The following is a 115,081-nucleotide window of genomic DNA, read 5'->3' as shown; positions in this document are numbered from 1 at the left end:
GTATATTTTTTATTAGACCGTTAAAATAGTGTGTTAAAACCAAAAAAATACACATTTTGACTATTAAATAATATACATTTTAATTTAAAATTATATTTTAAAGTTTTTTAAACATTGTAATTTTTAAAAATAAGTTAAAATATTCTTTTATTATTAAGCACTTATTATAATAATTAAAAAATAAGCAAATAGACTGTAAACTTCTATATTAAACAATTTCTAGTATTTCTCTGTTTTCTCCTACTCTAAACATAAAAAAATACAGAACTATATTTTAATGAGAAATAAGGGGGAAAGGTTAATAAATAATTATTCTGAAATAATAAGTTTAATGTTAAAATACTTCATCTGTATAACATAATCAAAAAAATTTATTTCATAATATTGTTATCTATTTATTATACAACTTTTTCAAAAAAATAGCAAAATCGAATTTGAGTTTTTGTTTATTAAAATTAATTATTATAATTTAATTAAATAAGTTCTATGCTATAGATTGTTATTATTATTATACAAATACTTTGTAATCAAAAGTCTGTAAAACATTTATCTATAAGGAAACAAAATGTGCAAAGTACCTCATAATTATATTATTATGTTTCAAAAATTTACACATACATTTTAATAGACTTATTAAATATATGTTGTATAGAAACATTAGGAAACATATAATTTATATTATTGTATTATTGTCATTCCTTTTTTATATGTTACATTTTATTGTGTTAATAAAATTATGTAATTAGTTTTAGTTGTGTTACTCATGTGTTATACACGTTTAATTATATTATAATATAGGTATGTAGTGAAATTGTTACTACTATATTTTAATTCCTTAGGATTAGATTTCCATAGAAGTATTTGATTTGTTTCTCATTAAATAAGTTGATAAATTACTTAAATTGAGTTAAAAATGTACATTATGTTATAAGATTACTATTAAAATATACTATTCATGTAATGACTCGGTTGGTCGAGCATAAAAATTAATTTTACCTGCAAGATTATTCTTAAAATAAAGAAATTTTAAATTGAATACATTTTATGTTCTTTTTTACATTAAACACACTAAAACACAGTTAAGTAAGAAAATTGTCATAATCTATTACAAGGTATAAGAACATTTATTTATTTCAGAACTCTTATGTGACAAACAAGGTGATTTTTTTTAAGTATTCATGTGATAGGTTCTGAAATAAAACTTCGTTTTTCATTAATAATGCACTTTGATTATTTAAACAAAATTGCCAAAAATAATTTCAAAGAATACAGTAGAACCTCGATTATCTGGGGTAATGATGGGGAGAGGGTCATACAGATAAATGAAAATCATGGTTAATCGAGACTTTTTATAATAATGAAATTTTTTATTTAATTATAATTAGAAATACATAGGTATAATTTTATAATAATGAAATTTTAAAAATTTTGATTCAATTGTAATTAGAAATATACATAAGAAGACGAATACATACAATAATGTTATACATACATCCATAATATTGTATACAACAAGTTATTAGGGCTTAAAATATGAAGTTATCATTAAAAATGTCATTAATATAATTGTCGATATCGAGTATTATGTTTAAAAATTTTTGGAAGAGTGGGCAATGGGCATGTATAATTGCAAACACGGATAATCGAGGCTCTACTGTATATTTAATTTGATTTTGAATTTATAAAATGCCTGTAGCTTACAGAACAACTTAGTTGTCAATGTTTGTCTATTTTGTTTTAATCAAAAAGAGAATTTTACAATAAAGTTAAAACAATAACATTATTTTCATAGTAACTTCACAAAAGCCAAATAATTCTTATATTTTAATCAATTATTATAGTTTTAAAAATATATTTTAAGAATTGTACCATAAAATAAAAATAGTTTATCATACAAAATTAACATATTGAAATTATATTTTTATGTTGTTCAATTGTAATACATTTTGAATAAACATTTTATATTTAAGTCTAAACTTATACCATCATAGTAACCAATTATTGATAATTATATTTAGTATTCATTTAAAAAATTATACTTTTCAGTTGTCATGTTATGTTATCTTTAAAAATAATGTTTAACTACTTGAAGGGGCTTTTAAAATTGTAATTTAAGTTTACTATCGATACTATAATAGAATAGAATACCTACTCATATAACCTGTGTGATGCACTGATACATAGGTTATGTAGGTATTATAATTATTTGTATGTGTGATTTAATGATTGATGATTACGTGAGGTTTTGAATTGCACTGCAGTTAAAATACTTTATTAAAGAATCGAGAAAAAATATTTTAAATTAAAATATAAACTTTTCATTTATCACACAAATACGTACTAATTTTTGGAAATTTGAAAATAGCACAGTATGATGCAATTCGGTAATTTAAATTTATAAATAATTATTACATTAAAATCACAATAAATTACATCATAAATTAAATCACTATATTTTTTGATTATTTTTTTAATATTTCAATTTTTTTTATTAATTATCAGAATTTAGATTAAAAAATCATGATTTTCAAAATAAGGTATTAAAATGGAATTAGTTCATTTTGAAATGTAATCCCGTAATATTATTTATGGTACTGTTTTGATTCGAAAATATACTTTGTATACATCATGCTAGCATAAATACATATTATTTTAGCACGGCATCAATTTAAATGTATACTATATTCTACAGACAGCCTTATATTTTAAAGGGGAATTAATTTAAATTAATGGCATCTATGCCACTCATTTCATTTTTCAAATCATAAACAGCAATATTTTTAAATTCTTGACGTTATTTTATGCAATTTTAATTTTAAGAAGTGTTCTTCGGTGATCACATTCTTTATTTCAAACTAGAATTACATTTTTTGTTGAAAATGTATAAGGAAATAAATTTTTTGTTAATGTAAATGTAGGTATGTAAATTGAAATTTAAACTAATACTTTCTAAGTTATTTTAAGTATGCAAAAGACAATATCCTTCATAATTGACGAATTTAACGTGTGGCATTACCATGGAAATTTTATAGCGTTTTTCATTTTTGCTCATAAATCATAATACATTATTTACAGCTCCACATTTTTCAGATAACATTGTATTATACAATAATTGTCTGTTGCAATTCCAACACATTTATGAAAAATTGCAAATCGAGTTTCGCTAATTGCTAATTTTTTTAAATATTTTTTACGATTATTAATTAAATAGGTATTATAAAATTACACAAATGATTTTTTTAAAAATTCAATTAGCGAAATTCGATTCACAGTTATTTGAAATCAATTTACATTTAATTAATAATATTTGAAAATATTTTGAAATCAGTTCGACAAAGTGGGGAGAGGAAAACTTCATGTACACAATATAAGTTCATTTTGTGTAGTTTTACTTATATATTTTGCTCTAGATTGAGTAGTTAAAAGATGATTTTTAAAGTTTTGTCAACAACTGAAATTTAATAACTCTTTGAAATTACCTCTGTTTTCTGACGGAGTATCGGAATCATTAAATTAACTACCGTTATCAAAGTGTTCTTGTATATAGAAATATTCTGTCAGCAAAGAAATGCTAATGTGTCAATAACAGATTTTAATTTGGCCCTATTTTCTAAGACTTGTTGATAATGCACAGTATTAAGTTAATTAATTATTATTTGATTTAAATAAATACCTATTTAAATTTTTTTTTTCATCTTAAATGGCATTCATATGATAAATATTTTGATCATGTGTCTCAAGGTACCCATCTTTCTATGGATGTTATGTTTTTTGATTCAGTGTCTGTTTTCGTATGATTATTAACAATTAATCAGTAAATACAAAATAAATTTTTACGTAATTTTGTTAAAAAGCAAATTATTTAACATGGAATCCTCATTTTTTTTTTTTATTGAACTTAAAAAAACATCAACAGCAAAGGTTATTAGTTTTTGTGTTTGTTACATAAAAAATATATAGACATATTAGATGGTTTTATGCGCATTTGCGATACCTACGTCACATTTTGTTTTATGATTTCTTTAATTAAGTTTTTTGTTTTGAGACCTATTTTTATCGATATTTGGGTTGTGGTCTAATCAAATAAAAACACTATACATACTATACCTATATTTTGTTCACCAAGGTCATATAAATAAAAATACAAAATATATTGCTAATTAATTACATTCAATTTAAGTATTTCTTAAATGTAAATAAATACGTATAGTTTTAGACGTATGTTAAGCTCAGGCAAGGTGCCAAAAAGAAAAACAACTTAATATTTGTAAACGAATCACTAATAAGTAATAACTCAATTCATAACAGGTTACAGGTAGATATTTTTTATATGCATATTAGGTAATTATTACACTCTTTGTTTTATACCTCAAACTACGAAATTTGGTAAAGATACGTACTTTTCAACAATTTTATATGAATCTACGTAACTAATAACCTGTCATTGAATCAATTGTATAAAAAACAATATTAAAAAAACTGCAGTTATTATTATTTAAATATTAAATAAAATTGTATAAATTATTTATTTATTTTGTGTATATTTATTTTTATTTAGGTAATAAAACTATTTTATTGAGTATAAAAAACTGATAATTTAACATAACTCATAGTGGATTATTTCAAGTTTTTGGGGTTAATATTTTTTGCAAATTACAACACAATATCTAAAATCATTATGTTTTTGAACAAACATCCAATTACGTCAAAATTTGATTTTCGAATTGACTTTAATTTGGGTTTTTGTTAAGCTTGTTTTTAAAACGTTTAGTAAGAATATTATGAGAATATTTATATCTATTCAATTTTCAAGTATTAAAGTTCAAAAAAATAGGACTTTTTATTGAGTAAAATATCATTTTAAATGTTAATTATTTTGAAGAATTTTGTAGAAAAAATTGAACTTGGAACGCTTGAAGAAAAAATTTTGTGTTTTTTAATTTTGAATTAGCCGAATAAAATAAAAATAAAAATAATAAATATACAACAAAATAATAGAAAAAATTATATTTTAACCATAAAAAGCTAATATAAATTAACAGATTATTCATATTTGTTTTAATTAAAAACATTTTATTTTGAAAACCAATATGATGTAAATGTTAGCATTTTACAGTAATTTTTTTAGTTTTCAATTATTTCAAAATCTAACATTATATGATGAGAAAATGTTATTCCTTTCTTACTATACAATAAAGTATTAATTATTATTTTAAATAATAGCCAACGAGTATTTTGTCATTGAAACATTTCTATTAAGAAAGAGGGGAGAAGGAGAAAAAAATTGAAATTCAAGTATTTAAAAAATGTTAATTTTTTTTAACTATTTAGGGTTATAATTTTTGTTCTTGTATCAAGCTGCTAAATTTTTTGAAAGTTGCTACTAACACACGAAAATTCCATTTACTAGAAGAGACAATATCAAATAGGTATGTATAAAAAAAAAATGAAGTTATTATTATTACAGAAGACACCTTAAATGGCAAACAAATATAAATGATTTAAAATTAAATATTATTACAATCAGAATTTAAACAAATTAATTATAAAAAATGGAAGAAATGAGAGGGGCATGCTTAGAAAATAACTCTGTATATAATATATTATATATTATAATTATTTCAATTAAAATAGTAATATAAACCATTGCTACACCACTGATAATTATTATTAGATCCAAAATGTAAATATTATACTTTATTACGGTTAAAATTATTGAATTTTTGCGACTATAATAATATCATGGTATTTGTTATGTTTACACACGACACGCCCAAAAATATATTATACGCTCTGATTTACGTCAAATTCATCATTATATTATTTACAAACAATACCACTTAAGCCGTGACAGCGTAATGTCTTCCATAATTTATGACTCTAGGTAAATACATAGGAATATGTCTATCGATTTTAAAACGCTAATTTCAATTTAATCTCTCCGTTCTTTGGGTTTTTATTTCTACCAGGTATATAATGGATGGAACGGTGGATTTTTTATACATAATACATTTCCACGGGTGAAATTTTCTTTTTATCCGCTCCTAGCTGTTCTCTACGAGTGCTCTTGTAGATGATTTGGTTTGATTACAGATTTAAAATAGGTTTTTTTATAGCTTTTCCTACTCTTACACTTATTGATTATTAGTACCTATAAGTAAATTTTTTTTTTTATCAATATTATTATTTACAAATTATAAGTTACTGGTTTTTAAACACGGTTAGAAATTAACGTAACATAGTATATACTATGTATACTAGTATGCTAATACATGATAGTTTATAGTCATTTTTTAAATAAAAGCTTATTGTTCTTTAGAAACATAATATTATCAAAATTATTATTCACCATAATAGTTATGTTTAGTTTTAAGTATTTAAATATTTCGCACAACACTGTATTCGTCTTTATCAAGTAGGTATTCTTATCAAGTGTGTAGGTATCTATAATATATTGTATAGGTACTACACAAGTTATTAAAAACTGTAATTTACTTATTTACTCTCAGTGGTGTATTTAAGGGGGGAAGGAAGGACAATCGCTCCAGGTGCCAAATTGTAAGTCTCTTAAAGGGGCGCTACGCTAGAAGTTAAATTTTTTCAAAGATACAGTAAAAATATTTTATTTTATTATAAAATAAAATAGTTGTTTTATTTTTCTTAATTTTTATTGATAAATTATAAGTGATACGTGATAAACGAATTCCACATGATTTTAACGCGTGTACTTTGTTCTACACTGGTGTAAGCAATATCATAGAACATAATAATATATATATTCAGTGGCAATATTACACTTGTTATTTGTTATAATATATGTTATTACCAGACAGACATCAATGTCAATCAGAATTCAGAATAGTATTTCGTATCGTTGATTATTATATCATTGACATTCATCGAAAATCGAGTGATAAAGAACTTAATTGGTAACGAAATTGATTTTCTGTATCAAATACTATACCAATGAGGTAATAAATATTATATTATATTTGAGTGTTGAAGAAATTTAAGGTTTGTATTAAATTTGTTCTTAGTTATGTAAAATATTAACAGTTGATTTTTCAATTTGCTTGTAGTATTATTTATTTAGAATAATAGAATTTACTTTTTCTACCTAATTAATATTTGACATTTAACAATATTATTTTGTAATAAACAAAACTACAGCTCTTAATATGGCTAATATCTAATAACAATTTTGGGTAGGTAGTTTATTATTTATTGGCTGTTTAATAAAATGTACTTTGTACCATTTGTATGCTTACCAGTTACCTGCTTATTTGCTTATTGCTTATGGTTTTGGAATTTTGATATACTGCTACTGTACTAAGATGGTTGGAAATTCTAATAAAAAGAAACTTAGTGGTTGCATGGTGCTTACTATTGAAAAAAAAGAAAAAAAATGCAACTGAAACTGCCAAAGTATTGGATAAACGTATAAGTTGTATGATTATTTTAAAAATGTTCCAAAATAATCAAAAGAGACAAGTAAGAATGATTATAATAATGAAATAAGTATAATTTATATTATATATAATATATATAGTGAAAACATGAAAAATATACTCCTGAAAGTTCTAAGTTAAGGTATCTCATAATATTTTTTTTTAAATAACAGCTAATAATATAATTTATATTTATTTTACTAGATCATAGGCTATATAATGATAGTCATATAACACAAAACAGCTCCAATGCTCATTGTTCCGAGTAAATTAATTATAATTTATCAACCAATATTATACTTCCATAATCCACAACACATAATAATAATTAATAATATACATTATTAAACCCATATGACTATCAAATAAAAATATCTATTAAGCCTATGGTAAAATTTATTTTGCTGTTTCGTGTTTACTAATTATTTTATTTTATATTATATCAATAAGGAAAATTATAAATATTTTGGTGTATCATTTTTAATGACAAGTAAAAAAAAAATTGTCTAAATTAAGAAAGGCTTAAACGATTTTTTAGGGTTTAGTTTTTTTTTAAGGGGGAAAAAGGATACCAATATATTTTTGCACCTAGGGCGTCAAAATCGTAAATATGCCTCTGTTTACTGTATATTAATCAGTTGAATATAATAACTACAGAGGAATTATTTTTTTTATAGATATACAAAAGGCATAACCGCAGCGATTTATTTATATTTTATATAGAACCTGAACAATATTATCATTATTATTATAATTTATATATAAAGAATAAAAATAATATAATCAATGGCCGTGAAATTAAAACATGTACAGTTATAAAATATTTTAATTTTAGTTTTGCAAGTCTAAAAAACACGTATTTGACATGAGTATAGGTAAAACACGAAGCTTATCGGTAATTAATGGATAATTACCTACACATATACAACATACATATATATTATAAAGGTATTGAGAAATGGGTGTTTAATATTAATGAAGACGACTAACGTATACGTGTTTCGTACGGAACAATTTAACGAATAGAGGTACCTACTTATTTTTTTAAATGCCAACGTTTTTATTTGTGTAACCTTAACATTTACTTTTAAGTCTGTAATACATGCTTATTGTGTGATTTTTATTAATAAGAATAAAATATACAACGCTGTTGTGTCTAGATTATTATTATTATGTAAACCAATTAATTTTATTGAATATTTATGATTTGTTCGCATATTGTTATATTTACCAACAATATTACTATTATGAAATTGGCTTTTATTATAATAAGTATATTGATATAATATTATACGTAATATAATGTAGGTACACCATAATATTGGTATTTTTCTTTAGGTGGACTATAGAGTAATTTTTGTTTTAAGTTGTTTATTATAATTTTTTAAGTTATTTACAATCTAAAATAATGTATAAAAATGAGTTATTTTAAAATGTGAAGGTGTTACATGTATTAGAAAGGCATGAATATGAGTAGGTAACCACATTAAAAATAGAGATGTAGATATACGTATTATGTAATAAAAAGATCTCTTGATCATTTGATGAGTTTGACTTGTTTATCTGGAAGTTCAACAAAATGAAGCTGATGGAATATGGAACTGTTCGGTATGGAGGAGTGAGTAGAACGTGGTGGCTGTTAAATGAAACCTTATGATGGTAGAGATTTTTACATCGTTTTGCAAAAAGATATTGGTAACGTACCAAGGGACATTGGCAATGTGTATAGGCAAAAATGTTTGAATGTTTTTGGTGTTTAGAGTTATTTTAAATACCTTTAATAATAATAATAATATACCCCTACCAAGTATAATTATGTATAAAGATATTTGTGAGGGCTATAATATTAAAAATATAAATTTCGAGTATATATTATTAATACATTAATATTATGAAATGGAGAACAATTATTTTTAACCTAATGATACAACAGTTACATAATAAATCGAATTTTTTTAAGTGAAATATCAATTTAACAATATTAATGAACGAGTTTATTTAAATTGTCGAGTTGCAGGAATTATAGACATGTGGTTGTGTACGCGTTAGGTTTAGGTATGTATAAGTAACTTTAGGTATCATATTTACGGTCGATCTTAATGCATGACATACCGATTTCGAAATTTGCGATTATATAGGCTTTAAAGAAAAAATAAAACAATAGCCTTCTAACGTAACGTAGAATAAATTACATAATAATATATATTTTTTTTACTGGAGAAGCCAAACAAACTGGAGGTGTACAGGAATACAATCTACCGTATCGCACTTATTTTCAATTGTAATATTGAACTAGATTTTTTAATTTAATTAGATACATAATTTTATTGATTAAATATTTTACCAGGTGCTCATTACAGTAATATACCACCACATTCAAGTGTCCACCGTAGTGGCGATAAAAGCTTATTTCGGTGTCTTAACTTCCATAAAGTCTTAAAATAAATATAATTTTTACAGATTACTTTGATTCTTTACCGAAAAATAAAATACAACACTATGGTAAGCTATAAAGTAGGTAATATCGATAAATTATCCTTTAAGTCTGCGTAATTAATTATTTAATAGTGACTATTAATATGTTCCAAAATTTTTGTATTTACTTTAATATTATGTTCAATAAGTTTTTGCTTTTACGTGTTCTAGTTGAATGTAAAGTCATTGCATCCTTTTGTTGGCCGTTTGGTCACGTCATATGCAACGCTAAGCACTCGAAGTCTTTCTTCGTTACGACCAGCTGAAGTAAGATTTCTAACTGAGAAAATATGTAGTACCTATTGAATATTATGTTGACTAACTATCTTTTAACGGATACATTTTTTAAGTTCTTACGTATAAATTTAAATTTAAAGATAATTTAAAGGCATGTAAATATCAAATATGTAGCAAATATTTTAATACATAAAAACATACATTGCATTTTCTATAATTTGTATAATTACCATTACCATTGACAAAACATAATATTACACAACATATAAATTAAAACATACATAGGTAAATATAGTAAACAGTAGTCAGTAAGTAATTAATTGAATCTGTTCAGCAGTGTTAATAGCAAGTTTTGTGAAATCTCTTAAAAATAATTTTTTCAGATGTATCTAGTTTAAATGCTTTATTGGGATTATATTTAGGAGTATATTTTTAGCGTATAATATTCAATTAAACTCTTCAAAGTCTTATTAGAATTATCTATGTATTATTAACTACATAATATTATTAAGTAATAAATATACAATTTAGCATATCATAGTTATAAGGTCTTTCTAAATGTCTATTATTTAAAAAAAAACTCCAATTCAAGGCCTCTTTCGCTTATAGACAGGACGCAGATCCACAATAATTATATCAATTATAAAGTACTTAGCTATTTATACTTTAAACGAGCTGCAATTTTAATAAACCTTCAGTAGGTAGATACATTTAGTTTTTGAAAAAAAAAAAAAGTAAAAAACATTGACGTTTTCAGTACATACTTGATTGTTAAAACATGTTAATGTAGCTTTTCCATGTTTCGATTTTAAATTAATGGGCAAACTTTTTTTATTTAAAGTAAATTTATACGCGTTATATAATAATATATTTATAAAATTATACTCTTATGTTAAAAAAACCATATTATGTATAGTTAAATATTTACATCAATGTATGATATATATATCTTTATGATATATATATAGTTTATAATAGGTACTGTTTCAAAATATAATGTTACATTAGATATTTGATATATTTGGTTATCAAGTTTTCACCCTCGTTTCCCGAAAAAACACTTACATGTTTTATATAGAATGGTAGGTATCTTTATTGGTCTTCTAATCGCTCTGCTATTTTTTCAGTTTATTTCATATTGCACATGCAGTAGGTAGGTAGATATTAAATTTACTAGTAATTTGTTAATTGTTGTCATTAAATCATTACTATAAAATTAAAGGTTTTTGTTATTTCGGTAAAATTTATTATATTGTTTGATATAAGTAAAAATGCCGGTTATTTCTTCTTGTGTCGTTTGTAATTATCGATTTACCTATGTCGATTGTCCAGTAAAATGTGACGGTTGTTCAATGTGCGTTCACAGAAAATGTTCTAAGTTGTCCGCTGAAGAACTTAAGTGCTTAAGCTCAAAAAATGGAATTTTAAAATTTTTTTGCGAATTATGTGAGCACGATTCAAACGAACAAGCTAAAATTGGACAAAACAATGTACAGTCGTTGGTAAACACTCACTGTTAAACGTTAAAAATAGTATATTATATTTACCTCGATATAGTGTCGATTGCCATAATTCATAAATTGGGTCAGCAAGTCAATTGGAATAATTTAAGTATGGGCGTAGAGTTTAATCAATATTTTTTGGTAAACTGTTGTTAAAAGATTATTTAAAGTAAAAAAATAAAGTTAGTACCTATGTAGGTAAATAAGGACGAAGTATTAAGCTTACGTATAGTTGTATAATAATATAATACTGAAATAATAATTATAAATTTAAATTTAAACTTTGATTAAAAACACATTTTCTTAAAAATTATTTAAATGTGTTTATCTTCTAAAGCAGTATTTTACAATCTTTTATAACGACTTCATTTTGAATTTCAATTTTTAATGACCTCAACATATATTTTATTTATATACACGCATAGAAGTGCGATACAAAAAACATAAAATATATATAATAAATACAATTATTTTTAATTAAAAAAAAAATTATTTGTTATTGTTGCTATACCATAATATTTTATTTTAATTTAAATATTATTTTTAAATCGAGGTTCTTAATGGATTGGTTATTGAGATTATTTCGTCAACCTTTGGTTTAATATCTTGTTAATCTATAATTATAATTCTCATAGTTGTTGTGATTTTCAGTGGGCTTCTAGTTTTATTTTAATTGAAATTACTGTGAAAAATTCATTTTTATACAAATATGAGGTTAAAAAAAAATAATGAGTATTTTTAATATTTTTATTATGTAATATTGTAATATTTATTGATTTTATTATATTACTACTTTATCTTATAATTAAAATTTTTTAATTTTTTGAATTGATTCAAATCATATGATAGCGACCCTTAATAATTAGTTGATGACCCTCGGGTTGAGAAAAACTGATCTTAAGTCTATAAACTTAAATAAATTATTAAAACATCAAATAAAAAAATAAGAAAAACTGTTATACATGTATATTTACCTACCTTACTATTTAAGTTGGTATTAAGTAGTTTTTCTAACATACATTTTTTTATGCAATATTAACTAAGTTCACTGTAAATGGTAATTTTCTCTTTATTATTTTTTAACATTTAAAAACTTGAGATAAATATTGATTGTAAATTGCTTATAAATTATATTACGTATTACATAACAAGCATTATAAATTAATCCATAGCCATAGATAGATTAGGTAGGTACGTATTATGTAATTATAATATTAAGTGTTATTCATTTTTAAATATATTTATGACGATATTAATACACAAAAGCACTACTGGAATAAAATATAATTAATATATCAACGAAAATATATTATAAGCTTTTATTATTGTACATATTGTTTACAAAATATAAATAAAAGGTTTAAGAGAAATAAGAATAAATAAATCATAGAACTATTATGAATGTAAAAACTTCCTGTCACGATCGTTAACTAATATTTTACTAAATATGGATCTCGTCTATATTCAGTAATCACTACAAGTATTATATACTAGATAAAATATTCATCTTCATTAATAATAATTTATTTTCCTTGACAACTAAGTTTTTTCGTATATTCTTTATCGTTTCTGTGAATGATCTTTGATGATTCATTAATATATAAAGTTACTTTAAACCTACCATTTACGAGAGACAACTATATTTTGTTTAAAGTAATTTGTGTTGGTTAGAAAATTTTTCATAATCATGATTATTAACTGATTTTGTAGTGAAATTATAATACGTGGTATACTCGTATTTACGTAATGAACTTAAAACAATTTATTTTATTTTTCAAATAATAAATGTTTAATTTCGAAGAACATTTATCATGTATTATTGTTTTTTTTCTACTACTTATATTATATCGTTACGTACGTTACACAAATAAAAAACTTTTACCTAATATAGTTTACAAAATATATTACTTTAAAATAATTTTAGGTAGGTATAAAAATTACATATTAAACTAGCTATAGATAAACAATTGTTGGTACTTTCGTTAACGTAAAATGATAATGACATATAAAATTGTAATTATTTGTTTACAGGTCGAATCTTTGCATGAACATAGTGGTCTACATAAAATAAATATATCATCGAAGAATCCTATTGAAATTTTTAGTAAATGGTACAACGAACATATGGTAGCTAATGCATCTGTGACTTCTGCTAAAGCATTTAGCTTGGCCACCGTTTCAAAGTAAGATAGCATAATATATTTAAAAATATTATTTTCTATTCATTATAGTTTAAAATTTTAGATATTTAGAAAACAGAATACAATAATATTATATAAAATGTTTAAAAACATGTTTGTAACTTAGGTCACCGATGTTTGGTAAGTAAAACTATTAAACTGCGTTAGTATTGTATAATCTATAACACGAGTATTTTAAGATAAAGTAAATAATTATTGTAAAATATTGTGATAGTATGACGGTGTTATTTATTTTTTATGAACACGTTTCGGAAAAATATCTTTACAATTTTTTTTAGTTGTGTAGCATAACTATAATAATTAATACATTGAAAAAAACTGATATATTGTTAAATTGCCATATTGGTATAATTTAATATTTATATTATTAATTATTATTTGTTATGATTTTTATCTAATAAAACCGAAAAAACTGCTAAAAACCATAACTATAACAACTGTCTCATCTACGCAACTTAACAAAAAGGCAACCAAACTTAATTTAACGTTAATTTAATGTTAACATTTTGGTTTTAATTTTATAATGAATGGATTTAAATCTGATTTGTTAAGTTTGTTCCAGTAGTAACTAAAATTAAAAATGTTAATTTTAGAAATTGGCCATTTTACAAAACAAATGAGCACAGTAGCGCTGGGAAATTACATTTACCTTGTGTTAATAATTATCCACTCTGTATAGTTCGTGAATTTTAGCAATTTTACAGCATATAGTCATATTTTAATACTAGCTATAACACTACAACTTGTTTTATTTTTTTGAATAGTGAACCCTATTTATTTTTTTGAGGTATGGATTTTTCACTATTTAGTTTTTGGTTATCTATTTATAAAATTTATTAAGTTGTAATTATTTAAAATTTGAAAATAAATTGATATTTTTTAATTTTTCCAAAAGCTCAAAAATTCGTATTAAGTAATTTTTTATGGATTCATCTATATTTTTATGTAAAGAGATGACAAAAATTTATAAATTTATTATACCAAATCATAACATGTATTTCCAACTGTAACTCTAAAATCGATGTACCTATTTTAAGGTTGAAAAAGGTTTTATTTGACCAATTTTGGGTTTAGGACTATAGATTGAAAAAAGTAACTAGAAACCAATTTTCCATGTTATAGTTTCTCGAAAAACGAGATAAAACTACCAACAACTGTCAAAGAAGTTTGAAAAACATCTCCCTAGAATATGATACGATATAAGATGATTTAGAACTACTACTTTCATCAAGTAAAGCAAAGATTCAAAACCCAATCTCTGCTGTATTTTTGTTTGATTTTTTTTCATAATTAAGTTATGACACTTTAAATGTATTTTTAGTTAAAATATTTTAAAACACCAGTGGAAAATAATTTAAGTAATTAAAATAAAAAAGAATTTGTTTTATAAAAATTATTGTAAAAACTAAAACCAAAAAAACTAATATATGTGTAACGTGTATAATAAAATAATTAAATAAGTAATAAAAAAAATTGAAATTGTTATCAGTTGTGTACAGTGAAGTGAAAAATTGTGAGCCATACTGATAAATATAGTATATTATATTTATATATTTAAATACGAAAAAAAAATCATGAGTTATAAATATTATAAGTATACGTATATTTTCGCATAACCATGAGTATTTCTTATATGAATATAAGTATTTCGTAAGTATCCGTGATATTATGTTAAGTGCTAATAATACACCAATAGATGATATTTATTTTTTAAATTTACTTAACCTTTGAAAATGTAAAATTAACTTACCTCATATTACTTTTGAGTTAAGAACTTTTTATACACCTGTTTTAAAATTGAAGACTTTGATGATTCTGTAGTACCTATAGTTTTGTTGAGACCGATTTTATTGTAATAATATCTGTTATTTATCTAAATTTTAAGTATTATTATAACAAATTTACAAATTTAACGACAAATACTAAATTATGTTTAGCATAGTTAATTTATAATTTTTGAAATATCAAATAGGTTCTTGATTTTCGTCTAGGATAATAATATTTCCAAAACGTGATAAAATAAATAAGATATAGTTAATTTAGTTTAAAATTTTAACTAAGATTCAAAATAATTACTGAATTGCTAAAATAAATATTTTAATACGAAATATGCACGGTGGTCTTACAATGAGTAATAATAATTTATTTTCATCTTGGGTTTCAGCACCGGAAAGGTATCTTGCCGTAGTTTAATATTACGACGCTTGGATGAAGATGGGTTTGTGATGATGACTGATGGAAGAAGTAGAAAATCAAATGATTTGGTAATTTAATATCAAATATAATGTATTATACACCACACGCGTAGTTTTTTTCTCACAAATTGATAAGTTAGTAAGAAAATTATTAAATTTATAGTCATAAGGAAATATAAGGATACAATTTACACCATGAATTTAAAATAAAATAAAAATAATAAATGTTTTAAACAATCGCATGCCAGAGAAACGTTTAATATAGGTATTAAGTACCTATAGTTTAACTGTTTTATTTTAATAATAAATAATCATTTATAATATTTATTGATACTAATACTTAAACTTAAATTATGTTATGTAATGGAAAGAAATACCAAATTATGTAATATGAGTTTAAGTTTCAAAATGTTTCTAGAAAATATGTTAGTACGTAATGTAAAATACAGGTAAAGTAGGTATGATTTACAATATTTAATAAAATAAATAAATACTGACTAAAGCTGTTTCAAATGAAAATGAAAAATATTTTTAGTTTGTTACAAAGGATTAAATTAAAATTGTAAAAAAAATTAAATAACCTTATTATTTATCTATATTTTATAAGTATAAAATAGTTAATATTTAGTTATGTTGACGTTTTGTATAATACAATAATTTACACAGTTATATACATAGATAATATAAATATTAAATATATCATATTAACAATGGTGATTTAGTACTGATGGAAATTTATCAGTTTTGAAGCATATATCATCATTTAATTTTATCGTTCCCTATTTTTTAGTCTATTATAATTATCAATAATGATTTATTATAATTTATCTATAGGTTAGGTCAAGAGACTTTAACCTACGACTTGCTATCTCTTTTTAGAAGGCCTACAATTAATGATTCTGCTTTTCATTAACACATAAATGACTCGTGCATAAATCTTTTTTTTTTATGTATAAAAATAAAATTATCATTTCATGAATGAAAACTTAGTTGTTCAATAAACAAAATTACTCGTTTATCATAATTTAAAATAAAATAAAATACTAAAATAATAAATAAAACAAGATCAATGTCAGAAATCATACTAAGCATTTAAAAAAGTTACATGAGTATAATTTTCTTTATTTTCTTTTTACATATTAAATTATCAATAAAATAATTCATAATATATTAAGTTAAATATGACGAGGAGAAGAGGAATTATTTTTATTATTTATGAGACATTTGGGATTATAATACAAATGAAAGTGCCTACTGACATTAAAAGTAAGAAGAACTATTGGTTATGTTAAGTACATATATTATTATCACGTTTTTCGTATTCGTCATTTAAATAAAATAGTAGAATTATACACATAATATAATATACAATCATATAGTATACTAGCGTATAAGGAGATACTTGGAAGTGTTTTTGAAACAAATTCATAAAATAAAAATTAAAAAATGTTTAGAAGTGTCAATAAAAACATAATTTATAAAAAAAATCCTATATTATTATATATATATGTATATATAATGTTTACATAATACATGTTACCTATATATTATGGGGATAATATTACATTACAATATCGATTTCAACATGTTATATTTTAAATATCTACTTTATTTTAAGTTCATAAATTCCATTTGTTTTAAATATTATGCAATTATGCCAAAATGTTTGTGTGTATAGGCGGAAAACCCCCAGGCTTCCATGGTGTTTTTGTGGTTGGGCCAAACGTCAGACAGCTTGCCCCAGACCAGGCAGGTGCGTATCGAAGGCACCGTTAAAAAGCTGACCACGGATAATATGAAAGAGCTGTACGACATTGAACCGCTGTTTTGTAAAATTCGTGCGCAGATCTGTGAGCAGGGAAAGGTAGTAGAGTGGGAGCAATTAAAGCGCGACCACGATCAGTTATTCGAAAAAGTGACCAAGTACAATGTCCAGCTTCCTAAGCCCGACCACGTGTAAGTACTTATATGTTTAAAATAAATCAACTATATATAGAATAATTAATAAAACGTCTACTGGAAGAGTGCATAACTATGAACATAGATTAGCCATAGAACATAGAGGAAGATTGTAAAGAAAAGACTGAACTTGAACATGGTTGGGTAATGGAAAATTTAAATATTTAAACAATACTTATATCATAACGATGAATTAAATTTTTAACTAAATATTGTAGTAGGTAGATATAAATATTTTTTTTTTTAAAGAATAAAATAAAAAATTCTACAATTTATTTATATTAATGATAACCATAAAAATTAATTTTGAAACTAATAGTATAAACTATAAAATACGAGTATAAGAGCTTACTGTTTTTTTGTTTTTAATTTAATTGATTGAATGTGGAGTATATAATAAAATTGGTTGTAAGGAAGTTGAGCAGCGAAGCAACCAATTTTTTTAGTCATCACCCTTGGATATATTAAATTATTTTTTACAAAAAATACTCCATATTATACAATAAATAATAATTACTAACATTATACATTGCTATTATCTATTTATTAACTTAAGTTAGGTTACTTTACATGTACCTTAAAAATATACCTTCTTAGTTTTTATTAAATAAAAAATATAAAGTGGTATTAATAAAATAAAATAAATTTAACTATTCTGATATTTAAAACATGTATAAATAATAATAATAATAATTTATATGTATTTGTTTATACATTACCTAGTATAAATATATAATTTATAAAAAAAAAAATTGTCACTACCTATGTATTTTCGATATTTTTTAATTTTTATAGAAATGACTTTTGTGGAAACGTGTAATATATTTTCAAGTGTTTTAACTTATTAACAAAATTGTATTACATAAACTATTAAGTGACAGAAAAAAATCAATAATTTAAAATATCTATATTAATAGCACAAAAAATATTTTTATATTTAAATTTTAGATCTATTAACACAAGTTTTACGTAAAAATTCCAATTTACCACAATTTTTTTGTTTTTGTTTAGAACTACATTTTTTAACGTTTTACTTTAAAAATCCAAACAAAACACAATTTTTACTAAAAACTACCCTCGATATTAAATATCATAGCATTTTATTTGGTATAATAATTGTTTTCAGATATATAAAAGATACACATTGTTGTACCTAAAACCAGATATTATAATCATATTGAAAAAATAGAATTTATTCCAAATTTACTAATGTTTTATTATATTTCTCGAATGCTTATGTAATGAATATGAACAAGAGACAAATATAGCAGTGAAAAATTTAATAAGCTTAAATGTTTAAAATATTTGAAAAATAATAATTATTAATTATCATTCCCTACCTATAGCGGTTGAAATTAATTCTCAATTAGTGATAATTTATAAATATTAATAATATTAAGTAATTATTATTTATACTTATAACAACAAGTTAGCTGTTAAATTTTATTTTGAGTAATCGTATTTAGTGTAATTTAGAAAAATAAAATAAATTAAAAGTCAATAAGTAAAAGAATAATTTACTATGCTAAAAAAGTAAAAACGATATTGGAATAAAAATATATTTTTATTTTTATAATTCTTAAATTCTTATTAATATTTTTTGATATAATAATAATTAATAACCATTAAAAACACAGAAAACAATAATTATACTGGAATACTATAATAGTATATTATAATAAGTAGGTAGGTACTATAAATTATTATTAGATATTATAACTTATGAGTAATGTAAATATTATATTAATATTTAATATTTTTGATGATATTAACATAAAAATGTTATGCATTTATTTTTACCTAAATCAAATTAATAAAAATAATAATATTATTAGTTTAATATTATAAACATAATGAAAAAATAAGTGTACCTTGTAGAATTATATAAAGTATAGTTGTATATATACGTAAATAAAAATTTTGTTATATGAAATTACAAATTACAATATCACACATTTATAATTCATCGTATTATTATATTATTTATATTATATTATTATTCTTATATGTATAAGGTTGTATTAATACTTTGATAGTCCTTATGACTATGATTTCAAAATGGTTGAATGGTTTTATTTTGATATACTTAAGTTCTATTTAATTAATAAATGTTAACTCTGTAAATTGTCACTGCAGACATGTAGGTTTATAATAGGTATCATCGTAGATACATATTATGTTATGGTTAATGTATACGTATTTTTAAAGCGAGACACTCGTCAGTCGTTAATATCTAAAGTGTTTCTAAATGGCTTTTGGGTACTTATTGATTCGATGTTAATGCGTAATTACGTAAACAATATACATTAAAATTTAATACTTTCTATACGGACTTCATTTACACACTACGTTTCTGCGTTTAATAAGATAATAAAGTGATGAGACGAGGTTAACGTACATAAGGACCGGTCATGTCATGCTCATACATTTTTATATTCCCCCTTTTACATTCTATAAAATATATAGAATTGTATTATTTTGTCAATTGAAAGGGTCTAGGTTTAGATAATAAACTGTTATCGGTTGTTTTTAGCCAATGGCCAAAAATATTGATTAAAGGACATACAACGACTGAAACTTATAAGGATGGTACTATTTTGTACAAACCTTAATATGATTGTAGATAAAGTCGTACACAAGTTTTTCAATTTGCGCTCAAAACAATCCAAGAGCTTTGAAAAATTAATTCGTTGTAGTTAGTTCTATAAGTAAACTGATCAGCTCGGAACTTAGAAATAAAAATTTGTCGCATTGTTTAATAGTTTAATACCATTAACTTACAAACATTGACAAAACTTAATAGTTATAATGTACCTATGTCATATATTGTAAATATATTTTCATATCATTCTCCAATTATTTTTAAAACTATAATAAATGTTATGAAAATCAAGAAAACCAAATAATTTTACTCAAGTTATTGCTATATTATGTCGTTAAATATTATATACACTTATATACATAATAAAAAGAATACACATAGAATAACTTATAACTAATAAATAACGATGATTGATGTAAGTATTATTTATATATATATATATATATATTTTTAATTACAGCGTTGCTTACAAACTCATGCCCGACGTGATTGAATTTTATGAAGCGATTGGTCAGAAAATCGGTGACAGATTATTGTTCACCAAAGATGGAATTTCATGGCAACCAAAACATATAGCTGCATAACAATAACAATACTTATTTTATTATAGGAAATGATTTAAAAAAAAAAAAAAATGATGAGTGAATCACGCACTTTTTTTTTTTAAAATTTTGTACACCATAGCTGATCAAGGGATATAATTTTTTTTTAATTTGAATAAATTATTCACTATTATAAACGAGCTACCTATGTCTTTAATATTATTTAAAATTTAAGAACATCATATTTTGCAGGTTGAATGATATTACAAATATTTATAACTGCAGTCTTGACTGATAATAGTTTTACAAATATGTAGATTATAATAATATGTACTATTAGCATGGTACCTAGTTATTTTTCAGTTTAAAATACATTATGAATTTAAGCTAATACACTGCCGCACCTATGGATACGCAACATGTAGGTAAAAAAATAAGTAGTGCCATACCCATAACGTGCGATTATAATGAAATTTTTTATAAAAATATTTAAAGGTCACGAATAGGTAGTGTTAATGTTTACATCTATTGCATGTTTATGTTTGAGCAAAAGAAAATAATTTTAACATGCTTTAGATACTATACTACATTCATTATTCATATATTATATAGGTATTATACTAGCCACTAGGTACACACTGTAATAACAATTGTAAACAGCAGATTTATTTTATCTTGGCGTTTTTTTTTTTTGTACTTTTTTTAGAAATTGTTTTAAATTAGGTATAAAACATAACGATATTGATATAACATTGCAACAAATTGTTTCTATAGTGATTAAAAGTTAGAATAGTTTGATACATATTTACTAATTATTAATGCGTCAAATACATCAGAGTTTCGAAATTCGGAATAAATAAACAGTTACAATTGCAACATATTATTCGAAATAAGATTGTATTTACATAATTTTACATAAAAATTAAATATCGATTTAATTTAATCATAATAATAATAATAATAACAAAATATAAGTATTTAGGTAATATAGATATTTAAATAAATACCTATAATATATGAGGTATGTAATATGTATAGGCAAGGGCTTAAGCTTTAAAGCAAACACCTAATTTTATTGGAATTTAAATTAAAATTATTAATATAAGTAATCTTATTACCAATGCGTTGACAAATTTTACATATTTCAGAAATAGACAGATTCCAGTGTTTTAAACTTCTAACTAAAATAAATAGTTGTCAAATATAACTTTGTAAAGAAATATATTTCAATTCAATAAGTTTAATTATTTTGTAAATTAAAAACTTAATTAATCCTAGTATTTTTTTTTTTTTTAATGTAATCACAATTTTAATAAAATAAATGTTTTAAAATATTAGATATTTATTTTTATGTTAAATTACGAAATATTTTTGCAAAGCAAATTTGTAAGTTCCGTTTCCGGCATTATGCTATTTATTTTTTGCTTGTGAGCTTGCCAAAACACCGGAGTAACCTTACACTGCATGCTTATTTATTTCATAAGTCTAAAATAGGTAGACACTATTTTTTCCAGTTCTAAATACGTAAACCAAATCTTAATATAGTTGTTTTAAATTAAATAATAATTGTTATTATAGAGGTTTAGATATTAATTAAATATTAATTAATTATTTTAATATCCTAATCAATTATGATTGATCGTTTGAATCATTGCAAACAAATAATAATTTAAATATAACATTTTTACCTTAAATTGTGGATTCAGGTTATGTGCAAGGGTAGTTGAGAATCGTGTATTTTTAAATAATTTCTTTATATAGGTACATTGTATATAAGAGTAATAACTGCATATTAAAAAGAGCATGCAGATAAATTAAATTTGCTTCAGAGCTCAAATAATTCTGTATCTTGGTATTGGGCTAGGTATGTAATGAAACATTTAACTATTATTATTTATGAATTAAGAAAACTGGTATATAGTAAGCATATTTGTTAGTTGTTACTGTTGCTGGTGTTGCTATTGAAGCAGGTATATACGTATTGTATGTTTGTGCATAGGAAAATAATTAGTCTAGAAAGTATTTAACGATTTAATACCAGTCAAATAATTAAGGCACTTATTAAGTATAGTAATATACTATAATATTATATGATGCCAATACAACAAACTTTTTATAAGCACATATTTCAAAGGTAAATTATTGTACATGTATATTATAACTGTATAGATACGTTTTTGAATTTATATACACTTATAAAAATCAATAGGTATAGGTAAACATGTAATATAATACCGTATAATAATTTCGAACTTAGGGAATAAGCTATATATATAATAATATTATATATAATTTTTCCTAATTTAATTACTTATGAAATAAATTACAAGTCTTTTTATGCTACAATTTTACAAGTTACTATTGAGCCGGTCATTTAATAGAGTTTGCATAAATTTGACTTGAATAATCGATCATTGTCATCAATTTGTTCGTAAAAAATCAAGTCTCGATTTAGCAGATTATCCTCGTATAAATATATGAGGTTTTTATAAACACTTCGATACACTGTATTTAGAGTGGATATTCCGCGATATGCGCAATAGGTATATAAAGTTATAATGGTTATGCCGAGGTAAAAAACTTGCCCATAAATTCTTAGGTGAGGTCGGCCGGTTTGGATACTACAGACTACAGAGTTAGACCTATTGAGTTATCACGATACTGAAGATTATTTTATCAGTTTCATTTGTATAACAATAATAATAATAATTTTGTTTAAGTCACGCTATAGAACGTGGGCCCCTTGCCCCACTTAGAAATATATGGTGTTTAAAAATAGTACTTAGTCACTTGTAGTTATGTTTTTATGTAATATGTATTATTTAAACCGAGTTTTTAATGCCTTCTTATTCACACAGTAGTTTTGAACGTTTAAGTATTTAACTGTTTTTCATTAGGTACTTATTGATTTTAATTTCTTTGTACTTACAACCAACACTAAAATTAAAGTTACAAAATTGACACAATGTTTTGTATTATAGATGTTTAAACACTCTGGTATAAGTTATCACTCGCATAATCAGATGTAATCGTGAAGAATGTTTTAAAGAATTAAATTCGCTATGTTTGAGTTTAACAACTGCTGAAGGTTAATAATTGTAGTTAATTGACATTTTATTTGATATTTGCAGTATCCAATTATTAATTAATAGTTTATTTGGAAACAATTGATTGTGACTTATGATTCTAATAAAAAATTAAGTAGGTGCCGTTATTTTGCAATTCCTAGTAGGGTTATTTAATAAATAACTATACAAGCACGTTGGTAGGGATTTCAGACTCTAGGTAATATTTCATTTATTATTTAAATCTCTAGGGCAGGAGTCTTGAAATAGTAGTTTTCTGATATTAAACAATAAAAAATGACTAACTTCGATAATAATAAAAAAAAAACACATTCGAGATAACCGTTTTTTTTTCGTGGTTCGACTACTTTTGTAATTTTCAGGTTTACCTGATTTACATTAACTATCAGATTGTTTTCCATGACTTGCCCACCTATGATATTTACAGCATTTGACAAAGTATATCATATCGTGTACGTACTACGTGGGTATTTTTTGATAAAAATCATTGAATTCGTAATAATAATAATAATAATAATAGTAAATACAAGTACATTTTAATCATCATAAGGTTGTTCATATCGCGTGTAGAGACGATACTTCGCGACAGCAGTGCGCTAGTGTTCACTGTTCAACCGCGTAATCGTTTGCGCGTGCAAATTTATCGTGCCAAGCCGATAAAAAATATTAACAATAATAATAATAATAATAATAAAAAGACGGCAACGTGTGTTATTGAAAAGACGGCCTCCGTCGGCCGGGGCCACGCGTTCTATTTTTGGGCGCGCAAAGACGTCGTCGTCGTCGACAGATGTTCCGTTTCCGCGTCGTCGTCGGTACAATACGGGCGCGCGGTGGCCACGGCGGCCATCGAGCCCGCCGTCCGGTCGACGACGACGGATTCCTGATCGATTCGTCATCGCCGCAGCCGTTGGCTTTTAGGCCTGCAATAAAATAAAACATTTTTGTCTATTTTATTGTTTGCGTCGTCCGTCCCCGTGATCGCACCCGCACAAACGCGCACGCAGTGCCTGCCAACGCGTCGTCGCCGCCGCCACCGCCGCCCGAACGCTCTCAGCACATCCTGCCCTTTTGGGTAGCAGTACGTTGCGCCGGAGGACTACACGGTGGGTACCTACCCGGTTATCGGGTGCACGCGGGGTGATCGGTTGGGGCGCGAGTCTTAGATCAAACACTTATCGCGCCCGTGCACGTTTTACGCTTTCAGATGGCGACGCTATCGCTGAGGATATCCATCGTCGATCGAGATGTCACCAAAACGATGCAATTCGATCCGACCATATCGGTGTACAACGCGTGCCGACTGATCAGAGAAAAGATATCCGAAGCCAATCTAGATCAACGTGAGTTCCGTCTCAAAGTATATGTTCTAATAAATAGGCACTTATTAGATGTTATCATAAATGTAGACGAGTTAGGTAACTCAACGTCCCCTCATTAGTTCGTTACTCGGCCATGTGAGTGTTTCACTCCAAATGTGGTTATCTTGAAGTCATGAACTATAGAACTTAAAATCCTAGATATGTTACCCTTAAACCTATGTGTTATTGTGAAATTATAAAGTTGTGGTGAAATATAATAACAAAATTGTTCTTTTCTTTTTCAATCTTATAGTATCTCTATTCTTCTTCAAATATGCCATGCTAAAACTTATCAAATATTTGGCTCTCACTGTAAAAAAAAAATCGGAGAACCCTGCTCTGGAGGATAGCTAAGGCTAAACATTAAATATTATGTTGAATATTTTAATAAATTTCTTGTTTTTTCTTTAATCTGAACTTTTAAGATTAGAGCAAAACAACCATGTTTATATAGGTAATTTATCATTATTTTATATCTTATTTGATAAAAATAGCAATTCATTACTATAATATATACCTTTACAAGTTTATCATTAATGATTTTGATGTAAATTATGTAGGCGAAATATAAGTAACTACTATTTTTAGTATAATGAATGATTGGTTTTTGATATTAAATAGAAACAATTTAAAAATTAAGCGAAATAAACATTGCAGTTTCATATAAAACAACTGTAAAAGTATGCTTCACAATGCTGAAAACAGTATAAATACAATTGAATAACTAATTGACAAATTAAATACAAAATTTGTATATTTTTTTTTTTAATGAGTTTTTTATTCAAGTCTCAAAAAATGTTAGTCCATACAATTTCTTTCCTCAATTAATTATAAAATGCAGTTTAAAACTATGCACTTAAATTAATATCATTAATAAATGACAATTTGTTTACAATTAAATTCATTGATATAGACTCACCCATACTTGTAGTAGTTACCTAGTATGAATATTACAATGAAATAAAATGAATATATTTTTTTATTAAGTTTGGATTATACAATTATCCCATAATATATTATTCCAATTAAACATGGGCAATGAAATATATGAGAAAATATTTATGATGTATACATTTGCAATTGAATGTATTAATAAAAGGCTTACTCAGCATTATAAAAAAAATGTTTTTAATATGTGTTAACTCAAAATTTTAAATGTATTATTATGAGATTAATTGTTTTATTTATTTTTTAACTGTTTCAGCAAAAGATTATGGATTATTTTTAGCTGACGAAGACATAAAGAAAGGAGTTTGGTTAGAACCTGGACGTAATTTAGAATATTATATCCTAAGAAATGGGGTGAGTTGTCATTTATTTTTTAATTGAGTTGTGTTATATTTACCTACTTTTTTTGTCAGTTATTATGAATTTAAAAAAATGAACTCTTTTTTTTGATGAACCTATAATTTTGCATTGAGGTATACAGTTACACAGTTATACTCATGTGTAGGTACTCTTTGTAATATGCAATATAAATTTTTATATTTCTTTTTTTATTAGTATACCTTAATTTTATCCTTTGGATATTAATAAAATTTAATATTCATGGTATAAATGAGTATATCAATTAATTAAGCTCATTAGCAGTGCTGTGTTATTGGGTTTATAGAGTATGCATTACACACTGCCCTGGGCCTTTTGATTATAACTTTATTAAAGGCACTAGAGCTCTTAAAAAAGATAGTTAAAATATTTCTCTTTTGCTTAAAAGGTGTTTAAATTTTGTTTTTTAAGGACTCTTAATGATTCATGGTTTTTCTTTACACAAAATAGAAAAATCATTGCTATTTAAAACCTATACATTAGTGAAAATATGCTTAACCAATTTGATAATTAACCTACAGGTATTGTTTAAAATGAAAAATTGTATAAACGTTTCATTATAAAATTAATTTACCGTACCTGGATATCCCTAAAATATAGTAACTTTTTTTTGACATCGTCAACTTTTAAAATCAAAATTATTAGACATAGACATCTATAGATAATTGATAGACAGAGTTTTTAGAATACATTATCGATAGTGACTTTGATCTTGGGCTTAATTGTTGGGTAGATATTTATATTTTCTCTTAAAAAAAATGATTAATAACTTTAATCTCCTTGATTGTAATACTATTGGTCATTATCAAGATTGTCTTACCAAGTAGCAACTTTCTTTATTTTTTTCCAATATTTACTTAATATTTCTTTGAATTAGAACTTAAGAATTTAGAATCTAAGTTTTAATTTCACCTCCTGGAACTGAAGCAAAAGTTAATATCACAAACCAGAATACCTTTCTGATCTAGTTCAAGTACTGTTCACAGGAATAAAGATCTAAGATTTATGAAATTTTAGTTGTCAAGAATAAAACTTTTAAACTTTTAAAAGTTTGACTCAGAAATTTAAAAACAATGGAATGTGTATGCTGTATTTGATATTTATGGTTGTATGGACTAACTTAGTCAATATAATATTAAGTAGAATATCTGTCATGTGTTCGAAACTTCGAATTATTTACAAAAAAGCTCTTTGATGTAGCAATAATCATTAACTGAGGATAATATTTCAAAAATACTATATTTAATTCTATATTATAGATACCTACCATATTACCAATTCATTACAATGATCATTATCATTATTACTGAAGCTTAAAAAGATATTTTTAAGAATGCAATATATTTATAAGAGTTCAGTATATTAATACCATATATAATGACTTGTAACTAAAATATTAGAAAAAGAATTAATAATTAATTTAATTAACACATGATCTTATTAATAAGTAAAACACTAATTTAAGCTCAAATTTTAACTACCGATTATTTCCATAAAATTTTGTTGTTAAGTTATTATTTATCTGTTTTTTTGAACTAATGACAGAATATTCAAGATGTAGTTGAATATAGAGTGTTATTAAGTATGATCAGTCAATTTTATTTTCTGTTATGTTTATAAGTTATATTTATATTTTACAACGTTTTATAGAAATTTTTTTTTCATTTTTCCTGTAACATTGCATCTAAGTTTAAGTTTACTAAAAATTATATAAGTAACATGACTCTATAAGATAAATTTATAAGTTAAAATAAATGCTATTTTAAATTTTTAAATACTACATTCATTAAAAATCTACATTGATAGTATTGTAGACAATAATACAGAAAACATTTTCTTAGAAAAATAGATAATAGAAAATTAGTCCAATAGAATAAAACACTTAGGAAAAATAAGATTGTAACTATAATTTTTTTTTTAATTAGTTGTCTACCCAATGTAATTTTATGAAAAATTTTCATGAGTAAATTTGATTACTAATGATACCATGTATTATTTGTATTATTATTTATCTTAATGTATAATTGATAAGTAAGGACAAGAAATAATAACTATTAATCACCATTTGACAATGAACTAGTAGATAAATGTCTGTTCTATTCTCTCCTTTATTATTTATATATTGTCAATAACTAAATATTATAAATTAGGTATTGTCTAAAGTATGAACTAAGGTTGGAATCATTGATTTTTGAAATTTTTCAATCACTAATGTGATATGAAATTTTATAAAAAAAATTGATTTTGCATGCTAGAGCCGATAAACTTACAATAATGTACTCACATCTTACAGTTTTCCCCTTTAAAAAAATAAAAATATATTCAGAGGTACAGAACTTTTATTAAATAATGTGTGTTTAGGCTATTGAGTATAATAATAACCAAAAATATACAGAAAACTAAGTATTAAAAAAATATATTTATATATTATGCATATCATATGAATGCAAATCAATATTATTATTAATGATTAATAATTAAAATTATAGTAATACTTTTATTTAAATTAATATTTATAAGTAATTAATGTAATTTTATATTGATTTTTAGGGATATTTTTTTCTCTAAAAAATTGGTTATTTAATATTTTATTAAAATATTAAAAGAGGACTTTTAAATATAAATTTACCTAATATTTAATTTTAATTTTTCACAAATATTTTAGAGCTGGGTATGAAAAAATTCAGTTTTAAAGTTATGTGATTATAATATACTCATAAGTTCTTGAATGTATCAATCATATCTATAATATTAGAAAATGTTTATTTTAATTGTTTTTTTTTTATGTTAATGTATCTCAATATATATTTATATAAATTACTATATTTCTCTCTTAATAAAATTGGCTATAGTAAAAATATATATTCAAATAATTAACACATAGCAATTAAATAAGTCAATTAGGTACCTATATTTTTTAGTAATTATTTTATTTAATACAATATGTTTACTAAGGAAAATTATTTTGAAAATAATGTTATTTTGAGAATAAAATAAATTACTTTTACTAATCTGAGTTTAATTATGTACATATGATTTCATTTGTATAATGAATAAATAGTACCAAAAAATATTTATATTGTTTTGTTTAAGTTTTCCATTTTATTATTTATGCATACAAAAGATAATTAGAAGTGATAAATTGATTAATCTGTTATTAAGCGTACACAATATAACATGACTTGTTTTATTAACGTTCTTATGATTACTTTAATTTTTAAATGGATATTCTAAAAATAGATTTAAATAATTTGAAAAGTTATATCTAGATCAGCTTCTCACATTTATGATTTTATCTCGTATAAGTTATACCAAGGTGAATTTTTAATTTGACATGTTCAGTATTACCTAAAATTTAGCAACAATAAATAAATAAATAAATAATTAACTGAAAACATTGATTTAAACTTTAAAAAAAATGCAAAATTGCTTTCAGAATCTTTATAAGTATAAATTCTTCATTCTTACATTTGAACAATTAAAAAATCATCGTTTTTGTCTTTCCTTTATTCAATATATAAGATTTTATAGTGCTATGGTTTGTTTTTAGTTTTTCTATATGCACCTATTTATTAGTTTGTTGATGCATTGTTATGCAACAACATATAGAATAAATATGGTTTTGTTTATAAATTATTTAAATGATTGTGTATAAAATAGAAAAAATAAATTCCTAAATGTAATTAATTCTGTTTTCTTTATGGTTTTATTTTTTTTAATGGTTTAGGACTTGTTGGAATATCGAAAAAAGATGAGAACATTAAAAGTGCATATGCTTGATGGAACATTAAAAACTCTTCTTGTCGATGACAGTCAACCAGTAGCAAATCTAATGGTTGTGATTTGCACAAAAATTGGTATGAGCTTAACAATTTTTATGTGTGATAAGTTATGTTATTTTATTTTGACTTAAATATAACATTGTGATGGAATTTATGTATACTTAGGAATTACCAACCACGATGAATACAGTCTTGTAAGAGAAACTCCAGAAGAAGAAGTTGAGAATAAAGCTAATTTTGGAACATTAACATTAAAAAGACGAAAAGAAGATCGAGAACGTGAAAAAGATGCTAAAATGGAACAATTGAGAAAAAAATTAAAAACAGATGATGAAGGTTAATATACAGTTTAATTTGTATTATTTACATTATCACTATCAATTTATTTCAAACCTCTTTATTATACTCCTTATCAACCGGGTCTCAACTTTATTACATGTATATTGTATATTGTTTACTTATTTATTCCAAAGTTTAATATCTATTTTTATATATTGTGTGTTTCAAATTTAATATTCAATAATTTCCCTTGTGTTAGTAATGCTACTAAAATTTAAGTATTTTATTTTAAAACAATAACAACCAAATAAATTTTCTTACCTACATTAATTATTAAATTTTAATGTAAAATATACTTGCTGTATCTATGGAACGCATTGCAAATACAAATTTGTTTAAAATGAGCAAAAATAAGTTTTAAAATAAGTATTAATTTTTATTCAAATTCAGGATCATTCAATTGCTTTATTTTTAAAAACTTGTTAGTATGTAGCAAAATATTTTTTTACTTTCCCGGTAAAATTATTCTTACATAGGTGTATACATTTAGAAAGTTACTATTTGCATTAATAATTTTAAAGATTTGTATGTGAATGTTATGTATCTGAATAGTTTAAAAAATTTTATTAAGTGTTGCATTATTATTTTAGTCAACTGGGTTGATCCATCTAAAACTCTTAGAGAACAAGGCATTGATGAGGGTGAACCTGTATTATTAAGAAGGAAATTTTTCTTTTCTGATGGTAACATTGATTCCCATGATCCAGTACAATTAAATTTATTATATGTTCAGGTAATTGATTTTAGTATATTATATTTTATTAGTTATATGGCACATACAACTAATACATATTAATAAATGAATTGATCTTGATTTGTTTTCGAATTTGTAGGCAAGAGATGCAATTTTAGATGGAACACATCCAGTAACAGAAGAACTTGCTTTACAACTTGCTGGTATTCAAACACATATTCAGTTTGGAAACTATTGTGAAACTAAACACCGACCTCCATTTTTAGAGTATAGTTTATTATTTATACTAATTGATAAAATAAAAATAAATATGTATATTTTTTTAGTTTAAAGGAATTTTTACCTCAATCTTACACAAAAATAAAAGGTATAGAAAAAAAAATATTTTCTGAGCACAAAAATCATGTAGGTTTATCTGAATTAGATGCAAAAGTTCTTTATACAAAAACTGCAAGATCATTACCTACTTATGGAGTAACATTTTTCTTAGTTAAAGTATGTTGCAAATATTTTTGTTTTAATATTATTATTTATTATATTTTCTGAAATAATAAATTTTATTACTAGGAAAAAATGAAAGGAAAAAATAAATTAGTTCCTCGTCTTTTGGGAGTGACAAAGGATTCAGTTTTACGTTTGGATGAAAGAACCAAAGAAATATTAAAAACTTGGCCTCTAACAACAGTAAGGAGATGGGGAGCATCTCCAAATACATTTACATTAGATTTTGGGGATTATTCAGATCAATATTATTCTGTACAAACTACGGAAGCTGAACAAATACTTCAATTGATTTCTGGTTACATAGACATTATTTTGAAAAAAGTGAATAAATACATTTTAGTTATTGTAAAGTGAAAAGATTATTTATTTATACATTTTTTTTTTTTTTTACAGAAAAAGTCTAAAGATCATTTTGGTATTGAAGGAGACGAAGGTTCTACTATGGTAGAAGATAGTATTTCACCACTTAAGTAAGTCTTTGTGTGATTCATTTATTACTAGAATAATTATTTTCTAATTTACTAATAAAAAGTTTTGTAATTTAAACTATATTAAATTACTATTCAGTTCTTTCTTTAAATTAAATTATGTATAAATCATTGTTGTTTTAGGGCTACAATTTTACAACATGAAAGTAGTCAGTTTGGAAAAGTAAACACTGAATCAGTGGCAAAACCTGCAGTAATGAGAGCTGGAGCTGAAGGTGAGTTAATTTTGAAGATTTATTTCAGAAATAAAATTAAAATCACTAAATTTGCACCAGGAATAATGTTAATAATCACATTTCAAATATTACTTAGAAGCTTATAAATAGTTTATATAAGCTTTTATTATGCTTTTTATAAAAATTTTATTAGTTTCATAAATTTGCAAATAATATAAATGTAATGTAACAAAGATTTATGAAACATAATATTTTAATTTACATCTATAGTTTTTAACTAACATCTAACCTTTAAAATGTATTCATTAATAAAATGTCTAATATTTTATAAGTTAATATTTTACACTAAATATGCTCGCTTCAATTTTAATGATTATAATTCAAATCTATTCTGCTTTATTCTTGATCATATTCGTAGAATTTAATTTTTAATCCGCCATCAAAACTTTGATTAAATTGACAAGTTTATACTATTAAGAATTAAACATACAGAAGATGATAAATAGTTTAAAAATTGTAAATGTTCATACTTCATAATAAATAATTTAGATGATTAATATATTCGTATATTATACAACGAAATGATCTAGGTGAAAGTATTTTCTTCGTTGTATGTGATCTATTTTTGTTATTTATTGATGATAAATTTTAGTTTATCAACCTTGGGGTGTATCTAATATCATGTTGACATAAATAAATGTATAATTGAGCAATAATTAAATTATTTTATAATGGAATTTACTGTATTTATTTTTCATATATTAATAAATTATAGTATGTTTATCTTGTTTAATTACAAATTAATGAATATTTAATTTTTTTTCTAGAGATTAAAATTAATTGATCTATTTTTTCATTCATAAAGTTTTACCAATATTATTTTAAAATATTCACATTACCTAATAAATATTACTAGTTATATGTATTTTAAATTAAATTAATTTTAGTTTTTTTTAAGATAAATTCATCATGTAAGATTTTATGATTATTTATATCAGTCTGAAATTATACATTCTTCTAAATATCATTATTTTGGTTATGAGTGCTTATCCACTGAATCCCCTTAATATATTGGCCACTATGTCTGATAGTATCAGAATTTTAGATTTTTATGAACACTGGTAGTTAAAACTTATTATTTATATGCCAGATGACCATAGGCTGTAACAACCATATTTATTTGAATATGTGAATATTTTTTGTATTGTTGGATTATTAACAAATATTTTTTGATAATGGTTTAGAGAAGAAAATTTTGCATTAAATGATATATCAATTGCATTAAATAGATTATGCTATTATAATGTACATTATGTACATTTAAAATTATGTTAAATATTATTATATTATATATATAAAAAAAAAAATAATTGTAGTCAATGTTTTTTAATTTATCGTATACAAACATTGTAGTTAGAAGTTTCAAAATTTTTAGTTGATGTGATAAAAATGTATTAAATATAAGTAACCATTCATCATTATTAATGTTACAAGAAACTAATGATAAAATAAAGTTAAATAACTATTTTAACCTCAAAATTTTTAAAATAATTACAATTCTAACTTCATAACAATTAATCTATTACAATTTAAAAATTTAAAAATATTCAAAAATCTACGCCTGACTTTAATAGTTAATGCACTATATAATACAAATATATGTAATATGTATATATTTATATTCTTTATTGAATTTGAGTAATGTATTGAATTATAATCAAAGTAGATATTTATTTATACAGTCAACAGTTTATTACCATATAATTTACATTGATTGGCTTTATAGAATTTTCAGTAATTAATTTATACAAATTTTTAGAATTTAAAAGTTAATATTTATTTTAACAAAATGTTTCCTTATTTACCTACTATTAAAATCAATTACATTGGCCAAAAGTATTATATTTTTAACTTAATTATTATATATTTTTTTATTATATTTATACTATTATACAATTAAAAGTTTTATATTATTTATTTGAAGTATTTAATTTTCATCAAAATCAAATTTTATTCTTGAAAGTTAGATATTAGATTTCATTTTTAAATGTTTTTGTTTAATTTTTATGGAAGTATTGTCTATATAGACACATGAATAATTGCGAGTTTAATTTATTTGCTCAATTATTAAATGATGTAACTCTAAAAACTGTAAAAAAAAAAAAAAACTATGCAACAGAAGAAAATTGAGAATATTTGAAATTAACTTACTGTATTTAATGTGTTTAAAAATGATAAAAAATATAATAGGTACATTGTTCAAAACTTTGGTGTTATAGGAGTATATCTATTATTCTTTTTGCCCTCTAAACATTAAATACAATTTAGAAAAAAAAAACATGTTTTATTCAGGAATATAAGGAATATAGAATTCATGGCATCGTGTTAAAAATATACACCGTGATGCAGACAATCTGGAGCTTTAAAGGTAATATTGATTGATTATCAATCAATGAATGTATATTTTACCATTTCCTCATTGTTATTCATTTGCCCTCTTCAGTTGTATATTGTTATGTGATCATTATATTCTTGTAGGTTTCTTCAGAACTATTTTTTTCTAAAAATTGTTGATATTTTATACATCCATTGCATACATATATATATATACATATCTGTAGTTTAGTGTGAATATTGTATTTTATATTTGTTATAATATTCACAAATACTTTAAACTAGTAAAAAGACAGTATGTTTCAAGAATATGAGATCTATTGAACAAATAAATATTTCTATGGTAAGCTTTTTTTGTGTGAGTAATTTTAAAATTTAATATGTTTTATAATTTTAATTTAATAAAATATTAACATTTCTAAAAGTTTAATTACTAATTAAATAAAAATATAAATTATATAGATTAAGGATTGAGGAAACATACTGTATATTCGAGTTGAAGTTCTTAGCAATTTTTAAACCCATTTTTTAATATAAATATTTTATTAGCAATGCTTGAGGTATAATCAGTTGCATGATTTTTTAATATTTTAAACCAATTTAATGCATGTTTTTTACTTAGTAGTTTAATTACCAACTTGAATTTTTTATTTATGTTGTGATTATGTGATTGTTATAGTTAAATCTTTATAATTTATTATTCTTTTCATGATAGGCTTTTTAAGAATAAATATTTCTCTTTAAAATGCCTCTAAACAAACTAATTAAATATTACATTGGATAATCTCAACTAAGTGGCTTTTCATTTTACAAATTTTAAAGAAAATTATAAGAGTAATTTTATATATATTAGGCCGTCTTACAGTTAAATTAGATCTAAATGGATATTACTCTATAGTATTCGTATAGGAAATGTACAAAAGAATATTTAAAGTATTCATATTTAAATGTCATTAATCTATTTTGTGACCACAAAATAATATTTTACTTCTTGCTTAAATTTACAAATCTTATTCAATTGTAACTTACAATGCTTACTCCGATTTTTAGTTAAAAAGAAATTGAATTCTCATCAATTTCAAGGGAACCACCAAAGAATAATCAAACGTTTTTTTAGTTAATCAAATATTTTAGCTTAATAATTTTAAACCAAATTTATTGAAATTTAAAGGATGAACTTAAAAGATAAATAGTTTTTGTTTTAAAATACAATATTTATGAGCTCCCTTCACTTCATTTGATATACACATTTTTGCTATGTGTCTTAAATTGTTCAGTAATATATTAATGCATACAATTAAATGATTGATTTTGATTTGTCAGTAGTTGAGTTTATTAGTGCAAATTTAATATTTTTGAAGAGTTAATATATTTTACCCATAATAATTGAATACATTTTTTTTATGCAAGGTCATATTTTACTATTGTTGATCATATAAATATTTTACTTATTAAAAAGAGTAGTAAATTGTGTTATTATTAGCTTACTATTATGTTTTGTATTCTCATTAAAAATTTGTAATATTTTAGTTGTGTGATTCATTTTTAACTATTATTCTAAATAATTAATTTTGCATTTAGGTGCTCGTCCCTATGGAATGGGACACGTGGGAAATCCTCAGTTTACAACAGTTAGTGGACGAATAAATGTATCCCATACACCATCAGTGGTATGTTCAATTTGTATTACTATTTAATATTAGGCTGACATTATACAAATTATTATAAAACAATATGTTTGTGTCTGTGTAGGGACCACAGAATAAACAAATTAAGGTATTGAGTGCACCACAAAAAGCATTGTGTATGACAATATCAAATAGTCAAGAAATTATAACTACTATTGAAAAAGAGTTGATATCAAAAGCTGTTATTCCTGAATTTGGTAATGATGCAGTAAGTATTAATCGTCTGTTAAGTCATTCTAAAATTTGAAAAAATTAATTATTTATATCAACAGGCTTCAACTAAATTGAAAGAGACTACAATAGACTCAAATAAACAAAATATCAGTTCTCAGATTGCAGCTATGAATGCCGCTACAGCTCAAGTAGTCACCTTGACTTCAGGTAATTATTACATATTTCTGTAGTTTATTTTATTAAAATAATTTGATTTTTTTTTAATAATTTCAGGAGATATTGACTATTCTAGTGTTGAGCAAGCTATTACATCTATTACTACAAATTTACCAGAAATGAGTCAGGGTGTACGTGTTTTGGCTGCTTTAACCCCTTCTGGTGATCATTTATTAGATGCAGCTCGTAAATTGTGTTCTGCTTTTACTGACCTTTTAAAAGCTGTCCAACCTGATTCAAATACTGTATGTAAAAGTTTATGCCTAGCAGTATATAGCCTTGTGAATTTTATTTTTATATTTGTATGATTGTTTTAGGGACGTCAAAATCTACTGAATGCTGCTAGTAAAGTTGGTGAAGCTTCTCAACAAGTATTGACACAGATCGGTGATGATGGAGCTGATGAATCTCGTGACATTTTATTGAGCTTGGCTAAGGCAGTAGCTAATACAACAGCTGCTCTTGTTGTTAAAGCTAAAAATGTCGCAGCAACTGTTGAACCACAACATCAGTCTACTGTTATTAGTGCCGCAACTACTTGTGCACTTACAACTTCACAGCTAGTAGCCTGTACAAAAGTATATTTCTTGATAACATTTTAATTAAGTTAGTTTCATTATATATATATTCTAATAATTTGATTGATTATTTAGGTTGTTGCTGGTACTGTGGAAAATCCAAGTTGCAAAGAACAGTTAATGGCAGCTGCTAGAGAAGTGGTTAATGCAGTAGAGGACCTAGTTTCAGTGTGTAATTTAACTCAACATGAAAATAATAAACATTTATTACAAGAACTTTCGGACGCAGCATATCAAGTCACTACTACATTAAATCAATTACTCAATAGACTTACAAGCGCATCTAGGTAAATATATATTGTCTTAGATATTGATCATACACTTAACTCATAGACTATACAAGATTAAATATTTAATTACTAACAATTATACAGAGCTGTCGGAGAAAGTTTGAGTAATTTGGTAGATGTTTGCACTTCGCCAGTTGCCAAAGAAAAGAGATTTAACACTGAAAAAACTTTTCAAGTTCAAGAATATTCAAATTCATCCAATGACACTGGTTTTATTGATCAGACCAATTCTTCAAATAATACTGGTAATTTAGTTACAAAATATAGTATTTATTGTCAAAATATTCAGATTAGTAGTTAATATTGTAATAATTACAATATGGATATATTTTTAAATTATTACAGGTGACAATTTGTTAGATATTTCAACTTTGACAAAACGCTATGAATATAATCATGATACTCAGATAAATAATCAAAATTATGGATATCATAAGTCAACACATGATTACCAGTTGCAAAACACAATGACAGAAATTGAAAAGCAACAAGTATGTTACTTATTGTTAATATTACTAATATTAGTAACTTAAGTTTTATTTTTATTGATAATTTACTTATTAATCTGTAAACATAGATATTGCACAAATTATCATCTACTGGAACTCGTGGTACTCAAGCTTGTGTTAATGCAGCCAGTACAGTGTCTGGTATTATTGGTGATCTAGACACAACAATACTCTTTGCTACGGCTGGGACTCTCCATGCTGAAAATGAAAATGAAACATTTTCTGACCACCGAGAGAATATTTTGAAAACTGCTAAAGCATTAGTAGAAGACACTAAAACTTTGGTTACTGGTTAGTATTAATTTAATTTAATTCTCAAGGATTATATTGTAAATGATAATAGAAGTTTTCATGAAATATTTTCTTAAATGGAATCATTATATAATAAATGAAGTTCACTTAATATTTTATTTAAACTTAATTTTATTTGAATATGGTATTAAGTTTTTAAATAAAAATGTATTTCATATATAATTATGTTATTAAGTATTCAAAGAATAGATTGTTTTAATTGCTTTTGAAACATTAAAAATTTAAAGTTTAGTTTGTAGCTATAAAATAATTTTACAATTCTATAATTTGATTAATATTATACATTATTTTATGTAATTTAAATTATAAATGTGTTACAGGTGCGGCTTCCTCACAAGAACAGCTAGCAGTTGCTGCTCAAAATGCTGTTTCTACTATAATACAATTGGCTGATGTAGTAAAGTTTGGTGCAGCATCTTTGGGAGCTAACAACCCAGAAGCCCAGGTGAGTACATATATTATAGTATCATTATTATGGATGTGTTACTATCATTTATAATATAAAATTTAAATTAAAAAATATAATATGTTAAATACATTTTTTATTAATTTTACTTAGTTTTTCAATATTGTTTCGTAACAATAGAAATAATATTTAAAAGAGTGTCAGATCACTATTTACACAGAAACTATTTGTTTTTGATTTTAACTTATATACAACTTAGTAAATTTCCTTCACCAGAATCAACTTTGTGTTATTAGCCTTAATGTTCTAGTGAGTTGATTTATTATCAAACTTAAATAAAATTATGAACATTATCTACGTTTATAGTTTAAATGTTCGATTTTTTGTGCAAGATATGAATATTGTATGTATTACAAATAAAAAATGTTTATATCTAGCTTAAAAATTAAAATATTAAAAAAAAGTCAATGCTTAGAAACAGACAATGTTTTTATCTTTAAATTTGATGATAAGCCAATTACTTACTGATTCACTCTAATTGTGGACTATCTTAATTGTAGCTAACAACACAAAATTGCTTCTACTGTACCTGTATTTGTATGGAGATACCATATGTGGTATAATGTCCTTTTCAATAAATATATAAACTTAGCTTAGTTATTAAAAATATTATAAATACTTTATTACTATATATTACCTCATATATATAAAATTAACACATACTGTAAATCATTACTTATGAGTAATAACTTAGAATTATCAATATTTAATTAGCCATTATCGTCTTGGATGGTAACTTACATACTCACTTAGATCATAAAAGTTACACTCAAGCTTTGATTATTTTAAACATGAATTTTGGATAATTTAATCAATATTGACAGTTACTCCAACTTTGCTTAAAATAGATTAAAGCAATGATTAAGTTAAAATAATAAATTTATATCCTATTTTTAAATTTTAAAGATGACTTGTATATATTGTAGTGTGAATAAATAAAATAATTTTTATTTTTTTTAACGTTTAATTTGTTAATAGGTTATGTTAATTAACGCTGTGAAAGATGTGGCTACCGCATTAGGGGATCTAATTCAAGCAACAAAAGCTGCTTCTGGGAAAAATATCAATGATCCATCAATGAATGAACTAAAAGAAAGTGCTAAAGTAATTAAACAAATTAAAATTAATATTAATTGAGAATACTAAATCTAGTAAATTACACAATTTGTAAATTTTCAGGTAATGGTGACAAATGTAACTTCACTTTTAAAAACTGTAAAGGCAGTGGAAGACGAACATACACGTGGAACAAGAGCTCTTGAATCAACTATTGAAGTTATTGGCCAAGAAATTAGGGTAAAATTAACATTTTTGAAATAAAAGAGGAATAGTATTAAGTAGTTTAAAAACAAATAGTGGTCATAATTTTTACTACTAATCAGAAAATGATATGATCTTTAATTATTTTAATATGTTTTTTGTGCACAATCTTTTAAAGAGTTCAAGTTAAAAAAATCAACACTTTTTGTTAATCATATTACTCTTACATTAGATTTTTTTAAATTAATTGTAATGAAAATTTACTTTAAAATTAAGTGAAAATTTTAATTTAGATACTTTTGACTGCACCAAAAAAATAAAATAAAAAAAATAATTGTCTATTTACGAATACTATTAAATATAATCACATTTTAGGCTTTAAATTCAACTGAAACATTCAAATCAACAGCCACTGTTGAAGAGTTGTTACGTTGTACAAAACCAATTACAATGGCTACAGCAAAAGCTGTTTCAGCTGGTAATAGTGGTAAACAAGAAGATGTTATTGTTGCTGCAAATATGGGACGTAAAGCTATATCAGATTTATTGACTGTTTGCAGGGTAATAAAATTGCAGTTAAAGTTTTAAGAAACATTGCTAAATTTTTGTTTTTGTTAATGGCTTGTTATTCAGGGATGTAGTAATACTATTGAAAATGCTGATTTGAAAGAAAGAACATTACAAGCTGGGTATAATATCTCCCAAGAATACAGAAAATTGTTACAGACTGTATTGTTTATAATATCTAAACCAAATTCAAGTTCTGATTCCAAGCACATGTTACAAACTATTTCCCGTATGATTGCACAATATGTTACTGAATTGATATCTGTAACTGAAACCATTAAAGGTAATAAACTGCAATATTTTAATATTTAATATAATGTTATAAATTATGTGAAATCATTTAGGTAATGATTGGGTAAGTCCTGAAGATCCTACTATAATTGCGGAAAACGAACTATTGGGTGCTGCTGAATCTATTGATGCTGCTGCCAAAAAACTTGCCAGTTTACGCCCCAGGAAATCGATCAATGTGGTAAAATTACTGAAAATTTGTTATTTATAAAAAGCATTACTATATTGTAATGAGATGTTGAAATTTTGTAATAAATTATTTTATAAGAATATATTTGTGATTCATGTTCAGGAAGCAGCAGATGCTTCATGGAATTTCGATGAAGTGATTTTGGAAGCAGCTAAATCAATTGCTGCTGCCACATCAGCACTAGTAAAAGCAGCATCAGCTGCTCAACGTGAACTAATAGATTCTGGAAAAGTAAGAAACTTGCATAATAAACCTAAGTAGAATTAAGATTATAATAAGATTAATAAATATATTTGTATATTTATGACAAACGATTAAAATGTGTTCACTAATCTAAATAGGTCAGTCGTAGACCTTTAACCAGTTCAGATGATGGTCAGTGGTCAGAAGGCCTGATATCAGCTTCTCGTTTAGTGGCTGCTGCCACTCACAGTTTAGTGGAATCAGCAAATGCATTAGTGCAAGGGATATCTAGTGAAGAAAAGCTGATTTCGTCAGCAAAACAAGTGGCTTCATCGACTGCACAATTGCTAGTATCATGCAAGGTTAAAGCTGATCCTGATAGTGCATCTACAAAAAGATTATTGGTAAAAATACTTACATGATTTTCCCAAGACATATTTCAAAACTTATAGTGTCTCACGGAAGACATTGATGATTTATGTATAACAAGTTGCATAATTTTAAATAAAAAATATTTTGAAAATAATGGATTTGATTTTCAAAATTGTACATTAAAAAAAAAAAAAAAATATTTACATTAAAATAAATAATAGTTTATTATTTGTTTGTAAAAATTTAAAAGTATGAAATAATTTTTTACTTCAAATTTAAAGTAAATACTCTATTCATTTAAAAACAGACTAACTACATTAGTTATAGTTAATTTTTAGCTCTAAAATTGTACCATAAGTAATAAGAACCAACACAGCAGAACGTTTAAATTAATTTTCTATTAAATGTTATAATATTGTTACATCCAATAATTGTTATGACATATCACATAACACCTATATAGATCTATGAATTACCTTTGGTTGCTTTTTAATTTTTATTAAAAATTCTTTAAACAATGTTCATATTAAATCTTTTAAACAACGGCTGTAAAACATCCTTTTAACTTATTTATTATTTATGATTAGGCGGCTGGAAATGCTGTGAAACGTGCAACAGATAACCTGGTTAAAGCGGCCCAACAGGCCATTCAAAACGACGAAGAACGAAGTCTGGTTCTTAGCAAACGTATGGTTGGAGGAATCGCGCAAGAAATTAATGCCAGGTATTCACTCGATAATGAAGTTCATCATCTATTCTTATTCATAGTTTCTTAAGACTTTGATTATAATTATATGTGTTTTATCTGTATTTGAACAGATCAGAAGTATTGAGGATAGAACGTGAGTTAGAAGAGGCCCGTCAACGGTTGGTTGTTATAAGGCAAGCTAAGTACAAAGCTAAAGGCGATGACTCAAGTCCTACGGAACTGTTGGAAAACGATTCGTCATTCGAACATCAATTAAATGGCAGCAGGTAAATTTGGATAATAATTCGCTGTAAAAGTTTTAATTGTATTTCTTTATTTTTTTTTCCGTTGATGTTGTCTGTCGTATTTTGATTATTTTCATTATTGTCGTCCTTAAATGCTGTAGTATTATTGTTTGTAAATTTTTAGACTGTGCTGTGTGTTAAAAACATGACTAATACTTGATTCAATCAAAATATGGTATAATTTGTGTTTATGATAGAAGAACAGCGGTGTTTACAACACTGTATATTAGGAGTTAGGATGATACGTAGTGTGTACTTTTTTTTACCACATTTCCTGTATATCAAATTGAATAAACATATCAAAAAGATGCGATTTTCTACAGCAAACCACTTGTGCATGATAAATATTTTATTGGTAAAACATTGGTGATATATTTTATAGAACCTCTGGTGATAACTACGTCAACAGTAGTTTGGACGAAAATGGAGATAACATTCAGGCAAATGCCTACAACGTGTACAAGCTCCTCAATAACTCGAATGATCAAACTAGTCTGAATACTTTTAATGAAACGTTCCACTCGGGTACAAATAAATTGTACACGTACAATTCAGCAGGTATACCATATAATTATAAATATACTTCATTTGATGGAGAAGGGTGATAATTTGGTGGACACTGCTGTCACTATCGAGACTATATTTATAAAGCTTCAAAAGCTTAAACGCTGGTTTCCATTGCTTGCTTTACCCTATTGTGTCACTGCTAACGCTTACTAACTTTTAATGATCTTAAATTACTGATTTCTTAGTTACTCTGGACAAAGAAACCAATAATATAACATGCAATCGTGTGTAATAATAATCCACAAAAATATACAATTTAGTTAGAAAAAAATATAGCGGAATTAATATATATTTAAATCTTGGTATCAATTACATTTACTTAGCAAACATTTACGGTGAGGTGAGATTGACTTATTTGAAGTTACCCCTTGATCTCTTTATCTGCTATTCTATTGTAAAATAGAAATTATAGATACTTATTACCATTATGTCAATTTGTTAATGTCCATATTTCTATTGCTGGGTTAGGTTATGTAATCTTTGAAATGGGTTAAATTTTGTGTTTATAAAGTTTTTAATCTAAATCTAAAACTAACTCATAATCATTTCTGTGTATGAATTCATTTTTTTCTTTGTTGTATAAAAGTTGTATCTATAAAATAAATTTTAATATCTTGTTGTACAGTGCACACGACATATCATATAGTTATAAAAATAAATAAATATATATTTTTTACTATGGATTACGTTATCATTACAGAAGTGATATGTTAATGCTATTTGATATTACATTATTCATTACCTTATTGTTCCGTAATTTCATATACATGTTAGTATACTGAATATACAACTTAACATTTTTGAATCTATAATGTACTATAATATATGGTGTTTCCTAATATCTGACATTTTACAGTAGGTATCAAAACTGTTTCAAAAGCACAAATAGACAAGAGATATGACTAGGTTATTGTAAAAACTGTGGCGTAACAATCCACTGATTTACTTCATGATTAGTTTTAGATTACCTGTGGGTTAGGTGATGAAAAAAATAATATCTTATACGAGTATTATGCCAATAATACAGTTACACTTTTAATCACTTCTATGCGCCATATGTCTTCCTTTTCTTCTTATATTGTTAGTCATTTTACCCAATGATAATTTATTAATTCACTATCATAATATATAATTGCCTATATTTATTTCCTTAAAATATGACCAACTGCAGTAATGCTCTTTAAGACTTAAGTAAATTTTTACGCTTTACACGTAGAGTTACTCCATTAATACTGTATGAACAATTGCATCACTGATTTATACTTAAATGTTAAGAAGGCCATTGACAGCAGAAAACTTTATGAGATTTGATGAGGTTCAGTTGTAAGATTTGAAATTATTATTTTAATAAGTTTAAAAATATAAATATTGTGATTTTTTATAAGTTAGTATATGTTTATGAACATAATATGATGTTAATTTCAAAGAATCCATTCTTTGGAGGAGAAGGCTTTGATTTTTAGCCACTTTCTAAAAGCCATTAGTGCACCCCTGATAATTTTAGTATTAACTTGTTATAATATATATTTGTTTGATTATTAATAAAACTAATAGGTTTTTTATTTTTCAGGCTCGAGCCCCAAAAATGTGTTTAATAAATCTTCCTCTTTAACCACCAAGAACAATACAGTAAAGTATAATTGTTCATCTACCATCAGCAACAACACAACAACGACTACCAAATCATACACAGTCAATGAATGAGAGCGTCAGAATTATTGTCGTTATTTTGCAGTCACATCTATTTGTACATGATGATGTTTTCCTTTAAAAACTTTCTGCTCTCCTCCACCTTACATATATGCACTAATTAATTTACACAAACACAACAAATTTATTGTCCAGAGCTTATAATGCAAGTATTATTTCATATTTATATAAAATAGCACTAACAACCTTGTTTGTATTAGATTCAATTTATTATTATCTAAACAATTTTGTTTTGTAACCTAACGAGACATCAAAATATGCACAAAACATCTTAACTCGTTTTTAACATGTTGGTTCCTAACATAAGTACATTATTATATATTTTTGTATTTAAAATTTTTATTGACACCAAGTATTTGTAGTAGTAAACAAAAAAAAAATAATAATAATCACTACTTAATATATATATCACAGTTAGAACTATAAAAATCTCACTTTCTAAAATTCTAGTCAATTAAATCATTCGATGAGTAATTGTTTTAAGTTTTACTATCTTATCTCAATATTAACATATCATTGTATTTCTGAAATTCAAACTAGGTTTTTCAAAACTAGTCTTTGTAAAAAATGACTAACCTTATTTATGTACCTTTAAATAATAATTGCTAACTTTCAGTGGGGAGTTTGTGCTAACATTTTATATAAATAAAATATATAATTAATATCCTATTTTTAATAGCCCAACAGCATTATAAAATTGTAAATATTATCCAATAAGTATTTACAACAACAAAAACATCGAAGTTTAACGCTCTGTAGACATAGTTATGTATTATGATAAATTTATAAAAGATAATATATTATATATATATTTGTTAATAATTAAAGGCTGTTTCAACTAACTAAAGTTTTAACAAAACTAACCACCATATTTCATGAAATACATATTACAATTATTTTTGTTATTAATTTAAATGTTTTGAATAAATATATCAATAAAATTTTGTTCTTTAATTTCTTAACTTAATAATTTAAAATATCATGATTTTTTTATGGAATTTATGGATTTAAATAGAAAACTATACTGTATAATTGTGACATATTCAAGTAAATTATTTATCTAATCTAAAGCTTCTGTAAAAAGAATAGTGTGTGATTGAAGATCGATCATAGTAATTAATAATTTTTATAAAGAAAACAAAGTAATCGCTTAATTACAAAATTTTAGTTTTTTTTAAACATATTTTTTGTAATATACTTAAAGCACTAGAAAATATCTGCCCTTATACATCTTTACATGTCACAACACTATAATATTAGTGGATAATGGATAAACTATGATTGTTGGTAAACTTAGTTGGTTTTGTTAATAAATATTAGTAGAGACACTTAATAAATTGTTTCTACTCAAAACTGTTAAAACTATAAATTATTGTTCATTTTTTTTTTTTTTTATGTAAATTTAGTTTGATTGAAATATTTAATTATTGTTTCATACCAAATATGAATTATATTTATTTTTGTATTTTAATTTAACGAATAAAATATATTTTTACTATTAAAATTTAAAATGTTTACTGCTTTTTAAGTTTGTAATTACGCATGACAAAACTTTGATTAATTGTTATAATGGCAATTTGATCTTTAATTAAGCTTCATGTTAAGCAATAATGCTATAATCAAATCGTCACATTAAACAATGTTTAATCGTCATGTCATACATTTTGCCATTTAATTATGTCGTAAGGCAAACTTTTTAGATTTTTTTTTTGCATTATATATGAATATTTTTTTTTTTGTACCTTAAGTGTTTATGATATGTTTATTTTTTAAATGACTAGCCAACTGTTTTATTAGTTAACATTAACTTATAAAATACTCACCTTACTAATAACAATTTTATATAAGGGAGTGTAATTATATTTATTTACTTATTTATTTAATATTAATTATTACAATTATAATTTTTTCATTGTGAATATTAACATTGTTATTAGTTATTTATTATACATATATATGCATAATATATGTATAATATTATATCATTTAAAAATAAATTTATGTATTCTTATTTAACTCAAAACAAAAGCTTAATATTTACCGAAGAACGGTTTCATTGTTATGATACTATTATCATTGATCAGTGAATGTGAGCACAATAAAAACGATTTTCATTCGTTATTGTAATATGAATATGTTTATGATATGCTAGACGAAACGCACACAGTTTACGCGTGTGATACATTAGATGTACCGACTTTATTTGTATCGTTTTAACAATAATTATTAAAAAAAAAAAATCATACTGACATAGATACTGTATGAAAAATATTGTTTTACTGTTGAAAAAAATCGGCACACTGACGTAGGTACACAATTCGATGATATAGGTACTCGCCGCGCGGTTTATGTCTGATTGTGCGTTTCGTCATTGGTTTTTTGACTGCGATGAACGGTATTTGTGATAAAATATAAAAAAAAACAAAAAACAAAAATCGTACATTCGTGACAACGGCGAGACACGGTCTCGTTTATTCTGTCGACGCCCTGGCTCTTGCGACTACAGTCTGCGAGCTCTGACAAAAACGGCGTTTTCACTGTTTAGACACACACATAAGTAGTACAGTTTACAGGCATTGGGAGGGAGGGATCGCGTGAAATGTTATATAAATCAAAAACAAAAATCTACACCCGACGTGAATCGTGTTTTAGGGGGGAGGGGGGATGTTGAATAAAAAAAAAAAATCGATAAAATAAACGACGCGAGACGAAATCACCGCTGAACCCATCCGTCGCCGTACGTCTACCGGTGCAGTAGCAGTAGACGCAGCGCGTACGCGGCGACCGCTGCCGCACCGGACACCATGGCCGACGACCCCGCCAGGCCGGTGGCAGCGTTGCAGTTGTCCTCCTCGCAGAAGCACATGTGTCCCGTGCCCGTTCCCTCCATCATGCACACGTGGTCCACCATGAACAGGTTGATCTGTAGCTGTGATGTGCACGTCCTCTTGATGCTCTCATACGCTGTGGGAGGGGGTGGCCCATGAAACATATCACAATCACAACGATTATTACACAACTGTAGTGAGGAGTGTCAGACGCCCGCCGCCCGGGGTGCAGGGTGTCGCGCGTGAGTCGTGGGCTGTTGCAAATTCAGAACCGACCGTGGGGAAGCGTACGCCGACGTTTTGGCGACCCGTTTCGGTGGGCGGGTGGAGTTGGGTAGGGGCGCGGGTGGCTTGAAACTTACCCTTCGACGCGTAGTGCGCACCACACTACGCGTATACTTGCACCATGGCTGGGGGAGGAGAGGCTTTGCCCTAGAGACGTTTGTTACAACAGACTGCCAGACGTACAGCCTCCTCCCCCCTGCCCCGTCTCGGCGCGTCTATTCGGCATTGTTTTTTACTTTTTCATTGTTTACCGACGCAAAGGACGTGCGATTTATATTCAGGCGGCGGAACGTTTACTAGTGTTTTCGCGTCGACGGTCGTAAAAATTTCATGCAAAAACAACCGGAATGACCTAAAAATTAGTTTCTCGTCTTTCGCGATGTACCTTAGTGCGCACCATGAACATTTGGAATTTTATTAGTTATTTTCAATGAAATTGTTAGGTGTGAGTGGTGTGACACAAAAGTAACGAAACTTTCTAAACGTAAGCTTGACCATTAAAGTCATTTCAAGTAAAGTGATTGTTGAAATATGATTTGGAAACACTTATTTAAAGAATATCACGAGTATTAATAAAAATCGGTTTTCTTACGTATATATTTATCAGACTTTTTATTAGTGTGTGTGTGTGTGTGTGTTCGGCTATAGTTGAAGCTACTTTGAATGATGATAATTAGGGCTCAAAACTTGATGCATTTCCATCTTTTTTTCTAATGCGTTTATACGAAACTTGTCTTTACAGAAATATGACTTATGTTGTATAAAATTCAATGGAACCATTTTTATTATGCATTTTTTGGTTATTTTTGGTTACACGATAATTTTTTATTGATTTTGATGCATTTTTCACATTTTTCTTTTATATAATTTTGATAAAATAAAATATTTGAAAAAAACTAACGTACTGCACAGTCCAATCCTTCAATTATTTTTCTAAAAATATCGATTTATTTTTTGTTATTATTTTGTATTGTTGACATTATTTTTTATTTCAGTTTTAAATTTAATTTAGGGCCTGTAGTCTATGAAAAATACATATTTTATGTACCTATAAAAATATTAGCATTATTTGAATTTAGATAAATAAAAATAAAATAATAAATGAATGATTAAAAACCGTAATTATTGAAAATGTATTGTTATTTGTTGGTTACTTTAGGGTAATTTTTAAGTCATTTTTTGATGTTTATTAGTCATTTTAATACTTTTTTGTGTGTATTTTTAAAGATTTTTAGGTCACCACGTTCCGAATAATCATTAAATTGTAAAATTTTAAAAATAAAAACGACTTGTTTAAAAATTCTCTTTACTTTTATGTCACATCTCGTTTGTCATATTTAACCGATTAGTATATTTTTAAACTGTTTTCGATCGCGCATATTAATAATTTGTGATTTGATTTTTGAACAAAATCTAAACTTTACACGTTCACGTAAACACACCTATTAAAACAGTTTTTTTTTTTTTTTTTTTTTTGTTACATATTTTCAATTTTGTAATTTTTTAGCGCGCAGTGTATACAAATAAATATTGACCAGCACACAATATTATTTGATACCGTTGTTGACCGCAACACGCTAACATCATCGTATCATCTCTCGTTAGGTTTTATTGTGTTAGTTTTATTTTTTTATCGTGCAAAAGCTTCCGCTGAGCAAAGACCACTATCGATATCTCCCTTCGCGTTATATCGATCAAAGGGGGCAAAACACGTATGTTTATGGAATATATATATATATGAAAATGCCGCACAGGCACCTATGGTTAACGAGATTTCTATATTTCTAAAGAAAAGGTTTCCAGAATGTTTTAAATTCACATCGTCTCAGTATTCAGAGAGAGATACGCTGTTGTCGGAATTTTTTGAAGAAATATTTTATCATCATTCATCACTTTTGCTTAGCCACCATCATGATAACATTTAAAACATATTCATTTACAGTATAAGTAAAAAAACCAATAAAACACGACGTGCCGATAACATTGTTTCTCAGTCACCGTGTTCAACTGCATATTATTGAGAAAATATAAAACTTCTATCCGGGATGTGAAACTATACTTGGTATAGTAGTAGACATGTATTTTATAGGCGTAGTTCTCCGTGTTCCAAACGTCGTAACCAGTGGCGTGGCTAGAAATAATATAATGTGCAAGGCCCGCGGGGGGGAATCGACCTGTAGGCTTTAATTTTACGAACACCGCCTCCTCAGCGTACAATAATATCAGTATTTTTGTAATACCTATTGTTAAGAATACTTCGAGTAATACATTCAAAAAGTTAAAATATCATAAACACGATTAAGCGATGAATAAATTATTAATTATGAGTGACCTACGTTGTATGCGATGAACCTATTGTGTCATTACTCGTTACAAACGTTGTACTGTGAAATATTTTTAAAATTGATTTTTTTTCTAGCTCCCGTTTCTGCGAACAGGTACGTCATATTATTTATACGAGCACGATGCTGGGGAGACACAAGCAGAACAGACACGAGTACAGTACATATTATCCAAAAAATTATAATTAAAGTCGCTTACTCCCTCTCTTCAACATACCTAACAGTCGGGTTATTTAACCATACGCACGTATTGTCTATCTATAAATTGTACATTAAAATAATTCTGATCAAACCCAAACAGAGGCACGCACTCAATGATTTAGAAATAATGGAAAGGATAACGCGAGAGTACATATTGTATTAAATCACATTTCATAGCATTGACCAGATTGAGAAGTTCTCCCGATTCCACGATAAATTCAACAATTTATGAAATGATGAATAGAGCTTAAACAAAAAGTTAATGCGAAATTCAGTCTAAAAAAACTAATAATAAAATTAATAAAAAATCATTTAAAAAAACAATATTTATAAAATAGTCAATAACCTCTTTGAGCATGTGTGTATCAATCGAATTATAAAATGTCGATATATGTGTAAATATAAATAGTAAAGGAAACTTTTGTATTAGTATTGGTAACATAACTCGATCGATACCATTGTATATCTAGAAAATCAAATCAACTTTTCAACTGTACAACGTACAAGTAATTTCAAACAATATTATTATATATATTTAAGGATTCCGTACACCAGATACAAGCTTAACTCAGTTGGTGTACATATACCTACGTATCAGTATCAGCTCTTCTTGTTATTATTGTAACTGAGTTATTGTGTGTTGAAATAAAATAAATTAATAATATTATTGAGACGGACCACGTAGACTGTACAATTATTTATGGTTTGATTCTAATTTTGAACATGGTTAGACATATTATTATGAAGTATTCATTGCAAATTGCAGTTGACAATAGTGTTGTACGTACGTTAGCCAATAAACCGATTGAACACAGTTTTTAATTGTTTAGAACGCGATTCCAAAAAATAATATTAAAATGACCGTGTGCCCACAAGTATAATGAACGTTATATTGTTGGAGTGTTATTATATGCCTACATACTCAAATACTTAATTATGATTACATTAGAGCAGAGGTTCCCAAACTGTGGGTCTCAATCATATTTTTAAATAGTACATTTTTTTTAAACATGTGTTACTTTTCTTAAATAATTAAAAAAAAAGGTCATTAATACTATTGTGGGTTGCCAAAATTTAAATAATTTCCAAAATGGGCAGTACCATAAACATTTTGGGAACGTCTGCATTAGAGTATTTTCCAACATGTATTGGCTAATTTATAAACTAACTAGCTGAATTACCCGGCCTCGCCCGGGATGTATTCGACTATGTTATATAAAAAAATAAGGTTGAAAATATAATATCATTATTTTTTATTCGTGAGTTCTGACCTTTAACTTAACAAGAAATATTTTATTATTGTTTGCAAGATGATGTTTCAAACAATAACATGGATATTATTTTTAAAATTATTTTAAAACTTCAAAGTTTTGAGAAATTATAACAAAACGACCATGAACTCAAAATATAGGCACTAAGTACAACATGGATTTATTTAATTTTAATTTTTATAAATTCGGATTATATAAATTAAAACGATAAATACAGATAATTGGCGAATACTTCGGAATATATTATACACGGTTAAACTATATAAAATATAGTTTATATACAGTAGATTGGTGCGACGACGAATTTGATGACCGTGTAGATTTAGTCGGGGTCTTGATTGAATGATTCGGCCAGCGATGTCGGAAGTTTAAAATTTTCTTTTTCCTGGGTACATCACAGCTATAATAATGTTGATGGATTAATATTAATGACTAACATTTTAAAATCACTAAGTCCGCTTAGTCTCCGTATGGGACCATATATATCTTTCAAACCCATTATTATAATGGAACGCGTGATCGTCTTTAATGTACAAAGTTAAATAACTCGAAAACTACTCGTTTAGAAATTCGTTTTTATTACGTCAACGTTTTCGGGATAAAAGATCCGGAAAATGATTCACAATTAAAAACTGAAGTTTTCATTTCAAAAACGGAAGTTTGTGTCTCCACAAGACACTTCTTGAACTATACCTATCTAGTACCAAGTACGAAAAATCTCAAGAATTTAGCAACATGATATTTAAGTATATTTCACAAATCTGGTCTCGTATAACCGTATTATTTGCGTTATTGACATAAAATAAGGGGTTGAGTACGTCTGGTGAATCACTCCTCCGAGTATTGTAGCGCAGCCATCTGTACGCGCAGGACTCGCACAGTCGGTGTATCGCGTATTGTAATAGCTCGTAACGGAAACAGATTTCGATAAATTACATATTATTGTGCACGCGTGCACGAAAAAGACGACGAATATCGGTGTCGCGACATTCATTTTTGTTGATATAAATATATCCGTTGTCCGTTTGATGTACCACATTATTTTCAATGAGTTTTTATACATATTATTATACTGCAGGTATATATATATATATATAGGTAGGTACGCATCGAGCAGACTGTAGTAGGCTGATGTTATTATTATATTATAGAAATAACAATAAGCCCAATCACGTGAAAGCACGTCGTGGAATTTCGTAGAGCATATTATTTTCGTTATTTTTCTCAACAGCTATAAACCTGAAATACCTACGTGATCCACACGAGAAAGTTTTCGTCCGTCACGTAGCAATTTGTACAAAACATAATATATTCGCGTTGATCATTGGCCATCGATAGATTCTAGTACACATATACATTTGAGGCTCTTCGTCGAATACTCGAATATTGTTCAAAAGTAAAAAGTTTGTTCCGTCTATAATGCAATTGAACATCTCTTTCACCTCACACTCGTCTCCTGCACGCACGTAAAACCACGGGAGACGACATATCGGTTTATTCGTCTGGGCGAAAAATGACAAACCCGAAATATTTGTTGATAGATATATACAATTTCATTTTGTATCTACTCGCAAGTGCAGTCAATCCCAAACACGTGTCAATAACCTTACACCTATTACTATAGCTTATAAAATCCGCTTGTATTTAAAAGAAAAAAAAACTATGCCAACCTACGCTGTTTATAGCGTTTGCGGTTTGTGTATAAATGTAATAATAGCAATATTAATTACTATATTAGATCGAACACCTAAATATTAATAATTTAGTTGTAAAAAAAGTATATTCGTGATTTTTTAAGCGGCTTGTTAAACGTTCGAGACGTTTAAATAATACGTGTCTCGTTAAACAGCTAATGTAGATATATTTAGGTATCTATAAAAATAATAATAGGTAAATATACATGAAAATTTCTGCTGACGCGTCGTTTTTCTGGGGTAGTGTAAAGACATTACCTACTTACGTTTTTTGCATGTAAAACAAGTCGTTATGTTTGTATTGTTTATTGGTAGGCACTAGGTAGTGGCTTGATTGGAATTTTTAAATGAAACTATACATTTCCCTATGTATATTCTATTGTACGACAATAATTATGTTATGTTTATCTGGATGCCTCATTTTTTTTTTTTTTTTGGAGGGGTGGGAAGCGGGGATGTGCATTTTCACTTGTTTTTAATGATAAAAAAATCTTTAATTGTTAAACATGTTGATAAAAATCATAAAAATTGAATAAATCTGATCAAAATGTCAAAAAGAAAAAAGTCTAAAAATATCATTCCTGGTTGTTTATACTTCAAATCACCCACCTAGTGTTTAGTACTTATACATATTTAATAAATCGCTTTAACCTATATAATGTTTTAAAAATGACCTGCAAACAAGCACCAACAACTGAAATGACGTGCTTGCATTTATCTACTAAGTATTAATTTTAATGCCATTAATGAACTAAGCTGCTTCATAGGGTACAACCCTACTTTAAGAATTGTATTCGCGAAGTAAGCTGCTTATCCCGATAGAAGAAAAAATTATAGTTTTTTCTTTTTTTTCTATGATTTTTACCTATAAGCTACGTAGAAAAATGCATTTCACATACTGGTAAATCCAGGGGTTAAAAATTAATTATCCTTCCTAGTAAAAAATCGCTAGTTGAAAAAAATAGCATACAACATTTTTTTTTAACATCTCATTCATAATGTAGGTACTGTATAGTAGATTACTATTAGTGTATCTAAACATCTCCCGAAACTTACTATAATATGATGTATATATATGACACATTACTTTGTTAAACTTATTGGTCGCGGTGTATTCCGATTTTGCTGTGAAAATACTAAGCTGAAAACTAAAACTATACACCGATAATTCTACTTTAAACGTTATTATAAGGTTTTATTTAATTTATCGTAATTAAGTAATGACTAATTTATTATAAGCCGTTATACCTATCTCAATATTTTGTATATGTTCTATTTGATGGAAGGTCGATGATCTGGGGGGGGGGTCTCAGGCCCTTCTCATCCGTTACTTCCCCTTTTGTATCTAAACTACAGTTATCTATTAGTAATAAATTGTTCATTGATGTCTGTAGATTGAGTACATACAGTTACCCCCCCCCCCTTCAAACCATCACAATTCCTTAATCATAATTTACATTAAATACGCATGTCATTTTTACAGTACATCAAAATATTCAAAACCAATTTATGGACGTAAAATAGTTATACGCATGAAAGAAAAAATGCAAGTACTTTCCCTGATTTTATTTTAAACACAAAATACATAAACAAGTTTGTTATGCCCGCGTCGGAGAACTTTTTCAATTTCAGCAAATTGTTTACGGAAAGTAAAATATTTAAAATTTAAATGTTTGTAATTCTTTGACACGGAAAATGAGTTTTGACCGAGGTAGAGTAAACTTGTTTATATAAGTTCTAATGTGTTTGAATTTTTATAATAAAACTATCTAAACTACCGGAAGAACCTATAAACTGTGGTCCGACGTCTGGGCCGTCACTTTAAAAAAAGGGTGTCAATTTAATTAGCCATCATTCGGTTCATTTCCTGCATGTGCGTGACTAATGTGATCGTGCGACGACAATGTACTATAGTTATGTGTGTACTATTTATATTAACATCATATATTTACAGATACAATTTAGTGTTTGACTGCGTGGAAACACATCTGAGAAAAAAATATTCGTTCATACTCGAATCGATCGTTTCAAAATACTCCGATTTCGATACCAATATATTAGGTACTAATGTATATAAATACATAATAATTGATCAATTATGGGACTTGAGGCTACTTTACAATTCATCGTGATAACGTGAATCGAGTTGATATCCGATAAAAAAATCGTTTTGAAATTTTTTAATGCGGTAAAGGACAAACTATTAATGGTAAGTAGTAACTGGTTAACGTAGAGGACTCGAGTAGGACTGGGGGAGAGAGTTTAGTAAAAACAGCTATCAACTGTAAGTTTGGATCGTTCTTTTAAAATAATAAAACCATTAAGACAAATGCTCTGTATCACCCCTACAAACAACCATGAATTTAAATTTTAATACGCGCTTGAGAAATATCGGCGAAATACAATCGATAAAGGCACGGTGGAAAAACATGTGAAAATTTGCCACTCTGAAGGTTCTATAATAACAAAAAAAAAAAAAAAAAAATTATCGATAGATACGTACTCGAGTGAAGCTATTTAGAAAAAATTAAGTCACGATACCCGTATTTTATTATTGTAAAATATATTGTTACTACAAAAATAATTTATTGTGCAAATTTATGTATGTACATTGTACATTTGTTCAGACCGTTCGGTAAAAAAAAAAAGCGTAAAGTAACGTTTATACTTACACGTTCGCACGTATCGCACCATTTTAACGCAACATCCGTTGCAGCTGACCAGTGGCGGTTGGTCTTGAGGCATGGCTGTGTAGTTGAACGGATCTTTGCAGCGCGGGTCCTTGGCGCTGTCGCATTCGTAACAGTAAATGGACCGAGCTGAAGGCGTCGCAGGAGATCGCATGACAAAAACAAAACCAATATCAATACAAACGGTTTAAACGGGACGGGGAGATGAAGAGTTTTAATTTAATTTTTTTTCTTTTTTTTTTTTTTTAGATTTTCAACTGCATATCACCGCACTCAGTATTGTTATCGTATTATTATTATTATTGTGACATTCATCAGTTACCAGCGAATATCGTTCTAGAAATGTTATGCGGAAATCAACGATCAACCATGCACATCACAAGATTATTATATTGTTTTAACCACTAAACGCAAATTGCGGTTTATTGTGATTCGTTTAATGCGATCATTTAACATTTTTCCTAAACTTCTGTAATTTCAAGTTTGCACCTAACGTCAGTTGGTCAAAGTCGAAATTATTGTGCGAAAAAATTCGTTTGGCGTAGTATAGCTAAAAATAAGTGTTTCATTGTGCTCGTAAAAGAAAAGTTTGAAATATTTCGATATCCAATTAAAACAACATTCAATTAAACATGATTCATATTTTTGGAGATCGTGCTCAACGACGTTAAGTAGGATTTTCATTTTAATTTAGTAAGAATTATTAAATTAATTAAATGTATTTATACATTTAACTGAAACATTGAAAATTAAAAATTTAATTCATTTAAAGTGAGAAATATATTTATATCGAAAATTAAAATTAAATTATCTGTAGATTTTCAGCAATGCAAACTGGAAAGTTGCTTAACATTAAATAATCAAAAATTAAAAAACATTAAATATATTTTTTTCCGAAATATTTCATTAAAATTGAATTAAAAAATATTATTGTGAACAATTTAATAAAAAGTATACAGAAATTTAAATTCTTTATAAATATTATCATTATTTTTAATTATGTATTCATTAAGAGTGAAAATAAAAAGGTAAGCAAGTGAGTACTGCTTTGCCGTACAAGTGAAAATCACTGTAATGGATGTAATTAAATTTGAATTCAATGATTTATTATTATAAACGAAAAATAATTCTGAGCAGAGACGATCTATCAGTCTATAACTTATTTTGTATTATATTTTTTAATTTTACTATTAAGTTATTAGAAAAAATGGTTTGAAAATTATATTATGTGTAGAAAATTATCATTAAACGATAACTAATATGGTGAAACTTTCAAATACTTGGGCTTATTTTTTTTCGAGTTACGATAAAAAAAAATCAATTTTGTCGAAAATTGAATATGTGTAGATATATCGTTTTTTTCTTAAATTTTTGTTTGTTTCCTTGATTATTAAAAAAAAAAAAAAAAAAAAAAAAAAAAAAAAAGGTACTAAGAATTTTTAATTTTACCTAATGAATAAAAAAAAAACATTATTGTATTAATATATTCGTCTTTTTGCTCAGAATCTAAAATAGGAATCTATTTAAATTAAACATTTTCCTAAAATATATTCGCTGGTCTGCAGAGGTTTGATGGACGTCAGTCGTCAATATAGTCAAACTTATTAATATCATTAATCATTATTTTATTTTTAAAAATGACGTATTATAAATAATAATAATTATTACTAGTGACAAGTAGGTAAATTGTTAGCAGTATGAGATACGTATATTAAATTATTATTGTGGAAATTTAGAAGTGGACAGAGAGTTGTGATTAAAATGTTAATTTGTTAGAAACCACCTCCTCACAAGTGATTTAAAATGATATAAAATATCCAAGCAGTAAAAAAAAAGAAACAAACATAATCAACCAACAGTTTTTAGTTTTTAATAAAAGGTATTAGTAATTGTAAAATTAATTATTATAAAAAATATAGAGCTCGAACTTTGTTAAATTAAAATTATTTTATTTTCTAAGTTTTTAATTTACGAATATTGCTATATAGTTAAGTCATAAATTAATTTCAAGACTTGATGAATCAAATATCAAAAGTTAATTAGACCATAATTGAGGATTATTATACATTTTAGGAGGTATTAATGTGACTGAAAATTTCGTAAACTCGAAATAACGATTGTAACTTTTAATATTTTGTGGTCATGTCATGAATTCATGACAAACAATATGTATTGTATGTACTTCGAACTAATAGTTCGTATTAATTTTATAGTATTGACTATAAAAAGTGATTAATCACAGTAATACATATTTTATATAATTCATAACCATACCTAAAGGCTAAATTCTATTAATTAATTGAAATTTATAAGTTCATAAAAATAATTTTTTTTTTGTCCTTAATTTATTTACATGTAATTGAATACAAAATACTTATAAGACAGATGCAGTTTGTAAAAATTCAAACAATTTTATTTTGTTATATAAAAAAAAATTGATAAAGATAAAATTAATTCAATTAAAAAATAAAAATATTGGGAGTTAAATTAACTATCATATTATAATGACACGAAAGATTACACATGTTTAGACATTTGAAAGATTTTCAATGAAAAAATGTATTACCTACTCTATTTTCGCAATTTTTTATACTGCAATTAAAATGTGTTCAACTATACCTATACCTGATGTTGCTTTTATAACAGCTTTTTTTAAACTAGCTCGTATAAAAAAAAAAAAAAACAAGTACGAAACAAACAATTTATAAGAAAGATTAACTGATTCAATGGTTATGTGTTCTGAAATTGACAGTTTCGACGTGATCGATATCAGTTATCGACATAACTTAAGTCTAGTTCTAAAAAAAGTAAGAAAAAATAGTTTGTTCAAAGGAAATAGTCGTAAGTTATAAAAAAATGAAAAAATGTACGGACTACCAATATTTTATGGATCCCTAAAATAGGTAATTATTGTTCTCGAGCCCAAACGTATGTTAAAACCGGCCATGAGTGTACGGTCGCACGCATGATTAGTGTGATTTTTAAAGCATTTTAAAGTTCGAGCCCTAAATGTTTGATATAACATCATGATGAATCATATTATTATTGTAGTTTGATGCAATATTATATTAGGTTCTCAACCGTACACCGTAGAACGTTTACATTATAGTGCATCGGAGAAGATGGCATAACCCTGTGCTATATTTACCTTTATAGGCATTTCGTATTAGCTATATTGGGTAATAAATCTATGCGTGCACTTAACGTGCTTACTACCAGTCGGTAATTATTTTTTGTACGTTATTGTACTTGTACTCGCGATATATTATACACTACTTAAAGGTCAGCTGCACTCGTCACGGCGTACGTTTTTATTTACTTCACACGATTATTATATTGTTGTTATTTTATTAAAATTATTATTATATTACAATATAATACGTTATTATTCGGTTGCACTACGTCGCACACCTACCTTGATATGCTGAACATTCCGTACTAGTACTGACGACTCCGGGCGTGATAATAACGAGTAAGACAGTAATTATTCTAAGGTCCTTCATTCGGGTCGATATCGTAGTAATATGTAGTATAATATTTTTTACGTGTGCATTACATCGTACACGCCATGGGTACGGTTGACAAAACGTCGGAAGATACAAATGTACGTATTATACGATAGAAAGACGAAAAACGAAATAATACCATGACCGGAGTTTCGAACGAAAACGATAATATTATATTACGCTGTAAACAGAAACCAAGTAAAACGGCGTATGACGATATTAATTGTATTGTTAAAACAGTGGTAGGTACGAGTGTACAGCGTTTAAGCGAACATATTATGGAATAGAATAATGTTATAATTATTTGCGAAAACGATTTTACAAAAAAACAAACTAAAAAAAAAAAAAAAAAAAAATCAAAGTCCGCCCGTAACCGACGAATATCGCGATGTACGTATAGTAGGTACGTGTTTTGCAGTTATGATACGTATATAGCGACGTGATACCGTTTGTCCGTCGTACCGGTTAAATAGTGTATTGAATCATTTTAATATAAAAATAACGTGACACAAAAAATATATATAATTTCAATAATAATAATAATAATATGTTTTGTTTGTTACTCACGGGGAAAACATTCCTCGCGGGACAGCGATATATTAACCAACACGACAACTGAAATACAAAAGAAACACACACAAGTTTAAGTACAGGTACGCGGATTTCTGCGCGCAAACAATACGTCATGATAACAACAAAAGTGGGCAGGTATAATACATAGGTACAGCGTCATCAAATAAACGTACATATAGTAATGATGATAATAATAATAATAATATCATATCATCATGATTGCTATTATTATTATTGTTATTATTATTATTATTATTATTATCGTTATTGTTGTTAGTATTGTTTACGTATATTATAATATATGTTGAAATGAATATATATATAATATATAAATATTTATAAATAAAAAATAATATATTTAGATGACAATAATTTTATACTTTTTTGGTTAAATTAAACAAACAAACAAAAAAAAAAACTCCGAAACGACGCGACGCGAAACGCGAAACGACCAAATGCACCTCGTGTACGGGCTCTGGGTCGGTTTTTCACCGTTCACAGTTATGTAAGTTTGAATTAGGTACGAAATCGATTACCATAATACGTATTATTATTATTATTATTACTATTATTATTAATGTCATCGCGTGTTTCGCCGATTCTATTTGACCGTGTGTGCGTGTGCGTATAATATTGTACACGGTATGCCCTTAGAACACAACACGCGCGAACGTACCTTATATGCTATAATAATACTTACAGAACGTCGTACACGCGTAATATTATAATGTACTGTTATATTAAATAATATACAGAGTGAATTACCGAGCATGCCGGCGCACCCCTCACTCGGCACATTTTTTATTTTCGCGAATACTATTTCAGATTTGTTCAAATCCAGATGTTTGGAATTTTCAAATAATATATGTGGGGGGGGGGAGGCGCTTAAACGCAGTTATATTTTTACGAAAATTCTTGACATTTTTGTGCTACTTAAAAGCAATATAAAATTCTATTTTTTTTTTTTATTTTTTTTTAATCTCTTCTTACACCCTTTTTTACTGTAAATCGTTTAGTGGATATTTTTTTTTGAAAATGTCGATGTACCCAATTCAAAATTCGATTGAATAGTTTTTCAGGTATTGAAATGTGTATACCAAGTTCTTAAAAATGGTTTTACAAAAGTAAAAAATACCTTCTATAGATTTATTATTGGACCTACGTTTTCAAATCACTATATCTCTCATATCTTCCTAACCCATTGATCTAGTTATTATTCTATACTATTACATTACGCTGAAAAGATTCTGTGCGTTTCAATGTGATGATTTTATACCGATAACAAATTTAAGAAGAAACAGTAGTGACCATGTTTGCTGTATCACTCTGTATAATATGTATGTGTGTGTACACGTTTATTTTAAATTAATGACGTGATTTCGTCCGCGTACAATGTATAATGTGATATTTGATGGGTACCTCTATTTATGCATGCAGGTAATAATATATTAAAAAATAGTCGTAGTATATATTATTCTTTCCGAAAAAGCATTTGTCACAAAAGACATCGATTTCGTCGTGACGGCACGGTCGAGGGTCGTCTTCAGCATAATGTACGCTTTTTCGTTTGCGCTAGCGACCTAGTAAAACATTCGGGACTATAAAATAATGTACGCACTCGTGTTTGGTACCTTTATGTATGTATTATCGTTAAATAATATTTAAATGTAAATATCGAATGAAATATTGATCACTTGAGACGTGTGTGAATACTCAAGTAGGAAAGAGGATCCGCATCGGAGACTCCCCTAGTTCCTGCTGAGTACACCATTGTCACATAATATTAATAATTTAGAAATTATAATCTAACGACATTTATACAACCACCTTTTGCGTATCTAAGTATAAAATTGTTAATAATTTAAACAGTAGGATAAGTCTACGTAATTATAGTTAAAAGTTTAAAAGTTAAAAGTTACGTGGACACTTATTTTGACTTATTGAGTTAAAAAAAAAAAAAAAAATAATAAATAAATAATTGCTTAGGTACCATAGGTAATACTCAGGCACCACTTTAGTAATTACATATGCATTTAAACATTTTTTTAAATAATCTTGGTAATTTTTAATTTTTGTTATTTATTATTAGAAGTAGGATTTTTATGATTTTACATATTTATTTCTAATGTGTGCATTTAAATGGGAGTAAGATATATGTATGATTCATATATATAGAAATAATTTTATTGTGCATAAAAATATGTTTTAGGGGTTAGAGAATATTTGTGAATAAATAAACAATATTTTTGTTTTTCTGAAAAAAATAATTAATTATTTTATTATATATTATTTGTACGTACTATATTTTATGCACCGATTAATTTTCATTATAAACAAAATAAAATAAATTTAAAAGATTATTGTAGACCAAATAAATTTAAAATAAATAATTTTAATATTTCTTTTATATAGCATAATATACTAAGAGAATATAATAGGTATAGCCTATTTTGAATGACTTAAAAAAGTCATATTTAAAGAATTTTAAGCATAGGTGTGCGCATGGGGTAGAGTTGATTGAGCTTTAGCTCCACCTGAGCCTTTTTTTTATTCGTAGGTGGGTAATTGGTATTTAAGAAAGTAATAAGGCGTTATAGCTGTAGAAAATTGATTACAAAATAAATAAAAATTATAGATTTACACGATTAAAGATATACTAATTGGCCATAGGCATAATATTTTTCTTGTGTGATCCTGATGAGAGGGGAGGAGGAGGTAGTAAAATTGAATTTAGCCATACCTGACTCAAAAGTCTGAGCACGCCTATGATTATAAGAAAATATAAATCCTATCTTTATTTACTGTCAATTAAAATCGATTTTTTATTTAGTGTTATAAAAATATTGTATTGATGTATGATGCACCAAGCACGCTGATCTACATTATTTCTTTAAATAATATATTAGGTAAATCAAAATCTAATTTTCGAACATTTTAAATATACCTTAAGACCATATTTCCAAATCAATGTCATGGGCGACAAAGTAGGTACATACAATTAATTAACTCAGAAACTTCTCGTTCGAATTTCACAAAATTTACACCCATCGTCATAAGATTTCTTAAATTGCATAATAATCCATATGAACTTTAATAATTATACTAAAAAACTCTAAAATTAGAACTTGTTTAAATTCAGGGAAACATTGGGATGACTGTGCTTTGTGAATTACTCTGTATAATTAGACGAAAATATTGCATTATATGTACATAAGTCGTGTTTTTCTTAGTGTCAAAGGTGTTAATATCAATTTTACTGAAATCCAAAGTATTAAAAATACAATAAATATTGCAAAAAAGTGAATCAATATTTAAATTTTTTAAATTGTTTCACAGATTTTGTCTTATGCAAATCATGTGTATTATGAGTTCGTATAATGTAGATGCACTTGTAGTGTAATGTAGTAAAATAATTAATGTATAATTTCACACACGTAATAATAACAAAATCAATCCTTAATTATTAATCTAATAACGTCATATTATTATACGTGTTCTGTTTGAAGTTTTTGTTTTTCAAAAAAACGTATTCGAAACTTGTAAGTTATAGTATTTAACTACAAAATGTTTGTTTTTGATAGAAAATTTATAACCCTGTTTTGAATATTAAAAAAAAATTTCTAATTTAAGTGACTTATATTAATTTATCAACATTAATGTTTTATAAAAATAGTTAAGTGTAATAAATATTAGATCCAATATTATAATCTTATATATTTATTGTGCGTATATAAAAATTGAAAATTCAAAGTTTTTTCTGAGTAGGTATAGTCATAAATTAAAAATTATAAAGATTCATGTTTTTCATATGTATTTTATGTACGTATATTTTATACATTTGTTAACGTTTGTTCAGAATTGATGAGATTTTCCAGTCCAGTCAGTAAAAAAATTGCGTAATGCTTCTGCAAACAACGAGATGGCATTCTTGTATTTGTAACAAAGATTATTATTTTTATTTTTAGGTTCTGAGTGGATAATAGAATGTATTGATTTTACAATGATGTATGTTTTTTATTTGTCTCTCATCATTTTTTGAGGCAGAAAAATGTTTGTGGTTTCTAGAAAAAAATCGGATTTAGTGGTACTTTGAGTCTGGGGGCTTAAATGTTTATAATTTTCAGTACTTTTCAAAATTTCAAAGGAAAACAAAAAATTAAGGGAAAACGGGAATTTTCACGCAAAACCAGATATTGACAGTATTAATTTCTTAACTTTGTTATAATTAAAAAACAATGACTATAAAAACTTGAAATTTTCATTAAGTATTCATATTATCATTTTATATATAATATGGTATAATTTTTCAAATAGTTTTATTCTTTTTGAGCTATTTATGGACAATTGAAATTTTCGCTTATTTTTTTATCTGTAAACGTCTATAAAAAATGTATTGTTAAGTAAAAAATTTGAAATGTTTTGTTTTTAATACAAGGTTCATCAAAAATGTTTCATTTATCAATTAAAAAAATAATTTAAAATACAAAATCACGATATTTTTTTATTATCAAGATTAAGAATTAGAATTTTGACTAAATTCATCAAAATGATTTTGTAGTTAAAAATATACAAACAATTTTTTTTTATATCTAAAATTTCAAAATTTAGTACAAGATTTCTCTTATAGGTAAGTATACTTCATAGACTTACAGTTGTACCAAAAAAAAATCTAAAAAATGTATAAGCATAATTATTTTAGACATGAAAATTTCAGATTTGGACGAAATTACATATTTAAACAATGAATAATGATGTTTATTATTGTGTTTTAATTTAAAACATTATTCTAGGGGGATTTAAAACTTTTATGTACATTATGAATTTTACTAAATGCAATAACATTGTAAAAATACTTAGATTGATTTTAAGATATTACATATTTATACTTAGTTGCACTTTTTTGTGGTAATTTAATATTAACTCATAAGTTTATTACAATTATAATATAATATGCTACGAATGTTTAACATTATTATATTAATACTAAATATTAATAATGATATAATAAATGTAATGTTTTTTTATTAAATCGCGCACTACCATTATACTAATAGTAAAATAAATTATTTAATAGCAATATTTAAAAACATTAATCATGAAATATACGCCTTAGTCATGTAGACTGTTTTAGTGATGTACCATGTCCGATCAGAATCATTTTCATATGCTATGATGTATTATTAAATTCAAATTTTACACATCTATTGAAATGACCCACTCTGCTATACAGTATAGCAGAGTGGTACCCACTTGTTAAATTAACTTTGTTTATCGTTTGTGTTTATGCCACGTGTGCTTTATACGCATAATTAATATTTACAAAAGACAAACTACTGTGAAATGTTTTTATTTATTTAAGATTTGCTAAAATCGTTTTAGATGTTTACGATACATAATAATATATTATGATGGGCCATGCGGGTAATACTATTTATAGCGTGATCGGAATAAATCGAAGGTACTACAACGTTCTTTATGTTTCAATGGAAGAAATTTGAATTAATTTATAAATTGCGTAGGTATACATTTTTAATATTACTAAAAAACGTATATTCTACAAACTCACAAAAAACACTTGATACAATATTTATTAATGTAATTTAATTGTTTTTTTTTTTAAATTTAATTAATTAAAATTTTACCTATAGAAAATGTCTAAGCACAGTTGAAAGTTGTTACACCAATATAAGTTTTAAGTATGATGATATTTTTACGTATGAGAAGTTAATTCTAATTAGTTTGGTATATTTATGGAAATAAATAGACACATAGGTACTTACAATAAGCTAAATACCTAAAATCATAAACTATATCGTACATTATAAAGTATAATATATTAACATATGATGTAGGTATGACTGTAACCTAATCAGTCATTTATTGTACAAATATTTCTTTTTATAGTGAAAAAATATGAAAAATTTAAAATTCAAACCACAATAGTTCACAAGCGATTTGTTAAATAAATTACTCAGAAAAATTGTACTTCCAAATATATGCACTTAAAACTTATAATATAATTTATAAGTTTATAACATAACTGTTATAATTATTATGAACAGTATTTGTAGACTGTAGTAAGTAACTATTATAAAGCAGATTCTAATTACTACGGTTAAGTTTGAGATAATAATACCACAATTGTTAGATGGTTTCTTTTGTTATTATTTTTTTAAACTTATTAATTCGTTTGAATATTGATTTCGGTACGACAAAATTTTCTGAAAATGTATCCACTAAATAGTTTTAAGTAGATAAGGGAGGTTTTCGTTTAAAAAATAAAATAAAAGTTTGTATCTCCATGAGACACTCTAAGTATAATACGAAAAAACACAAGAATTTGAAAATCTGGTCTTTGTGTGTTTATAATAATTCCAAAAATTAAAAAATTTAAATGAAGTCGTTATTAAAAGAAATAATGGAACTGATCATGCTGGATAAGTTATTTTATAGAGTATAGTGAATTCCATTGGTATATATTATAGTACCCATCACGCCTGGCCTGACTTTGAACTGCTGCGGTATCGAAGACAAACAAAGGGAGTGATCATGCCTAGTAAATCACTCTGTGCATAGGCGAAGTGTGTATATATTACAGTAAATTTAAACTATAAATGATAATAATAATAATAATAATAATAATAATAATTCGTAATTGGAATTGTTTCGCACGTACCTACTGGCCAGCGTTATCGCTATACATTTCGGAGGACTTTCGCATCGTTATCGTGTGACACGCGTAATAAAACATTATCATCGGTATTACGATTGTTGTTTGCAAACCTCAAACTTTTGAAAACCACCAGGCAGTGACGTCACGGTAACACGCTTTGTGTTATAATGTAATAGAGTTATCATTTACATAGATAGACGGACGGACGGACACTACACCATCGCTGCTGACTCGGACGAGTCACTGCGTAATGTTTACCACGCCGCCGTCAATCGTCGGATACAATATCATTATAAACATTAAATACACTGTCGTAAACGCCGTCGTTGTGCCTCCACCACGGCGGTGCTTGTGTAACCGTATCGCACACAAGTCTATCGTCGTGTATCCGTTCACGCTCCGAGCCAGAAATAAACGTCCGTCCGGAGACTGTAATTTTTGACCGGGCGCCAAGCCGATGCGCACCTCTTTTGCCGCGGATAAGTCTTTTTTATAACACATATTAATCGTTGCACTCTGCGCGTGGTTGTTCGTGTGGGAGTGGGAGGGGGGTACGACTGTTTTGAATGAAATTAAATTTTTTTCTCGTATATCGGTATGCAATTGACTAAAACTGTGAATTATAAATATGTATATATATATTATATATATATGTTTATATTATGTGTTTTCCTAGCAAGATGCGAAAGTTGCCTATGAAATATGTGTGATAGATTTCGATGCGTAGTCTATAAACTGTTGCCAACCCCTTACCCTCTCCTCACGACCATTTACGCTCGTCTCGAGACTACGACAGTGATATTCTACATAACATGTACATATTTTATAAATATACGTCTGCATGATATATTTAGCGCTGTCCAATAGGTACCGCACAAAGTGAATAGCCCACAAAAAGTGTTCGATGCCGCGCGCACATGATATAACATATCTTAATATTATTATAAAATGAAAGATCACATTTGTTTTTAAAAACAAAATTAATTTGTAAAATAAAATAAAATACTCCGTCCCCATATCACCTTTAATTTTATTTAACCGTAATCAAAATATCGTACATCGGCACCTACCGTCATCATTTTCCTTGTACGAGAGTATATTGTTTTGAAACTAATTTGGCAAAAGACCTATCAATAGTAGTTCCTTGTTATATATTATGATTATTTACACATGAACGTGTCTGTATCAAAGTATTAAAACCTATAATATATTTATATATATTATAAACGGCGGGTGCTATTATATTATGCTACTTTAGCGTATACTGAGTTATAGCATTATACGTATGTTATATTATATATGAACGTAATCCGATTTACGGAGCATCCTGTACGATAGTGAAATAAAGAGAGAACGATTCGAGAGTTGACGAGGTTATGTAATGTAATAATATTATGATATACGATCTGCACACACCTAAATGATATTAAAATCGCTGAACTATATCCCCGTTATCGTAATATCATTATAACATAAAATATATTGTACATGCGTATAACTCTATACTAAATTATACAATTATGTGTCAGTTTAGGCAATTATTTTAATGTATTCTAGACTTTTTTTACCTGCAATTGTCCACCGCATTTTCCACTCAGGATACTGTTGCTGTGGCGGGTAGACTGTTTGGCGGTGACGGTGGTGGCGATGGCGGCAGGATGACGCCCTTTCTTCAACGGGTCCGGCTATAAAAAGGATAATCGCATCCTAAGTACACAAAATAGCACCGTAGAGATCCGCTGCTGCGTAGACCTACGTTCCCCGTGCCAAAACCATCCCACTCTCATCCTTCATAATGTATTCGCGTGTGTGCGTGTAGTATATACAGAGTGATTCATTGACCATGCCCATCCCTCATTTTTTCCTTTAATAATTAATTTATTCAAATTCTGTTTTTTGGAATATTTTTATATACATAGATACTTGATCAGTGAGCAGCATATTTTTGAATCATTTAACTTTATAAATCCTATAGCAAAACAAACTTTTTTTTTAAATTTAAATCATCCTTATAAGTAACTGTAGATGCTATAATATATATTATATAAGAAATAAATTCAAAACATCACAAGAAAAATTTGTTTATCATTAAAAATAGTGGATATCATAGAGCACAAAGCAGTGGCGTGATGGAAGGGTACTTAATCTTCCATTAGATTTTTTCGTTAAAAAACGTGAAAATGTTAAATAATGTTAAAAATATAAAAAAATATGCAAGTATGCGAAGCCATATGTGATGTATCACATGATATGTATAACATCATAGGATACCTTATTTGATATTTAAAGGATATTTAAAAATGTATTACTCCTATCATAAAAAAAAATCACTTCTGTACAATAAATAGTATCTAGAATAAAATATTTCTTTAATGTATTTCATTTGCTTATTTACTTTTTAATAAAAGTTAAATAAAAAAAAAATAAAAAAAAATTTAAATACTGATAATGTAATGATAATTTTTTATTTTAACAGAAATTTAAAATTAAAATGCACCAATAGTTTAAATTAAAAAAAAAAAAAAAACTGGATGTTAAAATATCTACATCTATCAGCGTTCAGTTATACGATTTATTTATAAATAAAATGATGATGTCTTATATTTGTATTTTTTTTTTTATCGTTATTTATGTGAAAGAATTTAATTTATTTTAAACTTAAAGTATTATTAATGCTTTTTAATGCTATAATTCTGAAAATTTATATTTATTATTATTTGTTTATATTTAAACAATGTACGCTTGAGATGGATTATGTTATATAATATTAGGTATAATATTATATAATTATTAATTTATACTTCATGACGTGTTAAATTCCCGTACTTAATTATTTCATATATATCGTCAGGATATTTAATGTTATTTATAGTAATGTCCTGAGTTGGATTCTCAAAAAATGCATCTTATTAGTTAATAGAGAATAATTAGTGCTTATTATAGGCGGATATATGATTGAATTTTAGGGGGGAACTTAAATCTTTCTTTGTATTGTTGCGAAAAAGATATCTATTTAATACTTTGAAAAATGTTCAATAATTTTGGGAGAACTTTCAATATTTTTTGTTTAGTAGGGAGGGGGAGTGAGCCTCCCCAAGCACCCCCTAATTACCACCTATGATAAGCACCACTCCATCATCTTAGAACATAGATAGAATAAGAGCTGAGACTCACTTTTCATCCACCTATTTAAAAAGCACTATACTTTTATCATCATTGTTTTATGCTCGTCCTCCAGAGATTTAATAAATATAATCTAATATAATATAATATGAACAATAATTATTATTATAAGCTTATAAGGTCATTGGTACCCGTAGTAATTTTTACTTTTTAAATATTTTCACTACAGTAAAAAATTCTTTTAACCCTTCTAAAGCCTACATTAGAATCATACAACTTTAAATTAGTGAGAATTCGGAGAGGAAGTAAGCGTTTGATCAATTTTATTAGATACCTATTAATACGTATTTACGTGTTTAAAAATGTCTATTGAGATAAAAATATTAGATACCAACACTAAAGGTTAATAAATAATAATAAAAAAATCAATGTCCATTATAATGGACGTCGAGCTTTATAACTCAACAAACGTAAAAATTACATCTAATACTAATGCAGTTGGTATCATAGATGATAAATAATAATAAAATCTTTATTGAGAGTTTTTTAGTTGGATCTTGGAAAGTTATATAATATAGAAATATATAATATACATTAATATGGTTCAATTTAAAAGCATTTTAAGGTCGACCTCGGGAAAAAAATTATTGATACTTTGTAGTGTTCTAGTATACTAGAATGGTCAAAAGTAGATTTGTTTTATTATGATAATATAGGTACTCGTATATTTACGTCATATATAGGTAATTATTATCTTGAATTATAATACGGTTTTCAATTATCTATAAAATATTAAATCGTGGCTAACTTCTTCAAAACCTGGTCGTATTGTTATTTAGATTTAACCCTAAAAATAATTCAAATTTTCTTTGAAAATTATTTAATACCACTCTTTTCATATATTTTATTTTAAATCTAATTACACAATACACAGATTTGAAAATATACACGATTATTAAAGAACAAAATTATGCTTTTAAAAAAGATTTCACAACTTAAAAGCATACAAATATTTATAAAAATAATCTGATTCATAATCTGCAGCTTATTTTACAATACCTACAATCTACATGGAAGGTTAAGTTATGAAAAATATAATATAATACAATTTTTATGAAGTTGTTACATTTAACATAAAACATTCATTATTTTAAAATAGATTAACGTCTTTCAAAATATTTTTTTTTTCATAATTATAAATAGTTATGTTAGTCTTATAAATTTACCGTGCAAAATTATGAATTTAAGAATATAATACAAATAATAATTGTGATCCTTGTAAAAAGTATAATGGCCGATACGTGCGATTAAATACGTATTATGATTAATGATCGAAGATTATTATTTTTATTTAATTTCATGGCAGCAAAGAGATCAAAGACTATTGTTTTTTTTTTGTTTTTCTACACCTTTTTTACAATTTAATGTTGCTACCTTACTTATCACAAAACTCTTTAAACTACGAATCAAATGTTTAATAGAAATTCGTCTATTTTGCCATACATTTGGTGAAGTACTGGTAATATTTTTCGGAAAATTACCAAAAAAATTGTTTTCTGGTAATAACCGAGTATTGTAATTTTTTAATTGGTAACTGAAGCCATTCAAATGTTCTTGGATAACTATATTTATATTATAATATATACCTTCTTCATATTTTTAACTTATTTTTGCTATAAAACTTAAAAAACCATGATAAAATATTTAATAGTGTTTCAGCTGCAATGATGCAGTTGTTGTAACTTGTATATGCATGCATAATATATTATAACATTTTATACGATTAAGATGTAACGATAACTTTTACTTTCGCTTTTAGATCGAAGTACCTAATAAAAATTTGGCGTAACGGCGGTGGCGGTGATGGTGGCATAAATTCTATCTGTACATTACATACCCATACATATAACAATATACTGTACAACTAATGAGATGTTTCGGGCGTCTAAAGTCAATTAACATTTTATCGTTTGTGGTGTTTGGACCTTATTTAATTAAACTGTATACAAGATATGGGCTATGGCATAAAGTGCATTATTATATTGTAGTAAACGTTAGGTTCAGCGGCAGCTAAACTTATATAAATTAAACATTAAAACCTTTATATGTTGCGCAGTGATAGCGGTAAACAATATAATAGCGGTAGTATTGTACGTTATTAGTGTGTGTATATTATAATGATAGTAATATGTATATATGTGCATGCGTTTAGTGCTATAGTATAATGTGCAGTTGTTGTGCAATCGCAATATCCTTACGACGTCAATCGTAAATCGTATGCGAGAGCGCAGTACACAGCGCAAATTTTCTCGTATACTCGTACTCGACACTACATAAGATGGTCAACACCAATTATTATTTCTGTTTTCATGTGATACAATGGAGCAATCAAAAGGTCTGAAGATACATCAGACTGATTATGTACCAAATTGAAAAATAAATTATCAATTTGCTTCCTAATTATTCATTATCACTGCAAAATATATATTATTATAAAAAACACAAAAAAAAAAAAAAAATCGTTATTTTTTCTATAAATACTTAATAGCATTGACGTTTTATTTTCAAACGGCCATAAAAATATTATGTGATTTAACTTACAATTAAGTGTTGTCTTTAAATAATTGTAAGAAAAACGTATGAGAAACCTCGCATTAAAAATGTTCAAATCTTAGGTATCTATTAAAATAAAAATATTAAAACACGGAAATTTACAGACCATACCTACTTATAGGTTTAGTAGTAAACAATCTAACTAACTTGATACAACAACTGTTTCGGCATCCACGAAAGTAAATAATTAATACTTTATTGTACCTCATTTAACTCTTCAAAATATTACATTACTTATCAATACAATTCACAGAGTGAGAGCCACTAACCAGATTTCTTTTTCATGAATACAAATACAATAGTTTGGAAAATAAAATTAAGAATATTATTACTAAATATTAATTGCAATCTTTCGAAAATATGATTTATATAATCTCTTTATTAAGTATACGGTAATCTAAAGATGGCAATTATTAGATAAGCTATTTGTATCATATCTGTTAACCTTTCAATCAAAAAAATAACGATGTATATGTCCTTAAACAGAATAAGAAAAAGCTGAATTATTAAAAACTCGCATCTTTAAAATTTTTCTAACTTCATAAAGACATAGTAAATTTAGTAAACTGGTCCTCGACTCTCAACTTGATCCATGTAAAACATTTTTTACTAAGCGATCTTAAATTTTCTCTTCTAAAATAATCTTTCTTTAAATCTTTAGGCTTTAACGTTATAGATAGATTCTTTTCCCCCTCTCCATAACTTTATAATTTAAATTATAACTTTTTAGGGTTTTCTCATTTTTTTTGTAGTTAAATTAAAAGCATGTCTGAAATATTAATTTTATATTTATATTTTTTATCAGGTACTTAATTTAATACACATGTACATGAGAACTGTGTAAGTAATTATATAATTTAAGATTTGTTCAAAAAAATAGATTTAATAATTTCATTAAAAATATTGTTATTAATATCCACTTTTTTAAGTTTGTATTTTCCATGATAAATTGATCTTATGACCATTGATTATACTTTTAATGATAAAATAGTGAATGTTAAAAAATCGGACACATCCAATTTTCATAAAAATTTAAGAAAAAATAATACTCAAATGTCACTATATTAAGTAGGTATATCTAGTATCGATTAAAATTATATACTACTCAACTTTTTTTTCAGTTTCCGTCAATCACATTATAGTATATTCACTGAGCAATTATAGAAATATGAATTTATTTTTTATTTCTTCGAAAGAAAAGTCTTATTGTATATATCTGAGTCTTTTTTGACACAGTATCATAAACGTTTTGCAATAGCCCAATGCTTTTTAAAATTAAAAACTATTGTCTGCTGTTATGGCTTCTACAGTTTTACGTCGAATTTTTAACAAAATTTATTGAAATACGTTGTGTATTATTGCCATAATAAAATATTGCCTACGTAAGTATCTCGCAGTGTTGATTAGATTTTTGAGAATTCAATAATTGAAAGGAAAATGCGTGAATTTCAGATAATCGTCTCTTTCAATAGAAATGACAAAAATTTCAATATATCGATGATATTACACTTTTATACTAATGCTGACATGATGATGCATATTGCATAATATTTCGGGCGAATCCTGAAATTAATAAACGTGAATATTTTGTCAACAAGAGATGACCAATGACAGTCGTTTTAATTGAAACAAAATATTTACAAGTAGGTTATCAGATATTGTCGGAAGCTGTAACTGAAATTATTATAACATAATAATAATAATAATAATAATATAATTATTATTTAATATTTATTACTCAAGTTTTTGCAATTATTTCAGTATAGCAATATAGCATTCTGCAAGTTTAAAGTAAATAATAATACGTATAGAAGGGTTAGTTATTGAAAATTATTTATTATGATTTCCAAACAATATTTAATAAGCATTTACGTATTTACTTTATAATATGATATACTTATGCGTATTTAGCATACATTTTATATAGTAATAAAATATTATTATGTTCGATGTTTAATCCGTACATATTGACGTCGCGTCGCCGGGTGGTTTTTCTCCGTGCCCGTCAGGACTTAATACCGAGAAAAACAGCGTAGTAGTCAGACATTTTTCTCAGAAAATCTATATTTTTAAAATCATAAGTAAATGGCGTTCAATTTAATTTAAAATGAAATAAAAACATCGCTCTTTAACTTATCAGCAAAATGATAATATAATATAGTATTATGTACGGTTCTAAGGCAACTTTAAAAGACCATAATAATGATGTATTATTACTAGGACTTGGGACTTCATGTTCTAAAAATATGCTAAAATGCTAAAATATGCTCTTAAAAATATTTTGTTTTTCATTAAAAAAAAAAAAACAAAAATTAAAATTAATTTATTATTAAATAAGGCGTTCTTAATTTAAGTTTTACAATAAAAAAAAAAAAAAAAAACTGTATTTAGTCTAGAATATTATATTAATTTAATCAATACCAAATGAAACAATATAAGATACTAACAGACAAAATAAATGAATTGACATTAACTGACCGCCTGACTGCATTCAACGTATTACTTATCGACTGTCTATATTTTTCGCAACACACAAAAAATTGGGAAAACACACGGTAGATATATTATTTAATTATTTATATTTATTTATTTTAATCTATTTTTTAAATTTCTAGAAAATTAATATAAAATATTGTACGTATAAAATATTATTCTCGATGTCACATATTTTTTACATTTTTTTTTTACAATATTAAAATAATAATAATAAAAAAAAAAAAAAATACGAAATATATATTTAAAATACAAATATAACAAAATATGGACTTCAAAGGAAAAAAGAGCTGAATATGTAAAATAAAAATGATTGCTTTAAATTTCTAGTACTGAAAAAGAAATTTCTATATTACTTAGCCATGTTTTGAATAATTATTGAAAAACATGTAAACTCCTTTAATTTATGAAATTAAGACGTCGGAAGAAATAAATTATATGATATGTAATAAATATGTGTTTCAGATTTTTCGGAGAAATCATACCAGAAAATAATACTGGTTTTGTTTGATGTTTTTTTTTCACGAACTCACTTATAAAATAAATATTAATAATTATAAATTTTTCATTTTCTAATAAATGTACGCTCATTTCATTTTTATATTCACTACTCATAGTTTTTACTGAATATGATTTGTATGTCAATAGAGCTAAAAAATAATAATTTTATAATAATTTTTAGTTTATTTTTTACTTTATTTACGTGAAAATATAATAGGAAAAGAAATAAAATATAATAGCTATATAAATACAAATCATGTCCGTAGAAACAAGACGTAATGCATAGAAGGTCTACGTTTGTTTGGAAATCAAAAGGTGATGAGTATAATTTTTAATATTATTATTTATTTTGACTGCCAGTTACAAGAAAAAATTGGTACCTATATGTGAAATGCGTGTCATTTTCTTAAAACTAAGTGAATTGTTTTCTCAAAACAGAGAGATTTTGGCAAACAGATATATAGGTTATATATACGTATAATATATATATATTATACGTGCATAATGAATAATTATTTTAATTATAATATCACATCCTTAGTTGTTGTTATTTCTATGTCATTATTTTTTAATACAGCATGTACATTTTTCGATGGTTTTGATGAAATATTTTAATAATTTTTTATCGATTTAATAGTTTATAGTCTGGTTTTAATGGTTATGTTCTTATAAGGTTAATTTACTATATAAAAATTATTTTCATAGTTAAAATTAGATTTACATGATATCAAATTACGGTCCCAACGTTTTATATCATCTAAAAAAAAGTTGATGAAATCGAAACTTAAAACAGACAATTAAAATTTTTTATTTTTCTTATTTTCCGACGAATTTATTTTTGAACAAAAAAATTAGTTGTATACTATCTGAAGAAGTATTTATCAAATATTGGGAAATATCAAGTATCAATAAAACTATTGGAGACACAATTCACCTAGCAGTGAAATATAACTGGGACGTAGTTTACCTAGTTAATACCAACATTTATTTTCTAGGACGCAATTCACCGAACCCGAATCGAAATACGCAAACTAATAAGGTTTAATTTGTGTTTAGTTTTTATTTCAGTGGTGCGTGCAGGTGGCATTAAACTTTTATTGGACTTTTTTTTTCAATGAAAAAGATGCGTGAAAAGACATCGAACCGAGAACGATATAATTTAATGTGGCGGTATCCTTTCACTATACCACCTCTTCCCCTATCATTATCGCTAAATAATCTTGCAAATAGTGTTGTTGCAGCGATCTCTAGTTATATCTTACACGATAAATGAATGAGCGTAAAAAAGTATTAATAGATGCAACGTCTCACTGATAATTTTTGGTTTACACTGTAAGATTAGGCATTTCATAATATGCTTTTTTAGAATATTATTTGAACAAAATATTCAAAAATAAAATACACGAATTTAGAATTTCATTTACTTTAAAAAATAAAAACCGTAAGCAATGCCAATCTATTGGTAAATATTTAAATATCTTTAAAGATGATCAAATTAAAATTGTATTTAAAATTTCTAGTATCAAGCGGTTAACAACTCAAAAAATACCGGGGAGACGTCTAATGTACCTTATAGGCCACGTGCATATAAGACTTTTTATCGAACGTTATTTTTACCAGTTATAATTTTATATCATATGTCTGACTGCCGTTGTGCGAAAACTCTACATCCCGTCGAAATAAATATAATATTATATTTTGATCGATAATATCAAATCGAATCGAACCAACCGCGTATACACCTTTGTACGCGAACGCGTTTGCGGTGGATTAGACGACAAACTTAGTGTAGATATGATGAGTACGCGATGACTACGGAAAAAAAACTGACGAGTAATGTCATATTATGGTAACACATAATAATATATCCGTCGTAAAAAGCGTGTGTTAGATTGGAGTAATATTGTTGTGTGCGCATCACAATATGATGATTGGTATGCAATTTTATTCTATTAGCTCAAGGCGGATGGGACGTTGTAGGGTGTCCTTAATTTTTTTTTTTTAATTTGTTCTCGTTGTGGCTGACAAATCGTCAGTACATCATAATAAAAAATAATGTACTACGCATGATACATAAATAATTTTAATGTTATATTTCATTTGACCCACTATAAAACCATTTATATAATATATAGGTATTACAATGTAATATTATCTATATTTATAGATAATAAGAGTATAAGATAATTAAATGAACTTATGTTAAGTTAAATGATAATAATATTCAATGGCGTAGTCAGAATTTTAGGTTGTGTAGAGGAGGAGCAAAATATTTTTTTCTTAATCAAAAAGCTTGACAAATTAATACAAGTTCTTTTGGCTCTTAAACGTGTTTTTATTATAACAAATAGCAAATATAATTATCATACATGCATTGGCCCAATTTTTTTTTTATTTACAGTCATTTGAAGTTCAAATTACGACAGAATTGAATTTTTTAGCGAAAAATAACGATTTTATTGATTATCTTGTTGACTTGTTGTGATTAAAATAAAAAATAAGAATGTATTTATTTGTACGGAATGACAAATTTTCCTTCATTACACATGCTATTAGGTGTTTATTATAGGTAAAAAAAATGACATTTTCATTAAATTTACTTTATTTTTAAGCCATATATATATATATATATATATATATAACCATGGTCCAATTTACACAGTTCCACAGTATTTACTCATAACTCGTAAAAGTTAATAAAAGTTGGAAACATATTATGAAATAATATTGTATACCTAATATTTTAAATATCATTCATATCTTTTTTTGTTCGTTGGTATTAACTTATAAGTTATTACTAATTACACAATGATTTCTGCATAAGTTATTATAAGTAGGTACCAGCTGAGAATTAAAAAATGAAATTGATGATAGAATATATTTTTTTACGTTAATGACAATATATTCTAATGGGTTAACAAAGCCGATAATAAAATAAAAAAACATAATAAAATTGACTGTAACAATCACGTCTCATTTCAAATTTATAGTGATTATCTATCGTTAAAAATAAGATTAGAGTAACGAAAATACGAAATGAAAATATGCTACGATAACTATATATATCTTAATCATTATAATAATAATATGGTGATTGCAGATTTTGCGTTTCAAAAGTAAATTTCGCGACGCAATTTCATACTGTACTAACCTTCCAATATTTTTCATGTCACGTTTTATATTGAAAAGAACAACAAAGAGTTTGAAAACAAAATCTCTGTACGACGACAATAATATAGAATACTACGCGATATTGTATGACTATGTATTTATATATAATATGAAATATAAATTATCTATATACGCTTAATGCACGTGGTATTATGTGTTTAAGTATTTGAATTATACAATATATTGTTGTTAAGCAGTTATAATCTAATGACGATATACTGAACATCGGTGGCACAGTGTATGTTAGTATGTTACCTTTATGGGTGGTATAATAATTATTATTCCCGAAAGTCCTTTAAACCAAGTTTCGGTAGGACGTTTTACTTAAACATTTGATTAAAAACAAGCGTTGAGCCTGTCGACGCATTCATAATTCACTAATTCATATTATTTCAGAAGCGTATTTACTGCAGGTAGTAGGGAAGATACTGATGGCAACAACATTAACAGTAAATTATTATTATTACTATTAATATTGTGTATTTCCATAAACATCTCAAAATTCAAATTCTAAATTCCAACTTGAAAAATTATTTTCATATCTCTCGGTTTTCACTTCATCAAGAGCCAAAATCATTAATATTTAATAATCAAACTTCTTTCTCCTCCCACTATCACCAAAATCTTAACAAATCGTGACTTAAAAGACTTTGGCCTGGCGGTGAAACCCAAAAGCGCAAAAATAAATATTGTATCCGTTACACTATAAGTTTAATTTTGAAATTATTAATTATTCAATTTGATTATTCATTTTAATTTTAATTTATTTATTTTTTTTTTTTAAATTATCATCAACAGTGATTGAGTTTAGTTGAAGTTTAGTATTATCGTATCGTATTTTATCGTAACAAATTACGATGAAGTTTGATAAACATTTAAAATAACTATTTAATATTTACAGTATAAACTTATTTCTAATTTATAAAAAACACTTTATTTTTGTAAAATTTATTTGCGCTTATGGTTTGTTGAAAATAGGTGTTATTATTTTTTTGCGATTATGGAATATTTATTTTTGAACTTTTGGGTTACGTTTGGGTCATATTTTGCGCTTATGGAATTTAGCCTGGCCTGGGGATTTAGTTTAAAATTATCAGATGACACACTGCGTATTTAATTAATATCATACATTTTGTTTATGTAGATTCGTTTTCATCCAAATTGCTTAATGTACGTAAAATTGTATAGATTTTAATTATTTAATAATAATTTTAAAAAAATTGCGACTTGTGTTTCCAATACCTTAATGAACAACATTTTATTTAGATAAAACTATCGTATGATTTTTTTACTTAGACAGCTGTGGTGTTTTTTATTATCGATCTAAAATGCAATGACTGACCAGCAGCGTGTGATTGTCTATATGCATCTATTGTGGTTTTGTTAGTTCATAGCTGTTCTGTACAAGTATGTCAATGTGAAACTGTGGAATTAGGGTTATTGACTTAGATAAAATTAGTATAAATAAATAAAATACTCCAACTTTATGTTCTACGAAACATATACGTACTTTACAAAAATAATAACACGATGAATAATAGTGAATTTATTTAAAATTTTACGTGTGTTAAAGTCACGTTGTGACGTGTATTTAACTAAAAACACATGTGAAACACTGGAAACAGAATACAAAGTAAATGGATGGTGGTCAGCGATACGAACTACGAAGTGTGTAACGAAATAATGAAGAAGACCAAAGAAGTCGTTCTGTTGTTTATTAAGCCTTATTAGTTAATAGCTATAAAAAATAACTATAATAAAAATTTATGGGGAGCTTTATATTAGATTTTTAAGATTTTTGATCTAGTAAAAATTTATTTTTATCAACATTTATGGAATTAAAATGAGGAAGTAGGTATAGTACGTGTCGAGTAATATCGTCATTGAGTAGATTATTGTAATGGATGTATTACATTTGAATTCATAATAATTGTATATGAAAATTGGTTCTTAGAGAAAATCGTCTGTCAGGTTGATTTTTTTAAGGGAATTTCGCTATATACTTGTATTACTTATAGTAATTTGTTTTCTATTGGTTATAAGAAAAATTAAGCTAATTTTTACCAAAAACTTATCTTATGTGCTACAAATGTTACATTTTTATTTCAGATAATTTAAATAAATTTAAGTTAATATTAAAATTTAAGATCTTGCTTTTATTAATTTATAAATCAATACCAACGAACTGCAAAATAATAATTTGAATTAATAGTCTAAATATTTTTAAGATTTTATTCTATGAAGTAAACATTTATATAATATTTAGTATTTAAAAAGTTTCCTTGTAAATAATAATTTTTTAAATTACATAAATACAACTTCAATTGTTATTTTTTGTTTAAATATCCAATTTTATCAAAATTTGAATTGAAAATGTATTTAAAGAAAAATTGTGCTCAATGAAATTTTTTTATTTTTAGGTTTCTATAAGAAAAAAATGTATAAGAAACTTTTTTAAAATGTTCATGATTTTTTTTTTGTTTCTGGAAAATGAGCAGTGTATTATGAGAACTTGTGTCGCCATCTGCCCGGTTTTCATTGCAAAATTTGTTTTAATTTTACATTTTAGAAACAATATTCATTTATAAGTATAAAGTTTAAAGAAATTTATCCCGTATAATCAATATATGAATATTACCTCAAACAAAATAAAAATATAACTTTGTTTTATTTATACAATATATACTTGGTATATTTTATAAATAATATGTGTATAACACTATAACTATTGATTAAAATATATACTATACTATTAGTCAATGCTGCAACGTACCTATAAGACAAATCAAAAGCATATTGGACTTGTAATAACTCAAACACTATACTTTGAAATATCTAAGGGGGCATTCCCTTAATTATTAATGGGTGAAAAACTAAGGTATAAATGCAGTCTTTGCACCTATGTTATACTTTTAAATCGCATTTTATAATATATATATATTTATACACCTTTAATTTTTTATAAATATTTTTAATAAAACTCAAAAAATGCTTACTTGAATCCCTAAATAATATTATTGCTTTTAGATTTGAATAAAAGATCAAAGTTCTATATTAATACGAAAAACAGAATGAAATAGATTATTCTGAACGTACATTTGTTAGGTTGTGGTTTAGTTACGACAGAAACAACATAATATGCGGGTGCGACATCATTTTAAGAGTTTATGGATAGACAATTTTAATCACTTAGGTGTTAAGACTATTAAATTTAATCAAATTTAATCATTTAACTTATTATTAGTATCCAATTAGTATGTATTAATTATTCATATACAAGTGTAGTGTTCATATAAATGTAACCAGAAACAGTCCAGATACAAATAAATTAAGTGTGTAATAACTAAGACCATTATTAAGAAGTTACAAGGTATAGTGGGTATGCCTTCTTCAGCCCTCTTAAAGACTTCCCTGCTGTGTTATAAAATATAAATTATAATATTATGTAATGTTAAAACTTAATCAAAGCCAAAACAAATTTCTACTTATAGTTAAGAGAGGTCCACACATACACACCGCAGTGCTTCTTTCCGTGTATTACGAGGTCTGCCAAGTTCTTTTGGATTTTACCCCGGAGACACTTCGCCCCTTTATGTAGCCGCGGAGTTACCTCCTCCGGTTGAAATAACAGGGTGAATTTCCGGAAGCCAGGCATCCCAAAAGCCCTAACCTAGACGTCACCTCACCTTATGCGTCATAACGAGCTGTAATCGCTACCAGGGCCCGGCGGATACTGTCCAAATCAAACCCCTTTTACTAAGACGTAACTTCCACAACCACCACGAGTCCTTCCTCAAGTGTGGCGGCTCCGCCATGCACGAGCGTGAGTACTCGGTGAACACTCGACACACCATAGTACTATAGTGCAAGGTTATGCTTGCAATGATCACCGCTGCAATTACACTGCCACTCAGATTATCTGATATTAAAAATTGGGGATTAAATGCTAGAAAAATTATAATATGTGATTGTATGCAGAAGAATAGTAGTCGGTAGGAAATAAAATGATACCAATTTCACTATAAATATTGTAAATATATGTCGATTAATTATGTAGATTTTTATAATGGTCGATTATTAAGTCACCTACAGGACTTGGATAGTAATATAGTATTGAGTTGATGCTAAAGCTGTATAATAGCGGTACCTAACCTTTTTTTATTCCACGCCTCTTTGTAAATTTTAAAAAATCTTACCTCCTCCCTCCATCCCTATTAAATTAGAGTTATAAAACTTTATTTTTGTTTAGTGATACTATACAACTATATAATATGCAACTAATGACCTATTTATTTTTTTCATCGTTTTAAATTATAAAATATAAATCAACTTAAAAACTAATAATATTATTTTTATATTTTTGAATAAATCAATTTTATAAATATTTATATATTAAATATATAAATAAAATAAGTAAAATAAATTTAATGGGAAATTTGAATCTGTTTTTTCTCACCAAATCCATAATCCGTAGAGGTATTTTATTACGCACAACGCATATCATTTTCCATATCCGACCGATTTATTTGTTTACTTTTTATATGCAAAAGTGTGGAAAAGCCAGACTCACAAATATTTCATCATCACTTTATTCTTTCCGTACAGTATCTAATTTCCCTCCACTCTTGGTTGGGAACCACAGCTGTATAACATACGATTTCTATAATTTTATAATTTTATTTTTTTAAATAAAAATATAATAATGAAGTGATTCAATGAATTTGTTTTTATGGCTCAGCTGTAAATCGTTTTGATTGCTCATTAATATCTTAGGACAAAAATCAAGAAAATTAAAAACTATTCTTGATAAAAAAAAAAACCCCTTGAGATCGGTGAGATGCACAAAAAGGTGAATTGACCCATTTAATCGACAGATTTTTGGCTAACACACAATAGACTAAAATGTGAAATGGCTGACATAAGATTACAAGATTTACGGGATTATGTGACTTGCTGGTTCTTGTAGTATCTCCAAAGGCTTATCTTTGGGAGACAGAGGTCTTAAAACAACATATTATATATTTTTTTTCAATAACATTCGGCACGGATCAGGCTGTAATGCAGTTATAATGGCGATGACTAACGGTAAACCACTTTAAGTTATCGCTTAATTACATAAAATATAATTACTAAAATGTTATAGAATTAAATATTTATGTTTGTCTATTCATATTTTGTTTTTCGTCGTGTATAGGCCTTTTGGCATCTTCAGCTAACATTTTCGTCAATTTAATGAAGACTTTATGTCAGTCAGCCGTTTAACCAAATATCGGTTTCCATATATCACACACACGACATTTGAATATAGGAGAGCTATTTCTTACTTTTTCTTAACTTGACTATTATAGATTTGAATTAAATATAAAAATTACGGGAATACATTTTTTAGCCATGTTGTTTGGTAATTACAGTTTTATAAATGATAAGTATTTAATAAGTTTAACAATGATGTTTTTATTATAATAAGTAGTATAAATACGATATCTTCTCTTAAATTTCGATGAGCAAAACAGACACCTACGAAGAATAGTGATTTAGTATTTGTTCTATAGTGGTTTTAGAAGAAAAACAAAGCTTTCGGGAGATAATAACATCTATTTTAAAATGTATTTTTGTACATTTAAGTGTTGAGTTTATTATATTATTTATTTGTAATTCACATTTAAATTTAAATATTGTAAAATTACCGTCGAGATATCAAAAATCAGAAATTATATTGTTGTCTTAAATTTAATGATATATTATTGCTTAACTTATTTACTTAAATATTAAAATAATAAAGCTTTATTAGAGATGTAAAACCTAGTAAGTATATGCGATGTGTGTGTAAGACAAGGACAATGCATTTGTACGTATATATAGTACTTTTTAATTATTTATATTACTTAGGAAAATTATTCATCATCGTTCCAGTTTATACACCTGCTAGGGCTGTAATTAAAATGTATGTTATTCTTAATAAGTAAATATCAATGTTATACTTATTTCATCTATGGTTAAGATTTTAAAAAGTACAAAACGAGATTCTCATAGATAGTATTTAATATTTTAATATAGATTTAAAAATTATTCAATTGAGCTTTAGTAAAATTAATAATTTGCCAACCAATTATATTATTACGAATTAGGTAAATACATAACATTTATTGACTTAAAATTCCAATAAAATTTAGAAATTTTGGAATTTCATGTATAATATATGCCATTAAATTAAAATTTAACCCACTCGACATCTAATGTACAGCAAAGTGATAATCACTCATCTACCATTTTTTTTATTTGTATCCATCGATATAATAATTTGATTTAGCATTTACGAACATTTGAAACACGCTTAATCGTTGTAGTACTATTATGTTTACAAACCGTTCAAATATCAAAATTAACATCGCGAATCGAGAAAGTTTTCCGGCAACGTTTATAAGTCGATTTTTGATATTTTCGTTCAACTGCGATTCGATCACTTTTTAAGGGAACTATTTTGTTGAAAAGTCATTTCTTAGAGCAGTTTTTGATAATTTCTAAAGCATTTAAGTGAGTCCGGGTCCGTCCTGTCCACAATATTAGATTAAACCGCCGCCGTCGCCTTGATACAACGATAAGACTATACGTAGGTTGTAGATGCGCAATGACAGCAATACCATTCAGGTATCCACTGTTTTGTCTATTATTATCCATTGACGTGTGTTACAGTGTACTATACGTTCCGGTTGTCAACACCGTCGTCCCGTTGCGTGTACTGCACAACGACGCATATCCATTGTTTTTCCGTCGACGGAGCGTAGAAGGAGTGGTGGACCAAATAGTAAAATACGATATATTATTAGTTTTAGTAGCAAACGATCATCATAATAATGCCCCATACATGCCCACGCACGTTAAATCGGATGTACGATAATATTTTGGATTATCGTCTTAGCAGGACGTGTAGCCGGCGTCTTACAAATGAATGGACTCGGCACGGGCGGTGCGAATCGAGGAAAACGCAACATCTACCTACTCGAACACTACATCTCGATTGCTCTAAATAATAATAGTAATAATAATATATCATACGCATCGCGTAACTATCGCGCGGTTTTCCTCTGCGACCTGCACAACACCGTACGTCCGCTAAACACGTCGGTTGATTGTACGGAACGCGTTATTAAATGCACGACACCGCTGCGGAGCGAGCCGTTTAACTGGGGCCCACACTAATTTTCTGGGTCGATTGTGTTTTGTTTTGTTTTTTTGTTTTCACTGAGAGTCTCCGTTACTTATCAACGATATCATAATACGTACGTTCAAAGCATGGTATATTTTTTTTCCGAACATCCGATTTATAGAACAGCGCCATTATAATATAGTGTTATTATTAGGGCTAAGATTTATATGCAATAAAAAATTATAAAATATGCATTTGGTGTATTAAAAATATGCAACTAATATTATATACGCCAAAAAATATAAAATACATTATCTACACTCAAAAAAAAAATATCATACATTTTAAAATTAATTAAATAATATTTTTAACTATTCACGCTATTCAAATGTATTACACAAAACAATTATAAGGGGTTTTAAATTTTCAAAACTGGACGGTCTTCTGTTTGACCTCAATATAACCTTAATATAGGTATAATATCTTCAATAGGTATTTTTGAACAGCATCAATACATATTTTTGTATGATAAAAACGTTTATCGTCTATGGTAACGAAATATACCACAAAATATGCAATTTTTGCATTTTTATAGTTGAAATTAGCAATGATATTAATTTTATTCAAAATATGCAACAATATACATTTTGTCAAAAATATCCAAAGTAAAATCACCACTGTTTATCTCATCAATTGGTGATTCGTGGATATTACTTACAAAAGCAATAATCAGAAGTTACAAAAAAAATATACTGTTACTTACAAATCCTAGCTCTAGTGTTGATTATTATAGTATTATACATCGCAGTGGCGTAGCTACTCCTAACCTCTTCTGAAAATTTTAAGTAAAAAGTAAATAAAGAACAACAATCATATAGGAAAGACTTGAGTCACTAATAATTTCAGTATCCATTGAAAAGAAAAATTTAAGAAAAACTTCAAATTCACAACTTTGTAGACAAATTTGCTATAAACGCATGAAATTATAAGTGGGAGATGAATTGTTTAGAGTAAATTTGTAGGTTTGTATAACAATTTACCACAGTAAACTTTAGTATTTATATAAAAATAATACTTTTTTTTAAATAAATGTAAAAAGTTGTATAGCATTAAGTAATATATTGTACTACCTATATACTTGCAGGCGCTGATCCAAGGGAAGAGCAAGTTTCCATTCTCCCCCCCCCCCCTTCCCCCTGTAGACTCTAATTCTCTAAGTATAAAATGTTTTATAATTTCTGAATCCGCTCATGTGCCCTCCTCCCCATAAATATGTTCTGGATCTACGCCTGTAATCCTTATGTAATGACTTTATATAATCCATGGTTATTATGAACAATTTTAAAATTGTGCCCCCACCCCTCCAACTAAAATTCCTAGCAACGCCACTGACATACCCTGTATACGTACCGTATTTACCCACTGCGGCGCAAACGGTATGCGTTTTGCAATGGTATTACGTCTACATCACCGCCGCCGCTACCACCAAGTACTCCAAGAATCATGCATAATCGTTTTGGAGATTGTTGTCACGTTAATTGCCGGATCCGTGGGACATCGTTAATCGCGCCATTGCCGCGTAGTATGTTTCGTCGTCGACGGTTTCGTACATTGATAACGCGGAATCGATTGCTCTCCGAAAACGTTTCAGACGCGTCCTGCAAAGCACGCGAACGCTAAATAATGTACATCGTTATTCAGTTTGATTCCACACCACGGTTATTCGGGTGTGCAGCTATATAACATATATCATGATGTTCTCCTTTTTTCCTTTTTTATTTTTTTCCCCGTCACCCACCCTCACCTCCAGAGCTTTGTGCTTATAAGCCGTGCGTCTAATGCTACCGTCCCGAACCAGACTATACATCTTACTGTAGGTACTTCCTCTGCGCGCCGATTGATTAGCCTGTTGCCGGTGACTACGTGTTCCTACACTGTCGTTTTTACCTGACCGCAGTCCCGTTATGTCCGTCACAATCGCAATAACCATATACAAACCACCGGCTTTATCGATTTCACTACAACACACGCAAATTTCACCTGAAATAGACACGCGCCGTCTATAAAAATAAATGTGTATCAGAAAATACCATTAACCCGCCGCAGATCGTATGATATCGCACCTGTACAATACAATGTATATATTATGTATAATGTGCGCGGTGGATGTTCGTTGAACTCTGTCGATCATTATCAATATACCGTCATCGATAACACGGCGCACCACGTGTATTTATGTGTCAAAAAAAAAAAAAAAAAAAAATAATACACCCATTCAAATTTTATTATTTCACGATACTTGTTCGAAAACATAAATAAAAAAAAAAAAAATTATGCGCCTAAAATATATTATTTCACGATTTCTGTTGAAAATATAAAAAACTAATCCACACACAGACACACGCATACACACCTATACATCAAGATACAATAATAACAATATGTATAATGATGTTGCATCTGTGAGCAGTACGCCGTCATTCCACAATTGTTTTTTAGATGCCAAGCAAACAACTATGGTGTACGAAACAAAAATACGACTATTACTACTGCTTTTGTTCACTCGATATTACGACGTTTCGAAGATCTCAAACATAGTTGTAGTCTTATCCAGTGGAACTCAATTTGGTTTTGTTTTTAGATAGTGCGCGGTACAAGCTTATGATTCTTAATATTATTTTTACTTACCGGCTACCGCGATATTATCGTGTAGTGTATAATAGATTTTTAACGATGATGAGACACAATTTTATTAGTGTTTTACAGAAAACAAAACATAAGAAAACATTATAATTTATTTTGAAGATTATGTGCAGTGTATTATATATAATTTCAAATCCGTTTTTCAAAACTGTGCATTACAAAAAAGTTACAACAGATTAAAACGGTAAAATACGAGCATTTATTTGTATGCCCGCCATTGAATATTTAAATATACACTATAAATACATATTATATTAAAAAACGAATTCTTAGTAATATTATTTTCTCAATTTTTTTATAAGAATATCAGCACTTAACCGCTGTATAACCAGTAATTCGCAATTTACGGTAGTGGGTTTTAATAAATATTCTATACAATTTCCAAAGTATTATGCAGCAACTAATATTTCTAGTGAAATGTGGGACTTAAATAAATATTTTTAATTGGTATTCAAATGTATTTAAATTTTAAATTTCGTTTTCTAAAAAAATACAACAATGAATGAAACGTTCTTTTCATAGACATTATTTTAAAATTTTGCTTGGAATATAAAACGTTTTACCAATACTTATCTTGATCAGAGCTGCTCGTAAAATAAATGAATTTAGACTTGAAAATCGTTATTAAATATTACTAAATTTTAATAATTGATGGTTTTTCTTTTGATACAAATTAAAAAACCGAGTAGATACATAATGCAAAAATATTATCAATATTTTTTTAAATTAAAAATGATAAAGCAAAAATAAATTTAGAAGATAATTTGATATATAAAAAATGTTAGATAAATATATCTACAGCTAAAAATTATTACTGACTAAAAAAAATTATAAATACTTTATCATTTAAAATGTATATAACCATCAAAATGTTATTATTTATGCTAAAAATCGTCCAACAATTTTAAAAACAAATATATAAGGTATTTAAATATGATTATATTTATAAATATGAAAGACTATTACATCTCGAAAATGACAATTTTGTTCTTCTTAATAAACTTACACATAGTATTTTTCATAACCATTTATAGGTACATAACGTTATCTTATTGGAGGCAAATGCAGGACTACCAAACCATAATATCCTGTTATTATTTTTTTTATTGTATAAACGAAGCGAAAGATATGTAATTATATTAAATGGAAGTGATATTTTGATTTTACCAATCCGATCGGTTAGCCGCAATGGTTCAAACAATAACAATATTGAAAAAATTGTGTTAACCACATTGTTAATTGACACGTAGGTATATATCAATGACAATAACAAAATAATAATAAATAACTGCAAAAAAATTTCAGAATAATGTGTTGCAAAAACGAAAATAGTACGCAGTCACGTTTATACACGGAAACGTGTTAAATGTTTTTCTGATTTACATTTTTTTTTATTCTTCTTTAACCGCATCTTAGGATCAAAAAAAAAAAATAATAATAATAATAATAAATAAATAAAATAATAATATATACTGATTTATATATATATATATATATATATATATATATATATCAGTAGTTTGACATGGAATAATAAAACCGTATTGCCTAAGAAAGTGTATTTCCACTCTAATGCATTTAAATCGAAGAGCCATTATATTAAGTATTTGACCCGATTCAAGTATGGCCGGGTAACATCAATATACTATAAAGTATTAAAATATTATTAGTAGCATGCGTTTAATACTTTAATTTTATTAATCGAAACAATCGATTTAAAACGGATTAAGTACCTACCTATCATATTATAATTTTTAACGTCCGTCGTGTTTTCATATTCGTTAAGAGGTTTGATCCTGCAAGCTGTGTTTTTTTATCAAAATAGGCATATATCATGTTAATAATTGTAAATACTCACTATCTAAGTAATCGGATAAGACTTACGAAGACGTGTGGTCCGTATTCATCAACAATTTGACATGAACACGACATGTGTAGGTAGCACGTACGCGGAAAATAGCCTATATTTAACTCTTTAAAAACAATCGGTATCGAACGCCCTTAGTGTTAATTTATGTATTTTTGAGTGAAAATCTAGCTGATACTCGAAACGAACCTACAACTACAGTAGCAGTATATTACAATAATTACCATGATACCTAAATTCAAACGCACATTCCAAAGATACTTTTTAGAGGGTGACTGGGAAATTTAGAAAAATACCACTTTTGGTTTTTTTACAAATTAAATTTTTTCTAGCACATTAAAATTCAATTTATCTAGCTATGGACGCAGAAGGTAAAATTTAATATTTAAATTTAAATAACGCGTTTTTATGTTACAATATATTATGTAGGTGCACTTGTTGAGGCCGTTATTCTTCACTACCTATTCATGTTAATTTATACTTTTCTACCGTGTACAAATTTGTTTATTAGTTTAACTTTTAATTAAATAAAAAAAAATTAAAAAATGTTATACTCGTAGGTATACATTTTAATTATTTTGTATGTTTTATACTTACTCTTTGGGTTCTTTATCTGGTGGTGTGGTCCACGATTCTCTAGTTATGGGATCTGTATAATAGGTCTACCGTGATTGTAATTAAAATTTAACTTCTTAATTATTTTTTTATTCTTTATCTTCTTTATTCTACATTTTTCATTTAGATTTTGCCTATTCAAAAGCAGTAGCATGGATATGAATATTATCCTTTTCGTGTGAATTTTAACACTATTCATGATAATATAATTGATATAAGATAAAAAAAAAAAATTACACATAGAGATTTTTAAAGAAAAATGTAATCCAATTTTGTGTACCAACATTAACATCCGCGATATGTAGTATCCCAAGGCTGTGAAATTTTTTATTCTGATCGCTACTATGAATAATATATCTTTTATGAGTACGGATGTTTTAGTTTTTACATTGTTCGCATTTATTTTGGAGAGATGAAATAGGATGTGTAGCTATATAAGTATACCTAGACTTCGTATTGATTTAGTAATTTAAAGTAATACTTGTACCAGAATAGATTATGAACCTTTGATTTACCGTATACATATTTTCAAAACGTAAAATATCTATTCTTTTCTCCTGTATTGGGGGGGGGGGGCCTGCTGATAAAAAATTATGTTTATAAAAATTTGATTTTATATTAATTAAGTACATGTAATATCGAAATTATATAATTACAATTAAAAGATCTTAGTGCATTTTTTTGTAATTTTTACTTTGTAAGAAAACCAATGTTCTCAAACTAAATGTTATCAAATACAATATTTTAGATGTTTAATTTGTAATTTTAAAAGATCAAATATACGTAGTATTATAATATTAATTATTTAGTAAAATACTCTTATAAATATAGTAATAATTTGTTGACAAATTTATACTATATAAATTGCTTGATTGCAATTCATACTTATTTTGGGACATTAATACCGTTCTGTTAATTATTTTCGCTATTGGTAGTGGCATTTCGCAAAATGTTAAATTTATTATTTTATTCATAACTTGCTTAACTCGTATAATAAGTAAATTATAATTGCATTACATTGAGAAAAAGACGTTATTCGATTCAATTTAAATGTTTGATTATTGTTATTGCCTGGGGCCCTAGCCTTTCACGAGACTCTTGATTTGACTATAGCTATAGCTATAGTCAATATTACGATATATTTATACATCGACGATGAAATTTATATAAATGTAGAATATTTATTTTTAACAATTTGGTGAATAATACGTTAAATTTACTAGTTATTTTAATACTAAGTTATATAAATAAATTACACCAGTAGAACTTAAATAGTAAAAAAATACAGCAACCACTTTAAATTTTGTTTAAATGTCACATTTTTAAACTTTTTCATGTATTCAACGTTTGATTTTATAAAGTAAAAAATTAAAATGTTTTGGTTTGGATTTAGTTCAAAGGATGAGTTGTAGTTGATTTGATATCATATACATATCATATGTCAAATTTTGTTTTTCCGTACTTGTATTTTCACATTTTCGCACATAAATTACATATCCTTATTATCAGAACATTAGTTAGAGTAATAGAAACTCAAAAATCAATTTTATTTTAAGTATCACATCATAAGGGAAAATTATTAAAAATAAAATATTACATTATAGGTTTATTTTTAGACTCATATTCTGATAATAAAATGTTTAGTTCCTCTGAAATTTCAATTGATATCCGCCTATATTTCTTGTGGATTTCTTAGGTACTTAATAGTTAACATCTTATGATATAGCTATATTTTTAAGAGCAATATTATTAAATAAAATTATCGTATTAAAATTCACTTAAATTTTAAGTTTAGATGTTGTAACACTTTTTTTGTGTTATACATCTTATAATCATTTTATATTGTGCAAAATCTTCAAACTCGATTATCTCTAATTCTCAAAATGCATTATTTTCAGTTAACACTTTGATATGGTCCGCGAGTAGGTATACCGGATAATATTATGTATAATAATATTATGCATTGTGCATTATATTCGGTTATTCCTGGATATGTTATAATTTATAGTAAATTGAGTTCAATTTTTTTTTCTTAAAAATCTGATAGCTCTCGTCGACGTTGAACCTTCGGGCGTGTGTTGCTCCGGTGAAATACCATACAGTACAATATGTATAATACTTAATATGCTTATAAAATAATATGCAGTACATTATTAGTATGTTAAATTGCTTGTGAAATGAAAACCGTTTCCCACACGTTTGTATACTATATTTTATTAGTCCACGCTTGAAAATTGCCATTGTATATAATAATGTTATAATATTATATTTTTACTAAGAATTTGCACACTTTGGACGAATATTATAACACTTTTATCTACATATACTAAACACACGAGCGTGTATAATATTATATTCTACATATTTTATATCCCTATGCCACGATATCAAGAAAAACATATGGAACGACTCTGGTTTTAGGAAATTTAAATATACATAGGTTATATATACCGGACCTACTTACTTAAGTAAGGACCATTTTTAAACATTTGGATTTGTATACGACTAAAGAAGTATCCTGTGACTATACAAGTTCTTTTTTTTTTCAAAAAACAACTAACACCTTTTTTACTGTAATTTTTTAAATATTGATACCTACTCGTATATCTTGACCAATATTAATTAAAAAAGTAATTTCCAACATTTTAAAATATGCAGGTTAATATACCTATATCAATTCAGTTCTTGAAAATAGTTTTACAAAAGTAAAAAATGTTTGTATTAATACACCCATTCATAAATAATATTACTTTTAATACTCAGACAAATATTACAAATTATTCAATTTTATTGATAAATACTAATTACAACAATTTTTATCATATGATCATAACGTATAGACCAGTCATTTTTACAACATTAAGTTAAATAAATCAAAAACTACTCATTCGAATTTCAATGTTGATATATTAACTGTTTTTTTTTAAATCATCTAGCATTAAATATGACTTAGCAAGATAAGTATTGAAATCAAAACTTAAAAATGTTGGATAAATTTTATTTAACTACTATTAGTATATTCTTAAAAAACAGTATGTTGGACGCAGCAACCAGATAAATTCATAAGGTTTATGACTTTGAACTACTTGTATTCAAAGATAAAAAAATATTAAATACGTTTTAAGTTCAAGGTATATTTTATCATCATGTTGATAATTAAAAATGTTAGTTGTATCAAATAATTTTAGCATTGATTAATCATAAAAATAGAACGTATTTTATCAGCCCTGAACAATTTTAAAAAGAAGATTTATGTAATTCTTGTTTTAAGTCCTTCAGTTCTAAAAATCAAAATGTTTTAATAGATTTTATAATAAAAGAAACAATTTAATGAAGATGATCATCTTTTTTGAACCACCCATCGCCATAACGAAAGCATAATTTTAATTATATTTTAAATATATACATCAAAATACAACTGGTTGTGCAGAGTATCGTTTAAAATTTATTTATGATAATATACTAAGCCGGAAAATTAAAAAAAATACAGTGATTAGACGGGATATTTTTTCGTGCATTTAGTGTATATAAATATGTGGAAACACATGAGTGCATAAGTCGGTTTTATAATAATAGATGTCGTACATTTTTTTTAATACTGAAATTTTGTTTTTTATAACATACGTTTATTACCGTCAGATTTACCGATATTCTATATTTAAACGCGATAATTTTGTTTGTGATTTGTTTCGAATTTGTTCTAGTTCATGAGTATTTTAAATTTTGACGATACTCAAGTTAAGTGTCACTAATTGTTGACTTCTTACTCCCGAATTCACCTGATAATATTACTACATCACATATATTTATTGTGTTATTATTATATAAATTGTATATTTATCATAAAAAATTAAAAAAATAAATTTTGACGAACGAGTACTGGACCAACATTTTCCCATTTCATCTCAATCATCTTAAATTTAAATACTATTGAAAGCTATAATTAACTATGGATAGTTTAATAATTAATTGATCTATATAAGTAATAATATATTGGTTCAATTTTTATAAATAAGTATCAACATTTTTGGAAAAATTTTCTGTATCGAAACATGTAAAAAAAAAAATTCTTTTCAATAAATTCGTGTTATGACGAAAATTATTTAAATAAATTGATTTATAATTGTTTTAAAAAAACACTTAAAATATTACTACTAAGGTTAATAACAATTATAACGCCAAAGGAAATAACTATAGTTACATTATATACAGTACATTACTACATTGTTGTGTGCCAGTTAAGGCGTAATACGATTGTTTGAAACAAAAATTATTAATATTAATATTTTGCTCTCGAGATTTGCACAAAATGCGACACAGTGCATTTTTTCTAGTTAATTAATTATGACATCATAAAAATTGTTATCATACTATCCTGAAAGTATAAGCATATTTTTTTGAAATTAATATCCCACGGTCAGGTTAATATCCCTGTGTAAACGTACCTACGCAACGTCATTGATTTTATTTTAAGCGGGCAAACGTTACACAGAATACGCGCACGTACACTCAACCATTCTTATCTCTATATTCATTTATATAATAATATGTACCTAACCGAAATTAATCTAACTATTTGTTTTCGTTTTTTTTTTTTTTTTTTACGTTAAAATTAAATTCACATTGTGAGTACTGTATGCAAATGTATGTGCACAGCAATATTTGAGGTTGGAAGTCGTTTTTTATGGTGTATCTAAACTCTACGTGTACATCGTGCTGAAACGTAAACATATACATATTTAAAAATCTGATCAAAATATGTTTTAAATTTTAAATTAATGTTATAGTGGACAGAAATTTTTCTGCAGTGGTCACAATAACGGTTATTCAGTGTTCAAAACATTAATCTTAAACAAATTGAAATAATTTTACCGACGGCTCTTTTTCTCAATATTCTTATAATTCATATGTTGTTTACTATGTTAATTAATAATTAGGCTTAATAAATACCCTTTCAATACAATTCATTTTAAGTTCGGATAAAAATTTTTTTCAGGATTAACTCTAGGATACATTATGCAAATAAAATATGAAAAGCTCAAAATCTCGTATCAGGTAAAATGTATAATTGTATAAATGCATTCTGCTTATAATACAAGTATATTAAGTATATAGCTAGGTATAAACTGTTTCTGTCAAAATTTAAAATGGCCATCTTTGTCTTTATTAAAAAAAAAGGTTTGATTCCCGTTTCTATCAGTATATACTTGCTATGCAAACATTTTTATTCCTTTATTGTGTATTCAGGTATTCTTAGAGGACATTTTGCATTTCAATGTATATAAGCGTGTAGTAAAAAATTAGTATTAAATCATTTATATTATAATATCATGCTGTGTGTTGTATTTAAAAAAAAAAACAAAATCAAAAACATAGTTAAGTTTAAACATTATTTTTATGTTATGAGGTAAATTTTAATCATTAAGTTTTATTACTTAAAATAATATAACATATAATTTAATATTGAAAAAATATAATAGTAACAAATGATACGGTTAAAAAGAGTTCCCGTATAATTTATGTGCCTAATAACTATTAAATACAATTTTGTTTATGTATTAACATGGGTAATTGAATGCGCATTTAACATATAGGTATACCATGGTGTTTTATTTTATTTTTTAAATCCCTCAGTTTTACTAGTTTAAGTGGATTTATTTTTGAAGTGTTATTTTAATTAATATTAATTAAATAATTAATATTTAAATTAGCATTATTTAATAAGCGTCTGTCTGGAAATTTTCAATTAAAACTTTTGAAAATTAAGTGGTTGTGATTTTAAAAAGCTGATTTTCCATTAAAGTGCAAGTGAAATGATTCATAATTTTTGGTAGTTCAACACAAACTTTTCGTCATGAATTTCCATATTTTTGGATGACATTTTTCATTTTCATCAAAATGTCATAAGTGTTAAATATTAAGTTAGTATATTGTCTGAATAAATAATATGATTGTCTGGCATTTCTTTTTGCATATCTTTTTTTAATTAAATACAAAACAATCAGGTGCATCCTAATCTGTAATAATTTACCTAAATAATACTACAAAAGAAAAAAATTCATATTATGATTAAAAAATAAAAACGAAAATCTATATTCTATATTGTTTAATATTGAATATTATGTACTTATAAACGTGATATAAATAAAATATATTTTATTCAAATTATAATCTCGAATTTTGTGGTAATTACCACTGTTTAATTCTATCTATTTATTATATATTTTAGTATTTTAGTAACTTTCATTATTTCCTGTAATTTTTATTGCAATTCTTTGTTCTTTTACTCCCGATAAATGTGAAATTATTTTATTTAGTATTTACGCGTATTATTTAATTTTTTTTTTTCAATAATCGTATTTAAAAGCTTGGTTTAAAAAAATGTAAAAATACAAAACTATAATTGCACGCAACAGAATTGTTGTTCACAGAAATTCTTGAGTTCATTATTACACTATGTAAATTAGTTTTATATTTTAAAAGTATTCAAAAAAGTTTTTTACTAAAATTTTAACTTACATTTTAATCAAATAATTTCTCCGAAAAATTTACTGTAGTATAATCAGAAAGCTATAGGAATAGAACGTGAAAATTAATTTAAATTTTTAAATTACAACCATTATTAAAGTAAACTGTTATGACGACGTAATTTAAATAAACGAAAAAAATATTTAAATGCTACGTTAGAATACTATTATTATAATTTTATTTTTATTTTTTACGAGATGACATAAGGGAAAGTAAAAAACATCCTCTGGTATTTTAATATACCTAAATAAGTTATGAAACATAAAATAACTTCTCTTCCTCCAGCATTTTTACAGATTGTAGATATTGCAACATTATTTTATTTTTATGATATTTAATGTTATGACCCAGTGTAATAGTGATGAATTATAAATGATTTAATAATGTAACGTATTATTTATTATTTATCAGAAAAATATTCTCATCACTGATGGTAGTATAACTTAATACATTTTAATGATTACAGTCTAACACTGCGCGCGTCATTAAAGGTTATAACCGAGCATGTATATAATACTATAGTTACTATATATTTATAACAATCCGAGTTCATAAAACTAAGACAATAATCCGCAAGAAAAATAAGTCCATCAGTGTTGTACAGGACTTAAGTTCATCCACATTTCTATATATTTACAGTATCAAGATCATATGATAAAAAACTATCTAGAAAATGTTAATCTAATAATATTTTATCTAGTAGTATGTAAATTTAATTTTACTTATGACGCACTAAGTAGTTGAAATTAGCTGTTTTATTTTCTCGAGACTAAAACACTAAAATCAATATTTGAAATTGTAGAAATTCAGATTTACAGAATTATGTAAAACTTATAAATGAAATTTTAATAACCTAATTATTTTTACAGTATTTCTATTCAATCGTTTTATTTAGGCATATTTTTTCCAAACTTTTAGTTCTAAATTGTTTTAACTTAGCTAATTGGCTAGAACAAAATATTTTATTTTATTAAAATGCAATCACATATTTTAAGCTCAAATAATTTTTTATTACTCAAACAATATCAGTACACGACGTTATTATGACCTCACACGTTATAATAATTGCCTATAGAATACTCCTTAAAAAGGCATACTTCCGACTAATTAAGTTAGCTGTTTATTTTAATATAAAAACAAATCAATTTGCATTTATTAGATAATTTTAATTTTAATCATGAGGCTTTTGAAAAATGTAATTTAACTGTAATAATATAATTGCGAAATTTTTGTGCAATACATTTATATTTTAACTGATTTTTATTTTTAATATTTTTTAAATATTATGATGACATTATGACGTGGTCTTAAGCTTACTATATGTAATCAATAATTCTTACACTTTTACTATTTACCTGATTGAATTAATCGTACAAAATAATATCATTGTAATTTAAATCTAATATTTATTTGCAAATTGTTAAAAACTGTTTGTTAATACCTGGTTGATGTCTGATGGGAAAAAATTAACTTCTTTATGAGTCGACTACTACCTGTTTATTTTTATTTCCTAGGTGTAACTTAAGGGTTTTCAATATTTTATATGCTAAGTATTATTAAGACCAATTACATTGGAATAAATATCTAAATTTAATATGGATTAATATGAATTATCCTAACATACGTACATAAGATTGATTTTATTTTTTATTGATTTTCATTTAATACATTTTCAGATCATATTTTTACGTTATTAAATGTCTATGTTTAAAAATTCTTCAGTGTTAAAATTCTGTTATGAGTTTTCTTATCTTCCATTTTATGGTTATTAATTCATAAAATAAAATCGTAAATTTAGTAGTACGCAAGGTAACTAAATGTTTATGATATACATTACGAATTCTATAAAATGTGATATACAAGGAATTTAATTATACATTTATTATTTCAATGTTTAATATTTATGGTTGCAATCTGTAAATTAATTAATTAACCGCTGTAGTCTATTTATAAAATTCACGTAAGTATTAATGAAAAAAATAACTGAAGTTCGTTAAGTATTAAAAGGATACATTATTAGGTAATATAGATGAGAACAATAAATTTAAAATTATAAGTCCAAAGTTAATAATGGAAAAAATATTAACTTAAATTATTTAAAATTAAATAAATATTTTTATTTTTACTCAGGTAACACTTAGAGTTTAATATTTTTTAATTATTCTGTTCGAAATCCATTCAATACCTATTACAATTATTATTACCATTTACTATAAATTAATTTCACTCTTTCTGTAAATGTTAAGAAAATATTAAACATTTGTAACAGTATCAACTAAATAACCAGAATAAGAAATATTTATTTGTTATTTTTATTTAAAACCAAAGAATATGGCGCGATTAAACAATAATAAATAGTTAATTAGTTAGTTTTAATAACAGTAGTTATAGACATTATAGTCTTAAAGATATATCATATCAACATGTTTTTTCCAAATAAACTGGAAAAAAATACTTTTATATAATGAATATATAAATTAGTTAATTATTATTAAGTTCATTAGATAATCAACGGAACTAATTAAGTTAAAATTTTAATCAAATAATTAACTTATTCACATATTTTTTATTTTTTAGCTAGTTCACCTTTGCTACTAATTACAATAATCATAATCATTAATGTTTTCAAGAAGATTTAGTATATTTATTAATTGTTTGTTTAAAATCGTTTATTGTGGTTAAAAACTACTCAGCTATAATCTTAGAAAAGAACCAAATTTTTGCCATACAAATTTAAGAGGCAGAAATTTATTTTATTGAATTATATTTTTATGTTTACGTGATATTGAAAATACAAAAACAATATTGCGCACAATTAAAATACGTAATTCCGTTCTTTCTCTGTTGAAAATTGTTTTTTTTTTGTATTTATATTTCTTATTTATACAACCTACACAGTATCCTTATCGGTTATATATATTGTTTCGTAATTAGAAGCACACTATCAATAATATTTATGAGATGCCTGAGATCAATTATGAATACTTTAAAATAAAATTTTAAATTCTAATTTTTTTCAAAATCTCATTAAATTTGCCTATTTCAAACCCCTTAAAAATAGTGCATAGCGCGTCTTCAAAACATATTGTCATATTAATTCTTATTCCTTATTTCTCGTGGTATATTATTCGATTTTTAAAATTTCGAGAAATATGATCTGAGGGATAGTATTTTATTTTAAAGTTCTTTAAAATATATTTTACATATTGACCTGATTTATTTTTATTTTCATACAAGTTTTATAAATATGTATTATATTTTATTTTAATAACTTATTTGTATTCTATTATAGTAATAAATATGATATGTACGTTATGTAATAGTCTGTATCGTTTTAGATAATCAAATTATGGAGGTCATGACTTTTGTCTACCTCTTCCACATGTATGGAACTAAATAATATTTATCAAACACTGTTTAAAATTCGATAAATTTTTATTATACATTTCTTAGTTTTTTTTTAAACATTACCTACGCTTTTATTTTACTCAATTTATGGAGTAACATTTTTTGTTTTATTTTTTTGTTTATGTTTTATAGAAAAATATATTTTTAAATTTTACCATCAGTTAATATGATTTTAAAACTCGTGCATATTAATAGATTCTATAAGCGACTATAATTCGTAAATGGTCAAAAATAAAATACCGCAGCGTAACAATTTCATACACGAGCTGATACTATAATAATGTTAGATGTTGGGTCCATTTTGTAAGCATTTGTTAGGTAAACGCGTTACGGATACTCTCGGGATTTCAGAATTTCGCAATCGATATGTTATACAGTCCCAGTACAACAATCGTGTCTGTATATTACATTATTGTTGTAAACATTCCTATAATATATATATAATATAATGAATATGCCCTACGCTCGCGCAATGGCGCGTCGTAACCGCTTTAACATATTATTTTATTTTGTCCTATCGCTTAAAAGATTATAGTGTATGGTATGTGCTGGAGAGCAGTTTATTGCCCAAACACCACTAGTTGGTTATACGATAAAATTATAATCGGCACTGCGTTGTCCTGACTTAAGTGTTATATTGCAGAAGATGAATTTCTGGTACTTAAATTGACATTTTGGTCGAGACGAGTCAGACGTAACGTTACATTGCTCAATCGTTTGTGCTAGACACAACCTGGAGACATTTAATATTTTCAGTGTCTACGCAGCAGCATCCCTTGGGGAGATGCATTTGGCAAGAGCGTCGACCCCACGACAGATTGTCTCGGATTTTCTAATTAAACAAGACGGGCGATGTCTATGGCTAAATCATTCTCATATAATGCGCATGTTTTGGATCGGAGGAGCTATTATATGTAATTTGATTTGATTCGACGGACGTTGCGAATACATTCCGATCTATGGTTTGTTCGCAATCGTGAGGACATTATTATAATAGCAAAATTAAATAATATATTTAAGATACGCCGTTGGCTAATAACAGTGCTTAATATTATTATTACAGCCTCCACTGGATTCGAGATTGATCGCGAGATCTGTTAAATGAAAGTTCGTGTAGAAAACTTTCATATAGTGCCATTCTGATAATTACAGAGATAATTATGATAGTGTTAAGAAAGGGAAGCAAATGCTTGTTGTGAGATATAATACTCGTATTATAATATAAACTACATTATCAGAACAAAGCCATAATAATCTTAGTTAAATCTAATCTATCTTAGTACTTATGTAATTTCATAAAATTTAATATTTTAATAACTTTTTCTGCAGGTTTTTGTATTTAACAATTTTCATAATTTAAAATAAAGCGTGCATTAAATTATTACATTTTTTTTTTTTTATATATATATATATATATATATATATACTAACCAACGGCACATAGTGTTCTCAAGCGGTCACCTATATTCAAGTACTAACTACGCTCGACCTTACTAAACTTCAGTGATCGGACGAGAACTACTGGTGTATTCAACGTGGTATGGTCGTTAACTACGAGACTAAATTATCAGACCGCAATTAATAGTATTATTTTATTATGTATCTACCTAGTAATTAGATAATAAAATTATAAAGATTAAAATATAGATACCTACTTTCATTTGCTGTAAACATCCCGAAAAGATTATAGCATATTTAAATGGCCATTGGTTGCGTTCCAGACTCGTCTGTTGATAGTTTTACCTGTGTTGTCATAGATAGAAACTATTTAATTTGTTAATTTATTATTATTTTTATTTTTTTGAGAAAATATTTTGCAATATTTTGAACCTTATAACTCATTAAAAATTGTATTACTTCAAAAATATACATTTTTATATAATATTTATACGTGATATATCATCAATACATAAGTAACTCATAAATTTACTTACACTTCATGGAAGTCTTCTTATTTAAATATAACAAGCCGTTATCATTATATGTTTATATACATAAATGAATAAATCATAATATTATTATTGAACTAATAATAAAATTGTCTATAATGTCGATATAAATCATAAGATATTGGCTTAAGGTATAATAACTATAATATTACAACTATAGAAATATATCTAAAAATGATAATTGTGAAAATAAACATATAAGTGACGAAAAATCATGTAAATCGATGGTTTAGTAAATGGTATAGTAGGCAAGGTAGTATCCAAAAATGTATAATCAACGATATCATATATATTGTATAATATTACTGAATTTATAGATATTTAAGATTATCAAAACACATGAGCAAAATTGTACTTTATAATCGGCAGAAGTTAAAATTTTGTAAATAATTGTGAAAATTTGTAAATAATTTTGTACTTAAAATGTTTAAGATTTTAAACCTTTTTAATAACATATAGGCTAAAAAATTGAATTTGTCCAATGTCCGATATCAGTTATTCTTATTGCGGTCTAAAAAAATATCAAAATACTTTGGTATTATGCACATATTTTAATTATACATTTATAACTATATATTTCAAGTTAATTTTCTCTCAAAGAACAAATTATACCATAAACATATTCATACCGTTCTATAATAAGTCGATATTGATTCATAATAGTTAATAACTGTATAAAAATAAGAATAAGAATTCATATATAAGAATTACTATAGAACACATCTGATTTTTCAAACATTAGTTCAATCTACCGTATATTTTATCACTAATAGAAAAATAAATTACTATAATTTCAGTATATACGTACGTATGATATTATTCAATAAAATATTCTTAAAAATATATTTATAAAGGATAAAAAACTGTCTCTGCGTAGAATCGTTTTTTGAAGAATAATGCGTGGACAATAATAATTATTAAGATTCTATAAACAAGGAACGAATTGCGAGTTCCGTGCAAATTATAAATGCGTGAAGTCCTTTCCTCCCTTTTTTAAAAACAATTGTTTGAGCGTGGTGATATATATTTTATTTTTTTACTTTTCACTTTAAATTCTTGTTTAATTTTTTCTGGATTTATTTCGGACAGAACATACACTTCAAATAATATGCTATTTTAATTTATGTTAACACATAGGTACATACGTCGATGATGAACGATGGTCGATGATTGATCTCATTTTAATCCACAACATAATGGACAATAATGTTATCGTATCGTAATGATTGCACATACCTAGGTACATACACGTCTGCAGGCATCATGATCGTGCTTTTCGTGGTTATAGGTACACGTCGCGGCGGCCGAAGTGAGGAATCGGACAGACGCCCGTAACAACCAATCATCAATTCTATTATTATATTTTAATGATGATATCGCTGAAGGCGCTTTGATGATGTTAATGCAAACTCGGTACATCAAATACATAATATAATTGAATTACACAAACATCGCGATTATACGTACAAAAGTGACGCGGAGGTCGCGCGCGCGCGCTCTCGCGCAAAATCCGTTGCGGTTGTCGTCGTCATCGTCAGCGACGCCGCCGACGTGTGCCCCCTTTCTCCAGCTCGGGCACATCATCTATAGTCGTGATCGTGGACATGGGATCTACGCGGCTATTCTTTAATAATATAATAATAACATAGTTATTGTACTCTGCACACGATCTAATATCACAATAATAATATTATATCCCAATACACGGTCGAAAGATGCGTTTTTAAGCACAAAAACGAAAAAAAATTGTCTTTTTTTTACCGAGCAAAATAAAAAAAAAATCGATTATCATTTATTTGACAGACAGGTGTAGGCATTTGCCAACCAGTTATATGTTTTGTAGAATTAACCGATGCCCAGGCAATAGGTACGTATTACCCGTATTATCGCGCGTGTCCGACGTGCGAGATTCGCCAATTTTCGGATGTACAATTATTCATATAATAAAATTAACGATTTATTATAGACGAATATGTTTTGAATTTTTGATGTTATTACAATCGCGCCGTCAATCAATCGGACATCAGCACCTATACAAGCTTACATTTCGTAATAACGGCCGACAGCTTTAATGTCGAAACCTCTATAAAAAACGTCGTCGTTGATGTGCGCGCGGTTCGATACGAAATAATAACATTTTGGTTTTACCGTTGGTGAAAATGTTCCCGTCTGCAATTGGTAGCGACGAATATAATGGCGACCGCAGATTTAGTTCGTCGTAAAAATGTGTATTAAAGGTTCAATGTCACAGTCTGAAACAGCGTAGGTATTTAGTTCATGATCCGAAACCATGAAAGCCCGACCACATCACACGCCAACTATTATACCATACATAATCGTCGCATTTCAATTATTTAAAAATAAGCGTTTAATAAGCTTCTTTTTGAAGTTATTGTGACTGAAATAGATTTTGATATTTCATTCAAATTGTATTACAGTTTCTCGAATTTCTAAAGCGTTTAATGTTAACTTTTGCCGCAGTTTTTTTTTTTTTCAAAAATCGACTTCCATAAAAACCTAAATAAAAATTAAAAAGTCGATTAATTTAAACATTTTTAACAAATAAAATGTTATCATTCCAGTAGGCTTAACTGTGTTATGTTTCCATAGGTTTAAGTTAGTTTTTCGCAAGAACAAGATATAATCTTAGGTGATTTTCATCAGAAAAATATTTGTCAGCAATAATTTTATGATCGGAACGAATATTATCTGGAAAAAAATATACTATAATAATATTATATTTTAGTTAACAAGTTTACAGTCCACATAAATTTTAACAGCAGGAAAATGTATGCGGGAAATAATTCACAAGAAAATAAAATTTGGGAATCTTATAATAAGATTTTATTAAATGTAATATCCTTGAATATTAGTCTCTCATGGATTTTTTATTCATTTTAACTGCCCAAATTTTTTTTTTCCCAATTAAGTATTAATTTTTTTAAATTATTTTCTTACGATTTACTGTTCTTTATATCTTATTTTCCTATACTTTACTTTCTTGTTTTTATTATTCTCCGGAATTACATTAATTTATGGTTTGACTATTTATGTAGTTATGATTAACTTTTATGTCTTTGATGATTTATTTTATTGAAGGTGTGTTTGCATGTCAAATAATGTACGTATATGATGCTTGTCACTGGAGGCATTTGTATAAGCATATTATTATGATCATTATTTACTACTCACATAATAGCAGTATGTGGTTATACATTTTTATATTTTACTATAAATTCTCATTTTTTCGTGATGGAATTTTATATTAATATAAATAAAATGAATACTTTAAATATATTATACACTTTAGGACCACCAAATATATTTGTTTTGGGACCTAAATTTTTACAAGTATATTAACGAATTAAAAATGTAAAATTATGAAGTATTTCAGTTGAAAAATCTGAGGTTGTTGGCAGGTTGTTACGAATTTCTGAATATGATAATATAAATTAAATAATTTGAATTCTGATGACTTATTACGACCTTCTACTCTGGGAAAAGTCATGAATAGAATTCTAATTTCTAATTACATACTTCAAACAGTTTCAAATATAATATGATCAAATATTACGATATATTGTATTAAAATATTATTAGTGTATTGCATTTCAAATTTATTTTATTATTTTTATAGACTGTAGGTTTGGAAATCAAAACTATATTTTAACGAGATGTCGCATGCATGTATTCATTGTACGTTTGTGTTTCATAGATGTTCGTAATCATAAATTATTAATTAATTTTTTGACATCTATATTATTATAATACACCAGTGAACCTGGTTCCACATATAACGATTTTTTTCTTAAACATAGATATCCTAATTTTAATCATCGTTAAATTTTTAATTAATAATTTAACACTACGCTGGTATGCTTTGTGTCAAGTTCGAGGGCGCACAAATGCGTATTGATCGCAGAGTTTGTTGCATTATTTCATTTGACATATTTTGAATTTTGAATTTTTACATAACAATATTTTAATATTTACTAACCATAATTAGTAATTGTTAATTTGTTTTATACTGAGCCGTCAAAACAGCGACTTTGTATTTTTCGATAAATCGGAAATAAAGTAGATTAAATTCCGTGATATAATAACCCATTATAGTGACGTAATGTTCGTATTTCTTAAAAAACTTTCAGTTTCGTTCAAAAGAGGAAAACATCAAAGGATTTTTGTTTTTGGTAAAATTTACCAGTTTAATATAAACAGTCATAGGCCTGTTAGTTGTATTAAAATTACAGTTTTTTTTTCTGTCTTGTTTGTATAGAGTTAACTGCTAAAACATTAATATTTTGTCTCATAAATATTTGCATTTCTTTTTTTTTTTTTTAGCGTTAATGGTAAATTGATGTTTCTTTTTTGTTGTCACACTTATAAATCCAGTTTATTACTATTTTGTCTTTGTTTTTGGTTTTTTCGGCTTGGTGTGAACCCAGTATAATACTTTTTTACTATAAATGTTTGTCTAGGTACAACTTGCTAGCTTAATATACTGATTAATAAACTGATTTTAAACTGATTCCTGGTCGATAGGTTTTTTTTTTTAGTGATGTTTAGGGACAATGATTCATGAAGGAAAATTAATTTTTTTACATGTATGTAGGTACATTTGGTTGCCATTAATTTTTTTTTACATGCAAATCAATTTATATTTATTTAGTAGAATGGATGCAATATTATGGTCCAGGCGTGCCTGAAATGTCAAATTTTAATTAAAAATTCAAAAGTAGTTGCTATAGTTACTAATCGTTTTTAATCAAAAATAGATACTCAGAACCTTCAAGTTCAAATCTGATACAGGAAAATAATATTCAGTTGAACACTTCCAAATATATGGCTTAAATATTATATATTTGTAGATTAGATTAAGACATTTAAAAGATAAAAGTATAACTATAATTATCTTCGAATTATTAAAATAAACGTAATATGTCCTTAACGAATATCACTTTTACAATAAATATAAGTTTCAATAACTTAATATTACAATGTTATACGTTTGCTTGATGGCCGCGGTTGAGACAGCAAATATCCGTTTTTGTATATTATACGTCTGAGTGAAAAAGACGTCCGTCAAACGTGGTATTTACTACCGCATTAATTTAATATATGCACCATTTGGTACCAACGAACTAGGTATTTAAATGGCGTTGATACTCATGTTTTAATTAAAACCGAGTATCTATGACAACGAAGATTGCGCGACCAAATTAGAAACAAATAAAACGACGATTTTGGGTGAATTGAAGAAGCAACGGTTTTGGACTCATTAACTTTACACTAATAACGATAATAATAATAGTTATTGGGCTGCAAACCTATAAGTTAAATATTTACATATGTATTATTATACTTCCTCGCCACGAATAATTCGCGCACTTCGACATTTCCGGTCGGCCGAAAACAATCGGTGATTACTGTTAGCCGCCTGTTTATGATATTTAATAACAATAACCGCAACAACAACAATAATAATAATAGCGAGCACCAAGCTGCACCACAGGTGCATATAATAATGTTACATTTAAAGTTATAAAAAAGCCAGACACGTATTAAAAACAAAATACCAAATAAAATATTATCCAGAATAGTGGCGTCCGATAATATTTCTTCGTGCGGATGCAGTTGCGGCGGTGGTGTTGCGTTTTAAAATCACTAAACCATACAAGAAATTATTGATGACTGCTACGTGTAAAATCGTTCTTTCTTCTATAAAACACATAAAAATGTATGCTACTTTGTTTGTCTTCTATAAACTGAAAAACTACTGAACCGTTTCCAATAAAAGTTATATCAATTAAGACTTCTTAATGCTTGGACAATGGGAATAGTTATTTTTGCAATCCCTACAGTTGGATTACGCTCATACATATTTTATGTGAAAATACAAAATTGAATATTTCGCTTTTAAGAGAATTTTTACTGAACGCGCTAGATTTTGATTTTTAAAATTTCATTTCTAAGCCATAAATACGATTTTGAGTATATGATAATTTATCACAAGTTTTTGTATGTTTGTTTTTTTAATCAATGTAGCCTGTACAGAATCATTTTCATTCTAATAATAACGAAAATGACATATGAAATCAGACCGCTACTCTACGTTTCGAGGCGCGATAGTTTTACCCGCATAGCGAGCTTTGAGCAAAAAATAGCGTTTTCATTTTTGGACGGCGGTGCCGTTGATGCATAATAATCATGCATTTATGCGAAACTGCAGCGCATGCGTAGACACGAACCTTAGATATCTAATTTCGCACTCGTACTTGCACTAATAATATTATCATTTACGACTAAGGCCTTTAAAAAAGGTCACAGCGAGTGGCAGCGACGTGATTGAACGTTGTTTAAATATCGTCGTTGATTAAACACTAAACAGTCACGACGAGCAGAGCGGGTCCTCGACTATGTCGGATGGTTAACGTCGGCTTTTTTTAAACGCATTCGTCGAATCTGCTGCAGTCTGGACTCCGGATACTTCAAAAACATGTCCAGAATTATTAATAATCGTAAAATTATTCATATAGCATAGAAATGGCGTTTGTGTCATTATGTCATGATATCATTTCGACAGAATCAAAACGGAAAACGATAGAAATATTAGATTAACATCTTAACCCGGACTGAGTCAGTCGGCTAATACCTATACAGACATAGAATAACAATTACACGAGTATATAATACATAAGTACATAACATATACAATCGTGTTACGCATTTCATGTACGTGCGTACATGCTACAAACGTGTGTTGTATGTACTTAAATACGTATTGTATGAACGTTTTATTGTTATTATTATCGTTGTGTGTGTGTGTGGGTGTATTATGTTTGAGGTTCGTTTAAATAATTCAAGACTCGTGTAACGGCACTCGCAATTATAGTGTTTACCGGGCTCAGCGGCGGCGTAGATTTCCTCAGACTACTGTCACGAAACGACGACGCGACGACGACGAAAACGGGAAAAAAAACCAACCGAACAAACAAAACACACGCGATGGAACGGAGAATAAACCGTTTTTCTTTTTCGGCGCTGCGGACGGGCGACCGGGCGGCTGTTATTATTTTTTTTCCCGCTGCAAATTATAATGATATCGCAGTATACAACTGTTGCAGTTCAGCAATTGTGCAGGTACTTTAAGTCCTAGTGCAACGAGGCGGTATAGCTGTTCATTACGCGTCTTGTCGTTTATCGGGGGGGTGCTGGAGACGGAATGACGACGCGGACACGATGACCTTCGTTATTTTGGAGACCGCCGAAACTCGAGAGAAAAATACCAATAATTATCATAACGCGACCTCAGCGTATGCACGTATTCAATGACGGGGTTATTAATGATTTTTCCCGAACAATTACGACGATTCCGGTGCAGCGCGCGTGGGCAAGTGGCGTATTGGCACGCACACACGCTGCGAATCGCAATTAATAATAATGGGTAGGTACAATATTACTATCATCATTATTATTATATTACGCCGTCGCCCGCGTTTTAGCTACCTATATTTAGCTACCTATGCAGCGAGTTCCGTCGTCGCCGCAGCGGTCGTCGACGTTTCGGGTCGGCGAGAAATTGTTTTTTAAGTGTCGAGAGGACTATACGCGTGACATGCAGGTGTCGTGTGTGAGTGTGTGCAATAATCCACACCATATAATCCCACTGCTGTGATTAGCATTCAGGGGCGGACCTGTACAGGAAATAAGTACATATTACATTAAATAAATATTAGATAAACCTACATATTTTGCGTTAGTCTTTTGGCTGACGAATAACGACAATAGCATTTTAAATATAATTCATCATTATCCTCTACAAAGGTGTTTCGCTGTGAGTAGACGCAGAGGCAAATCAAGTCAACGATCGATATTATTTTTTAAATCAAATTATATCTTGCTACAGTGATCGTTGCCTAAATTAGGTGGGCGGTGTCGGACAGACTACATTAGTCCGTTGGGGGCACGTATACGAGTTATAAATATTTGGATATAAGCAGCACATACAATTTTTCTCGTATTTTAATGTAAAATATGCACTGTTTACTAGTAAATACTATCTCATATTTTATTTTTATGCAATACCATTTGAAATTATTACCAGCGCCACTGTTCTACTATATATATATATATAATTACATAAAATTAGAAGTCTGTCAGTTGTTTCGTATTTCATGAATAAATTGTAATTTTTTCTCAAAATAATGAAATGGAAGTTGCAATATATAATGGTAATAATATATAAATGTCGGAAGCAGTCATATAATATGAATTGAACATTCGATTTTACAATGAAAATCTTTTTTATATATTTATGTAAAATAATGTTAACTATGTTTGTCCAGAAAAATAAACTCTGAAATTCTCACTTGATTTATATATTGTTTTTCATATTTTGTAGATAATTTTTTTTAAAAAGATATATTATTATTTATAATTATAAATTTATTGATTTATTTAGTATTTTTAATTGATTAATTAATGTTGTATGTTTATATAGCCCTAAATAATATTTATCAAGGTAAACTAAAGATTTTTTTAAAGTATGGTTAAAATGATTTCGTATTTCAATAAATTAATTACAACAAGTGTATAATCATACTTTTGAAATAATTCTTTGCTCAGCATTTTACTTTGAATGTAATAATAAATGAACACAATATAGAATTAAATGAAATTCGTTGTAATATATTTATTTGTGAAATTTTTATTACGTACATGTCCCCAACCCCACCCATTCTGAATTTTGAAATTTTTTTCAAATCAACATTTAGCAGTCAATTAGCAACAATTTGCAAGACTGTTTTCACAATTTGCAAGCCATCAGCTTTATCATGAAACAAAAAAAAACTATGGGTGGGGCTGGGGACATATGTCTCCAGCCCCACCCATATCATAGAAAACACATTTTGAAAATTTTCTTGTACCATCATTTAGCAGCCAATTAGCAACAATTTGCAATGTAGTCGTGGAAATTTGCAAACAAATATTTCGTTTGTAAAAAAGGTTTTCGAAATTCGCACATGTCCCCAGCCCCACCCCGTACTTAAAAAATGCGAATTTCGACTTGCGTTTCATGTCATCATTTAGCAGCCAATTAGCAACAATTTGCAATGTAGTCGTGGAAATTTGCAAACAAATATTTTGTTCGTAAAAGAGGTTTTTGAAATTCGTACATGTCCCCAGCCCCACCCCGTACTTAAAAAATGCGAATTTCGACTTGCGTTTCATGTCATCATTTAGCAGCCAATTAGCAACAATTTGCAATGTAGTAATTTTCTTATTCTGATTCATAATCGAATATTTGTAGATAGGTACTTGAACTTTTCATCATATATGTATAATATGTTTATTACATCATTTACATATTTGATAAAGTATTCAAAATATTTTTACTCGTTTTTAGCTGGTTGTTGATATTTTCAATTTTCAATTTTTAAAATTTTTTTTTGTCTGTATACATCAATATAATGTTTTTCGTTTTGCCATAAACCTTGAGAATGTAATACAAGGGTGCTGATATATTTTTTTTAACAAGTGTCTTAATAATATTAAAAATAAAAATTTACTATTTTTTTTTTTTTATTTTAATAATATGAAAAATTAAAATTAAAAATATCACAAGTCACAATCACTAATAATTGTTAATCCGTACATTGATTAAAATCACAGATAATTATGATAAGATCATAATTTCATCATAATATTATTATGTATTTATAAAAGATAGATTATTATTGATATTTTTATCTAATCCCATCCCTAGCAATATTTTATTTTTAAAATCACTAAAAACACAATAACTAAAGTAACCAATGAATTTTTACATACATATTACATACCAACAAAATTATTACGGCTTTAATAAATAACAATATGGTTAAAACATATAATAAACGGACAATTTAAATAATACTTACTTTAATTCAGAAATTAAAAAATTGTTAAAAATTATACGTTACAATACACACGTCATAACACTGGCGTAACTACATGGTTGCATAGGTGTGCATTGCACCGGGGCCCGGGGCCTAGAAGGTCCAAAAGGGGCCCTAGAATTTTAATATTTTGTTTAAAGTATATTAAAATTTTATATTTTGTTAATAATTTAAAACTATTTTATAATAAATAATATACTCCAATAAAACATAAAACCATAAACTTTTATATTACGAAGAGTATAAAAATATATATTATGTCATTTATTTCATGTATAAATATAATTTGATTAATTATGATATATTTTATGAATTATAAATATTATAATACATAATATAATTATAAATTTTATATATACGTGTAATTGTCTAATTTTATTCATATAACGATTTTTAGGGACCATAAAATAATATTGTATATGGACTAGAAATTTATAGTTACGCCACTGGTTATATACTTACGTAGACGACTGTTAACAATACTAATCATGAAAAACAATGGAAAGTAAAAAAATTAACAATCCAATAAGGTATTAATTTCTTAAAATAAATAAATAAAAAGTTATAGTCATTGGACGTATAAATTTTAGCTAGTTAGTAATTAGTAGTTTTAACTGTTATAAGATATACCCATGGTGGGGAGGGGGGCTATTGAACGATTGAGAACACTTCAAATTAACAAAAAACTTACCCCTAACCCAAAAAACAATACGATTAAGAATAAATTTACGTGCAACGTTGCCATATCATTAATTTGGCTTTTGAAAAATTCCGTTTACAAAAAATAAATATTCTTTAAAAAAGTCATAAATTAATAATTATTATAATCATATACAAATAATCACCTAATAATATGTAATATATAATATGAATAAAAAATTTAAAATGTGTAAAACTTATAAAATTATGAAATAAATATTTATAAAAATGAAATAAATATAATATTTTGTAATGACAACTTAATTACCTATATGTATATCAGTTATAGCGAAATAGTAAATTTTTATTTTTAATATTATTAAGACACTTGTTAAAAAAAATATATCAGCACCCTTGTATTACATTCTCAAGGTTTATGGCAGAACGAAAAACATTATATTGATGTATACAGACAAAAAAAAATTTTAAAAATTAAAAATTGAAAATATCAACAACCAGCTAAAAATGAGTAAAAATATTTTGAATACTTTATCAAATATGTAAATGATGTAATAAACTAATAAACATATTATACATATATGATGAAAAGTTCAAGTACCTATCTACAAATATTCGATTATGAATC

General features: G+C 26.5%; 3 protein-coding genes across 9 annotated transcripts; 2 read left to right on the top strand and 1 right to left on the bottom strand.

The window, feature by feature from the left end:
* The first annotated feature begins 6,806 nt into the window (after positions 1-6,806).
* LOC112592168 (pyridoxine/pyridoxamine 5'-phosphate oxidase-like) lies at positions 6,807-21,274 on the top strand. 3 transcript variants are annotated; one of them, XM_025336170.1, is made up of 7 exons: positions 6,807-7,014; positions 9,796-9,950; positions 10,095-10,190; positions 13,694-13,845; positions 16,028-16,127; positions 17,737-18,014; positions 21,080-21,203. In XM_025336170.1, exons 2-7 carry the CDS (start codon positions 9,948-9,950, stop codon positions 21,201-21,203), a joined length of 753 nt encoding a protein of 250 aa, XP_025191955.1. In that variant the 5' UTR covers positions 6,807-7,014; positions 9,796-9,947. The 3 variants fall into 3 exon arrangements, with proteins under 3 accessions (XP_025191955.1, XP_025191954.1, XP_025191953.1); XM_025336169.1 differs by having other exon boundaries at positions 9,796-9,962; XM_025336168.1 differs by lacking the exons at positions 6,807-7,014; positions 9,796-9,950; positions 10,095-10,190 and adding an exon at positions 11,405-11,662 and having other exon boundaries at positions 21,080-21,274.
* A 3,815-nt stretch (positions 21,275-25,089) lies between these two features.
* LOC112592175 (talin-1-like) lies at positions 25,090-46,129 on the top strand. Its single transcript, XM_025336178.1, has 32 exons — positions 25,090-25,353; positions 25,455-25,590; positions 26,813-26,910; positions 30,662-30,791; positions 30,882-31,052; positions 31,646-31,788; positions 31,889-32,016; positions 32,076-32,244; positions 32,317-32,574; positions 32,647-32,723; positions 32,865-32,956; positions 36,893-36,981; positions 37,064-37,207; positions 37,272-37,380; positions 37,447-37,634; positions 37,707-37,967; positions 38,043-38,254; positions 38,342-38,502; positions 38,603-38,748; positions 38,835-39,057; positions 39,399-39,523; positions 40,523-40,648; positions 40,724-40,840; positions 41,180-41,365; positions 41,438-41,654; positions 41,716-41,843; positions 41,955-42,083; positions 42,194-42,439; positions 42,995-43,131; positions 43,227-43,382; positions 43,783-43,958; positions 45,538-46,129. Exons 2-32 carry the CDS (start codon positions 25,455-25,457, stop codon positions 45,669-45,671), a joined length of 4,812 nt encoding a protein of 1,603 aa, XP_025191963.1. The 5' UTR covers positions 25,090-25,353; the 3' UTR covers positions 45,672-46,129.
* Positions 46,130-48,119: 1,990 nt separating this feature from the next.
* On the bottom strand, positions 48,120-78,306 carry LOC112592139 (protein quiver). 5 transcript variants are annotated; one of them, XM_025336134.1, is made up of 5 exons: positions 78,088-78,306; positions 69,309-69,425; positions 61,062-61,109; positions 56,971-57,117; positions 48,120-48,641 (listed from the first exon to the last, which is right to left on the bottom strand). In XM_025336134.1, exons 2-5 carry the CDS (start codon positions 69,325-69,327, stop codon positions 48,421-48,423), a joined length of 435 nt encoding a protein of 144 aa, XP_025191919.1. In that variant the 5' UTR covers positions 69,328-69,425; positions 78,088-78,306; the 3' UTR covers positions 48,120-48,420. The 5 variants fall into 5 exon arrangements, with proteins under 5 accessions (XP_025191919.1, XP_025191915.1, XP_025191916.1 ...); XM_025336130.1 differs by lacking the exon at positions 78,088-78,306 and adding an exon at positions 69,497-69,567; XM_025336131.1 differs by lacking the exons at positions 61,062-61,109; positions 78,088-78,306 and adding an exon at positions 69,497-69,573.
* Between the last annotated feature and the right edge of the window lie 36,775 nt (positions 78,307-115,081).

Source organism: Melanaphis sacchari, unplaced genomic scaffold (assembly GCF_002803265.2).
Source record: "Melanaphis sacchari strain LSU unplaced genomic scaffold, SCAv2.0 Contig159_pilon_pilon, whole genome shotgun sequence".
NCBI lineage: Eukaryota > Metazoa > Arthropoda > Insecta > Hemiptera > Aphididae > Melanaphis > Melanaphis sacchari.
The sequence above is the reverse complement of the archived record's forward strand: the minus strand, read 5'-3'. Positions and strand labels throughout refer to the sequence as shown.

Excerpts from the sequence above, each read along its gene's own strand:
- LOC112592168 (XM_025336168.1), top strand. The coding sequence starts at position 11,432 with ATGCCGGTTATTTCTTCTTGTGTCGTTTGTAATTATCGATTTACCTAT. Across the intron at positions 13,846-16,027 it reads AGCTTGGCCACCGTTTCAAA|CACCGGAAAGGTATCTTGCC; the intron begins GTAAGATAGCAT and ends CTTGGGTTTCAG. Across the intron at positions 16,128-17,736 it reads GTAGAAAATCAAATGATTTG|GCGGAAAACCCCCAGGCTTC; the intron begins GTAATTTAATAT and ends TTGTGTGTATAG.
- LOC112592175 (XM_025336178.1), top strand. The coding sequence starts at position 25,455 with ATGGCGACGCTATCGCTGAGGATATCCATCGTCGATCGAGATGTCACC. Across the intron at positions 25,591-26,812 it reads CGAAGCCAATCTAGATCAAC|CAAAAGATTATGGATTATTT; the intron begins GTGAGTTCCGTC and ends TAACTGTTTCAG. Across the intron at positions 39,524-40,522 it reads CTAACAACCCAGAAGCCCAG|GTTATGTTAATTAACGCTGT; the intron begins GTGAGTACATAT and ends ATTTGTTAATAG.
- LOC112592139 (XM_025336130.1), bottom strand. The coding sequence starts at position 69,527 with ATGAGAGTGGGATGGTTTTGGCACGGGGAAC. Across the intron at positions 57,118-61,061 it reads CCGCGAGGAATGTTTTCCCC|CTCGGTCCATTTACTGTTAC; the intron begins GTGAGTAACAAA and ends CGACGCCTTCAG. Across the intron at positions 48,642-56,970 it reads GGTGCGATACGTGCGAACGT|CGTATGAGAGCATCAAGAGG; the intron begins GTAAGTATAAAC and ends CCCCTCCCACAG.